The sequence below is a fragment of the Callospermophilus lateralis genome, unplaced genomic scaffold (assembly GCF_048772815.1).
Source record: "Callospermophilus lateralis isolate mCalLat2 unplaced genomic scaffold, mCalLat2.hap1 Scaffold_160, whole genome shotgun sequence".
In the NCBI taxonomy this organism is placed as follows: Eukaryota; Metazoa; Chordata; class Mammalia; order Rodentia; family Sciuridae; genus Callospermophilus; species Callospermophilus lateralis.
The window spans coordinates 268959-413137 of record NW_027512699.1 but is presented as its reverse complement, the minus strand read 5'-3'; the positions used below and the strand labels follow the sequence as shown (position 1 = coordinate 413137).

General features: G+C 36.1%; 1 non-coding gene and 1 pseudogene across 1 annotated transcript; one reads left to right on the top strand and one right to left on the bottom strand.

The window, feature by feature from the left end:
- Nucleotides 1-32955: 32955 nt before the first annotated feature.
- On the bottom strand, nucleotides 32956-72832 carry LOC143640273 (transport and Golgi organization protein 1 homolog; annotated as a pseudogene).
- Nucleotides 54816-54922, top strand: LOC143640275 (U6 spliceosomal RNA). The gene has a single exon (XR_013154909.1). It is a non-coding gene; the product is annotated as a U6 spliceosomal RNA (small nuclear RNA).
- Nucleotides 72833-144179: the final 71347 nt, after the last annotated feature.

Here is a 144179-nt window from a genome sequence, read left to right as displayed (position 1 = left end):
GATCATTTCTTATTTTATTTTATTTTTTATTTTTGCAGGGAAGTGCAGGTGATTAAACTCAGGGGTACTAGACCACTGAGTCACATCCCCAGCCCTATTTTGTATTTTATTTAGAGACAGGGTCTCCCTGAGTTGCTGAGTGCCTCGATTTTGCTGAGGCTGAACTTGCAATCCACCTGCCTCAGCCTCCTGAGCCACTAGAATTACAAGCCTATGCCACCACACCCAGCCATCATTTCTTATTTCATTTTTAATTAACTTTCTATTGCTATTTGATGATTTTCACATTTCTCCTTTTTTTCCATTATCATAAATTCTCATATACCTCTCTTTACTTAAGTTCCTTCTTGCCTATTACTCTTAACCACTAAAATAAAATTCTTACCTTCCATTTCATTCCTGAGATTGGTTAGTTTTATTTCTTTTATTCAGCTACATCCTTCAGAAATTTTCTATTTGTACTTATGCTTTTTTTTTTTCATTTCAGGTAGTATTTTAAAAGTTTATTTAGTAAATTTTGTTTTATTAGATTTTTCCAAGTACCTTATATAGACCTATTTTTCTATTTTGCACTAATTATTAGTGCCTCATTCAAATTATTTTTATTTTCTTATAATGCAGTTTTATATGATACCTTTTATTTCTTTTTCTTCCCTCATTTTAAAATGAAGTATAATTTTCTCTTCTTTGAGAGGCTGTACATTTGAATATCTCCAGAAGTCTCTCTTTTGGTGATGTTGTTATACTCTAGAGAAATATGTCCTTTAGACACGGTTATGTCCTTAATCTTATATCCATATTCTCTGAATCTCATATCCATATCCATTTATCTGAATATTGTATCTGAGCACTCTTATTGCTGTTTTGATCAATTTAGACTTTATTTCCAATACTATCCCTCAAAGTGAATTGAATTTAGTCATTCCTTGGTGCTACAGGATATAGGCTATTCAGGATCTTCTGGTTTCCTGTGGTCATACAGGGGACCACATACTCTTTTGTAGATATAATCTACTGAATGAAGTCTATAGAAATTTAATCAGCCTATCTAGTCATCCTTGCTGAGAAATCCACTCTGAGTGCAAACCTAAGCTTTTGAAAATCAGCACATAATAGTAATTTTGCTTTCTGCGGCTTTTCCCATTACCAGGTGAAATGACAGCTATTAACTCTAAAAATTTAATAACATGGCATGAATTTATTTTCATAAGTTTACTTAGCCTGTGATTTTTCTTTCTCCTAAGTCCTTGTCAGGTTTTGCCGCAGTCTGGCTGGGCACAATTCAGGAGCCACTTGTCAAAAGAAACTAACTTTATTTTTAGAACCACACAAGATAAACAAAAAAGCTCCTCAGGAAAAAAACCCTCAGAGCCCAACTGCCACCACCGGCTTCCCACCAGCCACACACCCCAACAACAACCTCCTCCCACAATCCTCCTGCTCTTGAGGCCGATTGGCTGGGTCGCATGGGCAGAGCCAAAAAAGTTCCCCAATGAGCAGCTCCGTGGTCTGAAAGGGCAGGGAAACAGCCCAATGAGCATCACCGCAGAGGAGCCAATCAGCTAGATGTTGCTAGATGTTGCTGGAGCTGCTGTGAGCCAATCATCAGCTGGTAGTCTGAAAGGGCAGGGAAACAGCTCAATGAGCATCTCCACAGAGGAGCCAATCAGCTAGGTGTTGCTGGGGCCGCTGTGAACCAATCATCAGCTGGCAGTCTGAAAGTTTGCTGGAGCCCCTTCGGCTGTGGCTCTCAACAGGTTTTACTTTCAAGGTTAGATGAGCCTCATAAATTCAAAGAGCATTTCCTCATTTCATTTTTTTTCCTTGAAAATGTAAGGTTCAAATTCGTTTAGAATTCATTTAGAATTCATGTGTTCTTTTAAAGATGTCTGATTTTGTTTTTCAATTGGCATACTATCTATAATATGATAAGGATCATTGCTTTTTAACAAGTTTTTATGTATTTAAATGTTTCTAGAAATCGACTTATATATTTTATCTCATGTTTTCAAATTTACTGGCAGAAAAGTTATTCATAATGAAACATTGTTGAGGTTTTATTCTGTAGTATTTATGGTTATATTTGTAATATTTTTATTTGTGCCTCTTTATCCTTCTTCTGTTTCTTTCTTTATCTCTCCCTCTCTCTCTTTCTTTTGCTTTAATAGATATTGCCAACATTGTTGGTTTTTTTTCCTCCAATGAACTAGCATTTGTGTTTGCTTGGGAAAACAAATTTAACAAGTAAAAACTTGGGTATAGTTGGAAAAACTGCCATGTACCGAACGGATAGACTACTGAAAGAGGTCCCATAGTGCAAGCAAGCATTAAGTGCCTGGGATGAAGATTGCGGTTCAGCTACTGAAAACAAAGATGGTATCCTGGGGAAAATGGAATGAAGTCTCAAAACAACTTCCTTATCCATCACAGGGCCAATCTTGAGTCAGTGAACTAAGCAATAAGGATGAACTATGGTACTCCTATGTCAGAGAAACAAAATATTAAAATATCATTTGTGATCCCTGCTGCCTGAATTTTGGATATGAAAGGTCCAGTTATGCCACAGGACTCTTGAAATCTATAGATGCAGCAAGGCACAGTGTCACAGGGAAGAGGAACCATCTCTCCTTTGCACTTTTCAGTGGTAGACCCTCCGATGGTTTCCACAGAAACTAAATGAATTTTTGCACATTGATGATTGGCTGAGCCATGAGATGAAACAAGCTCACCACAAAATCAGTGCAGAGTGTTAAGAACCCAAGCTAAGGCACTAGGCATTGAAGCATTAAGTGATCAAGGACAGGAACCAGCAAGAGACCACAGAACAGCAATAGAAGAGCAGGATTCATGGGCATCGGGCCTGTGCAGAGTCTTATCCTTAAAATGACGTTGTCTTAGTTTGTGTAGGCTGCCAACAAATGTTTACTGCTCCCAGTTCTGAAATCTGGGAATTCCAAGATTAAGATAGCATCAGATTCAGTGTCTGGTGAGGGCCCATTCCTCATAGGGGCAACTCTCTCAGTTGAATTCTCACAGGCTGGAAGGGCAAACCAGTTCTGCTGTCTTGAAATAATTTTTGAACAAGGGTCACTATAGCTCATGTAGTTCTTCTGGATTCCATTCCATACAAGTTACATGAGGCACAAATAAGAGACCTAACAACTAACGAACTTTGATTAAGAAAACACAAAATGGGGGCTAGGGATGTGGCTCAAGGGGTAGCATGCTCGCCTGGCATGTGTGGGGCGCTGGGTCCAATCCTCAGCGCCACATAAAAAAATAAAATAAAATAAAGATGTTGTGTCCACCAAGAACTTAAAAAAAAAAAACTTCACTCTCTTAAAAAAAAAAGAAAAGAAAACACACAATGGTATTTTTCATGTAAATATACATAGGAAAACAAAGAAATGTTCAAACTATACAACCATTTTTCTTCCTTCACATAATATGAACCCATTTCTTTGAAGTCCCATTTCTATTTATTTCTTAATATTTGTTTCTTCTCCAGGATGCCTACTGAAATTTAAGCATCGAGTGTACAAAAGTTCATTTGTGTTCACTTTATAATCTTTATCATGCCTAATCTTACAACTTCTCACCCTGGCTCAGTTTCTGGCACTTAGCATCCCACGTTCATTTTCCCTTGGGTTCTTTTGAACTATATCTGTGTTCCTGTCCTTCTCCCCAGATGTTTCTTTGATGACTTTTTCTTCCTCTCTCTGTTCTAAATAGATAAATAGATTTGATGTAAATTATTGAGATTGACCATCAGTCCTTAGCCATCTCTTCTCACTTTCTGCTGCTTCTGTGGTCTTCTCTGTCACTCTACCTTCCACATAGAGCTGTTCTGTGTCTCTGCAGATTCATGTCTGACTGCTGAAAACAATATATAAAATTTACTTACTATGAAATTGTGATGTATTTATAGACTATCTTATGTAACCCTTATAGACAAATATACAGTCCTAGATTTTTTGGACTTTGGAAAATTGTATATGCTCTATCATAAATAGCATTTGCAGGAAATCTGTGGAAGTAAACACAAATTAATAATGCAGGTTTTTTCTAGTAAAATATGTGAAATAAATGTTATATTTAACAAAATATATATCAAATTATCCCACAGAATGTTTTGCCTTCAAACTGATATAGATGTTGCACTTTGTGACTACAGATCAGGGATTTTTGATATTAATTTCAATATTTAAATGAGTGGTTATATCAATACAATCATTTTTTTAAACTTAAAAATAATAACCTTCATCATTATGTTAAAGAAGACTGGTAATGTTGATGTTCATCATTATGTTAAAGAAGACTGGTAATGTTAAAGGGTAAATTTATACAATGCATATACAGTAGTTAAATGTCAAGACTTACAGAAACCTAAACCTTCAAAATGAAAAAAAATCTCTAGATATAAGATTTGTAAGATTTAAAACATGCTAATTACTTGTTAGAAGTCAACTGGGAATCATTTTATCAAGCACAACAAGGTAAAGTTCATTTGCTTATAATAAAAGAATGCTTTTCATTTTATGTAATTATGTCTGGAATTTTAACGGGTGTAAAAATCCATATATTGACTTTTACATATTTCTGTCACCACCATTATTTTTAATCACATTATATTATGGATTCTACAATATATGGTAAAAGGTCCAGAGCTTGAAAAATAGCAATTGATTTCCACTTAATTGGAATTTGAGTGTGATAGAAAACAGTAAAATTATTCTTGAAAGGTAAAGTTTTAAATATTTTCCTAATGGAGATATCAAGCTAAGTATTTGGCCTTGTGTCACAAGTTTAAGAACACTCATGATCATAAAATACCAATTTCTTATGTTATTAAATATAATGTTAAAAGATTGTTACAGTATAAAAATATATACTTCTAAAAATAATAGACAATTGATAGAAGTAGTATGAAAAACTTCTCTTAACTTCCTATAGTTAAAATATTGAGCTTTCAAAAAATGGTAAGTAAAAATCTACTGGATGTAAAGAAAACAGATATTCATACAATTAATCCTCAATTTATTCTCTGAAATGCTACAAGAAAGTGTTAGCTTTAAGCAACTATCAGCAGTTTCATATTAAAAACTATGAAATAGATAATAATTTATTCTGTTCTGCATTAGCATGGATATAATATATCATGGGACAGAAATAAGACAAGCACTAGTTTATGGTTAATATAAGAAAATATTTTAGAAATTAGCATTGTTAATATTTGCCCTAGGGCTTCAATGGTTTTTCATAAAGAATAATTTAAATTAATAGCTAAGACATGCAGTTATATTTAGGGTATACTAAGTTAATTACTTGTTCTTAAGCTTCTAAATTTAAATTTAATAAAATTTTCATTTGTATTAGAACTAATATTTAGCATTAACAATTTTGTCTGAAAACATCTTGAATAAATTATATAATATAACCATTGTTTTTATCATGCACATATGCATACATAGTTACAAATATAACATATGTATATATATGCAGGTAGATATGGTTCCTGACCCAACTTATGACATTTCAATTTGTGCTAAGTTTGTGAAAGTGTTAAATACATTCTAACTTATAATATTTTTGGCATATGTTGAATTTTTTTTGTGATGTATCACATTTATACTTCAAGGAACAACTGTATATAATATATAATACATGCATTTATGTTTCTGTGTGTATATGTAAAAATGATATGTGTGTGTATGTGTACCTACAAGCCAGAAGACTTTTACAGATGTTTGTAGTCAAAATATTAATAACCATATTTATTAGTTGTTACCTCCATCTGTTCTATAAGTTGTAATAACACTGATGGGGTTTGTATCCCCTGCTTTCCATTTACAGGTAACTCAGCCCCTCGTTACCTGATTCACTCTATTTTAATCAAGAAATTCAATTTGTGACCACTTTCTTGCTGAGCTTTTCCAGAATTTCTGCAATGCATTTTGGAGTGTTTATCAGTGTTGTGAAGGTAATGATTGATGTTACTAGGGGTTGGAGGTGTCAAAGTCAGGTGTCAACTTTTTAAGAAACTTTTATATTATCCTCAGTCTCTGTAAATAGAAGTTCTATTTCTGTCACTCCCTGTTTTTTTTTTTCATATTGTTATAACTCATTTTTTTTATTTCCTAAGTACATTTTTTTAATATTCATGAGTTCAAAGAATATAGATGCATTAAAAAGTGTTCCCAAAGATCTGTATCTGTAACTTGGATCAGATTTTTAAAATCACATTTGTAGTAGTTACTTTGTAGGCTAGTATATTATTCAAGAATTTCCAGAGAAATAACTGAGAGTATGGTGGATAAGTAGATAAATGAATGAATGAATTTAGATAAATAGATAAATGAATAGTAATATCAATACATTATTTCATATTTGAATAAATATCTATAATGACAGAATTAGGTAATATGATCATAGCATTTGAGAAATTCTATGATCTGCGTCTTCAATCCGGTCGCCTGGAAAACCAGAGTGTATTTCTAGATCTAATCTGAAAATTCAAGTATCATAGGGGCCAATGGTACAGTGATCTCCCTCTACCATTCTCCCTTATTTTTTAAGGCAACTTTTCCTACAGGAAATATTACATCTTTTATTTCACAAGCTACAGTCATCTACAGAGTTTTTGGCAATGTTGCTTGAGCCAATAGAACTTGCCTTTCAAACAAAAGATGAAGTTGAACTTCATGGGCAGTAACTAGGAACATATGTGAAGAAGGAATCCAGGCAAACTGGCTATAGGTAATTCCTCAATGTGCCCTGAAAGTGTCTCCTGAAAACTTTCCCTGGAGGTTTTAGTCATTTACATAGACACGGTATTTAAGAAATTGCATTGATTAAACTTCTACATATCAGTTTGACATTGATCTGATTGACTTTCCTACCTCACCACAACCTTAACACTTAATGAAGTGACAGTATTTCCTTATTGTCCCTGTGGATCAGTTCTCCAGAGATCTCCATCTAATTCTCAGGAGCATGTCCTCTGAAGATTATTTGATCAGTCCCCTTCCTCTTGAGTTTCAGGTCTTGTTTAGTCCTTAGCCAGAGATCTGAGAGAGAGGAGAGTGGCAGTGCTGAGATATTTATTTTCAAGTGTTGAAATTATCAAAAAGAAAGCATTCCTTCACTGAAAAAAAAGACATTTGTTGTTCTCCTCTATCAGCTCTTTTTTTGCCTCTCTCTCTCTCTCTGATAATCTTGCAGATCTTGCTTGATTTTATTTAAGAAATTTGAATGTTATGTTATTTGTAGGTATTGTTATTATTGTCATTTTAAAAATTATGAAATCATTTTGTGCCACAGTCTCAGTCAGTGACGGGTATGATCCAATTGCAGTGGTATCAACCTAAGACAGGAGGCTGACACCTAAAGGTCAGTTGCCTAAAGGTCAGTTTTCCGATGACGGGTAAGAACCATATGTTGAATTGGACAACCTACCAGGCACGGTCCTTAAGCCACATTAACCTCACTCCCCCACTGGCACCAAGGCCAAATTTGGGGGCCAACAGAGGTGAGGCAAAGAACCTCACCCCCCCACTGGTGCATAGACCTATCCACAAGTATGGCTGTATGCTGGACTGGTAGTCAGTGACGGGTATGATCCAGTTGTAGTGGTATCAACCTAAGACAGGAGGCTGACGCCTAAAGGTCAGTTTTCCAATGACGGGAAAGAACCATATGTTGAACTGGACAACCTACCAGGCACGGTCCTTAAGCCACATTACTTGTTGTTTGATTAAACAGAAGGGGGGAGATGCTGGGAGCCATCAGCCAAGTAGGTATGACAATTTCCTTGCCAGCGTACCCCCATGTTTCTTTAGTGGAAGGACTCATGGAAATAGGACATTTTGCAGGACATTGCATTTTAGGTGACCTTGCTCAAGGACCAGGGCAGATCCGTGTTTAGGGTGTTCCCCCTTTAGAATAGGGTGGTTTAGCATAATAGGAGATTAGGGTGTTCCCCCTTTAGAATAGGGCAATTTAGCATAATAGGAGATTAGGGTGTTCCCCCTTTAGAATAGGGCGTATCCTGCTGCTGAGTTCCTCTTGAGTTCTTAGGGTCAGACAGTATATTTGGGAGACAGAAGCCCAGGAGTGGTGGATTTGGGCAGAGAACGTGGATTCCCCCAGAACGTGTTTGTAGACGGCTGGTGTGAGTTCGGGAATAAAGAATTGCTATTTGAATCTACAAGCTGTGTGGAGGCTCGTGATTTGTGCCCAGCCAGAGACTGCAGCAATTTTGAGGGGATTAAATGAGTTGCACAAATCATTTGTCATTTTAACAGCCTTCAAACAATAGCAATTAAAATAAAACTTTGTATAAGCAATTTATAAATACTTGTGCATCTGCATTTGGAGTGCATGCTTCTAAAGAGCAGGATTATTTTATTTCCTCCCTCCATTCCCAGCTCCCTTCCATCCTTCCTTCCTCCATTCCTTCTTTCCTTTCTTCTTCCCTTCCTTTATTCCTTCCTTCCTTTTCTGAATCTTCAATTTTTCAGAGCATTGACAAAAATTCAATGGAAATTTATTGAAAACTCAAATGATGATAATATTGCCTAGCTTGAAGCATTGTCTATAAGTAAAGTTTAAATATGAAAATGTTAGCGAACGATGAGACACCATACATTTTAAAAGTATTTTATCCAACTTTAATGCTTTTATTTAGATACAATGATATTTCCATAAAGTATATGCCTACATTATAATATGATTTAATATATTTTGACTTAGACTTACCTCTTTGATAGAGTGTTCTTCGTCCTTCTTTGGTCAGCACAAATTTTCAATATTATATCCAAAGAAAGGCTTTACTTTCAAATATCTGTACCTTTTTCTGTACACACAAATTTATAATTTTAGATTTAGTAAGCATCATCCTATATGGATAATTTTTTCATTAATGTTTTGATAGTAGATATTTATTATGTTTTCAAAACCAGAAAGTACTTGTAGACTTAAAACAAGAACACAATAAATCATGAAACAATTCAACAATTTTACATGACTCTGACAATATTCTTTTTATTTAGTTTCCTTATCAGCTTCTATTTTTCTTCAATAATATCTCCAATTAGCATTTCTATTAAATTTTAATTTTACTAACTAGTAATACCAATGTCTATTTAAATTTTGGCTTTTATACAATTATTTTTTCCATTCAGTTTTTACAAAATTATTATACAGCTCACCATCAGATTTATCAAATTCTATGTTCATGAATATACAGCCTATCTGATGTTCTTTGACATAAAAAATTATGAAAGAGGGAGAGAATGGGAGAGAGAGAAAGAGGGAGAGAGAGATCTCCCACACACAGAAAAAAACTAAAAAGAATAAAACTTTTCTGCTCAGGAAATTATCATAGTTATCTATATTTTCAAAGAACTTATGTAGGAAGATCAATTTATAATATCATATGTAGTATTGTTTTCATACTATACACTGTTTTCTTCATAATTATTCCATTACATTGTACATAGGTTTGAGACAGTAAGATATCCATCATGATGTATGTTTTTTAAATTGTTGACACTAATCAAATGAAGTTAATATGAGCTATTTGATTATTAGTATCAGCAAACTTGTTGTAAAATAATTTGAGAATATAAATGTCTACCACATTGGGGTTGGGTTTGTGGTTCAGTGATAGAGTACTCACCCAGGACGTGCGAGGCACTGGGTTTGATGCTCAGCATTACATATAAATAAATAAAATAAAGTTATTTTTTAAAAATGTCAACCAAATGTACAGTTTCTAGCCTTGTGCATGAGACACAATATAATGTGTTATACCATTATTTTATACTTGTATTGAGTGATTAATTTAAAAGTTCCAAAAGAAATTCATTGTTATTATTTTCACTTCATAGAAAATGAACATGCTGAGATATTCCTATAATGATGATTTATTTTAATCATATTTTCAACTTTCATATCTCCTGTCCCGTGGAGTACTGATTTCTGAAAATAATTTATTTTTTTAATTTTATTTTATAATTGACTAAAATGTTTCTCTTATGTAAGGTGTTTGAATATACTTTTTGAAATTTTAAATGCCTAAAATACAGGGAATATATGACTTAGCTTTACAAAGAATGAGGAAATCTTTTAATATAGCATTGAAAGAAAGATTTGGGCAATGCAGTCTGACAATAGTCAATTTCCCAGAACTTCAACTTTAATTTCTATAATAAGGAAACAATGTCCTAATATACACTGTCTGTGTTGATGATTATAATCAATAATAAAGGCATTGTGTATGTATGTGTGTGTGTGTGTGTGTGTGTGTGTGGTTTGTTACATGTATGACAACAAATAATTAGAAATGTTAATTATCTGTGATTTTCATTCACTTCTCTACTTCTACATGTGCCTTTCAGTTTACTTTCTAAATTGATTTAAGACCATTTTAAAACAGGATCTACTAATCTGTTCCTCCATTACATCTACATTTTGGATGTCTCTCTGTTTTAATAAGATTGAGCTTATTCAATACGTATTTTTTTAAATGCCCTTATTTCCAAGAAACTAATTTTGGATCCTACCATTATATGGTATTCTATTCCAATCCTGTCACTAAATCAAATTCCTTTCAACTTTCAGATAATAACTAAGTTGGATCATCCTTTTATCTCATTCCTGCATGCTTGGCATTTCAGCATTTGAAATATAATTCAGATAATGATGAACTTACTCTAGAAATGAATAAAATGGTCATATGTAGGTCTTTTATTTCTAAACTTTTAGATATATATCAAAATGATACTTGATATTTCCTCCTTGATACTATTCTATAAAATCATGTTGTTCCTGCAAAACTTTTCTAATATTCATAATTTTAATAAAGTTAAAATTTACATAATTTTAATATCTAAGCATATCACATTTATGTAGGTACTGCTGTAATCACTTCTATAATATGAGGAATATTTTTCTTTGTAATCATCTTATTTTGAAACTTTTTAACTATGTCACATAGCATAAACAAATTCTGTCAATATACAAATAAGAGCATGTTAAAATACACATAAGAGCATGTTAAAATACTGACTATATAATAAAGATTTTACCAAGAGTACTGATTTTTAAGAAGTTATTTTTATATAACATATATAACATATTTGCAAGAAATTATTAAAATATTTTATTGGTATTCACATTTAACAGATACTATGTAACCAAAAGTTAATCAAATCAGAAACACACAGTTTGTTTTTAGTTAGTGTTACTTACATGTAGTGTATATATTGATGTATTGTTAAATATATTATGTATATGAATTCCCATTTCCATGTTTTGAATTTTATTTCTTATTTCTAATTATGGGTATTTTTAAATACAATAAAAAGGATAATGTTTTCCAACTATATATGCAAAACATTAAGATCCAACATAAATTTGATTAATACCTAATAGGAGAAACGAAACAGCAGTCCCATTGCTGAAGTGCAACATAACAAAACTTTTTATCATGTCAGTTTCCATTTCAATATTGCTTTAATTTTATATCCAATTCTATATGTATATTTTAATACATATTTATTTCTCCTTTTCTTTAAATATATGTACATATATACACACATAGATATATATATGTATATATGTATATATATATATATATATATATGTGTGTGTGTGTGTGTGTGTGTGTGTGTGTGTGTGTGTGTGTGTCTTTATAGCTAATCTTACTAAGGTTGTAATCCAGGTATCACTAGCTCTGTCATCATATTTCTCTGAAGCAGTTTGAACTAGAAAGAAAATTTATTTTGCTTGTATCTGTTACCTGTTTCTCATAGGTTGGCATGTTGTCTGAATTAGTGAATAAACAGACCAACACTTGGAATTTTATCTTAACAGCTCAAACTTCTCAAACTTCTCAAACTTCTTAATGTGCTTCTTTCATATTTGCTATTCATTAAACTTTTTATTCTTTTTTTTTACAAAGACTTTATATGCTCCTTATAAACAAAGAAAAATTACCTACTTGGGAGCAAAAATGACATGAATCTTTATGCAAAACATTATATTGAAAAACACAAACATAATATTCAAGAACTATTCCTAACTCCATTGGCTGTGAACTATTAGAGCCTATTTAACTAAAGTTTTAGTTAAAATGTGTAATGATTAAGAATATTTCTTTTAATTTAATCCCCTTCCAAGGTTAATATGACAAACATTTTTAAATGAAAATGTTGAAAGCAATTGCTCACAGAAACATTATTCATAATCATAATGCAAGGTAATTACTCCATATTATACATCACAGCCAGTTCTTATATTGTTATCCTTCTTCCAGGTCTAAGATTATAGAGTTAGTATTTTGCTAATCCTTCTGTAGTTTCATCAAAATAAAACAATGTACAGACTTAAGAAGCATTAAATCCATGTCTCTGGTCTTGATGAATACAAGATCTATAACATTTCTCAAGTTTTTTTTTTCAAATAACTTTTTATTTGACAATCTTTTCATTAGATTTGTTTTATTTTTTACTTGATTTTCCAAAAACAGAGGTAAGAAGAGATGAACAGAGATCAAAGCCAAAATACCCTTTCTAAGCACTTTTATCCCTTCTGACCTCATCTTTTCATTGATTTATTTACTTATGTATTTTATGGGTGAGATTGAACTCAGAGGCACTCAACCACTGAGCCACATCACCAGCCCTATTTTGTATTTTATTTAGAGACAGAGTCTCACTGAGCTGCTTAGCACTTCACATTTTCTGAGACTGGGTTTGAACTTGTGATACTCCTGTCTCAGCTTTCCCAGCTGCTGGGATTACAGGCATGGGCCACAGCAGCGGGCTCCATATCTTTAGTTAAATCAGGTTGCATGTGCAGGATGGTCCTACATTTTAGAGAGGGGTGTTAAGGACTTGAAATTTGATCTAAAGCATTAAAAATGAATCTGGATTGTAAAAATGGGTATCTCTGAAAGCCATTTGTTGTCTTCTTATTTCTTTCAAACTGTCAAAAATATTTCTCAGAGAAATTATAAGACCGAGATACTTTGTTGTTTTTCTGGAACACATAGGATAATATCAACTGTATAGTTAAAGAGTCAATAAATAAATAAAAATAATAATTAATTATTTTTTAGAAAGTCAACAAACTGAAACAGGCATGTGCTGACAGAAAAAGCTTCAATGATGATGGGGCACAATTGTAATCCCAGCTACATGGGAGGATGAGACCGGAGTTGCACAAATTTGAGACTAGCCTCAGGAACCTGTTAGAAAGTAATTTTTTTAAGGAAGCTTTTATTGTTGTTGTTGTTTATTTTTATGTGGTGCTGGAGATCAAAACATGCCTCACACATGTCAGGAAGTGCTCTATCACTGAGACACAAACCTGGTCCCTCAAAGTAATTTTTGTAATAGGGGATAGGGGTAACTCAGTGGTAGTGTCCCTAGGAGAAGAACCACTGATACGTAAGTTTTATTCATCAAAATGAAGAGTGGTAAGGTGAGAAAGTGGTAAGAAATCCAGATGGAACTTCAGAAAATGACACATAGAAACAACTAAAGTAGGGTAATGGAGTATGAGACAAAATGAAGGAGAAAACAGTAAGAAAGAAAAAACTTCCCATTATTCATATTAGTATTTCATGTGGTGTTATTCTTCTGAATTCTTCTTCTTCTTCTGAATTATTTAATTTTTACTATCCATGGATTAACTAAATCTGATGCTCTTCCTTATAGGCACCAACTAAAGCAGACATCTATCTTTCACTAGTCTGGCATAATTTCTAATAACCATTGATGTTACACCAAAAATACTGCCACTTTTTTTCAAGTATTATCTGTATATGCATATATCACTGAATGTGGACATTTCAGAAACTGTAAATCTTAGAAATTATTGCTTTACTTTTTTGGATAAAGAATAAGCACAAAATTTTATTATTTTTACCCATTTGTTCATATATTGAACTAAAATGTTGAGTTTATCATCACACAATGAGTATACAAATTCATTTAAATTGTAAGTAATAGTAATTTTTTCTTTCTTTTTTTTTGAGAAAGAGTGAGTGGAAGACAGTGGCCATATTACAAGACTGGGGGAAGTCTCTCTGAAGTGATGGCATTTGAACTGAGGAGACCCATGGTATTTAAAGAAGAAAATGATGCAAGCAACATTGCAAAATAATACAAATGTAAAAAAAAGGTGGGGAAAGAATTTGGCATGTTCCAGAAGTCAAACCAAAAGAGAGAAAGGGGCTGAATGAATACAAATTGTCTGGTCACAATCAGATGTTAAAATGCATCCTATGTGAAATAGGAAGCCTTTGGAGGTTCACAGTGAAATAGTAACTGTATCTGATTATCATATTTCAAAGGTTTTAAGGTAGACTCTGTTTTACAAGTTAAAGTATTAAAGCCAAACATTATGGTGCATACCTGTCATCTCAGTGACTCAGGAGTCTGAGGCAGGAGTACAGCACATTCAAGACCAGTCTCAGATACTGAGTCAGCTTCTGTCTCAAAACAAAATCTAAAAAGAACTTAGGGTGTAGTGCATTGTAAGAGTGTCCCTGGGTTTGATTACTAATACTATCTTAAAAAAATATTTTAAGAGACCAACTAATGGTGATAGTAATGGAAATGGGGAGAAAACTTAGAGATATAATAGCAATAAAAATCATGGATAAATATTGGCAATGGTAAGAAATCTGTACAAAAGCATCCATGTTAGGTGAATTGTCTATGAATAATCCAAACTGCATATCCCATTTATTTTTTGTTGCATAATACATTGATGAATAAATGTCATAAAGATTGCATCTACTATAGAGGTTCTGGAACACATAAATATTTTTTCTACCTCTTAAAAATCTTTAAATACAAATACCAGTACAAATTTCACGATTCAGGAGCCTACAGAAAAGAAATACTAATGACATATTTTCTGTATGCTTAACCAAGCAAATATTTTGTTATAGTAAATAAACTTTTCTCAAGATCTGATCAATATTCTAAGATTAAATATATTATCTTCCTGTTTACAGAAATTCAAAATAATTGTGTTTTATTCACATAGAATAATATAACTGACTAATAATGGGGAACTTAACTACAACCCTTCAAAAAATAGTACATGCTTCTTGTCCCTCACCAAGAGTCTGATTCAGACACAGCTTTTACAAAGCACTTTACCTCAAAGGCACAGATTAGGCCTCTTCATTTCCATTTGAAACTGTTTTCTTGAGGATTCCCAAAGGAATGCCCCAAGGCAAACACCTCCCTGACATTCAGGGGAACAGAACAATAGGGAAGAAAGAAGCCTGGAGAAAAACTTGGCTTTAATTGAACACTGTGGCACTGACAGCTCCTAATCATGCAACTTGGGTTGCCATCTATCCAAGCAGGGGTTCTCCAGAGAGATCCTTACCAGTCATGCTAATTTTTGAGTTTTCTGAGATGCTTGGCATTCCCTTCAGCAATCCAGTCCATGGGCAGGTCACACAGCTTGAAGGTGGTACACATCTTGGACACAAAACCACGAACCCCTTCAGAGAGTGGTCAAAATTCAGGAAGAATACAGGAACTTAGGATCTTGGTAGGTGTTGCCCATCTGCAAGGCAAGCAGCAGTCAATTCATTAATTGGCCATGAGAAGTCCTGCAAAGATTTCCACTAGAAAGGACACATTCATGGCTGCATTCTTCTCTCTACTCTCTGTAAACACAAACCCAGTGGGATCCACTGACATAGAAAGACTCACTAGTCTACAGAACATTTTAAACCAACAACAACAACAACAATAACAGAAAAACTTTTTTCCTTCATGTTCTCAGAACATGAGACAAAATGACAAATTGCAACACACACCCACTAAGACACACAAACTGCCCCTGTATTTGGTCTGCATCTATCCACTCTGTCCTCTGAGTGGTGGGTGAAAATATGTTCCCCAGCTGTGGCCTGCCCTTTCTTAGCTCTGGTCTCCTTGGCCATCTCTGTGTAGTTGTCAGGAGCCAGCAATGAGCCAACACTTCTTTCTCAGGAAAGGTCCCTGTTCAGACCATTTAAGGCATTTGGCTCTCCACACATCACTAGGTGCCAAGAAAGGATGATTCTGGCCTTGGTACAGACAAACAAGTGAGCCCACTGAGACTGGAACTGCCTCTGGGTGCCTTGCCTTCTGGATCCCAAGTTCAGAGAGTTCCATCACCAAGGAAGTGAGGTGAGGTCACTTCTTCAGGGAAGTGAATGAGGTCACTGCCTTGGCAACCACTTTGTCCTAACAATTGTTTCCAAGGGTCCCATGAGATGGAGGCTGCCCCACCTTCCTGTGACATTTTCACAAGACATAAAGCTCTATATACCCTAGGAGCCTGGGATCAGCAATCCACACAGGCCTGATTGTGTCCATCTTCCCTGCATTGAGAAGAGAGAGGCTGATTCAGCCACATCCCTTCATCCTGACTGGGTTGTTGGCCATGGAAGAGACCTCACAGGTCCTACCTAGCTGCCTACATTTGCTCCAGGAAGCATTTCGGCATCTACCTTTGAGCTTCTCAGCAGCTGTAGGATTCCCTACATACCCATGTGGCAAGATCAACTCAGGACCTGCTGTTATGTGAAAATAGATTGAGGGAACAGAGTATGGTTAAGGGTCATATCATGTTCGATTTGGGTTAGGAGTCATTCTGCTGGATGAATACGGGTATTGGGCAACTGGGATATTTGTAAGAATGTAAGGTGAAATGTAAGTATGAAAATAGAAAAGTAGGTAAGATCTGAAGCACAAAAGGGTGTTGGGCCCTTGATTTGGATACATAGTTTTTAATTATGTTCTGCAGAGATGAATCCTGTAAATCCATATACAATGGCATAAGATCTTGTACCTGGGACTACTGAATGTAAAAGAGAACTTCCAGTGAAATAGAGAGAGTAGGCAGGATTCCAGACTAGGGTAAGGAAGAAGAGTGAGTTTTGGATTTGGACTAAAGGCCCTTTTTGCAATCCAATGAATTTCCATTGGAGTGTAAATGGGAATGTCAGCACACAAGAAGAGTCAGTCACAACAAGGCACTTGGGGAAATAGATATCCATAGGGATGTTAGGAGATCGGGCAACGTATAAAATTTGTGATGAGATCAGGGATATTTTCAACAGGGAGATGGGTGAATACACTATTCTAGGAAGAAACAAGTGTATACTCACTGTAGGATTGAAATTTGAAAACAATAGGCAATGCAGATGTAGATGATTTTAGTAATTCATGCCATCATTAAAATTAGGCTTTAGTAGAAATATAAGATAAGTGTGAGTTTTGCATTTTGTGTCCAGAAGATGATGTGATGAAAAGAATACATGGAGCAGGTGACATGCATATTTCTTCCACCATTTCTGGGAGCATGTTTTGAAACCCTATCATTCAGAGTTCGGGATAAAAATAGGTGTACCCTGGGTCTACGTATATAGAGATGATGCATGAATAGACCATACGGTGAATAAAAAGTATAATAGTTTACTATTTTAAATAATGGATTGAAGTGATATTTTCAAAAATACATGAAATCTGGTATTCACATACAAACATTCAATCCAAGTAGTCATACAGCTACTGGTAATATTAGGGTTACTAATTACAACAAACTGTGTTTGAGTTTTGCTTCAAAAATTATATTAGGACAGTACGTGGCACATCAAAAATGCTCACAAGTGTTAGCTATTTCTTATTTACATAGCAATTGCATGTGGAAGAACATTTCTTCTGATCTTTGCTCTAGATCTGTGAGCAGATGATCTAGCTGGAATAGCACAGTTTACACTGGATTGTGTGTAGTGATTTCTTTCTTATCCTTGTTAGTCTTCAGATTTTATGAATTTACTTGACTTGTTCTCATATTACACTATGAAATTGGATATGTTAATTCTTCACTTAGAAATCTTCCTTTTAATGCATTGGCTCAATTTACAACTATCATGGTTTTATCTTTGATGCAAAAACATGCAACCTTTTTCATCTAACCTGGGAGCTATAGATGGTATGGTATTATTTTAGTATTTGATCTTCTTTTATGTTTATTATTTCTTCACTCATTGATATAGATTCTCTAGCCATTTGTTTACTAGAGCATGATAACCACTAGAACTGGAAATTCAGTCATTCATTCAATAAAATATTTCTTCAACAAAGATCTGTTTATTCCTTGTGCATACTACAAAAGGAACAGTTCCCACATCTTTCAGTATGCTTATTGTGTAGTCAGCAAGACAGAGCCAAAAGCACATGATTATGATTAGAGATGTGCACCAATGTCATAGGTTGGCAAAATGAAGGGCTGAGGGAGTTCAATAAATCTAGCCAGATTTAGGACTCACTGAGTATGTAGAATGTTGACCATGCAGAGAGAGAGAGCACATCATAGACCATTCTGAAACACCTTAAATAGGCACCTTTCTATGTAATCTATGATCTTAATTATAGTCAGCTTCCTTCATCATGGAGCACAATATTTGACATTCTACCTTGAATTAAACAAGAAATTCAGACTTGCAATCACTGCCTCCATATTAAATTATTCAAAGCATAATGATTACATTAAACCTTACTGTGTAGTCTCAGGCAAAAAGATTGTTGGTAAGGAATGTAGCATCAGCCCTACCATTTCAACTGAAAGATCTAGATGATGACAGGTTATAAAATTGACTCACCCCAAAGTAACAACAAGTTTAATATCAACTTGGAAACAAATAATCTTAACATCAAAAAGACTTTGAAAGCTGTAAAGCAATCGTCTTTTGACTGTCAAAAAAAGGGTAGTAAAGAGGTAAGACATAAAAGAGGTAACATTCTTGGGGGTTTTGGGGGGTGGGGTAGGGTGGGTTCTTTTTTTGTCCTTTTTGGAACTAGGGGTCGAATCCAGGATTTTGCAAATGCAAGGCAGACACTTTGCCACTGAGCTACATCCCAACCCAACATTCTTAATATATAAAGAAAAATTTTAATTGTAATAACCAAAGCGGAATACATGAGAGGAACAGACAACATGAGCGAGTGTGCACGTGTGTGCACACACACACACACATACACACACACACACACACACATTTAAAAATACCCGTTAAACATATAAAAAGATACTCAACTTTATTTTTAATAAAAAACATAAATTAAAGCTACTGTTGGTGAGTCTTAGGGGAAATAGGTACTTATTAATCACTGGTGGAAATAGAAAAATGGTACAGTTCCTTTGGAGGGAAATTGAGCATTCTCTAAGAATATATAAGTACATATTTTTTCCTTAGCAATCCCATTCCTGAGAATTTACTCTGAAGATGCACCCGCAAAATACAGGAAAAAGAGGGGGAAACACTTGCATATATACCAGATTCTCTGTTGAGGTGTTTTTTATAATGATAAAAAGTTAGAAATAATGTAGCTGCCATATGAAGATTGACTGAATAAACTATGATACATAGGATGCTGTAGAAAATAATTCAGAAAATCTCCATGAACTAATGAGTGATTTTTCAAAATATATTATTAGCAGAATTTATCAAGGTAGTTCACATTAGCAGATTAAGGGGAAAGATTTCATAATGTTGTCAACAATGCAGGAAAAGTTCCCAGTTAAGTTTGAAATACAGCCTTGATTTTAAACAATTCTTGGCAAAGAACAGAAAAACATCCTTAACTTGATAAAACATGGCTACATGACATTTACAGCCCAAAATCATTTAATGATGAATTTGAACAAAACAAGAGTGTCTATTACTTCTTTTCATCAGAATTGTTTTGGAAGCCCTAGCTACTGCACTAGGATAAGAAAAATGAAATATAAAAGGGGGGGATGTTCTTTATTTGCATATTTATGAATATATAGAGAATATGTAAAAAAAACCTATTCATAACTCATTAATAAGATAATGCGGTTTCTGGATATAAAATCTGTACAGACAAATCAATTCTATCTCAAACAAGTAATAGTTGCTTAGAAAATGAACTATTATAATATTTATAGTAGTATTAAATAATATCAAGGACCTTATTATAAATTCAACAAAATAAATATAAGAATTTTATGTAGAAAATAAACCTTTGTTGAAAGAAAGAAAAGAATATCAAAAGGAAAAGGAAACTGAAGTAATCTTGAAATTAGGGAAAAAGATGGAAGAGTGACTTAATAATTGTTATGGTTGGTGAGATGTTTAATTGTACGTTCTCTTTTACTTTTTTCATTTCTCTTGATTGAATTGTTTATGAGAATGCATTTTATAAAAACAGTGAAGTCATTATTCTTTTTTTCATTTGTTCATAATAGTTATTCCTGACATTAGATTCATTTGGACTAATTATAAATGCATGGAATATAATTTGCTCCAATTCAGTTCCTTCACCCTCCCCATCCTCCCTCCCACTGTTCCCTTTGATCCACTTTACTGATCTATTTATTTACATTTTTAAGAATTAGTATCTTATAGATATTCAAAATGATGAGTTTCATTATAGTATATTCACATATGTGCATTGGAAATTTAGTTTGGGTTCATTCCACAGTTTTTCCCTACCCATTCCCCATTCCCTTCTTTTTCTTTTATTGATTTTATTTTTTTTAAATACACGACAATGGAGTGTATTACAATTCTTATTACACATATAGAGCACAATTTTTTATATCTTTGTATAAAGCATATTCACGCCAATTCACGTTATACATGTACTTGGTTTTTTTTTTTGCATTACAATTCTTATTACACATATATACCACAATTTTTCATATCTCTGTTTGTATATATAGTAGGTTGACAGCCAATTTGTGTCTTCAGACATGTACTTTGAATAATGATGTCCATCACATTCATTCCACATTCATTAGGAGGCTATTCCCCTGCCTCCTCCCTTTCCCTCACTCCCCCCTTCCCTATCTAGAATCCATCTATTCATCCCATGTTCCTCCTCCCTACCCTATTATGAGTGAGCCTCCTTATATCAGAGAAAACATTTGGCATTTGTTTTTTGGGGATTGGCTAACTTCACTTAGCATTATCTTCTCCAATGCCATCCATTTACCTGCAAATGCCATGATTTTATTCTCTTTTAAAAAAGTTCATTGTGTATATATGCCACTTTTTTAAAAATCCATTCATCCACTGAAGGGCATGTAGGTTGGCTCCACAGTTTAGCTATTGTGAATTGTGCTGCTATAAACATTGATGTGGCTGTGTCCCTGTAGTATGTTGTTTTTAAGTCCTTTGAGTATAGTCCAAGGAGAGCAATAGCTCAGTCAAATGGTGGTTCCATTCCCAGATTTCCAAAGAATCTCCATACTTCTTTCCAGATTTGCTACACCAATTTGCAGTCCCACCAGCAACGTATGAGTATGCCTTTTTCCCCACATCCTTGCCAACAATTATTGTTGTTTGTCTTCATAATAGCTGCCATTCTGATTAGAGTTGTATCTTAGTTTTGATTTGCATTTTTCTGATTGCTAGAGATGTTGAAAATTTTTTCATATATTTGTTGATTGATTGTATATCCTCTTCTGAGAAGTGTTTGTTCAAGTCCTTGGCCCATTTTTTGATTGGGTTACTTGTTTTTTCAGTGCTTAGCTTTTTGGGTTCTTTATATACCCTAGAGATTAGTGCTCTATCTGATGTGTGAAGGGTAAAGATTTTCTCCCAGGATGTAGGCTCTCTGTTCACCTCACGGATTGTTTCTTTTGCTGAGAAAAAACTTTTTCGTTTGAATCCATCCCATTTATTGATTCCTGGTTTTAATTCTTGTGCCATAGGAGTCTTATTAAGGAAGTTGGGGCCTAACCCATATGATGAAGATTAGGGCCTACCTTTTTCTTCTGTTAGACACAGAGTCTCTGGCTTAATTCCTAGGTCCTTGATCCATTTTAAGTTAAGTTTTGTGCATGGTGAGAGTTATGAGTTTAATTTCATTTTGTTGCATATGGATTTCCAGTTTTCCCAGCACCATTTGTTGAAAATGCTATCTTTTTTCCAGTGCATGTTTTTGGCACCTTTGTCAAAAATAAGATGATTGTAATTTTGTGGGTTAGTCTCTGTGTCCTCAATTCTGTAACATTGGTCTACCAGTCTGTTTTAGTGCCAATACCATGCTGTTTTTGTTACTATTGCTCTGTAGTATAGTTTAAGGTCTCATATAGCGATACTCCCTGCTTCACTCTTCTTGCTAAGGATTTCTTTAGCTATTCTTGGTCTCTTATTTTTCCAGATGAATTTCATGATTGCTTTTTCTATTTTTATGAGGAATGACATTGAGATTTTGATTGGAATTGCATTAAATCTATATAGTGCTTTTGGTAGTATGGTCATTTTGATAATATTAATTCTGCCTATCCCAAGAGCAAGGTAGATCTTTCCAGAAATAGTAAATGAATTCGGCAAAGGAGCAGGATATAAATCAACACCCATAAATCAAAGGCATTTCTGTATATCAGTGACAAAGCCTCTGAGAAGGAAATGAGGAAAACTGCCCCATTTACAGTAACCTCAAAAAAAAAATAAGATACTAAGTCAAAGATCTATACAATGAAAACTACAAAACCCTAAACAGAGAAATCAAAGAAGATCTTAGAAGATGGAAAGATCTACACATTCCCTTCTTAAAAGGAGAAAGGGAGGAGGAGGGAGGGAGGGGGGAAAAATATGATAGCCCAAAGGGTGGGGTTTTGGCTTGCTGAGAACTTCTAACTGAAGGAGATTGGAATCCCGAAAGCAACCTCAGAAGCAAAGCCTCTGCCCTCCTACTGCTCTCCTGTCCTTCACCCTTCTCTCCCAAAGCCTTCTCTCATAAAACCTAGAAAGCTCTCTCTCTCTCTCTCTCTCTCTCTCTCTCTCTCTCTCTCTCTCTCTCTCTCCTCTACCCTCCCTGCTATTCCCTTCCTGTCCCCTTACCCTCCCTTCCCCCCTCCCTTAAAAACCCTCATTCCAGACAGGACCTGCCTTAGGTCCAGAAGGAAAGAAGGCTATACAGAGAGGCCAAGAAGAATCTGACCAGACAGGGCTTGCTAGGACCCTGGCAGCCTTTTACCATTAGCTCACACCCCCTTTCCAGTCATTTCTACATGGCCATCCATTCTTCATGGAACATAAACATAAAAACAGGAGTTTTCCCTGGATCTGTAGGTCTTTATTTCTGAAGGCTTTTAGGTCAAATAAACTTCTATTAAATAAATGTTATGATTTTTAAAATGTAAAGACATATACTAGCTCATAAATTAGAAGAAGTAATTTATAAAGATAGACTCTTTCTGAAACTCATCTTAATTTTTATTGCAGTTCCTGGACCTTTTATACAGCTATAGAATTAAGATACTGTATTAGTGATAAGAGGATAAACAGTTCGGTAAGACAGAAAACTCAGAAAGTGATTGCCACATGATTTATGATTGAGGTGGGACTGCAGATCAGTGGTGGAAAATGTCAGTCTTTTTAATAAGTAGTGCTGAGACAATTGAGTATTTATGTGAAATTGAATGAAATTAAAGCTCCTACTATACACCATAGACAATAATTCTGTGTGACATATAGAATTAAGTGTGAATGGCAAAACAATAAAATGCTTTCAAGATAATACCTTTATGATTTTGGAGTGGGGTAAGTTTTCTTAAATATAACATAAAAAGCACTGATTGTAAAGGAAGATATTAAGAAATTTGATATTACTAGCAGTAAGTATTTATCATAATCAGAAGACACCATGGCAGACAAAAGTCATTCTTAACATTCAAAACTAATACTTGGTGTTAGAAGTTAGCAACCGTTGCTATCTTTTGGAAGAGTGAATTGGATAGGGTGTGGGGAAGGACACTCCCAGGAGGCTGATCATATCTTTCCTAGATCTGATGCTAGTTATACAGGTGTATTCACTTTGTGAAAGTTCAGCAAACTGTGCTGACAATTTGTACATTTTAAAATGTATATGCTCTACTTCAACAAAAAGTCTTTATAAAAGAAAACTACTAAGAAGCTATTTGTAAAACATTTGTCTAGCAAAAAAATAGAGACCTCCTACAGCTGAATAAGATAGACATCTCAATAAAAAATCGAGCAAAATATTTGAACACACTTCAGAAAAGAGGAAATCATTTATTTGATTTATTCAAAAAGGTGCTCAACCTTATTAATCTTCAGAGGAATGCAAATTAAAATGATTGATCTCTTTATACCAAAATTGGCTAACATGAAGAATCTGAGAAAACAGTACCTAATGAGGAAGTGGAGCAATGGGAACACTACTGCACTTGGGCTAGGAATAAAAATTGGCACAACCACCTTGGGAAATGGATTGTTGTTACATAGTAGGTATGGAGGTAACATGCCAGGTGACTTAGTGATTCCTCTGTTTCAGAAATGGGTGCTTACGGGCACCAGAAGATGTTCAGAAGAGTATTTATAATAGCCTTGTTAACTATATCCAAACAGTTGAAGTAATTCAAATATCTATCAACACAAGAATTTGTACATAAACTGTAGCATATTTATACAGCCATGTACTACATAATAGAATGAACTTTTCTGCAGAAAAATTCATATATAATATACATACATGTGAATATGTATGTATATAAATATAAATGTATACATATTCACATTTTTCATAAAATTTCAGAGGTGTTTCTTAGCTCTCTGAAGTTCATCCCAGATGTCCAGGTACAAGCCCCTCTTGGAAAAGTACCCTCATTTGTCAATCAAAGAAGATGCATAAAAGGTATTATGCATATATTTAATGCTATCAGCCTGAGCTCATTTAGTTTTGTTAATGCAACAGTGGAATGCAGCCTCCAGGCCTTCCCATTCTTGCATTTGTCTGTATTGTCTTCATATTTGTTTAAATTAGAAAGTAATACATTTTTAACAGCATTGTTGAGGTATAATTTGTATATCATAACATTTCCCTTCTGTAAGAATAAAATTCATTGATTTTTGACACCTCTATAGAGTTTTGCATCTGTCATCACTATACAAGTTCAGAACATTCCCATCACCTCCCAAAATTTCCTCAAGGCACATTTGCCATCAATCAAATGTGTATTTTCAAATATAGTGTGTTGATTGCTTCATTTATTTCAAATAACTCATCATTAAAAGTAGCATAACACATTGATGAATAGAAACTTGAAAAACATTAACCAAAATCTTTTGTTAAATGTATTTTGAGGTTCTGTATACATACTTGATTAAAATCAGCTTATTTGCATCTGTCCTCTATTGGTAGTTTCGAAAAAGGGAACATACTGAACAGTTGATTTCTTTCTTCATATGTTCTTGGTGGGTGAATGTTGTCATGTTGTTCTGGGTGGGTTTTTAGTTTTAAAAATTTTAGTTGGTTTTGGGGAAAATGTTCAGTTATACAAATGGCCCTTTTATATGGCAGTCTGTATAGTACTAATTTCTGAGAATAAATCATACAAAATAGAATGAAGAATAGAAGTTAGACTATATAGTTAAATTAAAACATAAATATCAAATTGTAAATTATTCTTTATTAGGAGTAACTAAAGGAAAGAATGTATTGATCAACTCTGATATTAAATGTCTCAGACTTTAGAACAGAATAACAAGTATTTTAAAAGCTTTTCTTGTCTTTGTTCTACCACTTCATATTAAGATGCTGAGTATAATATAGAAGTACATATGGAATATAAATATTATGTGAGCATATTATACTATTATGTATAATTGGGCTTCCTCAAGTGATGTTTTTAACAAACTTTTATTATACATACTATACACTATTATTATAGAAATTATTATTTCTGCTTAAAGGTGATTGTATGGTTGGGAAATGCAGATATATTATGTGTAAAATTAAATATTTTTCTAAAAAAGTATAAATCAGATGTTCATGAATTTTGGAAATAAAAATACATAATGCCTAGCTAGTTCTTAAGAGATAGGCTATATCTTCTGTTTGTCAAAGTATTTACTCTGAATTATTGGTGGAGCTAACTTTTATTGAGGTTTCTCTGTTGCCAGGTACTTTATTACCAAGGTTGCCATCAGAACCGGGAATGACATTACTCACTATCAGGATTGAGAAAATTGGTCTGAAAGACGCTGGACAGTGCATTGATCCCTATATTACAGTTAGTGTAAAGGGTAAATAACTGGCAAATTGCATTATGCTTTTTCTCATATGGGACAAAGTTTTTGACAGGGGATGGTGTTTTATATGTGACAACTTACTTTAATGCATTCTATAATGAGGCAAAATCCTAGAAGAGATCATAACAGAACATAGTTCTGAAAGACTTACAAAATATATTTCCTACTTGCTTTTGAGTTTGTATAGATTTTTGCTCTTCAGATTCCAACTAATGTGCGGACTAAACATACACATTGTCCTTAACAGCAGCTACAGCCTTCAGGATGTAGATTAACAATAGCACTTCTCACCTTCCATGGGTGTGTAGTTTTCTACACAAAGCCCCATGTCCTGTTTTCCCATCTCTCCTCCTTCAGCCCCTCTTCTTCCTGTGCTACTGAGGTATCTACATAGGTGAGTCCTACAGAGGCAGATGAAAATCAGGGGACAGGGAAGTAGGGTGCATCCATAACATCCATGCCCTGAAAGCTATCCCGTGGGATGATGATATGATTAAGGAATAAATTATACCATTTTACAGAAATAACTATAATTAGTACAAATGGCTTTTTTTAATCTGTAGTTTTGCACCAAAGGAACAGATCGGTGCTGAAATTAAATGGAGGAACTTTTATCAATTGCAGAAATAAAGTCAGATCCATGGGTTAATTAGTGCTAATTAAAAGAAAAATATGACCACAAAGAAAAAGATTTATTTAAAGAACATAATCCACAGCACTAATACTGGTACACTTTTAAATTCCGATGTTACCACTTATCAAATATATAGTATACTGGAAAATATTTACATTGTTTGATAGACCATTTGTAAAACTGCATACTCATTCAGAAAGTATACTTAAAACACAAAAATATTTAATGATGCTGTAAATGTTAAGTTACCTTTGCATATGTTAAACTGAAATATTTTTATGTAAATATTTTTTAACTATTAAATGTACTAAATTGTTTTTGAGCTTTTTGAGACACATAAATGAATAACATATAAACACTGAGGAGTTATTAAATGAGTCCATGTTGAATTTCATTAAACTGAGATTTTAAAACCCAGAAAATTAAAACTATATATAACGTACCATCTGGTTGTTGTAAATTCAGGGTATATTGTAAACAGTATAACCAGAATTTAGATAATATATATGAAAAATTATTCATTAACAAAAGGGTTTTTGTTGGCTGTTCTCATCCATTTTTGGTTCTTAACAGGGAAATTATGATAAGGTTAGGTTTAAAGGCTTTTCTAAATAAGCCATATACTTGATCAAAGTTAGAAATTGGTGGCAGAGCTCCATTGTGGCAAATTATATACTCCAGATTTTTTTTTTGCATAGAAAAATATAGTGGGCTATTCCCTAAGGAAAACATGTTTGTTCTTTTTACCACTTCACTATGAAGATCAAGTTTTGTCCACTTGGCCATGTAAAGGCTTCCTAGTCCCCTTCATGAGGACTCCTATCCAGTCTATATTCATTTCTCTCCACATACCCCATGAACTTCAACAACTCTCACATACTTGCTCACACCAAATAGGAATTTCTTAGCCTGAGAATCTCCTCTCAGCTCTTTCCATGCCTCTTTAGGAACTGTAACCTTTGCAGTTTCTAGATTTTCCGTCTGTATATGTGAATGCTCATAAGCAGAAACTTATTTGTTTCTCCAGATCTGAATGGCATAGATTTAACTCCTGTGCAAGATACTCCTGTGGCTTCAAGAAGATAAGATAAATATGTTCATTTTAATGTGGACATTGAGCTCCAGAAGCATATTGAAAAATTAACCAAAGGTTTGTAATTATCAGTTACTGACTTCTTAAGGACTTCTTAAGGAAAGTACTTATCTGGGTTTGTGTTGATAGTGTACTTAAAACAAGATCTTATTTCACATAGTTATGAATATTGACTTAAAGTCAAATCAACAATTTTTTTTAAAATATGAGAATTAGCAGTTGCATTATCTAGTTGTGTAATAATGTGGTTAAATATTATTTGACAGGGAAGTATTTCTCATAATACAGAGTTAAGGAAAGCAGGTTGTCTAATAATTACCTTAAGTCCTTTTAGGAACCTAATGATTACTTTCTAACAGTTAAGGAATTATTTTTTTTCTTTCAATAAGATGCATTGGGTAAAAAGATACTATAACTGGCAGTTAGTTTGTAAGAATATGGAAAGGACAATCTGGGCATGGTGGTTTCAGGAGGGAGAGAAATAAAATATCAAAGGAACTCTTTTAAATTTCTATTGTAATATAGGTGCTTATTGAAACCATTTCTATAGGTACTGCTGATACATAAGTAACTTCTGTTTTTCTTGTGGTATTTAATATTTTATATTCTTTGGTAGTTTATGATTCTACCTGTGTACATAACTTACATTCTTGCTATACAATTTTGTTGTACTTTGTAGAATTAAATGATATGGAGAAATGTCACTCAGACATGGTAGAAGAGCTTGGAGTGACAGCCACAGTGAGTTATCAACAGTTGTGTCATCAGACTGTTTGACACATGTTACTTTGTAAAATCATAGGCTTCTGGTGACACATAAGAAATGTGTAGTCTCTGGCTTATGTGGTTTGTTTTAATTCCTTAGGTGCAGCTATCTTCTTTGAATTCGAACACTACAAGCCTAAAAAAAAGGTTTACCAGCACCAAGTGTTTTGCTTTCATGGAGATCGATGAGATTAAACCTGGGCCAATTGTAATAGAACTGTAAGTGACATACATATAGGATTCATACTGTACTAATGGTTACTAGTTCATGTTTCTTCTTAGTCCCTCTTATCTAGAATGTAACATTGGAGTAAATCAATCATCAAAGTATTTTAAACAATCATCTTTCTATTGTGGTTACAGATACAAGAAACCCACTGACTTTAAAAGAAAGAAATTGCAGTTATTGACCAAGAAACCACTTTATCTTCATCTACATCAAACTTTGCACAAGGAATGATTCTGACATGAGTAATGTGGAATTTCTGTGAACTATACCACTCAGTAGAAACCATCATAGCTCTGGGTAGCATATTCATCCTTCAGGAGGCAGGAAGTGAGCCGTACCTATAGGCCAGTGAGTCCATTGCAAAGCTGTACCACAGAACTAAAGTCCAGCACCTCATTGTTATGACTCCTTTGGATACAAGGTTTATTGTAGATTTTGAAACATGTTTTTACTTTTCTATTAATTCTGCAATTAATAGTCTTTTTCCTAATTTACCACTGTTCCTACCCTGCTTCCTGGAACAATACTGCTGTAGTAGGTATGCTCATCTTCAAACTTTAAAATACAGCAATAAGAATGTGCTAGAGTTTACACATTTGCTCACTTTTGCTCCAATATGGTCTTTTGATTTGAATTAACTTCAAACTTTTGAATTGAATTGGGTAGGATAGTTCCAGATTGCTTTGAAAGGAAATTGGATCAGTTATGGCCTGTCTTATAGGCTGTTCCTTAGAGCTGGACTAAATTCACCCTTATCTGAGAGTTCTACTTAGAAATAGTGTGCCTTGACCAGATCAATATCTTATATGGGAGTGCCCCCCAGATTGTAGCTGTGATTTTTTTCCAGATGACCAGATTGTTTTTCTGAAAGTAAGCATATTTTTAGTCATGTTGATTAGTTGTTCTACATCACATTGCTATTGTTTCTAGGGTTAACATTAAAACCATCTCTCTCAGAATAATTACAAATTTTTGGGTGGGTTTAAATCATGTCATCTAAATATAATTGAGTCAGATGCTAATGAGATACTGCAGGAACAACTGCTGTTTTTCTGACAACTGATAGTGAAACCTTAAAACCTGCATACCTTGTCTTTATAAAGTGATGGGTATGCAAAATCTGGAAAGATATTCTATTTTTTTAATATAGGTAGATACAACTGTCATTTATTTCCTATTTAGATATATTGACATTCATATGAAAATATGCAGATCATTAGCCTATTGTAATTTCACCATTTACATTACTTTTAACTTAATGATGAGACATAAATAAATCTTTCATAGTACACAAGGTGGATATTTGATACACAGAACATAAAGTTTTGTGAGGAGCTTTTTTGTGGGTTACATGTAGAACCCATGTATTTTAATATTCACTATTTTAAATGAACAATGCATGAAGGGAATGCAATACTTGGCCTATTTTTAAACTAGTGTAAACCCTAATCATACCATCTGTTTGCTTTTTAAAACGAATAACAGTTATTTTAGCCCTTGCACTTCAAGACATCTAGTCTTTAATTTTTCAGTTGTCTGTTAGGTCAATTTTGTTTACTAGATGAATGTTAATAAAACTATATGAGGCTGAAAGAATTCTCAACCAAATTTAGTCTTTTCTTTCATCTGGATTGGGTTAATTTCACAAGTGCAAAAATAGTTCAGTTTACAGTAGTTCTAGGAAATGAAGAATTTGCCTTAATAAAATGTTCACTCAACTGAAACTCTGAGTAGTCAAAATTTCCAGACTGTAAACTTCTCAAGAGAAGGGCCTCATCTTCTCCATGTCACGTAAACTTTCCAAGGTGCTTGGCAGCACTCTGTACCCTGTGGAGTACTCAGTACCTTTTTGTTTGATGTTACTGATGTTGAAGTTGCTCCCTTAAAATCTACTATTAAAATGTAGCAAAACTGATACATTGTTCTTTCTGTTTTTTCATAGACTATAAAACATGTATATCAAAGTGATAATTTAAAAAAAAAACCTTTTTTTTGGTTGTAGATGGACACAGTACCTTTATATTTATATGTGGTGCTGAGGATCAAACCCAGTGCCTCAAGGCAACCCCAGCCCCTCAAAGTGATAATTTATATGAAGAAACATTTAGCATCCTTCACGTAAGAATGCTTTTTTTAACCTCTATTTATTTATGTGATGCTGAGGATTAAACCCAGGGCCTTGCCTGTGCTAGGCAAGTACTCTACCACTGAGCCACAACCCCAGCTGCCACCAAAGAATGGGGTTATATGAAAAAAAAGAGGATGCTTTGTATGAATGTCTTTCATCAGCATTAAACAAACTTAAATTGAACATTGTCATTAGCTTAGCTTTAATTCAGACCTGAATGACCAAACCTCCCCCGGCAAAAAAGGGGGTTTTATCTTGAAGCAATTAACACAAAACAATCTGTATCTCACAAATTAGTTGTTTAAATTTACTTTCTAGTGTGGGAGGGGATGAGTCACTGGACAATAATTACAACTATAGCAGTAATACTTTCAGGTTGAAACACTACTGCTTCACAAATGAAATGATTTTAGTAACTAAACTCAAACACAATTTGCTGGAGAGGACTTCTAAAACTTTTGAGATACAAAAGTATAATTGAATCAAGGGACAGTATTCTCTCACAACCGGTATATGGGCAGCTACCTTGGGCTTTGCTACAGAAGTGGTACAATCAGATGGATGTAAGGAGAGGCAACTATGGGTGGGTTCAGAACTGCTCAGATAAACTACGTAGAATGCATTATAGCTTACTAATAGAATAAATACAAAAAAGGCTTTAGAGGGAAAACTACTGTTGCTTTGAATAAAAAAATAAATCTGGCTTTCCTTGAAAATCTATCTTCCTAGCTGACATCACCTTTATTTAAATGCTATTTTAAAATTAGAAGTTATAGTAACTTCAGCATTGCCTTGTGTCCTGTAGAGGTTGAAAGATACATTCAAAATTGGTGTTTGTGACTTAAATTTTATTTTACATGGTTAAAAATGGTATAAGCTATTATATGGTTTTCCTCTTACACACAGCTGCTGCTTCTGATATTAAATGGAGGCTATGTAGGTTGAATTCTTCCTAACAGACTCATTCTTTTTGATTCTGAGTCATCTTCAGAAGTTTAGAGATTTTGTTTCACAGAGATTTTGTTTCACACTGAAGCTTTTGCCCCTATTTTGAGAATACTTAGGGGACATAAAAAGAACAATGATATGTTCTAGGTTTCAACAATCCTATTACTTTCTAGTAAAGAATAGAAGAATATGGTCTAGCAGTAAACATAAGTACCAGGCTTTTATAATTTTATTTAAATCTTAAACCTCTTAAAATGTACTGTTAAAATTGCTGTAATTAAAATTACAGCTCTAGAGAGCTAGTTGTTAGGAACATTGTTTTAAAGACAGTAGTTACAGATTCAGGACTTGCTTTAATTGATTTTTAAATAAAATATATTTGAGTATCTGTTAAAAAAAAGAATTTAATTCAGCCCATAGTTGCTGATTAAAGACATTATAAGCCTTAGAGTTTCATTCATTCTTTCTCAGAGGATTATACTTTTCTAATTTTTTTATCATATTCCTTGAAAATCAGTGGCAAGGTATGGGAAAGAGAAGAGTGTGTGTGTACATTTTTTTTTAAAGAAATTTCCTTATTATTTTTTTTAAATTAATTTTTATTGTTGGTTAATTTCCTTACTTTTTATAGACACAACATACCACCCTATATTTTACTGTTATAATGCAATAATTGCAAAAGCAGTAGAACTTCAGGTCAAACAACTCTTGCTACTAATGTAAACTCATTTTCAGAAAACCATTCTCACATGAACAGTGGTTAGAAAAAAGTACATGAATGTGCTACAAAAATAGAGCCAAAAGACTTCTCACAAGTAAAAGAAATTCCTCTGTATAAGTCCACAGTTGACCAAGGTCCAGCCTCCTTAACAGTGAGCAACAGGAAATATGCTGCCAAGTCACCATCTTCAGTTCTGAGAGTGAGTTTACATGCTTCCCCAATGGCACAAAGTCTCATGACGATCCAATGAATCAACAGACACTTGGGAAATATTAATAAACAATTTTTTATGAACTATTACAACAAAGAACTTCAGCAAGAAGGAAAATAAAGTTTATGATCTTTGAGTAAACATTTTTAGTCTAACAGTCTCTGTGACCAGATATTTAAAGAGAAAAATCAAGGTTATAAAACACCATTTCTCTGTTATCAACTGGAATACACTAAAAATAGGATAATGGAAATACATGTTCTTAAAGCATTTCCACAGGAAATGTCCATAATTATGACATTCTAAATCATTTAGCAATTGTATATGCTACATTAACTAAAACAAAGGTATTCCTTATTGCACGTTTTAAAGTTGGAAGGATACTCTAGTTTAAGTGGGGGATATTTAGGGGGAAAATATTTTGGCTCCAAATGTATACTGCGCCAAGGCAGCTTCATTCTAAAAACATAAGGCATTTAAAATAAACTTTTATATTTTCAAGCCAATAATCCTTCAACACAATGAATAGTTCATAGTCCACTTTCTGACTAAGTGTCAGAGGTTAATTTTATGGGCCCTGTTTTAAGGCCTGTGAACAGCCCTCACTACTCTGAGAATCGGGTGTAGGTGGAGGTTCATCTTTAAAGCCTGAAGACATTAAGTCTTTTGCAGCAGGTGGTGGCCCATAGTCTTGGGGACCATGAGTTGGAGGTGGTAATGGGGCACCAGGAATGAAGTACTCTCTTGGGCCAAATGAGCCTAAAGGTCTAAATGGTGCAGGTCCTGGAAAAAAATCACGAGGGTCAAAAGGCAAATCCCATTGTCCAGGTGGAACACCTGGTGCATATTCTCTGAAGCCTATTGGTGGACGCATACAAGGACCTGGAAAATAAAAAGGAAGTGATGTAAATACCTAGAAATTTCTGAACTTGGGTGATTTCAAATATGTTAATATAGTCTTTAATTTCTCCCAAGCCTAGAACATCAACTGGTGAACATCCTGACTTGCCAGATGAGGCAAACTGAAATGGAACAAGTTTAGGTTATAGCCTGGCCAACCAGCCATGAAGCAACATATTAAGGATTTAAACATGGCTCTACCTAGCTCCAGGCTTATCTTTTTTCTTTCCCTACTATATAATTGCAGAATTATTTCTATCTCAAAAGAGCTCCATTTATATTTGGAAGTACTATATTACCATGACAAGATGATAGATTATGAAATAAGAACTTTACTACATCAAAGAAATTTTGATAAAAGGAAATCCCACTATTTATTATTGTATCCATTAAAAATTCATGAAGTATTTCAGCATGGACTTTACACATGCCATCGGAATCAAGGTGCATGCCCCCCTGGTAAAAGGCCTTCCACAGCCACCTAATTAAATCAGCAACATTTATTAGGTCACTGTTAAATCCTCCTCTTTAACACTTCCCTCTGACTTTTCTCAAGGTAAGGAGGGTTTGACTTTTCCTTTTCTATATTCTATAACCTACTGCTTATGCTTCCATTATGGGTGATTACAAACTTTATGTTATAGGATTTTCATATCTGTGACAAAATTTTAAGTTATGGCATGTGTCTCATCCACCTTTTCATCTATTGCAGTTCATATCAACATATTTTCAACAAACATCTGCAGAAGTAATATTTGTGGCTTTTCTCTATATAGCCCCTTATCCTTGTCTATGAGATAGCTATTGCCTATCTCAGTATAAGATTATGTAGTGTCCCATATATCCCAGAAAACTGGAGGAAAAGTTAAAATGTACTCAGTTGTATCCTTTCATTGTTAAGACCTGAGATAGCAACCAACTGTTTTAGCAAGCAATAGAAATGAAAGATGAATGTGATTTATAAGTCAATCACTACTGTTCAGATCATCATACCAAATGGTGGAGGAATTGGCCGAGGCCCAAAAGGCCCACAGAGCTGAAATGGCGGTCCATACCAAAAGGGAGGTGGTGGAGGCCGTCCCATTGGGGGTTCCATAGGGGGGCCCATGAAGGGTACCCCTGAGAAAGGAGGGGGCCCTTTCATAGCCATATTAACCTGCAATTTAAGATTTGAAAGCAGTTAAAAGTTTTAAAATTCCTATGTATTAAGACAAAGTACCAACACCGATAAAAGCTAAAACCCAAAACAGGCACCTGTCCAGAGAATACCATCAGTGCAACAAAACTTTACCCACCCCTCCTGTGTATTCCCACTGACAGCTTACAGAAGTTAGAAGGATTCCACAAGAGGGAGCAGTTTGTTAGTGATTATATCTGCACAGGAAAGGGAAAGGCAAGAGGACTGGCAGAGGTTATTAACAGAGGTGATTTCTGACCAGTATGTCATGCTGTATTCACTACAACCTATTTCAAAGGGAGTCCCCCCCTCCCCATCACTTCCCTTTCATCACAGTAGCTCATTACTTCCATATTAAGAATGAACAGAATAAAATGAAAAATACATTCTGTACCCATGTAATAATAGCTACTATTCAGAGTATCTTCAGTAAGTCTTTCATAATTATTCAACCTCTGAGATCTTTAAGTAGACTGTCTTGTTTTAAATAAGAGGGAACAAAAGCAAATGGATTATGATAATTTGTTGAAGGCCACACTGCATATTAAAGGGTCTCAATCCCAGGTTTGCCTCCAAGCCATGCTTTTCCCACCTTTACTCCTCTATAACAACAGGTGTTTGCTCTCTTTTAAATCTTCTACTACAAAGGGGTTTGGGGGTCTTATCTAAGCTGCCCTTAGATTTCTCCAGAAATGTATATTCCTGGAATATGTATACACTGGAACTTGAGAAGAACTTTCCAACACAATGCTATATACACAAATTAGGAAGACAAGGCTTTAATATTTACTTTCATTTTACTGTACACCATTTGAGATATTGATTTATCATTTCCTATGAGTAGTGAGTTTGAAACTAAACAATTAAAAATTTATTTTATTATAGAGCTGCAGAAGACCTACCAGATATAATAGCAACACAGTTACAAGAGAATGCACTTATATGAACAAATGAGACCATTGCTTGGGACTGGCTCAAGAGGTCATTTCAGATTATCATTGTTGCACTGAAAGAGTATTTCACTTTCAGAAAATCTGATACCAATCTAATTCAAATCACTCAAAATAGGGTTTGCACAAATGGAGGAATTCTTAAATAGCATTCTTCCAAACAAAAATAAAAATGATGAATTATATAATTTATAATGAATTTACTTTGCCTTAGAACATTCAACACAAAACACCATATAAAATTAGAGTGATAACTTTTCACATTCTGTAGTTCATTATAGTTGTACACACTTAAGCCACATTTCCAAGGAGAAAAGTAAGCTCAATATTGCATGCAGTTTAAAGCAAACAAGATCAGTGTCATGCTCTGAATATCCTTCCCAGAAATGCACAGAATAAAACCCAATTCAGTTCTCAACCTCTAAGTACTTACTCCAACTGGATGCTCAGTTAAAGAAGTAATGGTAGAAACTGAGGGGGTCTCAGGTTCTTGGGGAACAGTTTGCTTTTTAAAAAACAAATGGGATAGTACAAATAGAACACAAAGAAGGATAAAGCAAAGAGCAAGTACTGTAGGAAAGCAACATGTTCCTGCACGACCACGTGATTCACAGTAACTACAGAACTTACCTTGCCCTCATCCGTCACCTTAGCTGGAGAAGAACTTTTGGAGCTGCTGTTCATGTGAGCTGGACCACATCCTGGGTCTGTTAGAGATCAAAGAATGGATTCAGACTTATTCTAACATGAAGAGAATAAAAATCCTGCATCCACAATTACAGATTCTTTGAAATTACTTGGTCTCTTTACCAGAGGCAACGGGTTTCCCAGATGCCTCAGAAGACCATTGAGTACGAGGTAAAGGTCCATCCATTGACCCTTGGGAAAAAAGATCAGAGCCCTTGTATGTATTTTTCAGAAGAAATAAACCACTGGTGGACAGGTCAGGGTTCAACAATAACTAGAAAGCAACATTAAAAATGGGTTGCTCAGGGGTTGGAGTTGTAGCTCAGTTGCAGAGTGTTTGCCTAGCATGTGTGAGGCACTGGGTTTGATTCTCAGCACCACACCATCTACAATTAAAAATATTTAAAAAAAATGGGTTGCCCAATACATAAATCACAATTTATGAAGAGACTTAAGTAAAATAAAGAACTGCCTTGGGTTGATAGAACAGCAAATTAATACGTACTGGTCCTAAACTTTAAGCTACAGACTTGAAGTATGTGTAAGTTGGCTTTTCTTTAGTCTGTATAACCTGACTTCCAATCTTACCAAGACTACAGTCCTATTTAGAATTGGAAATAAGACTCAGTATTTCATATTGGAAATATGTATGCTACATAAAGTTTAAGGCTACTTTTATAATATTTGGAAAAGGAACACCATAGAGATTTAATTTAAAGATAAAGGTTTACACTTCACACTGTAAAATTTAAAAGAAAAAAACAATACAGGGACCTCGAGGAAAAAAAAAATGTTTTCTATTCTAGAACAGATTTTACAGAAAACATTCATTAAGATAAAGTAAGAAATTATCTTCTATATATTGTACAGGCCCAAATTCTATGTTTTCATTAGAATATTCAAAAGGGAAAAAAACCCAAAACTTTGAAGTAGTTTACTATAAAGCAACATGTAAATGCTCACCAAATCCATTTCTAGGCATATCTCTTTGATTAATAGTAGCAGAAGGAGGTCTCCCAGCTGGCTCTGTTGTCAGTGAAGGGGAACAGTCTCCACCACTCACGGGGGATGGACCAAAAGAGCCATTATGGTTCAGTGGACCTAAAGACAACAATGCCGTGTTACTACTTTAAGGTAGCCTTCTCCCTGACACCAACCCCCACACCTCCCGCTTTAGCAAATCATTCAGATTATTTCATAACCATTACACACAGAAATAAAAAGTAATTTACATACATTCTGCACCAAGAAATAAAATAGCTCCTTTTACAAAGTGCCCCCTACCTCTCCGAGGAGGATTTTGTAAATTTGGTCTCCCTGGCATTGGTTTTACAATCACAGGTTCATCTTGCCGCATTGCCATCTTTTGGGTCATTTCCAGTAGTCTTGAATATTGAGAAAGAATGGGCTGAATTATGAAACAGCAATCATAGATAATATCTAGCATAACCTTAAAACACTCTAAAACATACAGTAAGATACCAAAAATCACATACTTCTGTCTCAAATTAGCAGCTTCCCTTTTCTCTTCAGCTATAGCTCTTTCTGCAGAACGAGCTTTGAGCTATTAAAGAGAAAATATTCAAATTCAGTTGCGGTAGGCAATGCAAAAAATAAAGAAAAGGGGAAAAAAATCTTACCCAATTATCATGAGCTTTCTTCTCATGCATAGCAATCTGAAAAAGACAACACATTAAAAAAATGTTTTTAGGAATTCATTATTATAGCCTATAATTGTCTGTATTAGATATCAAAGAATTCTGCAACTACAGGACAGTATTAATTACTACCTGGTTTTTAAATGAGCGCTCGGTTTTCTGTAATTCTTCTTCCATCTCTTCAATTCTCTGCCTAAGAATTACAACAATTGAATAAAATTTGAAATATTCTGACCATTTTCCCTTTATTCCATCAGCTATACTTTTAAAGACTTTTATCATACATAAGAAAAACATTTCTATAGTTATATGAATCCAGTGTGATCAAAACTAATACTACAGGCCAGGTGCAATGCCACATGCCAGTAGTCCCAATGATTGGGAAGCTGAGGCAGGAGGATCACAAGTTCGAGGTCAGTCTCAGCAATTAAGTGGGAACCTATGCAACTGAGACCCTGTGTCTCAAAGTAAAAAAAAGGTCTAAGGATGTAGCTTAGTAGTAAAGCACCAAAAATAAATAAATAAAATAAAAACCTAATACTAATAACTTCTTTATCATTTAATTGCTAGAGATTCTGAATTGATAAATTATAATTTCCTTAACTGTTCATCAGTGTGTTCTCAAGTAATTCTGCTAGAAATATCTTCCTCCTTAAAACTTTTTCTTTTTTTCAAATTATATCCATAGAAGATTTCCAAGGTCTATCAAATGCCACACTTTTGTGGGTCTTGATATAAGACACAGCAAACTGATTTCTTAAAGAATTACTACAACATACAAAACCCCCAGAACTGTTTGCATTGACCAAGTTCCCTATGGTCTTGCCCACTGGGTACAAGTAAATTTTTGTTAACATTTTTCATTTGTTAAGTTGAAATTTATTTTTTCTCCTGTGTGAATTGAATGTGTTCATATCCTCTCGTTATTTATACTTCCATGCTATTTTCTTCTATCTACATAATGTTAAAAAAAAGATTAAAAAGAAAGCTAACACTAATTCATTAGACACTGACACCCTCCTTTAGAAACTGAACTCACTTGTAATTTTTAACTTCCTGTACAGCGGAAACCACCTTTTCATCTGCAGCTGACAGCTGCTGCTCTTTTTCTATTCTCTCACATTCTTCTTGACTCTGTTTCCTAAAATAAAACCAGTTATCAAATCAAAAGTTTCTCTTTGTGAATATCACTTCCCACATTCTATAAAATGCTTAGGCACATAAAATAGAAATTCAAACCTGCAATTTCATAAATCAAATTCTGGCAAATCACTTACATTTTCTAACTTCTCCTCTTAATTCTCTACTTACCAGTAAATAAAATAAATGTGAAAACAACATGTGCCCCAAGGGCAAGTCTCCTGTGTGTAAGATAATAAAAACTCACTTTACTTCAATGTGGAAGATCAGGACTGATCAACCTAACATAATTAAACATATTAGGATAAAGCAGGGGATAATTCTTTTCTCGTTTCTGCCATGGGTAGGACACTAAGTATATCTTTGTCATGGAGGAACTCTTTTCTCAATCCAAGACTGGTACCATAATAAACATATAGTCAGTCAAAGAAAAAATCTTCTAGAATATATCTTTTAGCTATGCAATTAACCACAGAACATTTTTCACACTTTAGATATCTATTTCAAAAGAATTGTAAATTAAGCAAAAAGACAAATCTGAGTTTTGATAATGTCTATCAACCAGAAAAAGAAGCTAAACTGACCCACTATCAGAGTATTATCTACTGACAAGTTTTAACTCTGATCATGAAACTCAAGATGTTCATCTACTGACACAAAGGTAGCCACATTTAAGGATTTAAAAAATACTATTTTCTGCTATCCTTGTACTACTTTAGCCATAGTTCCAATTCAAAAGATAATTAACTTGAAACTTAATTTTCCATAAATCAGAACTACAGTAAAAAAGGATTACTGATACCACATAGAAAAAGGGGATTATATATTCTTATATAGCTTCTCATTTAATTCTTCAGCAAGTATTTTATGAGTGGCTATAATATACTAGTTACCTTGTAAGATGCTAAAGAATAAAAGAGCTCACTGTTTCAGGTATAAATGATGCCTAAAGGAATATAATAATTTCCCCACTGGCTTAAGAAAGAATATGGAGAAAACTGAATCTTGAAGGACAGAGAGAATTTTGTTTCCAATTATCAAAGAGTTAGTCTGAGAGCACTACGAACAATCAAAACATCTTTATAAGAATATAAAATTGTGTTTGAAGGGATCCAAGCTAAAAAGTCAGTGAAGATATACATATGTGGCCAAGATCCATTAGAAAAAGGAAACTCAGAATTACAAGTAAGGCTGGCACTTTAAGGTACTTTTCTCCTATTAAAGATAACACAAAGATATGAGTCTGAACCAAGCCTTCATTAAATTCCTGGGCTTAGAGGAAAAAAGAGGCTACCAATAAAGGGACCCTTAATAAAAGCCCTAGTCTTTGAGTTTAGATTAGAAAGTACTGCACACTTAAGTGATGAACAGGCAAAAAATCCAAAAGGAACAATACTGAAACATTGAAAAGACAAGTCATTTTTGAATTATCTTAATTGCTGACTGAGGTTAAAGTGACAAACTTACTCAAGTAACCTCAACACTTTTCTAAAAGAAGATAACTTCGTCTTAGTCCTCAAATTTCATCTATAATTATCACAACAATGTTGGCCAATCAAAACTGACCAGGCACTCCATAAGACAAAATTCTGTGAGAAAAAATGCCACAGAAAAGGAAACCAGCTAATGGGGTTATCCGCACATGTTTTAAAATCACTGCGCTTTATATAGTCAAAAAAGTAAAGCCAAGAATATGAATTTCAGGGCTGGGAATATAGTTTAGTTGGTAGAGTGCTGCCTTGCATGCACAAGGCTCTGGGTTCAAACCCCAGCACCACAAAAGAGGAAAAAAAAGATTATGAATTTTGTCAAAGGATTAGAAACTATAAAACCAATAAATAGTGGGGTGTGGTGACCTACCTACAGTCGAAGATACTCAGGAGGCAGAGGCAGAATTATGAGATTAAAGATAGCTTGGAAAGCAGTAAGACCCTAGTCCCTTATGAGAAAGAGCAAGGAGTCTGGGGAGGTAGCTCAATAGTAGAGCACATGGCTCAAGGTCCTGGGTTTGAGCTGTAGTACTGAAATAGGACTGGGGTTGTGGCTCAGTGGTGAAGCACAGGCCCCACATGTGTGGGGCACTGGGATCAGTCCTCAACACCACATAAAATAAATAAAATATTGTGTCGGGCTGGGGATGTGGCTCAAGCAGTATCGTGCTCGCCTGGCATGTGTGCGGCCCGGGTTCAATCCTCAGCACCCCATGCAAACAAAGATGTTGTGTCTGCCAAAAACTAAAAAATAAATATTAAAATTCTCTTTCTCTCTCTCTTAAAAAAATCCTATAAAAAATAATATATTGTGTCCATCTACAACTAAAATAATATTTTAAACCCTGAATTTTTTAAAATCCTAAACTCAATGAATGATTTTAGCAGCAGATTTGGGAAGTAAAATAAATCCTATCACTTTTAAGACAGGTCAGAAGAAAATATCCAGAAGAAGTAAATCCAGAATGTAGGAGGCAGGGGAAATCAAATTCTAATATGCATTATTATAATCAGAAGAGAGAATGAGGTAAAATCAACATTTAGAAAAAGACTCGAAAATTCATCCCAAGCAACATAACTGCAAGAGGAAAAGTGGGTGGGGTGGGGAAAACTACACCTAGGCACTTCCCAATACAACTGTTAAAAAAAAAGAGAAAGGACTACAGAAACTAGAAGAGGGATAAGACCAAACAACAATGATAATGGACTCCTTAAAGAAAAAATTTAAAACAGATGGTAATTAATTGGATATTTTTAAATTGCTAAAACTAAGTAACAGTCAAAATTCAGTAGCCAAAAGAAAGATCCTTTAAAAATGGAAACTGGTTTTAACTCTAATCATGAAGTTCATGTCAACCTAATACAGATTATAAAGGTAGCAATATTTAGTGAATAAAATACTATTCTCTGTTTATCCTTGTACTACCTTTGATACACTAATCAAATCTATCATTAAAGGACAATGTTCAAATAGAATGAAAATAATTTCAAATAAGAAACCAACAGTGTAGAATGCAGAACTACAGAAACTTTAAATATGTGTATAAATTGAATGTCTTGTGGAGTTCACAGTATATGAAGTACTAACATACAATGCCACAACAGTTATCTGATTCAGGAGCTACTTAAAGCCCATAAAAAAATAATAAACCTATTAATCTATGTCAGGTTTTTATTAAATCCAGAATATATACCATGGCCTTTAAATTATGAGAAGATGAATAAAATTATAATTATATAATTATAATTCCATTATAATTTATGATTACATCAAGCTTATACAGGGGATGAGGAAAATAATTAAAAATATTTAAACTATTAAAAAGATACAAGGAAGAAAAAAAGAACAGGTCATCAAATAGAAAGCAAATTCTTCATAAACCACACGCACATATTGACATGGACAGACTTATATTTTAGAAAGTCCACTCAAGCGGCTATAGAGAAAACTACTAAGAATTTGAAATAAGTTATATACAAATATAAAAAATGGAGAATGAAGACAGATGATCTAGGTTAGAAACAGAAAAGATGACACAGGCATGAACTAACATAGTACCTGGGGATGAGTAAAAAGAGTAAAAACCACCGATGATGACTGAATGAATTTTGGAGGAGTTGAGAAAAATAGTGCTACAATTTAACTGCATTACAAAAAAATTAATTGCCATTTAGGTCATTCAGATTACTAGTAGGGACAGAGAAAACAAGTGTTCTTTTTTAAAAAAAGTGATAAAATGAGAAATGTTTCTTTGAAACAGGCCAGGAATTTAGAACTGGCCTGAACAAAAATTTGAGATTCTAAAAAGGTCGCTTGGAGATCACAGAATTTTAGAAAAGTTAATGGAAAGGTTTCAATATTTAATGCATTAATTAGGCAACAGAAGTCAAAATACCTAAAAATAGTTAGGTCTGTAAGAAGGTCTGTCTTTGCTTTACAAGATATATATATATATACCGAAGAGTAAAATCAGGTGCAAACAAACAAAATCTGACACAACCTATTTTTAGAGAATCCAAGTATTTTTGTGGATTAAAAACTTCAAATGAACTTTCAAAAAATAACTAGCTCCACACTAAGAAGATTAATATATAAATATATTCTACAAACAAGTACTTCTGTAATCATAACTCCTAAGGTCCTTGCCACAGTTCAATTTTGTGTGAACATCTGAGATATTCAAGTCCAAAACTTGTACCATCAATAAGTAAATATTATCCCTTTTTGAAGTTTTTATTCTACTAAAACATGTCATTCCAAATCACTCAGTATTTTTAAAGGTCCAGAGTTAGAGATACAAGTTCAAAACATTAGAATTACATAACTGATCACAATGAAAGGTAATTAAAATAAATAGGGAGATCATAGAAAGGGTCTAGAACTTTGAGAGGTATTTTCCACATCAGTGACTGTTAATACCATTTTACCACTTCCTGCCTTCATATGAATTTGACAATTGATTATGATGTCCTCACAGCCTTAGTTTATGGTTCCAACTACCTCAGGACTCTTAAGACTGACAATGGAAAGAAAAATGCAACTTATAGGAAACAAAACACAAAGGAAAAAAGACAAATCTCTACTTATTACAACTAGAAGAAATTGTAAATAATCTTAAGAAAACATAAAATTATCTATTAGTTCACACAGTGATAACAATAACAAACAATGAAAATCTTACTTTTGTAGTGCCATCTCATTTTTCTGGTAGAGTTCATTTAAAATCTCCACTTTCTGCCTTAGAGTTTTGCATTCCTCTTCCAGTCCAACTTTAGAAGACTGTAGTGAATTGCAGTCACCTTCTAATTTCTTTATTTGGTCTGTAAAGGATAAAACAGCTTATCTCTATATGTGTACAAGGACTTAAGAACTTGTTTGAGGGAGTAATGCCAAGAAAAGTAAGAAGCATGAAAGCAAGAAGCCATTCTTTATCTTTCCAATAAAATTTTAAGTCTTTCCAACATGGCAATTTCTTCTCAAAAAGAACCCACCTTCTAGATTACATTTTGTGGGCATCGAGGCTCTTAGCATAAGTTGTAAAAGTTTTAGATCCTCTTCAACTACTGATATTGTAGTTTGTGTCTAAAAATTGCAGAAAAGAGAGGTATTCTTAAAAGTGAGGCACAGGAAGAATTCACAGGCACTATGGGACTCTTACAAAGAACTATACCCGAGAGACATCCATCATCTGCTTAATTTGATCTTTGATCTTCTCGTTCCGATCACCTAAAAAACAAAAGACTTTTGCTTTTTCTTTCCTTACTTTTAACTCTATATTCTCCTAACTTCCTCAAACTAAATAATGATTGTGTTCAAACACCAGAAGAAAAAAATCAATTAAATAACTAAACTGATTAGACTAATGACTTTTAAGAGAATTGCAAGCTTAGATTTAAAAAAAAAAGGAGAGAGAGAGGTGAATTCCAGGCTGGGGTTGTGGCTCAGTGGTAGAGTGCTCACCTAGCATGTGTGAGGCACTGAGTTTGATCCTCAGCATAAAAATAAATAAAAGTACTGTGTCTGTCTTAAAAACAAAACAAAAAAAGGTGAATTTCTAGTTTGCACAACTAAAATGTTATCTATGCTATTCTTGTAAGATAAAAGCTATTCTCTCTCAGATCTATCTTCACTTGGGCAAGTAAGTGTCTTATTTAGAAAGATTCAATCCTCTATTTTCTCCCTGAATCTACTACCAGGTGTGGTTTGAAATACTTGCTATGTAAGCAATATCCAACTTGGGAGAAAACATCTGGAAATATTTTCCTCATCAGTAAACACTGTTACACTCCCTCTCTCTAGCTTTCTGATAGTCTCTAGCCTCTGTTCTCACAGCCTTAGTTTATGGTTCCAACTACCTCTGGACTCTTAAGACTGACTGTGGACCTTAAAACCACAGAGCCACAGAGATGATGAGTATCAAAATCAACTATCATCTGCATAAGTTAAGAAATAAATTTCTCTTACTGTACAATGTTCAATACTCTAAGTATTGTACAGGATGTGACTATTGTAGCTGCAGTGTACTTACTAGTTTTCAATGGGATAGAAAAGGTCAGTGTTCTTCACATGCCTATTGCTACATTATACCCCAGCAACCCACCTCTGCCAATGCAACAGACATATCTATAGATCCAGTGATATGTGTCTACAACCCTGAAGCTTAAGAAGAAAATCAGCTAGCTGAAAAGTGGCATCTGTATAAATACTTAATTAAAGACAGGAAAGCAAAAAAAGGATTCAACCTCCCTGAGACTGATCTTACCTGCTACCTCTCCGTTGGTTAATTCATCTGACTCATCTTCTCTATTTTGATCCTCAGATTCAGATTCACATTGTAACCGATTCAACTGTGTGATATAATCAGTCAAAGCCTAGAAAAGAAGCAAAAGGTTGGAAGACTCTCGATTTTAATTAAGAAGATTTCAGGAGAAATCATGAGATGAAACATGTATTTGGAGTATAAACTTACATTAATAGTATCATCTTTGTGATTAAGAAATACAAGTAAATCTTTCTGGGACTTCTCAAATGATTTGATGTGTTCACTGAGCTCAGCGTGTGATGTACACCAGTCTTTGACTTCCTGCTGCAACTGAAAAGTCAAAACACATGAATTCCTGTGGGTTAGGGAGGGGTTTCTGCACTGGATACATCAGGACTACAAGACTTAGACAAAGAAATAGAGAACCATACTTCTCGGTGGCCTGCCTCAATGGAGGGGGTTGAGACCTTGGTTAAGGAAGAGGGCAGAGTGGCCCCAACTCTCACAGCTGCAGTAAGAACATCAGAGTTCTCAGGAAGTTGACCCTGTTTATTGCATTCCCCAGAAAATTGCTGCCAATTCAAATAATTTACCTCCAGCAGGAATGGCTGGGCACATATGACTGTCTCCTAAATTTAGACTCCTTATCATGTAATCTTCCCTTGGCCAGTGAATCAGTAACTACTCAAAAGAGGATCATAAAATACTTAATTTTCTGGTTTAAAAAGTTTCTTTGAGGCTATGCAAGTTAATAACTGATTGACATTTGATAAGAAAAGCAATAATCCAAAAATCCAAAACAGATGGAGAACATATATATGCACTCAATTTAGGGAGCATGTTTAAACTTTGCATATCTAGAAAAGGTCCTACATGAATATTCCTTACCTCAGAAACAGATCCAAGAAAGACACAAGATAATGATATTCACTTCTCTAGTTTACATTATGTATGACATCAAATTTTCTTTACCTGCTCTTTCGTTGTCTTAAGTATGGTATTTTCTTTCTGAAGCTGACAGCATTCCAACTTCACCTTCTCTTCACGAAGCTTAGCTTCATTAAAGACAATTTGAAGCTAATGCAAAACACTAGAGTTAGTGAATTAATTCCAAAGAAAAAACAAAGTTATACTTTCCCAAACCAGACATCATATAGTTCTCATTTTTTGCACATTTTAGCACACTTCAAATTTTTGGTCCGCAACAAAACTAAGATGTAGTATTAATATCCCATTATGCCAACTATCCCATTAGCAAGAGTTGGCAGCTTTACCTCTGAAAATTCAGAAGTATTCACTGAAATGACATCTTCAAGCTTCTCTATAGATTTCTTATTTTCAATTATCTGCCAGGTGAAAACAGAACACAAAATATGCATTAGGATTTCAGTAGAAATAGTGATGTGTGTGTGTGTGTGTGTGTGTGTGCGTGTGTGCGTGTGTGTGTATGTGTGTGTGTGTGTACACACGTATATATATACTAAAAAAGATAAACACAACAAAATATTTGTCAAGCCATCCCATTACATTTCAGTAATGCAGGGGATCCAGCTTTGAACTAAGCAAAAAATCAAGAACTGAAAGAGATGAGGGAAAATGAAGTCATAAATATTTCATGGCATCCACAACCTTACTGTTTATGAGATAACCAGAAAAAAAGGTCAAAGTATAGAAAATCATAATGCAATAATAAAATGTTTTAGCGCATAGAAAATTAATTAATTACTGTTTCAAATAAATCAGTTCAAATTAGTAATTTTTTTTCTAGTGATAGAGAAAAAAATTTCCCAAGATCATTTTTAAAATTTTCTTATCTGAAGTAAAAAATGATAAAATTTAAGGGAGAATAGACTAATCTCACATACAGAAGAATTCCCAAAAATTTATAAAGATATTCGCTCCTTAAGGAAGTGGACATAACTCCCCAATCTTTGTTTGCAATGCCTGGGATTGAATCCTGGGCCTCATGCATGCTAGGCAAGTGCTCTACCATGAGCTGCATCCTGAGCTCGTAACTCTTCATACTTTAACTGTGGGCTGTGCATGGTAACTTCCAAAGAATATAATATGAAAAGGATTGGAAAGAATTTTTACAGTGAAGAAATCTGATAAATACTACTTCAGCTAGGTGATCAAGCTTACTTGGGGGTAGGATATTTCAGAACACACTCTCTACTATCTTTTGCAACTTTTATGTAATTACAGAAACTTATAGAAATTGAAAATGAAATATGTAAATAAAATTTTTTTAAGTACAGAAAATTGATTAACTCATTACTCTTTCAAGTAAAAAGTAAACAAATACTGTTCAATTGGACAATAGTTTTTTAGTTGATCTGCATGTTTCCAAGGGCAGAGCAAAGCAATATGAAAATTATCCAAGGTTGAGAATAAAAATATTTCCTAGGCCCATAAAAATAATTTGTTGTATCAGTACTTAAAAGTTCCACAAAATGGGCACAGATGTGGGTTCAACTTCCTTGACTCCTAATCTTACTTTAGTTAACAGCTGGACTAAGTTCAACTTAACCAATTTTACAAAATATTTCAAAAGCCAAATTAAAGCAACACTTAGCAGCAAAACTCTTACCAAGTCGTGATTCTTAGCATTCTGTTCTCTTTCAGATTCTAACATGACATGAAGACTTTTAGCTCTCTCATCCAGAAATTCTTTAGCTTTTTCAAGAAGCTTTATTTTATCCTGGGAAAAAAAGGTGTCAAGATTACTCACTCATTACATTTACTTTTGAGTTTAGAATGTAATTCCCCCCAAAGAAGGGATTTTTACCTTATATTTAGTTGCTTCATCAGAAAGAATCATATTTTGTTTCATGGTTTCTTGGATCTGTTTCTCTGATTCCTTTATCTATGTAAATAAAGCATTCAGAATTAAGATACACAAATTATAGTGCTACTATACAAGTTACTTCCAGACAAGTGACCCTTTCCAGAAGAAAGCAGTACTTAATACATATGACTGCTTAGAATTTGGATGATTTGTAGGAAATAATGAAGTAAAAACTTTAAAATATGATTTTTAAATTAAAACAGGTAGAAATGATTCAAGCTAGAACCAAGGGAGAAAGAAACAAAAAAAATAATTATACCTTCTCTTCATACTTTGAAAATTTCTGTATCAGTTCTTCATCTTCTTTCATGAAATTGATTATCTTTTGGGCAATTTGCTGTTCAGTGACTAAAAGGGGGAAATACACAAGATTATTACAATCACTAAATGAAATCCAATTACTCAATCTACTAAAAGAAAAGACATGTTATATGGTACTATGAGGAAATACTTCTTAGCATAACTATTATGCTTTTAAAAAGCAATCTATGCTTATTAGCAATTAGAGTATAAAATTATTAAAATTTAAGAAAAATATAAGAACAATGATATTTTGCTGGGCGCGGTGGTGCACACCTGTAATCCCAGTGGCTCAGGAGGCTGAGCTAGAAGGATCCCAAGTTCAAAGCCAGCCTCAGCAAGAGCGAGACACTAAGCAACTAAGTGAGACTTGGTCTCTAAATATAGGAGGTTTGGGATGTGGCTCAGTAGAGTGCCCCAGAGTTCAATCCCAGGTACCCTTCCCATCCAAAATGATATTTCAATTTAAGCTTATTTCAAAGATGGGAAATACAGTAAAGTGTTGTAGCTTGATATTCCTCCCTTCTCAAAACACTTTCTTTTCAGAAAATGGAATCATTTAATTCTTTGCAAAGAAAAACAGAAATGAAAGCATACTGATTCACATTACCATTCTTTAAATTATCTATTCAATTACTTAATGCATGATTAAATCATTAGCATAGAAATACTCTTCAAATGTAATACATCTGCATTACATCAATATTCAAAGTTAATCTGCCCCAAATTAAAACTTATCATCTCCCTATCCACAATTTGTTCCTCCTCTTTATCTCCTATCTCAGAGTTGGAACCATCATCATCTACTCAGTTATCCATGCTAGCAACCTAGGAATAGTAAAATTTTCAGGAGGTAAAAAAAGCAATAGACATTAAAAGTCACTGTATCTACTTCTAACATACATAAAACACACATCAAACACCAATACAATACAAGTTTAAGAAACCTAAAAATTTACCTTGTTATACTCTATCTTTTACCTAGAAGAGAGAAAAAAGATTAAATTTGATGTCAAACATCTGCTCAATAGAAACAGCATTCCTAAAACAACAGTCAGAATCATAACCAAGTGAGAATTTCATAACATTCTGGTTCAGAATAATAAATTTATAGGATTAAAAATAAGTAAAGGTTAACAAGCATTTTAAATTTAATTGGTAGTTATATTTCATAAATAGGCTCTGACATAAAAACACTAAGATATGTACCTTATTTCACAGTAAAGATGTGTGTGTGTATGTGTGTGTGTGTGTGTGTGTGTGTGTGTGTGTGTACTCAAAATCATTTACTTGATAATTCTAAATAACCAGGATAAAGTCTAGAAACAATGACTACTCAAAAGGAATTTGAGGAAACAATATTAAAGGCATAATCTTTGTACTAAAATATGCCACTTTCACTCACCAGAAAACATCTTAGAACTCCAATTTAAATTTGGCTATTGGCTGAATTTAGAAACTAAGAGGCTACATCATCTTGTTTCTACAAACCACTAAATATATAGCAAGAAATCTGAAAGGGAAGACTGCTAGAAGAAAATGCACAAGCAACAAGAGAAATGACAATTAACATATTCTGGAAAGGACAAAAACAATCATTTCCTAAAGACAGCAATAAACTGCCTGATAATAAAACCTAAGCAGAAATTTTTTAAAAAACATCACTAAATTTCTTTGTTAACTTAGCATATACTTGTCCTTTCAAATGTTATAAATGGTGATGGAATACTCAGATGTGTCCATGGATCATCCATGGGATCTTCGTAATAGGAAATTGCATTCAGAAAACTCCAACACAGAAAGAAATGGCATTTCTTTAATGTCATAGCCTTGCTAACCTTTTACTCAAAATGATAACAGAAGAAAATGGGAAGTAGCATAAAAGTGGTCATCTAAGGAAGAGACTAAAGCTCCAAAGTCAAATGCTGAAACTGAGGAGCAACAGCTAGGAACCAGATCCCACATAACCTAGTGAAAAGAGAAACAGGTATTGTTTCTTTCTTGAAATGAAAGAAATAAGAGAGAAATATAAAGGGTTTTCATGTTTTTCCCTTCTCTTCATCCTTCTATTTCCTTTTTCCTTTTAGCTGAGAAAAAGTTCAATGAGATTGAACTGTGAAAATTCCTCACAGGAATCCAGGCAAACAATTCTTCTATTTAAGAAGGGAATGCTTTTTAAGAGATCTTACACTCAATTGTACAAGGAGAGGAAACTTATCTTAACAATGATATGTCTGATATAATTAAGAAATCAAAAAAAGAACACTCAGATTTGAAAAGATTTGTATCCAATGCTTTTGGCCTCTTTAACTGTTAGGTTTTTCATATGCAAAGTCCATTTACCTAAAATAATTTTCTTCCAATTATGTTAAATAACTATGAAACAGAATGACCTACAGTACAAACATATGTATGTATAAGCTTATATATATATACGCTTATACATATATGTACACACATACACAGAGATAGACTAATTCTGCTCAGAAAAAAAAGACTTAATGAACAAAACATTTAATGGATTTTTGGACAACACATAATCTATACTTCCAAATAAAAAGGTATTTTCTGAACATATGATCAAATCATAAAATCTGGGAAAAATATATATAAAAGACTGGAAAAATTATCTTATCTCCTTTTTTTCATATTACTGTATTTCTTTGTAGCATTTCCCCCTGTTTATATGTGTTTATATTAACATACAGTTCATCAACATTTAAATCTTAGTTTCTGCTTTTTTTTTCCACTTCACATTTAATTGTGAGCATTTTCTGTACCTCAAAGCTTTGAAATAGATAAATCTGCCTACTATTCCATTAAGCGAACATACAATATTCCCTAAATGAATTATGTTGTGCTAAGTCTTCAATCTAATACACTGTTCCACTGAAAAACATTACCAAAATCTTCAAAGCATAGTTATTTCTTTAATATAGATTACTAGACATATATGCTACATAAAAGGATATTTATCTAACCTATCCCATCTTTTACCCACTTTTAAGACTTATGATACGTATGAAACTACTGGTCAGGATGGCTGTAAGAATTACCAGTTCTACCAACTGCACCCACACTAAATTATTTTATAAGGTTAGTTTGACTTAAACCACTAATCTGTGTTTTACCAACTGAAAAGGAAAAAAAGTGGGGGGGCAGTGGCTATATAAAATAATCCTTGTGCTTATGTGCTAAGGTATAAGTAAGTTAATTTACTCACAACAAGAACAGTTCTCCAAAAGAAAATGACAAAGGATACCAATCCAAAGAAAACAGTGAAAACTACAGGCTCCCATGGTAGTCCATAAAAATCAGGCCCAGGTTGATACTCATCAGGCAATGTAGTAAACAGCTGAAACAGACAAATTAGAAGAAATGGGAAACCTTAAATTTATAACAAAACAGTCACAAAGAATCATGGCAATTCTAAACCAATCTCCTCGTCAGAAATCCACCTCCTCAATATTTTCCAATAGTTTCTTCAAGAGAAAGGATACTGACAGTCTCATATTTTTTGTTCACTTGCAGTGTTTTCAAGTATAATGAATCTAAATACTTTTTTTAAAAATTTATTTATGTATCTTTAGTTTCAGGTGGACACATTATTTTGTTTTTATATGGTGCTAAGGATCGAACCCCTAACCCTAACCATCTAACCCTAACCCTAACCCTAACCCTAACCCTGTGCCTCATGCATGCTAGGCAAGCGCTCTACCACTGAAACACAACCCCAGCCTGAATCTAAATACTTTAAATTGAGCATACTTTAAATTTTCCAGTTTGTAACAGGCCCTATTATCATCACATTGCCTAACACCTGGCTAGAATCCCTCTGGATCATTATTTTCTTTTAGATAACCTGGTTTTTATAATTTAAAAAATTTATTTAAGACAAAAACTTAAATATATGAAAGAACTAATTAATTTTATGGCAACAAATAAAAACAATGAAACAATAAAAAGATTTCAAGCCCCTTTGGGTATCATTTGATAAGCTAGAAGAATACCTTACTATTCTGAAAAGTGTTTAAATAAAGAAAAGGAATCAAATATTTATCTCCTGCCTTAACTATACAAACCAAATAACTGTGTAAAGAATAATCAATCATAGCCAGGCGCCGTGGCACACACTTGTAATCCCAGTAGCTAGGGAGGCTGAGGAGGGAGGATAGCAAGTTCAAAGTCAGCCTCAGCAAAAGGGAATTGCTAAGCAACTCAGTGAAACACTGTATATAAATAAAATACAAAATAGGGCTGGGGATATGGCTCACTAGCCAAATGCCCCTGAGTTTAATTCCCAATACCCCCCCCAAAAAAAAGAATAATCAAATTTTTATTTGTGTAGGCATCCCATCCTTTAAATGAAGAAAGAAAAATCCAGCAACTCAGACCATTGCTATTTTGCAACCTATAATATATTAGCAAATCTCACCAACGTCACTGTTGACTAGTAGTCAACATCAAAGGAGAGGATATGCATATGTCAATGCAATATTTCCTATTAAGTTTTCATAAGAAAAAGAATTGAACCTAAACCTGACTATGAATTTCCAAGAAATATAAAGCAACAGAGAGAAGCTGAGGTTGTTAGCTCTGCACTTGCCTAGAATGCATGGAGCCCGAGGTTCAATCCCAGCACCACCAAAAAAAAAAAGGCAATAGAGAAAACAGGTTAAATTGTTGTACCAGGGGGATGTCATTTATTCACCAAAACTACAATATATCCTAGAAGTCCCACAAACATATTTTTTTCAATTATTGCAAAAAGTTACAACAAAAGGAGAAATCAATTAACTTATATGAGACTTGTTCTCCCACTGAAAGCAACCAGAAAGTTGGAATATATATTTGGTACCAGGGATTGAACTCAGGAGCACTTGATCACTGAGCCACATCCCCAGTCTCAGCCCCATTTTGTATTTTATTTAGAGACAGGGTCTCACTGAGTTACTTAGAACCTCACTTTTGCTAAGGCTGGCTTTGAACTCATGATTCTCTCTCAGCTTCCTGAGCCACTAGGATATTAAGGCATGTGCCACCATGCACAGTCAAAATATATTTTTAAAGAGCTATTTTTCAGATAGAAAGCCACAAGGGACATGCAACTGTCACCCCTAAGAGAAGGAGAACAAATAGGTGAGCATTCTACCTTGAGGCACCCTCTAGACCTCAGTTTGGGAAGGGGAACCCAAATGGGGCCTAACAGTCTCACTGAGGAGAAAGAGACCAGAGTTCCAGGAGATTAAGCAGCCAAAAACATGTAGAGAAAACTACCAGAAAGATGGGAGCCACAAAGAAAGAGAGTTCCAGAAATCTGCATGGAGGTGGTCTTGAGTTTGGGGCTACATTCTAAGCAGTACCTGCGAGGGCCAAGAACAACTATAAGCTAACCAATCCCACAGTTGGCACTGAGCTGGGAGAAGTCTGGATTCCAGCTAGCCAGAGAGAGTTGACATACAAAAACAGTATGGTCAACAAGCTCATGAAGAAGTATTTGATCCAGGCATGATGGCACATGTCTGTAATCCCAGCAGCTCAGAAGGTTGAGGTAGGAGGATCCCAAGTTTGAGGCTGGCAACTTATCAAGAGCCTAAGCAAGTTAGTGAGACCCTATCTCAAAAAAAAAGTTCACTCAATATCATTAATTATCAGGAAATAAACTCACAAAGACATACTCACTAGAATGGCCCAAGTGCTAGTGAAGATGAAGTCAAGTGAAAGTCTCCTAAATTGCTGGTGGAAGTATAAAATGATTGTGGTCATTTATTAGCATGGCTTGACAGTATCACATAAGATAAAAACATACATTAGACGTAGGAGGCAATTGCACTCCTAGATATGAGTCCACTTATAGGGGCATACATATGAAATAGTACTGTAGGAAAAATGAATCTATAGTTTAAAAAAAAAGTTATCAGTGGTTGTCTGGAACAGGTGGTGAAGGAACTCACTGGGAAGGATCCCAAGGAAACCCCTTTTCTAGTGAAAAAACTGTTCTATATCTTGATTATGGTAGTTTTTACATAGGTATCTACATTTGTTAAAACTCAGAGTGTGATTGCTTTGGCAGCACATATACTAAAATTGGGACAATACAGAAAAAATTAGCATGGTCCCTGAGCAAGGATGACACCCACATTTGTGAAGCATTCCATAGTTTTGTGGAAACAACTCTTCAACAGATGAATGGATAAAGAAACTGTGGTACATATACAAAATGAAATGTTACTTATAGCATTAAAAGAGAAAAAAATTATGGCATCTGCGGGTGAATGGGAATATCAGGCTAAGGGAAGTAAGCCAATCCCCAAAACCAAAAACTGTATGTTCTCTCTGAAAGTGGATGCTGACCCATAATGGGGGTGAGGTGGGTGGCAAGGGGCATGGAAAGAATGGAGGAACTTTGACTGGGCAAAGGGGAGGTAGGACAGGCGAGAGGGCATAGGGATAGGAAAGATGGTGGAATGAGATGAACTTCATTACCCGAGGTACATGTAGGACTACTACACGTGTTGTGTACAACTAGGAAAAGTTTTGTTCCATTTATGTACAATGAATCGAAATGCATTCTGTTATCATGTATAACCAATTAGAACAAATTAAAAAAAAACTCACTGATATTGGCTATCAAGGAATTACTGTTAAGTTGGGTGATGGCCCGTGGGTTCATTATACTATTCTCTATGCTTTTCTTTAAAGCTTTTCTAATTACATTTATTTTTTAATTAGTACATAGAAATAAACATTATAATTATTGAAGTAGGTAACATGACATTTTGATGCATGTATACACTATGTAAAGTTTAAATCAGGTTAAATATATTTACCTCCTCAAACATCATTTATGGTAAAACTTTCACAATCTTTTCTTCTAGTATTCTGAAATGTACAGTATGTTATGGTTACCTATAGTCCCCTACTATTCTTTCTGCTCTTATTTGAAAGTTTCCATGATAAAAATACTAAAAATAATTTTTAAATTAAGATATAACTTCAAATATTTAAAGGATTTCTATGTAGAAAAGAATTCAATTTTATAGAGGAAATCATGTGGAGGAAAATTTGGAGTCAATACAAGGATGAACTAGACAACAGAAGAACATATAGCCTTGTAAGAGAGTGACTCATGCTAGGAAATACTGGTGTAGAGGCCTCATAACTATTCGTCAGGGCCACAGTAAAGAAAATTACACCAATGAGTGAGAAACTAGACTAACAGCCTTCTAAGGTTTCTTCTAACACTAAGATTCTACTAAGATTCCATTGATCAATGAATCTGATTGGTGCACATCTCCCAAACACATCAGAGCCTATTACTCTGCAGTCCTATCAGATATCATACTACTTGTTTAAGATTTTACATTGACTTGTTCATAATTTTTGCATATATTTGTTAAGTCCTTTTCTTAAGACTTTCAAAAATCACAATCATGCCTTACACCTGTTAGACTCTTTTAGTCCTCGCACAATGTCCTGTACATACTGGGACATCAAAATGCCTTTTTGAAGGCTCCTTTCAAATCAGTCTCATAACATTGTGCCTCTTCTTTGCCACTCACGTCAATGTCTTACCTATCACTGCAAAATCACTGAGCATACCTGCACCACATTCGTGTACCCCGACCTAGACCTAGACGAGGGCTCTGTGCATACCTAAAAATATGAATAAAGAAATTCTTCCCATATCGTGAGGCTGTAAACTTTCCAAGTGATGTTGATTCATTCTGATAATCAAATTATGACTGTGGAAGACTGGGCTTTAATCACTGGAAATATCATTATTCTAACTGCCTGGCTTGTACATACTCCTTACCCAGGTAGCTGCCACCACCATGAACAAACATGGAGCCAACTGAAAAATGATTCATTTCTCCCCATCACATCTTTTCCACCCTGGTGGTCTTTCCTCCCCAGGTATTCATTGTCTTTATACCACCTCTGACTGCCTACATGAGAATTAGGGGGTGCGTGGGGGTAAAACCCTACAAAATGCCAAACACCTCACCAGACACTTTACCTTGTCAAATCATTTAATTCTTATGATTGGAGTAAGCATTATCTACATTTTTCAGATGGGGAATCTGATATTCAAAAGTTTAGTTATTTGCCCAAACTTCTAAATGATAACCTTGGGATTTGAAACCAGATCTACCTGGCTACAAAATCTATACATTTTACAAGGAAAACAACAACATCACTTTTCTTACACAAGTCTTGAAATAACACAACCTACAGGGAACAACTTCAGTTGAGAAGGATTACTGTCACAATGGCCCTAGGACCATCTTCACCTCCAAGCTCTAAAAGCTTTCTCATTCCTATAATTAAACTCTAAAAGTCCAACATCAACAAATACCATGAGGGGGAGGTAAGTCCTAAAATGCTTAGATAAGCTTCTAGGCAGATTAAATGTCTTGTTTGGATCATGATTTTCTTTAGAAAGGTCAGCCTTAAGTGACTCTTTCTAAGAAACAGATCTAACCTAATTCCTTTCATTCTTAAAACTTTCTAAGGATCCCCACTATTAATGGTCTAATGCTACTTTGGCTCATGACTTCCTTTAAGATTTGCTGGCCTCTCCAACAGACCATTCCCCTCCAACTTCACACTTTATACAACACCAACTATTCACCTTCTCCTGGCCTCCCCAAATATCCTTTTCTTCATGTTTCCATTTCTCTGAACACATTTCTTCTGACTGCCAGCTTCCCCCACCATCCTCCACCCCAGCCTGTCTAATCAACAACAAACCACATGTCACACTCCTGTTTGTCCTTTGCCTGTGCTTCAAACACATCTCAACTACTTTCTGACCTTATTGATCACCCTTCCAACCATAATAAATGCATTTATGGACAATAATGTTCTACCATCAAATAAATACCTCTCTTTCTGCCATTATCTTACTGTGTTTCAAAAATGAAAGGTTCTGAGGGGAAGAACCAAGTTTTTACAGGTGTACAAATGTCCAGCCTTGGTAGACAGCAAATCTTCCTCATATGCTAAACTAAGTAGCCATTAAGTCACACCCCTATGGCTTTTGTTTTAGGAGCTATCTACTCAAAGGGTCAGGAATCATTTTCATAAAGACATTTTAAGTTCTTCACTTCATGACCAGAAGTCACTTAAAAACTAATAAATAATCAACATTCTAATTGAAGAAACTATGTCAAACTTACCATCTTAGTGAAATAAAGCAAGTATGAATATAACAAGGAAAGCATGTTGTCCAAAAGGGTGGCATCTGGTGGCTCTTCCACCTTTATCTCCTTTAGTTTTTCTTCTGTATCAGCATCATCAACAGGAGTACCTTCTGTTATAAGTAGCTCTAAAATTGATAGGGGAAATGGCTATTTTATTTTATGCTATAGAATAAGAATTGTCTCTCTTCAGTTTCAATATTCATCGAGTGTTTCACTAAATATATGAGTCACAGTGCCTGGAATATGTGGCTCTCCTAAAGACAATTAACACAGAGAAAAAAACTTCAAAATCCTAATTAGAGCTGTCAGACCCTTCAATTATAAAATGAACAATCTCCAGTCTACTCTCCACTACTTCCATGGCCATACAACTGCTACCAGAACAATATTTACTAAAGGAAAATTTTTAAAACCAGAGATATATAGACAGGGTCACATTCAACAAACATGGATTTAGTGCTGGTGAAACTTTGTGTTAAAAATTTTAGGAAAGCTGAAAGAGAGGGAGTCTTGGTTTGCAGATTTACAGGTGGAATGAGCCAAGGCTTAACACAGCATCTGGCACCTGGCAGAGATACTCAACAACTATTTATTGAGTGGACAGATGACAGCTATTTAAAAAGAACACAGTAATACCAAGAGAGACTAAAGAGAATTGGGTACAGACCTGCATTGAGGCTCTGTGAATGAGGTAGAATTCCAGTTAGACCTGAGAGCTTGTAGGGGTGGAATTTCAGTATGAGTTACATGAGCCTGGAGTATGTTTGATTAAACAGCTAGGAGTCCAACATGCAGTTATTAAGAAGTTGGACCAGTTGGGCTGGGGATGTGGCTCAAGCGGTAATCCGCTCGTCTGGCCGTGCGGCCAGGGTTCGATCCTCAGCACCACATACAAAAAAAAAAAAAAAAAGATGTTGTGTCCGCCGATTCCATTCACCACTATTTTTTTAAGCTTTTGCCTACTTTTTAAAATTTTTCTTTAGTTTTTGATGGACCTTTATTTTATTTATTTGTATGCAGTGCTGAGAATCAAACCCAGTGCCTCACATGTTAGACAAGCACTCTACTACTGAGCTACAACCCCAGGCCCTCCATTCACTATTGGTCTATGAATTTGACTGCTGGTGAAGTCTGCCCATTGGCTCAGCATCTCAGCACCTGAGACACATTAAATGACATTTGGGAAGATTTTACCTATAAAGGTGATTGACATCATTTTGTGGTGGAACCTAAAAGGCCAGGGAAATAATTCATGCTTAATTTTGTAAGCCAAGTTTTCGCTAATCTTGAAAGCTTTGGAGCATGAAAATAACAAATCTTAATGATGCGTTATTCATTTTCAGAACCTTATGGAGTTAAACACAGTACATAAGTCAGTAGTGTTCATATATGGATGCAATGTCTTCTGGAAAATGGGAGAACTGATATGTTATTCCTTCTCAAATTAACTGAATCCCCCCCTGCTATGAGTTCTCCTACACTCTGTGTGCAGATGTGGGGGGTCAGGATCAGTGCTGCTAAGCCCTGCACTGGTGCAGGATAATGCTATAGCTATGCTTACAGACCAGAACCTTTAAAAACACAAAATACAGTAATTATGGCTTCATAGCACCATACTGGATGGATAAAATAAAACAATTAGTCATCATCTAATTTACTGATAAAATGAGAGTGAGCAACACAAAAGTAGAATGCTGTTGATGCCATTATTGGGGATTTTTAAAAAAAATTGTTTCTCATCTCCCACTGGATACTGTGCACTATGATGAAGTATTCATAAGTGTCATTCTAAAATGGATTGCAGTTCTGTACTGCTTCCTGTAAGTATATAGTATAAAGATCTGGACGATTGACTGCATTTGAAAAAGTTTAATTACCATGTCCAGGAAGCAAGTCAAAGCAGGACTTGAGGTATATTACATTCCATTTAGAAGAAAAGGGAAAAAACACAGAATTTAAGAGACTATGAACAGTGATTCTCAAGCTAACTTGTACCAGGCCAGACTTTAATGGAAGGCCTGCTAAACACAGAATGTGGGTCCCACCCCCAGAGTTTCTGGTGCTGTTGGTCTGGTTGAAAATTAGTTTTAGAGCATAAGGCCTTTGAAGAATAATATTTTAGTTGTAAATGGTTTACACAAGCTAGTCATAGCTAAACATTTGCTTTTAGGTGACTTACAGTCTCTGGCCTATTTTTGATTTCTAATCATCTTTATTCTTTATTTTCTCTCACTTAAGAGATTTTTTTTTTGAACTCACATGTACCTATATCACTCTCTGTTCTATTTTGTACCTTTGGCAACAAATATCCTTGAAAGCCTTCATTATGATAATGCCTCTACTTTGTAGAGAAAAATTGGCAAGCTTTACCTGGGTCTACTTTCTCAGTATTTGGGATCTGAGACACTTCTAAGACACCCATGTCCTCAGTCACAGGTTGACTCAAGAGGCTGGGCTCTTCAGGATGGTTCATATTTAAATGATGACTCAGGAGGCGAGGCTCTTCATGAAGATTTCTATTAAGATGATTTGTGTTCTCTTTAGGAAAATCATCTTCATGGGGTGGCTGCATCTCTACAGGGGAGAAGAATGCATTGAGCCAGCTGTATGACACTATCTACCCCCACTTAAGCCCAATGATCAGCACTCCCCCTCAGCACACAGCTCCAGAAACCTCAACACTGCCCTCCATGTCCTGGCATGCGCCCATGAGAACAACTGGGCAAGGATATGGGAGGGTTAATTGTTTTCATCCCATTTAAAGGATGACTAAACTGTACAGTCAAATTTATAAAGAAGCCTTTAATCCAAAGTATTTTATAAACAAATACATTTATGATAGAGGCTTCAATAACTTACCTTCCCTTGGCAAACCAACATACACCCACATGAATAAATGTGCAGAAGAGAATTCTGGTCCAGAACAAAAATGTGAAATGTCTATTCTGCTCAGAAATAACAGGAACTCTTTCATCTACAAGTGTGCTGGTCTCACCGAGCCAGTATAGAGAAGGGAATTCCGTAAGTCTAGCTTGCTAATGTGCCTTTCAAATATGTTCAAAGTAACCTAGGAGCCAAATGGTGAACCTATCTCCTTCCTGAGCTCAGGACATAGACCAATAGGATCCAGAGCAAAGATTATCTCTTTACAGCTTCATATTCTACCCTGAACATTCACTTGTACGTTGCATTCTTATCCAAAATATATCTGCTTTGATTAAATGTACAACTGTTTTCTTCCCCAAATTATCAGGTAAAAATAGCATTCTTGGGAAGTAAATTTTTCCAATGGCTTTATGTCCTTCTGAAATTCTTATCATATACTCTCAGTTGAAATATTTCATTTTGAAAAACAATAGATAGAGATGATCAAATATGAAACCAGGAAACAGAAAGCTTTCATCAGGATATTGGCTCATTGTCAGTTTGACGAATATTTAATTGAAAGGCTTCTATGTGTCAAGCACTACATTATAAGGCTTGTCATCCTGGTTCCATCCTTGATTAATATGCATGCAAGGACCTTAGAACCCAGTGGAGTAAAACCAGAATAAGTGACCTCTCCCCCAAGAGACTGGAAATAGCATGGTATCCACAAAAAATAAATGCTGGGGAGGGGAATTCAGGCAAGCTATCCATTAAAAGTTATTCTAGGGCTAGGGTTGAGTGACAGAGCACTTGCCTAGTGCAGGTTAGGCACTGGGTTCGATCCTCAGCACCACATAAAAAGAGATTAAATTCTAAAAAAAAAAAGTTATGCTAGTCACTCCACACCCACATGATCTAGTACAGATATTTTATGATTAAGAAATTATGTTTAATAAAGCCCTTTTATAATTTTAACATAAAATCTGTACTGTTAACAGGTCTACTTTTGTGCATTAGTTTCTCATTTATATCTTTCTCTTTAGCTTTTTATAAAATTTCTCTTTGAACATGCTAACCAATCCCAACTGTCCTAAAGGAAAAAAAGAATAAGCAATGTCCTTTCATGCTCTAGCCCCAAAGAATGAATAAAGGAACATATGGGGCTCCTGAGTCAGTCTTCTTTCTCCTTTAGGCACATGGAAACTGAACAGAACTTTACAATAACACACAAAAACACCTGGATGGAACAACTCCTTTTCTCCAGCTCAAGCCGCAGGCAGTTATTTACCTTCAGCTTTAGCCCAGATTTCCTCTAGAGGAGGCGCTGTTATCAATGAAGCAGTCTCCTCCACTGTGGAGTGCTTGTACCTCACAAAATAGATCAAGTATTGGATATCATCCAGCACGGCAGCCTCTTCAAATATGTTACTTTCCTTTATTCCTATGTCTCTAATATCATTCACACGATTATTAAGCATTTGCTCTGCCACGCTCAAAATGTGTGACTCAGAGGCACGGAAGACCTTATCTAGAACTTTTTCCATGTTATAGGGCAGGCTCTCCTGCTGTGCCGACTTCAGCTTTAATGACATTTCCTGCAACATGGCTTCCAGTTCTTGGCCATCAAAGTACTTCAGGAAGCGTTGCAAGGACTTTTGTTCTGTAAAGAAGCTGCGGATTATGGGCAAGTCTTCCTCCTGATCGATAAGCTCTGGCTTTAGGGCTATATGTGGACTCTGTGGAAGTATATCATCTTCAAGGTCTGCAGAAGCAGGACCCTGGCTTTCTGTGTCTGTGATATGCCCTATGTCCTCAAGGTCCTCTTTTGAGATTTCTTTTCCAGTAGCCTTTTCTGTAGACCCTGAAGTGTTCAGATGTTCCTTAGGGTTGTCTTTTTCAAGATCGTCAGAATCTTTATCCTGAAATACTTCACTTATCCCTGAAGTCTGAGTGTTTTCCTCATCACTTCCATCAAAGAGTCCCTGGGCTTCCTCATCTGCCAGAGGACTTTCCTCCTTTCCCATTTCCATATCACCTCGTTCCTTGTCCATCATGTCTACCCTTTTGGCTGTGGTTTCACTTTTCTTAAAAATCTCCCAAATTATACTCGTTTCTTGTTTGTTTTCTTTGGTTTCTAGATCAGGATTGATAGTCTCTAAAATTGCTTTCTCAAGAACGTGCTGGTTAACATTCTGAATCCCAGAATGTTTTTCTTTTGACTGTTTTGCACTTACAGCATTTTCATCCTCCAGTAGCTCTTCAGGGGGATAATAATCCTCCTCTACTGCTGCTGGCCTTTTGGTATGGAGACCCGGTACTTCTAACTCATCAGTTTGCTCTGTTTTTTTAATTTCCTGTGTCCCCTGTGTTGCCTTATGCTGAATCAATTCTTCAGCCGAGGACTGCTCTTTACCCTCGTCCTTGGAAAGCCCTATCTTCTCATTTACATGACTAACTGTAACAATCACATCTCTTTCTTGTTGCCAAGAAAGATTTTTTCCGGGACTGGGGACCTCTTCTTCCGGTTCTCTTAACAAACCAATTCCATCTGGAGAGGAGAATCCAGATTGATTTTCAGTTTTCAGAACTAGTCCCTCTTTAATTTCCTGAGGTTGATGCTCCACTGAGTCTATGTGCAGGGTTGGTGTACTTACTGAACCTGGCTCCTCCATTCCATCTTTGGATGCATCATTTTGATTATCTCCCAGGAATGTTGCAATACCCAAGGATTCTGGTGGTTTACTCTGTTCTTGGGTCATCAGACTCCCTACAGCTTTATGTAGAGATTTATTCTCTAAGCTATCTTCCAAAATCTTCTCTCCAGGTGAAGAGAGTTCTTCATTCACTTCTTTTGAGATATGGATAACTGCTTCTTTTAGGTCATTCTCGTTGTTTTCAAAGGCTGATTTTAATGTGTCCTTGCCCTTTTCAACAGCTGGCAATGAGCTGAGCTTATTGCTTTGGGGAGAAGTATATGCAATCATCCCTTCTATCTTCTCATCCTCTAATTCTGAAACATCTTGCATCAGGTGCTTCTTAGGCTCCTGAACATCTGTCTCTTTTCATTTAATATGAAGTTCAATGTCCACTTTGGGCTCTTCATCATTATCTGTCTTAGAGGTTTCCACAAAAAGGCCATATTCTGCACTTTCAGGATAAATATAATCTGTTGCTGCTTGTGGTTTCTTCTGTTTTCTATCTGGAACTAAAGCATCCTCATCTTCTTTTTCTTCTTCTGAATAAGAATTCCCCAAATCCATCATATCTGTTTTCTCATCACCAACTGTGCCAATATATAAAGTATCCTCCAAGGTTGTCAGTATATTTATATCATCCTTGATGCCTGGGGGCAGAGTTACCTCAACCTTATCTTCTTCATTTGAATTTTGCTCTTCAATTATTGAATATTTCTCCACTCCAAACTCCACTGAGAATTTCATGCCTTCTTCACTTATAAAGGTTAGTAATGGGAGCTCCCCAAAGCTTTCCTCATTCTCCTCTTCTTCCTTATCAAATGCATAATAATCAGCATCCAATTCCTCATGATCAAAATCTTCATCTAATGAAGTCACCAGTCTGGTCGTCTCATAATCAGACACAAGTGCATCAGCAGTATAGCCAAATTTGGTTTTCAAGTCTAATGTCATTTCTTTTTTCAAAAGTGTATAAGCATTAGTCTTCTGTTCGTTTGAGACCTGAGAACTGTTGCTGGTTTTGTTGTTTTCACTTTCTTGCACTTTCAATTCATCTTGTAGTATTTCTTCAAAGGGTTCAAATGAAGTTTGTTCACCTTGAGCATTATCTGTTTGACTATCTGCATGAGGATGGTTCTTCTGAGCCAGAAATTGTTCCTCAAGATCCATAGTGTTTTCTGAGAATGCACTTTCAATTTGCTCTGAGTTTGCTACTACTGGTTTAGGTTCAGGTTCAACATCCTGGGAGACTTCAGGAAATTGTTCCACTTTTTCTATAGCTTTCTCAGAATCTTCATCTGCAGAATCATACAATTCCAAAAATCCTAGAAGTTCTTCTACACTATAATTATCAAAATCATGTCTTCCACCATCAAAACAAACAAAATCTGTCTCCTGTAAGGAAAAGGAAAACATTAGTGTGTCAATAACAAAGTGTCACAAAAGCAAACTCATCCATGCTCCCAAATTCAGGATTGGTTCTAAAGAATCTTTGGGGTCAACCAGATTACCCTCCTCCAACCCCCATTGGCTAACTCCTTCTATGGCTGAGGTAAATCTGTCTTTTTCTAGACTACAGTGTTAGAAAGTCTATTCTTTCTTTCTTTCTTTTTTTAACATGGGTCATATTCTTTAAAAAAGCATAATGAGTAAAAATGGTGACAATTTGGTCTCCAACAGCCTGACTCTTGGGTCTCTCTCAATTTGCTCTGAGCATAAGTAGGGAAAGGAGAGGTATCACTTGTAGGATCCTCCAGCTCTAAAATCTACACCTATGTTTCAGGAATTTAATTCTTAATCATTTGCTCAGGAGAAGCTGGAAGATCCTGCAGCATTGAGAAAGATGAATCAGTTTTAAAGTATCTTACTGAGATACAAGTACATTTGATGGAATAAAGAATGATATTAAGGAGGCTCCTCACATTATTATTACCACAAGAACAAACTGAAAACAAGATTCAACAAGTTATACACCTTCCTCTTCATCAGGGTTTCACAGTCACTAAGACCTCTCTCAGGACTATCTATATATTTATCTAGTCTTCCTTCTTGCCACTAGTAAGCAAATCGACATATAAATGGAGCCATAGTATGAATGGAATTTTTTAAAAAAATTTCCAACTCCTAATTAAATCTTCATAATATTCTGTGGGGGTTCTGGGGGTGGGGGAGGCAGTTCAATGTAGTAGGGATGAGTGATTTCCTCTCCCCATCACATGCATTTCTAAGCCATGAGGGATGCATGTAATGGGAAACATAATGAAACGGCAGAGTTCAAAACAAATGAGTTCTCTGTAATCAGTGAACTGCTGTCACAGCTTAAATCCCAAGAACTAACTCTCTTTACCAACAATGAAGTCCAACAATCAACAGAGGTGATTTTATGGCCCCTGAGATTATGAAGAAATTTTAGGAACAGCAACAACAAACAGGATGACTTTATCCATTCACCCCATCTAATCTAAGAACTATCCTAGCCTAGCAGCTTGCATATTCTACAGCCACTACAAAGAGCTGCCCAAAGATGTTTCAATGTTGGTGGGCATCAATTACTACATAATTTAAAACTCTAGAAAATAATCAGCTGAAGTGAGAATTCTAGAACACGAAATCCTTTCAGTCACAAAATCAATTTAAGTCAGAGCACAATACAGGAATGCTGTATAAAGGAAGCAGTTGGGGCCTTAAAAGATCTGAGACTGAACATCACCTGAAACGCTCAGGTCCCCTTTTCCAAATCTATAACATGACTACGATCCCATATATGACTAAGAATAAGAAAACCTTTGTAAGTACGTATTTCTAGCCTAGTATAAAAGTTAGAGTTTATTAATTTAACCCAAATATACTTAAAATGTCTAATAACTATCCAATGAGTAGTTTTCAAGTTGGAATACCTCCTTTTGCCTGTAAAATGAAATTATTTACCTCTTAAATCTAATAGCCAAGTACAAATATATTACATTATTTATTTTTCACATATAAAACAGAAGAGAAAAGCCCTATAGTTGAGTAAATAGCCTTCTATAAGAATATCTGTTTCAATATATTAGAAAACTCTCAGATTATAATATAATCACCCTTGAATGCCTTTCAAACTTTTTTTTATAGGTAGTCTGATTTCAAATGAAAATCTGATACACAAATGTTATAAACACATTATAAAACTTTCAGAAGCAGTTAACTGAATATAATGGGTGGATTTATAAGCCAGTTTACAATTGAGAACAAAAAAGAAATCCATAACTTACAACTGTTGAAATTTGTAGCTCTTCTTTAGTATATTCACGAACTACCTTGATGAAATCTTTCGGAAAATATCGAAAAATATGGCCAACCTATAGTGCAAAGGAGACAAATATAAAATAAATTCTGTACAAGGAATATAAATAAGAGATTCTCAGAAGTGGCAGGAAATATACATATAATAGATAGGTATATGTATATAAATATACATATAATAGAAAGAAAGTTGCTATAACAATTACACTGAGATTATTATTCCAAATAAAAATTAAGTACAGAACTGTTAAAACAACATTTCCAACCACTGAAGTTTTCTTTTTTACATTTAGCTTAATTCTCAACACAGATCATATAAAGTTAAGACTTCTGAAGTAAATAAAAGATCTGCATAGGAGATTATTGTATATTTTATGGTTAAAACTATATAAATCAAAGCTGGTTATAAATGCAATTCCAAATAACCTCTAGCAAGAATTTACCTGTACATTTTGTAGCATTGCTCATAAACCAATATTTATGTCTTTCTTAACCAATACACAACAGTCATGAAAATTAATAAGTAAAAACAATACAAAATCTCCAAAATGTATTACCACTATAGCAAATGTATTGATAGAATATGCTTTCCTAGCTTTTTCCAAATCTACTTTTACAAGTACTTGGGGAGAAAATAATATTCAATATAATGCATACTAAACCACATATCAAGCTTCAATTTCACCCAAAATAAATCCTCTGCAGAAAAGAACCCCATTTATTTTCAGCACCAACAGCTAAATTATATGAAGTTACATAAAGTGTACAAAAGGTATATAAAGTTCCCCTTGAGAAAGACACTCTTATTACTAACTACTGACTAAAAGGAACAGAAGATTCTTGCCAATAATTAAAGGAAACTGATAGGCAAATCAAACGCCCAAAAAAGAAAATTAAAAAAGGCATCTTATCACTAACTCTAAAATATCCCCATTCATGAATGTTCTTGTTATATCTAGAAACCATCTGAGAGCCAGTATTAGTGGTAGAATACTGCCATGAAGATTAGATAAGACAAGACGGAGCAATTAAAAGCTTCATCACTGGCAGATAAAGTCTGAGACTCTAGAAAATCAACAACATTGCAGAATGAAAACTAAAAACTCAAAAGGAGAATCATTTTGAAAACTAAAGAGTTTTTAATTTCCTAAGTATAACATTCATGACATGAGAGGCGAGTCTGAGGGGAAATACACTTTTCCCTTCTGATGAAAATTCTATTAAGGTTAAATTTGGAAAAGGAAAAAAAACCCAGAAATGTATGGAGAAAGGAAACACATTTATCTCTTCTTAATCTGTGTCAATTGAGACCATAGATTATATAAAGCTCCATAATTACACACTGGGTGGTATCCCATTTCTTGTGATATGAAAAAAAATGATGCAGAATCATGGAGGCTCATGACTGGAAATAATTTTTATACCTAATTTTGCTTCCATACATCATCCCTGCCGAGGTGCTGCTGATTTGATTTGTGGGTGGGGAGCAAAGAACTGCCACAAGAGAACAAATTCTGCATAAGCTACTATCAGAACAAATGTACTTAAGTGCCACTGCCCTGAAAGGAAATATTCAAAAGGAAGATGGATTAGACAGGGGTCCTTTCCTAACGGAGTTTTTCACTTTATAGGGAGCTAAGATAAAACACAACCTGACTGAAGGCAAAGAAGACAAATGAATGCCACAGGAGCAATGCAAAGAAAGTGCCACCCAAACATTCATCAGTCGGCAAAGATCCTTTCTGGTCAGGTGCTGAAAGCAGGGCTCCTCAGGAAGACAGGATGAGTGCTGCCACCCAGAATGGCAAGAGTCCTAGGGATGAACATAGTTAACAGGCTACAATGTGACAGGAGAAAATGTAAATCAAGCCCATTTATCCAAAAGTTCAAAGAAGGGGAGAAAGACGACTACTGTATGAAAAATGCCACTTAGGTACATGGAAAAACAGTTCCAAGTTTAAAGATTACGAATCCTATTTGGTATACTTGAAAGAAACAATAGATGGTTCTTTATATGGAGTACTGCAACTGGGACTCTGTCTAAATATAAAGTTTGTACCTAAAGGCACCAAGTTTCAAGATCATTCCCCTAAGAATCAGAAATGGCAACAAAATGAAACTAGTTTTCCCATAGGGATTACTCTTATTTTCTGCTGTGTGGTATTTTATTTAGGGTGAGAACTTTCAGGGATGCAACCCAGAATGTCTCTAAACTGGAACATTCCTACAGTCATCAAAGACCCTTGCTACTATTTTAAGTAAGCAATCCACATATCACATTTAAATGAAAAGGACAATACTCATAAGTCTCTCAATGAGGTCACTCCTAGTGAATCTCCCCATTTAAAATATGAAAGCATGATATAAACAATGCCATGTCTTTCATCAGAAGATCCATACAACTGGCTAGAAGTAGAACCCCTGGGGGAACCTTCAGGCATAGATTATAGGAAAAGCAGGAAATGGATGACCCAGAAGTTGCAAAAAAGAAAAAAAAGGCACATAATGAACATAATATTCTGCTTCTTTAGAGTAAAAACAGCACAAATGATTAGGTAAAATACACAAAAAATCAACTTTAAATATGCATGCCTGAGTTACTATCTCAGACTTAATTTACAGGATTAACTCTAATGTCCTTGAATCCTTCCTTTTTGAAGCAACAAAGCTAAGAATTGTCAGGTTTTCACCATGACAACCTTTATGATGTGTAGAGCCTTCTGGAACTTGATGTGAGGGGTAGCAACCACAACCAGTTCAGTTCTGTTTCAGAAAGTCTACTGACTTTCTATGCTGTGCCAGGCCTAAGGCATGTTAGGAGCACAGGGCCTGGCAGAGAGGTTAGGTTAACTCTACAAAGACCCCAAGAAATCAGTCATTTAAATCTACACTGCTGAAAAACCCATCAAAAGTAAAAATATAACACCTGTCAAACTTTTACTTACACTTCTGGCCCAAAGTTCTGGTGATACCTCTGCCAGTTTATAGTAGACATATACAGGGTCACCTTTTTTAAAATTCACAAAACGACAATCTGGGCCTCTGAAATCTTCAAGAGCTTCACCTCGGTACATTAACACTGTATATGAACATTGAAAAAAGAAAAACAAACATTAGAATTTGATTTTTCACAATCCACATTGATCCATCAGGAAATATGAATCCCACTATGAACAAAAATCAAGTTTTTCCAGTACTCTCTGGAATCACTTTTAATTCACCTGCTCAAAGTATCTAAAATTCTTCGAGATTTTATTGCTATAAAATACAATATTCCCTGCAATTAGACAAGGGAAAAGGAAGCTTCTCTATTTTTCTCTGTGCTGAGAAATAAAAAGCAATGTGGCTACCACCAATCATGGCTGGTTTCAGTGAAACTCTTGGTTCTTGCAGGCCTCAATTTTTTTCTGATTCACAATCATAAAAAGCTTCATTTTGCAAATATGTAAATCCAAGTGTAGACACGGACAGGCTTAAGTATGGCTTCATGCAGAGGTAATAGGGAGGGAAGAGGGAAGAATATCCAGGAACCCCCAAGGGGTTAATTAACTTGAACTAACCGCTAAAAGACATTACCTTTAAGTGGCTGCAAGTGCTACCATGCAGCCATAAACACTGTCAATTTCATTTGCAGCAGAGTTGCTGTCTCTGTGTTCAGGATCTGGGTAAATTACCAGGAAATGTATTTTCTCTGAGCAAATATTGTTGACTATATCCAACATTAAGATTGTTTCAAAACATCCTCATTCGTATTTTTTTTTTAATAAACAAAATCAAAAGTGGGTATCCTATCTGACAAGGAACAAGTTTAACCATGAGAAAAGGTCAGGCAATACCTTCATGCTTAAAATGCAGGACTAGAATCACAATTGATCTAGAAACTGGTAGAAGCAACATTTTTCTTTTGGTTGACCAAATACACAGTTTCTGATTTAAGATGAAATGGACAATAGATGTATGTACAAAGCACAAAGAAGAAATGAAAATAACACTTTTTCTAAAGGCCAATTAACAGTAAAATACACAAGAATGTGTGTTTTATAAAAATATATGTCTGAGGAACAAACACAGATTTGGAGAGGGTAACTTGTTATTTTGAAGCTAAAATAGGACTATTTTCAAAACTGTCAGCATCCTAATTCATATATAATTAAGAGGCCAACTTGAAGGTGAGAGACACTTTAAGGTGGGGAATTCTCATCACAAGTGGAAATGGCAATGTTTCTCTTGTTCCCCCTTAGGTCATAGAGGATTTACAAATCAGTAATATATTAGGTGACAACATAATGCATACTATGGAGCACCTATTTAGTTATTTTTTTTTTGGAGCACTTATTTGGAAGGCACACAAGGACACCTGACATACACACCTCACTACTTCCTACAACACAACACAGACCCACCTGTTGTGTTTGGTCACATCTGTTTGGACACAGGCCATTTCTCAAGTTATGTTACCCCACTGAACCTTACCAACACCATGTCTTAGTACCGAGGAAGCATCAGTGATGAGATTGTCCAGGTAGCCCACGTAGGATAGCGCTTGATAGCCAAGAATAGCAAACATTCTACCATGCTGGAAGCCTGATTTTGTTCACCCAAAACTGAAAGGAAATATCATGGCAGCTGCTTTGCTTTTCTGAGTGTTTATTTACTCCAGCCTTAGGGTTACCTCTAGGAACTGCTTAACATATATTGGAGACATCTTTTTTCTTTATTGGAGTGGAACAAACAATTCAAATTATAAAATTTGTTTTTGGTAACACCAATTTAGGCATAAAGAGCTCAATGGTAAACTTCTTGGCCTTTTTAGCATGAATATTTTAAAATATGTACTGCTTACAATTTATGGACAACACGGTCATCAAGTTACAAGGTTACTAGAAACCAAGCGGGAGGCCATAAGAAGTATTCTGGGCCAGTAAATATATAGAGGAAAGAGGTTCCAACAACACTAGCGACTGAGTCTAAAACTGAATTGGCTTATAAAAATCTTGGAGTATTTATTATTGTTATTGCAACAAACCTCTTCATCTGAATCTGAATGGCTACATCCTCCCCACCGCCCACCTCCAATCCAGGACTGGGAAGCAATTCTGTCCGCTTCCTGCGCACAGAAAAGGCTGCAGTTCCCAGGTGGCCAGTGCAGATCCTTGGCCTCTTTCAAAAGCAAAAGATTACTGGCCCACCTGGCACCCTACCTCAAATATGAAGGGAGGTTTCTATGCACAGAAATGACAGGATTGAAGCAGAGTCGGGGCCGAGACCTCGGAACACAATGCGTGCCTGGACTCAGTGCTCTTCCCAAGCCTAAACTCTAGTCCCTGTTAAAAGGCAAAACCAGCCCAATCCCCAGTGCAGCAAAAGGACAAAGGGGCCAGTGAGCCTTTCCCAAGGAGCCCCACCATCAACCTGCCGCTGGGATTAGGGCCACCGAGCCCTGGAGAGCATCTGCCCTGATACTGCACCGGGCCAGGTCCCTGTGGCAGGGGCAGAAAAGCGCTCTGCTACAGCGTGGGGAGCCCCAGGCGCGTGGCGCGCAACCCCGTCACCCACTGAGATCCTAGGCGAATCCTGGAAGGCAATAAACTGAGAGCTGTCCCTGGGGAATCCTGTTTCCCAACCCCGCCTCAGTCAGTAGAGAAAAATAAAACGCTGGCAACAAGTGGGAGTCGAAGCCCCCGCAACCCGAGCGGGCTGGCCAGGGTGCCGGCAGAGCCGGAGGGGACACACTCAGGGTCCCGAGGCTCTTGTCACTCCTGCGCCCCACCCATCGTCCTGCGACCCCCTAGCCCAGCCTGCGGGGTTGGGGACTGAGGGGGATCAGAGCCCCATGCAGCCCCGAAGAGCCACCGCGGAGACCCCGGGCGGCCCGCCCGCCTGCGCACTCACTGCTGCATTCGTCATCTGCACAGAATTTGTGCTTCCAGAAGCGCTGGCCGGTGCTCGGGTCCAGTTGGCCCAGCACTCGCCAGGTCGGACAGAGCACGAACAGCCAGAAGAGCAGCCCCGGTGCTGCAGCCATGTTGTGGTCACATCGGGGAGCCGGTGACGCTGTGGAGTAGGCTGCTGCGGGCGTCGGGGCTCAGGGGGCGGGTGGGTAGCGAGGCGCGGAGGGGCGGTGCCCGGGAAGGCTTCAGCCTTTCCCGGTTGACACGTCAGCAGGGATATATGGGGGTCGATGCACTGGCTCTACTGGGGAACGCACGGAGCCAGAGCTCCCCGTCCTTCTCTAGTGGAGACCTTCTCCTCAACTGAAGACCTTCTCCTCTAGTCACTGCCATGGCAACTAGGACTCTCTTTCTCGTCCAATCACCTGCCTTTGCTTCTGTGCCCTCAGAAGCCACCCTCTGCGTGATTCCATTTGTCACCCACCCATCCCCCGCCACTCCACCAACTGGTCCTTTCTGGCTTTCCTCAATGTCTCATTTCTGGTCCATCCTGAACTAGCCTACTCCACTTCACCATCACTCCCATCCCCCATTCCAGGTCTGGTACCTCCTTTTCTGAACTACCAAATCCCACCCATGACTTGTGAGAGCTAGTCTATGGTTTCCAAGCTCCCTCCCCTTCAAACTCCTAGAGGTTCCTTGAAGCCCCACCCCAAGATCCCTCTGATTAGGAAAGGGGAAAGTGGGAAAGTGAATGGAACTGTGAGTGAGGGTGTAAACTGGAGACTATGGCCTGCTTTTTTTAAGGCGGGGACAAGTGAGGGCAGAGAGATGGACAGTAGTCTTCGGGCTAAGATCTTGAGATTCTTATCTTTATCCATAAGGGAAGAAATCATTTAATTCAACAGCATATTTTTAACTTTCATTTTGTGCTACCATTCTTGCCAGATGCTGGACAAAGCCCTAGCATGGTGTTAGAGTGGATGAAAATCAAAAGACAAGATATCTGGTCCTGGTCCGAAAAAGTCCACAACTTAGTGGGAACCAACTGTCAAAACCGAGTGTCAGAGAAGAAAGCTATTAGCTAACATTTCTTGAACACTTTCTTTATCTCCAGTTGTTATTCTGAAGGTTTTATACATATCAATTCATTTAATCTTCATAACAATAGTACCTTACAGTAGTAGTAGGTCCTATTCCAATCCTTATTTTAGAGTAAATTGAGGCAGTCACACATCCAGTGAGTAATGGAGCTAAGTTTCAAACCCAAGGAGTAGACTCCATTTCATCACAACCCATCAACTAACAAGCAAATGTTGTACTTTCTGACAAAAGGAGCAAAATCTGATTTAAATCATAATATAGCTGAATTACTGATATGTACAGTTAAGAGGGGGAAAGGCACAAGCTAGCCAGCCCAAGGAAGAGTGTCTGCAATGCTCCCATCCTTGGTGGAGTCATTCTCATTTGTCTGTGACCAAGGGCTTGTTACTATAGTCTCTGCTAAATTTATTCATCAACCTGCAACAATGAACCCATCAGTTGTTTCCCCAAATTAACTGAATCTTTAAAACTTAGAGAAAAGAATGTAGTCCACCATGTTCATAATGTTAAATAAAGAAAACAATGGAAAAAAGGTGTGCACAAACATTTGTCTACAGGGGCCATGAGAAGTCCCCGTTGGTCCAGTGTACTTCTGTGCTTTCTGGAGAACCAGTGGATCATAGAGAGGAACTGAGTCATTCTTCATTTCTTTTCTACCATGTATTTATTATGTTATAAAATGTATCTAGTAGGCATCTCTAACAACATGTTGAAAACTGAACTCATTTTTCTCTCAAAATCTGCTCCTTTCAGTCTTCCCTATCTCAGAAATAAGAATGACAATTTAATTCCCATTATCCAGGTGCTCAAAGCCCAAAACTTACAAACCATCTTTGATCTCTTTTCTCTCACATTCCAACTCCAGTCCATTAGACAATATTATGTCTTTATTTTTATAATTTTATTGAGATATAGTTGACCTACAGTAAATTGCAAATGTTTAAGGTGTACAATTTGATAAGTTTTGACATGAATACACCCATGAGACTATCACCAAAATCAAAAGAGTCTTTCATCCTTCTTTGTAATCCCTCCCCTCTCCTTTTATGGCTGTCTCCAAACATCTCCTGTCATTATAGATTGTTTTGCATTTTCTAGAATTTGATATAAATTATACAGCATTTTATTTATTTATTTTTCTGACTTCCTTCTTTCCAAATAAGCATTTGAAACAGGCCCAGAATCTGAACACTCCTCTGCATCTGCTAAGCCAATATACAGGCTAAACCCACATCATTAGTTACCTGAATGATTTCCATAGCCTTCTTCTGTTCTTGCTTCTGCCCTCATTTTCCCCCAATATCTATTGTCCTGATGGCAACTAGAGTGATATTTTTAAATATAAATTTGATTGTCTCTCTCTCTCTTCAAAATCTTCCTGTAGCTTTCCATTTCCAAATAAAAGGCAATGAATTTAGCCAGGCCTGGTGGTACTCATCTGTAATCCCAGAAGCTCAGGAGGCTGTCAGGAGGATCCTGAGTTCAAAGCCAGCCTCAGAAATGTAGTGATTCCCTAAGCAACTCAGTGAGACCCTATCTCTAAATAAAATATTTTAAAAAAGACTGTGGGTGTTGCTCAGTGTTTAAGTGCCTCTGGGGGTTCAATCTCTGGTATCAGGAAAAAAAAAAGGAAAAAAAATCCATGACTTTATTATGGACTGCCCTGCCTTATTATGGACTGCTCTTAATCAATGTGACTCCCCTCATCCTTTTCTCCCCATTTCCTAACATTCTTCTCTTGCTCTGTTAGTTCCATTTAAATACACCAAGCCCACACCTGCTTCAGAGCATTTACACTTGCAACTTTGCCTCAACCTTAACTCCCCAAATCATCTGACTAGCTAACTACCCCCTCACTTTATCATGTCTTTGTAACAGTGGCATTTCATGTGATAAAGGCCTTCCCTGGCCACCCTACACAAAATAGAGCCTCTTGCCATGACTATCAAGCCCATCACCCTTCTTTCTCTTCAGACTTGCCTTACCACTTAGACTTCTCTTACTACTTGCCTTACATTTGTTTATCTACTTGACTGCTCCAACCCAACCTCAAACACAATTTCCAACACGAGCAGGAAATTAGTTGTTTTGTTCACTACTGTTACATCAGTGACTAGGGAAATGCCTAGAATGTATGAGAGAGTTAACAAATGATTTGTTGATAAACTCATGGTTCCAATGATATTATAAATATACTACACTATTAACCTAAACACATATATTAACTATTAAGCCCCCATATATAAATAGTACTGAGAGGACATAAGCTATGGGAACAAGGCATTTAAGGTCCACCTCTCAGCAGCATGCATCCTCAACTCCAGGAATGTACCCCTGAATGTTTGTGTTGAATAAAAACATAGTTGTTGTGGAGAGTAGTTGTTTGGTTACATGATACTGGAATATTTAAGCAGATATTTAAAAACTAGTTTTAATTTTTTCTTATTTTTCTTATTATAGAATATGGTATGTTGTAGAATTTTTCTTATTATAAAATAGAGATTAATGATAATTCATTGGTGGAAAAATCGGAATAGCAAAATGATCTAATTGCATATTATCTTCTTGATATTTACTTTGACTCATAATCAGATATAATTTTATATGCATAGTTAGTGCTTCCAGTTACTGAATAACTAGCTGCTTAGTTTGTAGAGTTTTCAATATTTTGATTTATCAGTGTCATTTTTTAAACTTATTGCTTTAAAGACATATTAACTAGTCTGGTGGATAATGAGAAGAAAATTTCTCAACTGGCCACAATAAGGTAGTGGGAGTTCTTTCTACTAGGATACATACAATTAGTGGATGAATCAGCATTCACTTTTACTCATAGCATTTAAATATGTGGCATTGATGTTTAATATAAGGTTATGTTAAAAACCTTCAGAAAAGTAACAGGATAGAATGTGGTGGTGAATCTTGGCATGGAGATAAATAATCTCAAGTGCATTATTCTTTAATACCTCAAAGAGAATTCTTACGGGGAAAGGGTTGAGTAATTGTTAAAGGTAAATGTATCCAGTTTGGGTGGAGGGGACATAAAATTGTAAGTATAAAGGGTTCCTAATGTCAGAGTACAATCTAAATGAGACAAGAAAAACATATCTGAAACAATTAATTGGCAGCATAATAACATATACCATTGGAAACTTGTGAAGGCACTTGCCTAGGAGCATTCAGAAGGCCTAACACTGCCGTTACCAGGAAGAACCTCATCTATTGTAAATGATGTGCCAGAGAATAGTGTTAAACATTATGGAGGACTAAATCTCTCCAAGAGGGGCAACAGATTTATCCTCGCATATGAAACATTGGAAAAAAGTGGACAAAATACAAACAACAACAGTTCTCAGATATTAGATAATAAGCAGCATAAGAGTGACCTCTAAGATAAAGTTAAGCATGAGAGATGAGTGCTAGGATTATCCCAATTTACTCCCTGGAAAGAATTTTTCAGGCCACATTCAGAGAAGGGAAACTCAAATAGAAAATCTCCTGAGTTGAAGAGATGGATTTTAAAGTCTGAAGAGACCGATGCAGCTAGAAGTCACAGATCAGAGTAAAGGAGAGAGTAGAGAACTGCAGAGGGAGAGAGAGTGTGTACATGTACTAGCTCTCTAGACATCTATGGAGAGTTCCCCTGAAGTCTGTGGCTAAGCAACAATGGGCACACATGTAAGGCCAGAGAAAGAATCTTCAGAAAGGAACAGGATAGAAGGTGGTGGTGATTGTTGGCATGGAGATCAATTTTTGTAATCACCAGCTGGAATGAAAAATCTATAATAAAAGGGCATCAAGTAACACAGTCAGTAAAAGGCAAAAATTAGCCCAAAATTGAAGGTAATTCCTGTCTAGCAGAATCTGAAAAAGATAAAAATGTTTCCAAGATAGTTCAGAAAAAAGCTGTACACAGCTCAAGAATATTTAAAAGAATACAAAATATGTTTCCAAGATAGTTCAGCAAAAAGCTGTACACAGCTCAAGAATATTTAAAAGAATACAAAATATCCAATACTCAACAAGGTAAATTCACAATGTTTGGAATCCAATAAAAATGTATGAGGCATGCAAAGAGGTAGGAAAATATAACCCATGTTGAAAAGAAAATTAATAGAAATGATCATTAATTACATTGTGATAGAGTTATTATACAAGGACATTAATACAGTTGTATACCATATGTTCAAGATGCTATGGAAAAGCATAAGCATGTAAAGGAGAAAAAAGAAGATATAAAAGTGATCTAATTCAAACTCAGATAAAACAATGGCTAAGGTGAAAATTACACTGAATGAGATTAACAGCAAATTCTACATTGAAGAAGTCAATATCAGCAAACTGAATATGCAGTGATAAAGACTCTCCAAAATGAAACACGGAGAAAGAGACTGAACTGAACAGAGCATCAGTATGCACAGCTTCAACCAGTCCAATATATGTGTTATGGTAGTTCCTAAAAGAGGTGAGAAAAACACATTTGAAGAAATAATAAATAAAAATGTTCCATATCTGATGAACACTCAGATTCACAAAGCTCAATGAACAAGAAAAATCATAAAGATGACACAAATATACACTAAATGCTTAAAACCAGTGCTAAGAAAAAAATTGAAAAGCATCTACAGAAAACAGATACCATTATGTACAAAGGAGTGAGAGTAAAATCTCAAAATTCATTCATGAACCATGCAAACCAGAAAACAGTACATCAATATTTTCAAGTGCTGAAAGAAAAAACACTGACATTTTAGAATTGCATTCCAAATGAAAATATATTTCAAAATGATGTAGTCTTTAATGCAAAAGAATTAAGTTGAACCCTACCCCACATAAAAATTACCTCAAAATGGACCACAGACATAAATGTAAGAACTCAAAATGGACAACACATATATATGTAAGAACCAAAACCAAAAGTAAGAAAGCATAAGTAAATCTTGGAGTAGACAATGACTTCGTAGTTAAGACACCAAAGGCCCAAGCAACAAAAGAAAAAATAATAAAGTAATTAACTTCATCAAATTTAAAACTTTTAAAGGCTACCATCGAAGAAAGTGAAAATACAATCATAGAAGAAAATATTTACAATTCATATAGTTAGAATATAACTACCTAGAATATATAAGCAATTCTTATTGTTCAATATGAAAAGACAAATGGCAAGAAATTAGAATAGACATTTCTCCCAAGAAAATAAGCAAAAGCCAATAAGCAAATGAAAGGATACCCAGCACCATTAGGGAAATGTACAACCTCAGTGAGATACTACTTCACATCTATTAAGATGGTTATAATCAAAAAGGTAATAATAAGTTGGCAAGGATGTGGATCAATGGGAGCCCTCACACACTACTGGTAGGGATAGACTACAGACCTAAATGTAGCAGCTAAACCTCTACAACTTCTGGAAGAAAATATAAAAAGCTGCTTGGCAGAGACTCTCTCAGCCTCATGCTCTCTTTTTTTTTTCTCTCTCTCCTCTCAGAAATAGATCAGACTTAAAAACTTTGTCTCATGCTGGGCGTGGTGGTACATACCTGTAATACCAGTGGCTCAAGAGGCTGAGGCAGGGGGATTGCAAATTCAAAGCCAGCCTCAGCAAAAGTGAGGCACTAAGCAACTCAGTGAGACTCTGTCTCTAAATAAAATACAAAATAGGACTGGGGATGTGGCTCAGTGGTGGTATGCCCCTGAGTTCAATCCCCAGTACTAAAAACAACAACAACAACAAACTTTGTCTATTCTATATTCATTGTTATGGAAATGCAAAGGTAAGCTGACAGACTAGGACAAAGTATTGGCAAAACATATATCTCTCAAGAGAATGATATCTAGGATACACAAATGATTCTTGCAACTTACTAATAAGAAAAATGACCCAATTTGAAAGGATGGGCAGAAGATTTTTTCTTCACCAAAGTAGATACAAATATGGTGAATGTGCACATGAAAGGATATCCAACATAATTTGAAATGTAAATCAAAACTGCAGTGTTATTACACATACAGTAGGATGGACAAAATTTAAGACTGATCATAACAAATGTTGACAAAGATGAAGACTATGGTATCTCTCTTAGAACTGCAGACTATAACATGTAGTACAAACAATGGCACAAACTGTTAGAAAACTGTTTGGCAGTTGCTTTAAAAATTAAATCACATCTGTCGAGATATTTACTCCAGAGAAATAAAAGCATACATCCACACTGAGACTTGTGCACAACTATTCATGGTGGTTTTATTTGTAATAGTCAAAAAATCCCCAATGTTGGACTGTGGGAACATGTCATGCCTCAGAACCCTTATACTCATATTAACCACATAGTAGACATTTGATTACTAACTATTCCATGGATGTAGAGATTGATTTTTTTACTGTTAATAGAACTTCTCTTTTATTAAATATAACAGCCAAAAGAAAATCACATATAGCACAATGAATTATCACAATGTAAACATATCCACTAAACCCTAACCCAGGTCAAGAAATTGGACATCAAATGCACCTTCATGAGCCCTCTCTCATTGCTCCCCTAATTATTCCCTCCGCTCCCCCAGAGTTAGGCACTATTTTAACTTCTAATAACAAGGATTAGTTTTGCCTGTTTTGTTACTTTATTCAGTGTAATCATACACATGTGTTCTTTGGTGTGTGGCTTTTTTAGCTCCATATGTATTTTTATAAGATTTATCCAAGTTGTTGAATGTGAATGTACTTCTTATTTTCATTGCTTAATAATTTTCCACTGTATAAATATAACCTGGTTTCCTTAAAAAAAAAATCCCCAATGTATATCAATAGGAAAATAGATAATAAATTTTGGAAACATACTTAGCAAGAATAAAGAACTATTGATAATAGCAAAAACAGGGAGATTCTGAATGAAATAAACTAGAAAAAAAGTAATATGCATTGAAAAATTTGTTTTTTTTGTACTCCCTAGTACAAATATCCAAGGGTGCTCTACTGCTGAGCTACATCCCCAGCCCTTTTTTAATTTTATTTATTCATTTATTATTATTATTATTATTATTATTATTATTATTATTATTATTACTATTATTATTTTTTGCTATCAGAGATGGAACTCTTGGGAATTCAACCACTGAGCCACATCCCCAGCCCTCTTTTGTATTTTATTTAGAGATAGGTCCCACTGAGTTACTCAGGGCCTCGTTAAGTTGCTAAGGTTGGCTTTGAACTCCCAATTCTCCTGTTTCACCATTCTGAGCCACTGGGATTACAGGTGTGTGCCACCATGCCCAGTTTACTTTTTATTTTGAAACAGAGTCTGGCTCAGTTCCCCAAGTTTACCTCAAACTTGCGATCCTCCAGCCTCAGCCTCCTAAATATCTGGGATTACAGACTCTGCCACCACCTCCCAGCAGATTCAATTATATTTAAAGGTAGAAAGTTATAAACCAGGTGAATCCTAGAAAGGTCTTAGTAAAAAATTAATAAAAGTAAGAGCACTATGCTTGGTCACAATATGGTAAGTCAGAAAATGACAACAAATATCCATTTTCTTTCAGGTTGACCAGAACAATATCATTTCTCAATGGATTTCAAAGGGTCTCCTTCCTTCTTTCCTTGCCCTCCCTCCCTTCCTTTCTGAGTTTTGGCGTGTGTGTGTGTGTGTACATCATCTTCTGTGCCAGTGTAAGAGGTTTAGGCAATGGATCAACCTTTACACCTGTGCCTAAGGACCCCAATCTTGGATCTATCTCCAAGGGTGGAAGTGACTCTAGATCCTCATTATAATCTCAAGAGTGGGAACTCCTAAAAAATAAACAGGTCTTTCTTGGTAACACCAGTTTCCTCTTTGGTAAGAGTTAGTGTAGTGGGAGGGTGGCAAGGGCCCTACCCTGCCACAAAATAAATGCTAAAATGTATTTTGGTACAAATTGTAAACACTAAAGAGTTAAAAGTAAGAGATGAGTCTTGGGATTTGAGTTAGACCTGGATAAGTACATAGGATTCAGATTCTAAAAAGAGAATAAAAGGCAAGTGAAGTAAACAGCATAAGAAAGACTCAGCAGAAAGAAATATGTTTAAAGGACAGTAAAGACACCTCATTTTGCTAAGAGGAAAGGATTCTATAAAGGATGACATATTTGTGTGCTTAGGTCAGATTATGAAATTCCTTGAAAATCAAGCATAAGGATTTAGACTTAATAGAATAAAAATGCAGAAAATATTAGACTTTAAGTAAAGGGATCATATAACTTAAGTGGAGTTTAAACAAGTATCTTGTCCTTAAATCCAGAGAAGATGGAGTTTTAGGCTGGGCATGACCAGTAGGGCTGAGGCATTCCCCACAATTAAAAAGTCATGTCGAAGTGTACTGTACTAATGGGAGTGAGTCATATACAAGGCAAGGACTTCTGCCAGCATCTACTGTTTGTCTAGCCCTGACAAATATTATTCTACTTTCAACTGTACAAAGAAAGAAACTCAAACATCTGAAATTGCCACTAATATATGGCATGTATATGAGTTCCTGTTTCTGGTTCTGCCTAATTTACCTTGGCATTCTTTTCATTGAGGTCAAATATTTGGTGTGTTGAAATAAATGCAGAACAGATAATGGGGACATGTGGCCTATACATCTCAATTTCCACAGTGCACTGTTTGGCTTTTTTTTAATATTTATTTTTTAGTTTTCAGCAGACACAACATCTTTGTTTGTATGTGGTGCCGAGGATCGAACCCGGGCCGCACGCATGCCAGGCGAGCACGCTACCACTTGAGCCACATCCCCAGCCCTGAACTTTTTGGCTTGATCCATTTAGTTTTCAGAAATATAAATTACTTCCTTACCAGAACAATAGCAGAGGTAAGGAATATAGCCAAAAGGATTGTAGTAAGAGTCAGAAGTCTAATTGTGTGACTATAGGCAAATCATTAACTTTTCTGAGTCTCAGATATTTCATCTATACAAATATGGGTCAAAGTTAAAATTGTATAGTTCATTTTTTAAGAAGAAAATGAGATAATATATGAAAGATTGCCCATTTATGTGGTTTAAATAATTAAACAGCAAAATCCTGGCTGTTACAGCCAATATAGACAATTGACAAAGCAACAAAAGTCTTGGCAATAAATGCTTTCATCACTAAGGAGCCATTTTTAGATAGTGCCTACTCTGGAAACTGTTCTCTTCTCACTGAAATAAGTAAGGCTGATCACAAGCACCTCTTGGAGGAGACAGGGAGAGTGGAGGAGAAAATATGTTCTTTGGGATAACATATAGTCTACCAGAGCATACATTGAAGCAAAGCAAGCCCTCCTGAATCTTCAGCATTTTAACTGATGCATGCAGTATAAAATTAGAAACAGGATCATAAACACTATTATGAAGACTATACTCAGTGGGGGACACTGATCAAACATATATGGGAAAGTAAGTTCTCTGCGATTAGTATGAAAGCTCAGTCTTACCCAAATCCACATGAAATTTGAAATGGTTTGGAATACATAAGAGGATCAGTGAATGACATCAAACCCAAATGATGAAATAGAGAATCTGAACATGATCTTTCTCTTATTTCTCACTGATCCCTTAGAACCACCAATAGAAATATAATATTAACTCTACATGTAAATTAAATTTTCTAGAAGTCATATTTTAAAAAGTAAGACAGATGAGCTTCATTTAATAATACATTTTACATAATTCAATATATTCAAAATGTCATCCTTTTAACTTGTAATCAAAATAAAAATAAAACAGTTATTTTACACTCTTCATAATAAGTCTTTGATATCTGACTTATGGCACATCTCAGTTCAAACTGGGCACATTTAAAGACAGTCGCAGCATAAGAAAGTAGGGATTGTAAATTAACACTAGGTCATATCATACATTTGCACTTATTTTAAAGAAAAGCCAAGTTTATACGTATGTTTTAGGTTTTAAAATAATTTTGGCCAACCTCTCTTGATACTTACACAGAAGTGAGAAAAGATGATTGAAGGTATCTCAACATCCCTCTTTTTTTTTTTTTTCACTCAGAGGTTAAGATTTCTGTTGCAATAGCTAGGGATTGCATTGTCATTTCAGATGAATCTCAAGTCTGTAATCAAAAAGTGTAAATCATCATTAGGTTCTTACACTTGTCATTCTTTTATTATTTTTCATTTTTATCTTAAATATATTTACTTCTTGACAAACATAAAGAAATAAAGAATTATATTTAAATGGATAATAAAACAATTTGACTGCATATAATCCCTTTTCATTTTAGGTAGACCTACTGGTACAAACAAGTCACCTGGGTGGTCTATTTTTCTTTGGTAACAGGGATTGAACTCAAGGGCTCTAGACCACTGAGCCACATCTCCAGCCCTATTTTGTATTTTATTTAGAGATAGGGTCTCACTGAATTGTTTAGGGCCTTACTTTTGCTGAGGCTAGCTTTGAACTCAGGATCCTCCTGCCTCAGCCTCCAGAGCCACTGGGATTACAGGCATGCAGTACTCACCCGGCACCTGCTCTGTTCTCCTACTTAACTGCAACTGTGTTTTCCTTGCAGTTAAGGAAGAGACCTTGGTAGATTACTTCTTTGCACCAGGGTTTCTTGACAGAACTCTATTGGTACTTTGGTTTGGACTCTTCCTTCTAGCTGAAGGTTATATACTATCTATGGGCCTGGCCAAAAAATGTTACTAGTTTCCTCAGTCATGGTGAAACAACAACAAAATGCCCCCAGGCATTTCTAAACTTCTCTTGATAAGATAGTATCACTCTCCCAGTTTGAGAGTCACTGCTTGAAACTTAAGTTAAACTCTGATCATTTAACAAAGCACCTTTAGTTGTAAGTATCCTTTATTTTGTAGTTTGCAAGTATTCTGTGTTTTGTAATTTCTCTTATCAGCTAAAAAGAAAGGATTATAAAAATCAACATTTAAGGCCGGGCTTCATGATGCACACTGTAATCCCAGTGGCTCTGGAGGCTGAGGCAGGAGGATCTTGAGTTCAAAGTCACCCTCAGCAATTTAGCAAGGCCTTTAGTAATTATGGATTCCCTATCTCAAAATAAAAAAAAAAATGTAAAAAAGGGCTGGTGATGTGGATCAGTGGTTAAGCACCTAGATTCAATCCCCTGTGCCCATCCTCCACAAATCAACATTTTAAAAACCAGAAGCACTAAAACATCAAAGAAACCCAAAGGCCCTTGTAAACATGACTGACTTTGCTTCAAAGGTTTTTTGCTTTTTGTTTTCCACTTCAAGTTAACACTACCTTTAAAAAAAATCACATTTTTGAATTTATTTTTTCCTAACATCTAAGAGGGATCTTACATTTTTCTACTTCCCTTTCCAAGACTATTCCCTCTTTTGCACTGTGTAATCTTAAATTTAAATCTGAATTAGTTGCATTGATTTTCCTTTGTGTTAATAGTCAAATTATGATACAATTTGAATTATTGAAATGCATATGGAGGGGTTTATTTTCTTATTTTTAATGAAAACTCATGTTTTTAAAATTAGCACCTAGGGGACTATAGGTGGAGACTTAATATGTAGAGTCATCAGCATGATAACTGTAATTAAATAAACACAAATCAGTTCATGATAGCTGATTTCATTTACCATTATAATCAACTTTATCCTCTATAAAACAGCACAATTAGTCCTAAATTGACATTCACTAATTGTATATTAGAGTTTCAAGGAAAACACTGAAGAGTTAGTGACTATCATAATGATTGAGATGTGTTTTGACATCAGTAATTATTATTATTTTTAAGATGGGGGTCTTGCTATGTTGCCTAACCTGATCTTTAACTCCTGGACTCAAGCAATCCTCCTGGCTTGGCCTTCTGAGTAGTTAGGACTACAAGTCACCAAACCAGCCCAGTAATATTGTTTAGTAGATCTCTTTTTGGACACTAAAATCACTACTAATATGATTGTATATGTTTGAAATTGGTTTTATGAGCAACATACAGATTTGATGCAATTCCCATCAAAATACCCACAAATTGGTGTGAACATACTTTGTATACAACCAGAGATATGAAAAACTGTGCTCTATATATGTAATATGAATTGTAATGCATTCTGTTGTTGTCATATATATATTTAAAATAATAATAATAATAATAATAATAATAATAATAATAAATGTCATTTTTCCAGAACTAGAAAAAACAGTCCTGAAATCCATTTGGAAGAATAAAATATTCAGAATAGCCAAAATGATTCTAAGTCAATAAAGCAAGCTGGAGGCATCATCACAACACCTGACTTCAAATTATACTACAAAGCTATTGAAATAACCATTGCATGGCTCTGACATAAAACCAGATACATAGACCAATGGGAGAGAAGAGAAGACACAGAAAAAGATCCAACACAGTCCATAGTCATCTGATCCTTGACAAAGGTGCCAAAACATATTGGGAGAAAAGACAGGCTTTTAAACAAATGGTGCCAGGAAAATTGGTTATCCATATGTAGACAAATAAGACTAGACCCTGTACAAACTTGAAAGAGATCAAAAGCCCAGGAATTAGACCAGAAACTATGCAAATCCTTGGAAGAAAATATAGGTTTGAGACTCCAGCATATAGGTACAGGCAATGACTTTCTTATTAGAACTCCTAAAGCTCAGAAAATAATGTCAAAAGTTAATAAACAGAATGGCATCAAATTAAAAAGCTTCTGCACAGCAAAGGAAACAATTAGTAACATGAAGAAAGAACCTACAGAATGGGAGAAAATATTTGCTAACTACTCTTTTTTTTTAAAGAGAGAGAGAATTTTTTAGTATTTATTTTTTAGTTTTTGGCAGACACAACATCTTTGTTTGTATGTGGTGCTGAGGATTGAACCTGGACTGCATGCATGCCAGGCAAGCGCACTACCACTTGAGTCACATCCCCAGCCCTGCTAACTACTCTTTTGACACAGGATTAATATCCAGACTATATAAAAAACTTTAAAAAACTTAACATCAAAACCTCAAATAACCTAGCTTAATTGGGCAAATGAATTAAACAGATACTTCTCAAAAGAAGAAATAAAAATGGGCAACAAATCTATAAAAATGTTCAACATCATTAGCAATTAGGGAAATGCAAATCAAAACTACAGTGAGCTTTCATCTCACTCTAGTCAGAATAGCAGCCATCAAGAATGCAAAAGATATGGGGCTGGGGTTGTGGCTCAGCAGCAGATCGCTTGTCTAGCACGTGCGAGGCTCTGGGTTCGATCCTCGGCACCACATTAAAAATAAATAAATAAAAATAAAGGTATTGTGTCCAACTACTTAAAAAATAAGAATATGAACAATAATAAATGCTAGAGAGAATGTGGAGAAGAAGGGACACTTTTTTCTCTGTTGATAGGATTTTAAATGAATATAATCACTATTGAAATCAGCATGGAGGTTCCTCAAAAGACTAGGCAGGAAACCACCATATAACCCAGCTATACAACTAATCAATGTTTATGCTAAAGAATTAAAGTCATAATACTAGAGTAGTACATGCATACCCATGTTTATAGCAGCACAGTTCACTATGGAACCAAACTAGGTGTTTATCAAGGATGAATAAATAAAGAAAATGTGGCATATACACACAATGGAGCTTTATTCAGCCATGAAGGTGAATTATGTCATTTGCTGGAAAACGGATGAAACTTGAGAACATTCTGTTACACAAAATAAGCTAAACTCATAAGGTCAAGGGAGCATATGTTTTCTCTCGTATGTAAAAGCAAGAGAGGAAAAAGGAAAAGAAAAGTGAAAATCAAAAGGAGATCAGTAGAGTGTAGGAAAGGGACCAGGAGAGGGAGGAGTGAAGGGAAAATACTGGGGAATGATATTGGCCAAACTGTAGTGTTATATTGTGCATGTGGAAATATGTAACGACAAATACTGCCATGATTTACGACTATAATGTATCACAAAAAAAAAAATGGAAAAAATAAAAGAAAGCAAACAAAAAGAACAAAATTGATTTCATGTATGTATGTATGTATATACACAGCTTAGCCAAACATTTGTTGTGAGCATAAACATTAATTAATATTCTGGAACAGTGATGAGCAAATCATAGCTGTCAGCCTGACACTGTTTTTTTAAATTGTTCTCTTTTTTCCTTTTTTCTCTTTCTTTTTTTTTATTCTTCTCTCTCACCCTCCCTCCCTCCCTCCCTCCCTCTCTCTCTCTCTTTCTTTCATATTTCCCAGGCTGGCCTGAACTCCTAGGCTCAAGTAATCTTCCTGCCTCAGCTTTCTGAGTAGTTGCGACTGTTGGAGCACACCACGGTGTCCAACAATAACACTTGCTTTTGTAAACAAAGTTTTATTAGAACACATTAGCTTATATTATTTACCCACAGTCTAGGCTGTTTTTGTGCTACACTGGCACTTGAGTAGCAATGAAGACTTGCCTACAAAGTCTAATATATTTATTATCAGTCTCTTTTCAGGAAAAGTTTGTTGATCCCTGATTAGATTATAAATTAAAGTCAGCAGAATAAATACATAAACATTTCTTTTCTTATGAAGAAAATTGGCTGTATGAAATGAGATAAATGATCTGTTAATTGCCAAGATAAATGCCTCTTCCTTATAGAAAGTGTGTATTCAGGACTAGAAATCTTGACACTGTGTCATGTCAAATGTAGGAAAAAACCTGGCAGTTCATTTTGATGAGAGTTAAGAAATTTCTTTTCCAGGACATTTTGAGGTGTATCTAAACTTTGTAGATAATACAGGGAAGAACATTTTAATCTGCAAATAGATTATGTTCATTATTAGTTTGTAATCATTTCACAACTATCATATAATATTAAAGCATCATAGGAGACTACCTATTGGATTGTAATAGAAACTTTTATGACTCTAGACATTAACTTGTATTTTTCTAGTTAATGTAGACCCATACTTTTAAGCTAGTGCTGTTGGTAAAATATATGATTACTTAAGTCTGACTGCCTTACTAATTTTGACCAGTTTATTTTTCAGATATCCATTTTGGGGTTTACTCTTTCAATTAATTTTGGGTTCCATGGGCAATGAAATTGTTGTGGAGTATGTAAGATGTTGCAGTTTCTATGTAAGTTCACCTAAGTGCCTCTACCACTATTGATGGGCAAGGATATAAGTAATTTAGTACTTTTACTTGAAACTGTTATAGATCTACTGTACTGGATTTGTTTTCCTGACAAAAAAGAGTATAAAACTAAAAAAACTAAACATTTTCAGGTATTAATTTCAGACATGACTGTAGGCCTGGTGCACAAAACACACTTATACAGGGAGAAGAAGCTCAAGTAAGATGGTGGTCATACTGAGTTAAGGAGAAAATTATCAAAGTGCAAGATTATCATAGTGGTTGGAATTTTGTGGACAAGAATGTCTGAGTTATGTATGGTGGGTGCAATGTGATTATGTGTGTGTGTTAGAGAGAGAACACTAAAAGCCTGGAGGAAATGCATTTTTGATAGGAATGTACCAGATGAGACTCTTTAAGGCTTAGCAGAGTTTGACTGCTATAAAGACTGAAGATGATGCTAAATGGCAATGTTGGAAGAAATTAGGTTTCCAGCAGAGTCAGGTTGCAGCAGCTTCACTAATATATCAGGTAATTAATTAAGAGTTCAGAAATAAGCCTTAGCAAAAAGAACCACACACAAAAGAGTAAAGGGAAAATGGTAGACCTACATTTGAAACCAAAATTGATTCATGCTAAAAATGTATGTGGCAGCCAGAAAGGAAAAAGGAAAAGAAAGGTGTGTGTGTGTGAAAGGAATCTCACAACAATCAAAGGGAGATCAGTAGAATAGAGGAGAGAGATCAGGGGAGAGAGGAAAGCAGGTAAAAGAGAAATACTCGAGAATGATATTGGCTAAGTTTTATCACTATATTGTACATATGTATTAAAACATAACAACAAATCCCACCATTATGTACAAGTATAATGCACCATGAAATAAGGAAAAAAAGAAAAATACCAAACCTAGCCAGGCGCGGTGGAATATGCCTATAATCCCAGTGACTCAGGTGGTTGAAGCAAGAGGATCATGAGCTCAAAGCCAGCCTTAGTAAATCAAGGTGCTAAAGCAGCTCAGTAAGACCCTGTCTCTCAAAATACAAAATAGGTCTGGGGATATGGCTCAGTAATTGAGTACCCTGAGTTCAATCTCTGGTACCAAATAATAATAATAATAATAATAATAATAATAACAACAACAACAACAACAACAATAATACCAAATCAAATATGATCAAAACAATTCACCAGTAATTAGCCTGCATGACACATAAAACAGAATATCCTTTATAGGAAGACAACATAATCCAGACTTCCTATGATGTATCATCTATAAATGACCAGAATATAATTAAATTTTTTTTTTGCTATCAGGGATTGAACCAGGGGTGCTTAACCATTGAGCCAGAACCTCAGCCCTTTTTTGCATTTTATTTAGATACAGGGTCTCATTGAGTTGCTAAGTGCATCCCTTAGTTGCAGAGGCTAGCTTTGAACTCTTGATCCTCCTGCCTTAGCCTCCTGAGTTGCTGGGATTATAGGCATGTAGAATATCATTAAATTTTGCCAGAATGCAAAGCAGATAGAAAAATGAGAACCACAAAAGAAAATATCACATATAAAAAAAGTTCCGTGAGCTGACCCAGATGTTAGGATTAGCAGAAAAAAAAATTAAATAGTTTTTATAACTAATTTCAAGGAGTTAAAGAAAAGCTTAATCATAATGAATAAGTAGATATGGGTGTCAACATATAAATGAAAAATTTCTTTTAAAAGAAATAAAAAGTATAGTATTTGAAATAAAAAATTCATGAAACAAATCTATCATCAGATTGTATAGTGCAAAAACAGCAAAAAGTTAACTTGGAGATAGACCAATAAAAATTATCTGGTCTAAAAATCAGAAAGAAAAAAATAGAGACTTGGTTACTATCAGTACAAAGTGACCTAACATACATATAATTAGATTTCTAGAAGAATAGAGGCATAAATTGTACAGAAAAAAATATTTAAGACAATGATGGCTAAAATTATCCCAAATTAACAAAAAAGATGTTAACAGATTTAGGAAACTCAGTGAATACTAAGGTTAGTTACAAAGCAAATCACATCTAGATGCATCAGAGTCAACTGTAAATAATCAATTAGGAGGAAAAAGGTCTTGAAGGCAATTAGAAAAAAGTGGTGTGCTATGCATTGGTAAAAATGACTAAAATGATAGCTGACTTCTTATCAGAAATGAGAGGTTAAAGTTAACGGAAAGGTTTAAGGTGCTAGAAGACAAACACCGCTAATCCAGGATAAATACTCTTCAAAATTGAAAGCAGAATAGACATTTTCAAATAAATAAAAAGTAAGAAAATTCAATACCAATAGATCTCTACTATGAACAATGCTAAAAGAACCTCTTCAGGATAAAAGGAGATGATCCACCAGGTAGAAACAGATGCACTGTGTGTTTTAGTTCACTGTGTAATAAACTTAATGGTTTAAAATAAAAATTCTTTGTTATTTCTCCTGATTCTATGATTTGGTTTTACATAACCTGATGGGTCCTTTGCTCTAGGTATTTATTACTGCTTATGTGGTTTCCTTTAGCAGGGATTGTTTAACCAAAGGTAGAACTGATAAAATAGCTTCCTTTACATGTCTGCTAGCTCAACTGGTTGGGTCAGCCTTATCTCCTCAAATGCTTTTAGTCATTCAGTCATTCTAAAATTTTTTATTTGTTGATTAGATAACTAGAGGATAAAAGTAGAAGGTATACACCTTCCCAAGGTGTTAGGTTAGGATTGGCATGGCATCACTTTCACTGAAAATATATTTTGTTCATTAAAACAAGGCAAAAGACCAGCCCGGACTCAGAGGGTGGGAAAATAGATATTACTTCATAATGAGAAGCAACATGATACAGGAATGTGAAGAATTTGGGCTAGATATTTTTAAAGACAATGCACCATAAACAGAAATGAAAAGTACTAGAAATAGTAAAATGTAGGTAAATATAAAAGGCAATATGTATACATATTTATTCTTTTAATTTCTTGGAAACATGACTAAGGTAAAAAACATAATGTATACAGCTGTAATATGTATGAAAACAAAGCACAAAAGACTTGGGGAGATGTGAGAAAGTATCACAATTTAAACTATTAAAACTGTGATAAATTAAAGAATGCATTTCATAATTCCTGGAGACATTGCTAAAACAATAATGTATAGCAATACAGCTAAAAGTTAATAATAAATTAAATAAAATTTAATTTTTATTTAATGGAATTTTATTTAATTACACTAAATAAAAATATGAATAGAACGAAAACAAGAAATAGATAATAGATAAAAATACATCATGAATAGTAAGCCAAGAAGAATGTAGAGGCTATACTAACATCAGATGAATTTAAATTCAAGATAAAGAGTTTTATAAGAGATAAGAAAGACATCTCATAATACCATAATGTGTTTTTTTTTAAGAACACAGAACCATAACATCATACAACCAAACATTTATATGCTCCAAATATAAAAAAGCTCACAAAACTGAAGAGACAAATCCATACTTTGAATTTTTAACACCCTTTTAATAACTGATAGTAACACTATAAAAAATCATTAATGATACACAAGAGTCTGAACAAAACTATCAACCACCTTAACCTTATTGACATTGACAGACAATGCCCAACAACTCCAGAATATATATTCTTTTCTAGTCCTCATGGAAATTTGCAAGATTATTCTTGGAAAAATAATCAGTTTCAAAAAAAATTTAAATATTGAATTTCACAGTTTGTTTCCTGATCACAGTAGAAAAACTGGGGTATTCTTTAATAAAAATGGTCATTAAATGAAAGCCCTGCAAATCATCAATAAACAGTGTTTTAGTTATCTATTGCTATATTTTAAAAATTTCCAAAATTCAGTGGCTTTAAAAAATAACCATTTGCTGGGAGTGGTGGCACACACCTATAATTCCAGTGGCTCTGGAGGCTGAGGTAGGAGGATCATGATTTAAAAGCCAGCCTCAGTAATGGCGAAGCACTAAGCAACTCAGTGACACCCTGTCTCTAAATAAAATACAAAATAGGGCTAGGGATATGGCTCAGTAGTCGAGAGCCTCTGAATTCAATCCCCACTACCAAACAAACAACCATTTTATTTCTCATAATTTTTTAAGTCAAGACTTTAACCAAGGTTCAGCTCTAGTGTCACCTAGGCTCACTCATACAGCAAACACCTGATTTAGACTACAAGGTCTGAGATGGCTTTGTATGTCCGGAACTAAGGTGCTGACTGTTGGCTTCATGTAGTCTCCCTTTCCATGTGGTCTTTCATATGTCAGGGGCTTTCTTCATATGGACTCTCCCTCCAGCAAGATAGCCTGGGCTTCTTTACAGTGTGGCACAGGGTACCAAAGAGAAGAAAAAATGAGTTTGTGCCTTTAAAGGATACAGTCAGTCCTTCCTCAAGTCTCAATCTTGGGTAGGATCTTGGTCCATGCATTTTGGGGGAATTTATAGTTGGATGACATTTTAATCAACATCACTATGTGAAATGTCTTTGTTTTTATGATTTCATTTTTGCTATATTGTTTCTTTCCCATACAATTAACTACAATATAGGATAATCTATTAATGATAATGTCTCTTCAATTGGTTGTGTGAAGCTTGCTCTATAATAATTTATACAGAAAGGACTCATGGGAATAATATTATCTAAATGACAATTTCCTGATTTAAAAACATATAATTTGTAGCCAGTACAATAGTGAATGCCTATAATCCTAGTTACTCAGGAGGTTGAGGTAAGAGAATGGTAAGTTTGAGGAGAACCTGGGCAACTTGGTGAGACTCTGTCTCAAAAAAAAAAAAACAAAAACAAACAAACATTAAATGACTGCAGATGTAGCTCAGTGGTAGAGCAGTGCTGGGGGGAAAAAAGGTCATTCATCACCATACTAAGATACTCCTTAGAGAAAAGTAATTGCAAGAACATTGTTCTCCTCCCTTGGGATATGTTTTTTTTTTTCTAGATTGGAATCTAGAAAGCCTTTGTGTGCTTTGTGCTCTCATTATGGTTATGGGGCTTTTTAAATCTTGTTCATGCCATTGGATGTAATATCATATATATATATATATATATATATATTTTTTTTTTTTTTTTTGGGTGGTGCTGGGGATTGAATCCAGAGCCTTGTGCATGTGAGGCAAGTACTCTTCCAACTGAGCTATATCCCCAGCCCCAGTGGATTTTTTTTTTTTTGCAGGGGAATCTCTTCTCAACACATTTTGTGCCAGATTGTACTTGAGAAAGGGAAGTGATATGTACAGCATGGAACGATATTAGTTTCTGATTTTCTCATTTTTTTACCTTTTTTAAAAATTTATTTTTTTAATTCTAATTTGTTATATATGACAGGAGAATGCATTACAATTCATATTACACATATGGAACACAATTTTTCATATCTCTGGTTGTACACAAAGTATAGTCACATCAGTTGTGTCTTTTTTTAAGAGAGAAAGAGAGAGAGAGAGAGAGAGAGAGAGAGAATTTTTAAATATTTATTTTTTAGTTTTGCGGACACAGCATCTATTTTTTTTTTTTTTTTGTATGTGGTGCTGAGCATGGAACCCCTGAGCATGCCAGGTGAGCGCGCTACTGCTTCCTCCACATCCCCAGCCCCTAGTTGTGTCTTTATATGTGTACTTAGGGTAATGATGGTAATCTCATTCCACTGTCTTTTCTATCTGCTATTTAGATGTGTTTGAGAACTTTAGAAAAATCAGAAAAGCTCTTCCCTATTTTCATGAGAGCATGAATTTTTAGCCATATAAAATCTGTCCTCATGGGTTTTGTTTATATTTTTATACCTCATGAAAAGGGAAGAAATGTTCGCCAGGTCAAGACTCTAAACTAGAAGCTAATAACCATGTTATTTTGTGTGCTCTCTTCCTCCACATCATCATTTAGGTTTGAGTGAGGCCAAGAACTAATGACACAAAGAACAGAAGGAACTTTTCTTGTGATTACTGTATATTGTTTAAAGACAGCAAAGAATCAACTATTTGTAGCATTTTGAAAAATCCACATATAAACTTTTACTAGACTTTAAAATTTCTTCTTTGATACTCTGGTTCTACTCAAATGATCCACTCTCAGAGGGGAAATTCAGAGAATCCTGGGAGAGTCATTATTTGTGAAGTCCTAGTAATGAACAAAAATTCTTTCTTGTGACGACTTTCAAGCTGCCTCCCTTTTGCTTTCACTCATTAGTGCTGGTTTTGTTACCTGATGCTATTAAAAAAAAATCTGATCCTTATCTCACACATCCCTTTCACAAATATTGTAGAAGTTCATTATGATCCCACAAATCCTTGTCCACGGCCATCTTTCCCAGAATTCCTCAACTGTCTCTCATTTCACAGGGTTTAATCAACCTCCTTCCATCCTATTTCATATAAAGTAATCAACATTCCTTATAAAAGCTGACAGCACTTGGGTCCCCAGAACAATCCTTGTTGAGAAGAAAAAAAGAAATTCATGACCAAATATTAGAGAAGGCAGCCGAGTCACTTAAAAGCTAAAATTGTAATAAAAGAGAAAAGAATGATCAAGGAACCAATTAAAAGACTATGCATGTATTTTTCTTGTAAGAACCATCAGCCATGCTTCCGTTTGCACAGGGCGTCGGAAAGCGAAGCAAAATCCAAAAGACCTTCGGTTAAAGTGACATCTTATTCCCCTAGTCCAGCCGCCGTCCCCTCTCCACAATCTCTATTTGCAATGGAAATCTTACACCTTCTGGATGGGACAGAATGATGTAAATCTCTAGCCAAACAAATGGGAAGGCAGCAGCCTATAAATTCCTGGTTCACTTCCGTTAGCCGGTACCCGCTCAAGGGGCGGGCAACTCCATTTTCACCATCAAAGGAGGAGTTGGGGCGGGGCTAGGTTTTGCGCATGCTCCGAAGGCAGGTTTTTGGGCATGCTCAGAGCAAGCCAGGCTAACAATTTCCGGTGAGAGCTTTCTTCTGGAGTGGGAGGCGGTTTACTGTGGAGCCGCTCTGGTAGCTGGGTAAGTGCTGCGGATATGATTGTGAGCTTCTGTGTTTAGAAGAAGACAGAAAGGGTGTGCTTGGATTTACCCGTGTTTTCCTTCCAAGTTTTTTTTCCCTAATGCTCTAAAACCTTGGGTTCTGGGAAATGAGAGCAAGGTGGAGAAGCTTTGGTTACTGTGGCAACCATGTGTTACCGATTCTGGTTTTTGAGGATTTGAAAAGAGAGAAATTGTGTTATAACTCCTCAAAGTACATGCTGGGTCACATTCAGAGTCACATCAGGTGTTTAACCACGGAAATTGACTTTAAAAGACTTAATTCTGGTAGTAATGTGGAAAAGCAGTATTTTAGGCAGGGTAACTAGTTAGAAAGCTAATGCAGTGATTAACACAATTTCAGGGTGTTGTAGAATTCCAGAGAAGAGGAAGTATTGTAGAAATTCTAGGAGGTAGGATCAAAAGCTTTAATGCTTTGCTTGGGTCGATGTGGGAAATGAGAGAGAGAGAGACACTGAGCCTCTTGAGGATTAATTCCTAAACTCGCTTTGGCATTTGTATTTCTAGTTTCGTTTGCCACTTCAGATATCATTGCCTCCTACCTATCCCTTGTCCTAGTTCTAGTCATGCCTAGTAGTTTTGTGTTCTCTGAATTTCCTTGTCCTCATTTTGTGTGTGGGTATGTGTGTATGTGACAAGTTTCATAATTTCACTCCCTTAGTTTTATTCAACATAATATGGAACAATAGTGCCCCCCTCTGGGTTGTTGTGGGGATTAGTATGTAGTGTGAGTGTGTGTGATGCTGTGTGGGAGGGATAACCTAGGGCCTCATGCACACTAGTCATGCACTTTACCACTGAGTTACATCCCTAGCCCCAAATTAAATAATAGACCAGGTATGTAGTAAAGATCCAATAAATATTAGCTACTATTTGTACTGTATTTGTTATTTGCATTTTGTTGTTTCTTTCTCTAGGCTTGAATTTTTTAAAACTAAGGGGAAATATCTTTATGTGCTTGGAACATAGTAATAGTTGAGTAATGGATTATTTATTTTGGCTGTTTCTGACATAATTAAATGCTTTTTGGGTGTGTGTGGGGGGTACCCTGTTGAACCCAGGGGCATTTAACCACTGAGCCACTTCCCCAGCCTTATTTTGTATTTTATTTAGAGACAGGGTCTTACTGAGTTGCTTAGGGCCCTGCTAAGTTGCTGAGGCTAGCTCTGAACTGTGATCCACCTGGCTTTAGCCTACTGAGCTGAACTGAGCTGCTGGGATTACAGGCCTTGACAAATTCATTCTTTACTTTAAAAGAACTGCCAGATACAGGTTGGAGTTGTTGTTAAATGGGTAGAGTGCATGTGTGAGGCACTGGGTTCAATCCTTAGCATCACATAAAAATAAATAAATAAATAAATAAAGGTATTGTGTCCATCTACAACTAAAAATATATATAATTTAAAAAACCTACAATGCAATGGATCTTGCTGCTCAAGTGATATTTATTATTGGCTGTTTTTCTGTACAATTCAGAAACTTATGGATTAAGATATACCAAAAGTAACTGATATTCTCAGTTTGGAATAGTTATGAGTGATTTCAGTGAAGAATTGACAAAGACCATTTCAGAGGATGACCAGGTGGAAACATCTGTGCTCACTGGTACAGGAATGTATTTTCCTTGGCTTCAGAAGCATTTAGAAACTGTAGGTAAGTAAAATAACAGAACCATTTTAACTTTAGTGCAAGGAAGTAGATTCAGTATGTATACAAAATGAACCATGCTGGTTTAGTTTTTAAGAATATATAAGTTGTTTTCTTGTTTTGACTGTAAGCAGAAAGGGAATCATAAGAAATATTCTTTTTTCTTTTAGAATCCTTTTCTTTTGAATTAATATATAGTCTATATTATGTTGCAGCCACATTTTTTTTCAGCAGTGCTTTCTGAGCACTAATATGTAATATAAAGTCTAAATATTGGGGACTTACACATGAAGAAGATATAGTCTCTTCTTTTGAGAAGCACATAGCTTTCAAAAAATAATATTTTCCCTCATTCTTATCTAATGCAAATCAAGCAAAATTTTCTACAGGATAAATTCCTTAAAGATATATACAAGAATCAGTTATTTGTAATTGCCATGTTGGGTGGTATAACCCCAGGAATACGTTTGAAACAACACTTTCTTTACTGCGTCAAAATGTCTTTCTTATCCCAGCCTTCTTTCTCCTTTGGCAGTGATTCCTTGGCTCCTAGGATTAATTCCAAACTCACTTTGGCATTTGTCTTTCTTGTTTAGTTTGCCACCCGAGATATCACTGCAATGAATCTTGCTGGTCAAGTGATATTTATCAGATGAAAAGGTGGCTGTTTTTCTGTACAATCCAGAAATTTTTGGATTAAGATATACCAAAAGTAACCAATATTCTCAGTTTGGAATAGGTATGAGTTATTTCAATGAAGAATCCTAGAGTTTAGCTCCCATTTAAAAAATTTTCACTCTGTCTTTTTATTTGATGATCTCAGTTAATCCTCAGTAAATTTATGTGCTAGGCATTTGAATATGAAGAAACTGAGTTTCACAAATTTATACTCCTAAGTATTGCTATCAGGAATCATGTCTATCTGATTTTAGAGCATTCACTTCTAACCACTGAGATAACCTGAGCATAATATTCCTTTAGATGAACAAAGAATATCTGAAGGAAAGTGTATTTTGTTAGTTTTCTGGGCTAGTTGCCAGGGATTGTTGCTGATTAAACAGCTTAAGTATAGGTGTTGTTAAATGCAGCCTCTGATTTGGATATCTGGATGGGGCATTGTATTCTGCATTTCTAATTAACTTCTAGGTGATTCGAATGTTGCTGGTTTCAGAACCACATCCAGTAGCCAGCCTCAGGATCGCAAGATGATATATATGTACCTTATTAGTGATTTATATGTACCTAGATCAGTATAGTCTTTGCACTGTCATAGTTCTTTCTTTTTTTTAACTGTGTCCTACTTTGCACAATTTAAAAATTTTCTTCTAAAAAGTTTATCAGTTGCAAGAGACAAATTTCCAGCACATGATGGTGTTATAATTACATTAAATTATATTACTTTAAAAAGTAGATCTGGTAGAATCTAAATAGCAGAGATGTAATGTCCTTCCATTGCCAACCTTAAAACATTCAATGAAAAAACTTTTTATAAATGGAAATTTTGTATTGTTCCTGTTTTTGTAGTACATTTTGCAGTAAAAGTATGTCTGTATTTGCACTTATTTTTAATGTCCTATAAGTTTTTAAGTTTTAAAATTTCTTGTGGGTTGAGATATGTGTTAGTTTTAAGTATTCAAGTAAATTTTAATTTTTTAATCTTACCCCAGTTACTTCATATATCATTAGGAATGTTAACTTTAGAATGAGAAAACATCTGGCATTAATTTTATATTTTTAATGAATGTAAACTCTGAGAAACTTTAGTCACATAAGGAAGTAGAATGGAGTTTAATTAAGCAAGTATCAGGTCTTCGACTCATGAGTTACTCACAAAAAATTACATGGTCTATTTAAAATTATTAGAACATTCTACAATTTTGATAAAAGAATTGGGAATCACTTGACTTGCAAAAGTAAATATTAGAATCATTCAGTTTTCATCATGTGTTGAAAATACCTTCAGGTAATATGTAATGATTTTGATTGTGAGACCTTGATTATGGGCATAGCACTCTAGGAGATTAATTTCAGGAAACAATATACAAAGAGGTAGAATCTGTAAATTGATTGCTTTAAGAGGATCTTTGTTTTAAGAGGACCTATTGGTCTATTGTATTTGCAGGGGTAAGGGTACCCAGCTAGGAGACTGCTGGCCTAGAGGGGTCTGGTAGTTGTATAAGAAGGAAAGCATAGTAACCAGTCACTTATATAATGAGGTTATTAACTAAGTCCAGATATCCTTAAAGGAATTGCTAATACTTAAGGGATATAAATGCTAATGTCTATAGCTGTTTTAATTTCATTTGCATTTAATATCATTGTGTTACTGGGAAATTGATACTTAAAATATAAAAGCCCAGCTATGTGAGGTGGCACATGCCTGTATTCTCAGATACTTAGGAGGCTGAGGCAGGAGGATGGCAAGTTTGAGATTCAGTCTAGGCAACTAAATTAGCAAGACCTGTCTAACAAAAAAAAGAAAGAAAGACTATAACTGCTCAGCAGTGGTAGAATATTCCTGGTTCAATTCCTAGTACTATAAAAATAAACAAGTTTATTTGGAATTTTCAGAATGTTGGTGGATAATAAAGACTGTACTTGCATAGGGTGATTGGTGATTTTTACCCATTCTAATTACCAGGGCTTGTGCTTTTGGGGATCTTATTGAGAGATTCTCCCCATTTTCTCCATGGGTTGTGCACTTGTTTTCTACTCTCTTGTTCAACAAATTGCTTAATGCCAAGATGAAAGGATGATTGAATGAGATTTGAAGGATCTGGTGACTGTAGTAGCCCAAGAATGTAATTTAGATTTTTAGAAATTTGCTAAAAAACAGTATGTGTGGAAGAGTTTGTTTCAAGTGAAGTTGACTTTGATACTTGGGGATGGACTGGGTCAAGTAATACCTACTGTTCTATTTATCAGAAATTAAGTTTTTGTAATAGTTGAATTGGAGTCTCTGGGTGACCCTTATCCTTCATCTTTACAGTGACTAGAGGGAAAAAGAAGAAAGATTTTGCTCAGACAACAAGTGCTTGTTTAAATTTTAACCAAGAAGCCCTTTTGAAGCACGAGTGGCGGCAAGCTGCAGAGTATATGTACAGCTATTTGCAGACCTTGGAAGATTCAGACACCTACAAAAAGCAGGCTGCACCAGAGGTAAACAAAGTGTGAGTCTGCTGAAAGAAACAGCAGATTCATGAAAGATTTTGCCTCTAGCTCCATTCACAATAGCTTTAGGGGTATTTCAAACTGAATTTACTAAAAGTTGCTAAAAGTAATGTTGGATGTAGAATTTATATCAAGACTAAAAATAGTCTTGAGTTGTGCATTCTCAAATTTCCCAGTAGTCATTCATTCCAATAATAATTCCTTCTTACCTTGTATTATTTTACCCTCTGTATAGGGTAAAATTAACACCTTTGTAGATGAGATTAAGAAAAGAAAAGATCAAATGGGAATGGGTGAGCACATCACACAGGAACCTTGATTACAGTGTTTTTTTAGCAGAGGAGTGAATGAGGACTTAAGGTTTTAAAAGGTTCACTCTACATCATTAAACATTAGGAAAACAAAAATCATTTTAAAACCATGATAAGATATCACTTTAAAACCACCAGGATTATTTTATATATTTACTATTTTTTTAAATGTGGTGCTGAGGATCAAACCCAGTACCTCACACATGCTGAGCAAGCACTCTACCATGGAGCTATAACCACTGCCCACAAATGGCCTTTTTACAATGACTGTGAGATGATAGAGAATCTTCATAAACTTTCTAAAAGCCATTATTCTTCATCTCATATATTGTGACCTAGTTTCAGATTTTTTTGTTCACTTCTTTTTATATCCCACCAAATCATAAAAGATCTTTCAGCTTTTAAGCTCAACAAGAATAATACAGAACAGACACTTACAATTATATTGTTATTTACTTTGTAGATATTTGGCTATCTTTCAGGCTTCAAATCTTGATCACCATTTGGTGATCAGTCATTTGGTGAAGGCCCAGACAGTTTATCCAGTAATGAAAAAAAAAAAGGAACATCAACAGCTTATTAATAAACAAAATGCCAGGTGCAGTGATGCACACCAGCAATCCCAGCAGCTTGGGAGGCTGAGGCAGGACAGAGTTCAAAGCCAGCCTCAGCAAAAGCGAGGTGTTAGCAATTCAGTGAGACCCTGTCTCTAAATACAAAAAAGAACTGGGGATGTGGCTCAGTGGTTGAGTGTCCCAGAGTTCAATCCCTGGTACCTGCCACCACCTCCTCCCCACAAAACCCCGAATTATTTAGACCAAGAAAGAAATATGCCATACTCTTTTTCTATTTATTTAGTTAGATTTACAATTTTTTCCATTAAATTTCCTCCTGATCAATAAAGATAATCAGGCATGCAATCTCTGCATAGGCTTAAGACAAAAATAAAACCAATACAATTTTATGAAAAGTCTACTTACCTCTACATAACTCTTCACAAAAGGGTCCCAAACTCCAGGAGTTTTAATCAATCCACAAATATTTACAGATGTCTTCCAGCTATCACTGAGCATACTTTGGGTTGCTGAACTGTATGCATAATCATTTTCATCTGCCCGAAGATAAAAATTTTTTTAAAGTCATTTGGTGAAGGCCCAGAGTTCAATCCCCAGCATCACAAAAAAACAAAAAAAGAGAGAAAAGTTGTTTAGTATTGAGAACTTCTGTTAAGACAATAGTAAACTGAGCTATTGTTAAAAGAATAATACATCATGCTCAAGTGGGATCTATTCTAGGAATGCAAGGTTGGCTTAACAACTGAAAATCTATTGATGTAAATAAAGATCTACTGATCTAAACCAAATCAGTAGACCAAAGAACAAAAACCACATGATCATCTTGTGACCATCGACAATCTAGGAACTTTCCACAATCTGATTAAACAGTATCTATGAAAAACCCACAGTAAACATGAAATTTAATAGTGAAAGATTGGATGCTTTTTTCCCTAAAATCAAGAACAAGATAAGAATGTCCCCTCTCACTATTTCTATTCATTATACTGGAGGTTTTAGCTAGGGCTTACAGCAAATTATAGAAAAGACATCTAGATTGAAAAGGAAAACTATATTTTCTGTCTAGAAAATTCTAAAATTCCATTAAAAATTTATTAGAATTAATAAATGAATTAATCAATGTTGCCAGGTACAAGATAAATACAATAAATGAATTTACAATGAAGAAGCAAACAATAAAATTAGGAAAACAATGCCATTTGTAAAAGCATCAAAAACTAAAAATAAAAGGTGTAAGTTTTAAAAAAGAGATGAAAAGTTCCATCTGAAAAGTAATATTGTTGAAACAAATTTCAAAAGACCCAAATAAATATAAAGACACCTCAGATACATAGGTTGGAAGACTACTATTGTTAAACTAGTCTACAGAGTCCTATAATTTCTATCAAAAGCGCAGTTAATCTTTTTGTATAAATGGACAAGCTAACTATAATTTATATGAAAATCCCAGGGACTGAGAATAGAATAAAAAATTTTTAAAAAGAACAAAGTTGGAAGATTCATACCATGACTTTACAAATTCATTACAAAGCTACAGTAAGCAAGACAGTATGATGTAGGTGTAAGGACGAAAATACATAGATCAATGACAGAAAACTGAGTGTACAGGAACAACACCTTCATGGTTTATGGTATCTGATTTTCAAGAAGGGTACCGAGACAATTCAGTAAGAAAATACTTGTTTTCAACAACTATGTTGGCACAACTGGACATTCACATGCATAATAATTTAGTTAGATTGTTTCCTAAGTCATATCACACACAAGAATTAACTCAAAATAGATTAAAGACCTAAATGCTAGAGTTAAAATTATAAAACTCTTGTAAGTGAAAATCTCTGTGTCCTTGAAGTGGGCAATGGTTTCTTGGATATGCCAACAAAACCACAAGCAACAAAAGCAAAAACACATAATTGGACTTCATAAAAAAAAATGTATTTCAAAGGACATCAGCAAGAAAGTAAAAAGGCAACCTACAGAATCAGAGAAAATATCTCCTATTAAGAGATTTCAATTAAGTCTATCTATTAAGAGACTTCTGTCTAGAATATATGAAGAACTCATGACCCAATAACTAAAAATTAATGGTTTAATCAAAGTATATGCAAAAGATATAAATATAAATTTCTCCAAAGGCATACAAATGGCTCACAGGCACATGAAAAGAGCTCAACATAATTAGTCCCTATAGAAATTCAAATCAAAACCACAGATACCATGGACTTTAGTATCCTTCCATTGATAATAGTGGTAATTTAAAATAGTGCAGCTATTTTGGAAAACAATCTAGTGCTCCTTCCAAAGGTTAAACATAGTTATATAATCCAGAAATCTCACTCTTAGGAACATATTCAAGAAAAATAAAACTGAACATAAATATTCACAGCAATATTATTCAAAAAGTAGAAACCACCCAAATGTCGATCAATTGATAAACATGGAATGGTTAAATGTGGTATCTCTATACAATGGCATGTTATTCAACAACAAAAAGGAATGAAATACAGTTACTTGCAACCTTAAAATCATTATGCTAAATGAGCACATATTGTATAGATGGTTGCACTTGCATGAGATTCCCAGAATACATAAATCTCTAAAGACAGAAAGTAGATTAGTGGTTGCCTAGAAGCTTATGAAGAAATGGAGAGTTCAGGGTTTTTTTCTGGGGTGATGAAAATGTTCCAAATTTAATGGTGGTGATGATTACTGGGCAACTCTATGAATATATTAAAAACTATATGCTTTAAGTGGATATATTTATGTGGCATATAAACTATATTCTCAATTTTCAATAAAGCTATTATTTTCTTAAAAAAAATATGAGACCACTATACCCAATAAACTAGCAGATATAAAAAAAATTCTGAAATTAACAGATGTTAAGGAACATACTGACAAAAGAAAACCCTAATCAGATTACCAGTGGAATATAAATTGGTACTACTTTGGAAAGAGTTTAGCATATTATATATTGCCATGGTTTTTGTTGCCCAAAGACACACTATGATTACTGGCTTGGTCCTCAGTGTGGCACTATGGGAGATGAAAACAGTGGGGGATGGAGCTTTGGGGGAGGTCCTCAGGTCCTCAGGCTAATTCTCATGTAACCTCCTGTGTTCTGACAAGAGGATTGTTAGAACAGAAACAGCCTGGCTCCACCCTCCTTTTCCTTGGCACTCATATTCAAGATGTGACCACTTGCTCCTACCTACTGTAGAGCCACCCAATCTTGGACACTGAATCTCCAAAACTATGAACTAAATAAACCTTTTCTCTTTGTAAAGTTAGCTTCCTAAGGTATTTCATACAGTGACAAAGATGCATATACTCTATGACAATTCTACTCCTAGCAATGCATGCTTATGAGGGGTTAATTTCAAAGCAGCATTAAACTATAATACACTAAAGGCCATCAATAACAGAAGGAATAATTAGTGTGATAACATATATGTTTTATAGCAGTAAAAATAAACTAGAGTTACATTCAACAATACAATTGTCTTAAAAACCAATGTTGAATAAAATATGCAAGGCCCAAAAAATAAACATAATAAAAAATTTATATATAGGCAAGAAATTCATACATAAGCAAAACTAATTTTGTTTACCATTTAAAAAAAAGCAAGAGGATGAAAACCCTAAAAAACCTTACAATGATTTTCATGATACAGAATGGGATGAAGTATGATCAGGAAAGCACACATAGAAAACTTTTACATTAAGGTGACAGCAATGCTGTGATCCTTAATCTGGATAGCAGTTAGAGGAATGCAACTTTAAACTTATGCATTACAGCACTCATTTATTTCATGTTTTTCTTGTCTACATTATATTTCATAACCTTAAGGTTTAAACAGTAACAACTAGTAGAAGCACAACATAATACCACAATAAAAACAGGTGTTGATATTATTTTCTAAGTGAACAAAAATGGACTCCATATTGCTCCATACAGTATCTCATCTTCATCTCTTGTAGCCAGAGAACAAAATGTCAGCTGCATAAAAGTACTGAATCTAGTCATGAGTGTGACAGTCAAAATGTCATATTCCAATTGCTTTAGTCAAATATTTGCTCAAGTTTTTTCTAACCATGTGTAACAAAAAAAAGTAAATAGTGATTGTAAAACTCACCTAATCAATTAATATCAACAAGCCTTTTTAAAAGGAAAATTTATACCAGAAATGATAGCAAGGTTAAAATAGAGGAAAAAAGAAAATTATATCAGAAATGATAGCAAACTTAAAAGAAATAGAAGACAAACATGTGACATCAAAAGATGGCTTAATCTAAATAAGATACAGCATAAAATATACCTGAAAAAACTCAGAACAATTAAAAAGCAAGAGATGAAAAGCCAAATGACATAGGCTGAACAGGCAGCTGATATAGAAGGTTTAAAGCATTATGAATCAGGTGCCAGGGAAGGTTTCGAAGAGTCTTAACGAACAGAGGGTATAATAGATGAAGAAACTGCAAAAATGTCACAAGATTAACACTAGGGCCTTCCAGAAGAATATTGGGAGACAAGAAGAGGTAACACAAGAAGAAGGATGGGAACTGAGATTGGTGAAATCTACATGCCTAGGGACAAAGGAAATATTACTTACTACATAAGGATAATAAGGAAATAGTGTTTATCACCTAAAAGGTGATAAATACCAGGGCTAAAATTGGGATGAAGGATGTGAAAATAGAAAAGACTTAATTCTAGAGAAGCTAGGGAGGAAAATTACACAAGGGAAAGAAAAGTGCAGAGAATCATGTAGCTTCAAAGAATGTATATCTGGGAGTAGGAGAGGATGATATCACCAAAGAAGGTTAAGAGAAGGGGAACTCAGCTTGAGAACTGAGTGCTCAATTTTTGGTATGGCCAGTAAATTAAAAAAATTGCATTACAACCTTTGTACAGAAATTACTTTTTATCTTGCCCTATTCTTTAAACGTTATTCTGGGGAACAATAATATGGAACAAACTAAACTCTATTCTAAACACACAAGAAGAGTTTATTACATGCAATAATGGCTGCTAAAGAAAATTTATAACCTTTCTCATAAATTCAAAGACTCTCTCCTAGATCAAACTCCAACCAGCTCCTCTAAGCCTAGTCCCTCTTTGGACTATGCCCCAATCCTGGTCTATCTATAAAGACTTTAAGAAACACTAAGATAATTTCTTTTCTTTTCTTTTTTTAAATATTTTTTAGTTAGACATGGATACAATATCTTTATTTCATTTTATTTATTTTTATGTGGACTGAGGATTGAACCCACTGTCTCACATGTGCGAGGCAAGTGCTCTGCCACTGAGCCACAAACCCAGCCCCAAGAAACACTAAGATAATTTCTAATGTGAGGCTATATCCCTAGGATGACCTTAGTGCTCCTTAAAGGGTATACTCAAGGCTGCCCAAAGAATTTAGCTTGTTCTAGCCAACACTCCTACTAAAGATAGGGCTCCTGACACTTAACCTCTGTGGGAGAGTAGGTGCCTCACTTGCATAAACCCAGTTAGTAAATCCAGATGGGTTTCACATGGACTATTTCCCCCTTCTTTAGAATTTTTTACTTTTCTTACTCAAGGCACTGTCATCCCCCCCTTTTCTATTTAAGATACTGAATCGCCTCTATACCAACTGCAATGGAGCTTAGCTCTTAACTTACTGAATAAAATGTGTTTTCACCAATGAGGTCCAGCTGTTTACCTCTGACCAAAATTTTAAAAATCATTAAATTTAGCAATGAATCATCTAATTTATGACCAAGAAGTTTTATGATATATCAGAAATATCATAAAGGATGATCAAGAATTTATCTGAATGAAGTCAGTAGATGGATTACTAGATTACTCCTTAAGATCCCTTCTGCTTTTCAGTCTCTTCACTATAAGAAAATAATTTATTCATATTCACTCACCAAGCTTTGACAATTCAGCTTTCTTTTTGGACCACGTATAATACTGCAAAAGCCCTTTGTAGGCCTGAACAACGTTGATTAATATTTCCTGAGAAGACGATTTTTCACCATATCTCCATGTCTCTGCCTGACTTCGATTTCTGTTTGCATCCTCAAGCATTCCATGATGCATAAGGTATAATGCATGTTGTAAGGAGATCTGCACCAGTAATAAGAAAAAGCCCACTGTCACTGAAGTCATTAAGATAACCATTACTCAAAAAACACAGTAAATATATGATGGACTAAGTCCTTGATTGGACACGAAACATATGACACTGTCCCTGTCATCAACAATTTCAACCTAACAAAGAAGAAAGACACATGAAATGACACTATGTAAATGAAAGCTAAATTATGTAAACTTACAAAGAGAAGACAGTACAATAGTGAAAAAAACAAAAAAACAAAAAACGGGGGTTTTGAAGACAGTGTCCTGGCTCATATGCCAGTTAAATGCTAAATAAATCTGAATAACTTATTCATCCTTTTGTCTCACCTGTTTTATGAGACAATTCTTAATCCTTCAGAAGGGTGTTGTTAGGATTAAATGAGATTTAATTTTAATTAAAAAATTAAATGAGATTTAACATTTGCATACTACTAATTCCTAGTTTGGGCTACAGTAGACAACCAATAATATAACTATTTTAAATATATTAAAATGAGACTTAACTTTTGCATACTACTAATTCCTAGTTTGGGCTACAGTAGACAACCAATAATATAACTATTTTAAATATATTAAATCAGCTCAAAAGAAAACATCTTAACAGGGAGTGTTGGAGAATGATGTCAATTCCAATGTAAAGGAAAGTGCATGCTTCCACTTATCTAAAACATCTAAAATGGGCATATTCATAAAAACAGAAAAGATATTAGAGACTATCAGTAGCATGGGGAGGAGGAGAAAATGGAGAACTATTGCTTAATAAATACACAGATTCTGTTTGGAGTAATGGAAATGTTTTAGAAATAGTGGTGATAGTTTACAACATGGTGAATATAGTTAATACCACAGAACTGTATACTTAAAATGGTTAAGATAGCATGTTCCATTATAAACAATCACAATTTAAAATTCCAGAAAACAGGAAAAGTAAAAACAAAACAAAATTTAAAACTAGGTGCAAAGTAAATATTTTAGGCTTTGCATGGCACATGACTTCTTCATAATTACTCATTTTCATTAAAAAACAGCTATTGACAATATGGAAATGAATGTGTGTGGCTGTATTCCAGTAAAACCTTTTGGCCTTGAAAAATAATTAAAAACAAATTATAAAATTTTATTGAAAAGTGCTCTGTTAAAAAAAGAGAGAGAGATAATCTTGGAACTGTCTCAGCCCTTTTGGTAATACTTTTAATAAAACATATTAACTTGGAGAGAAGGTTCCATGCAAATAGGAATTAAAATGTTTTTACACATTCAAATTCCCCACCTGTTCCGCTTTTTCCAAAAATACTAACTCAGCACAAATAACTTGGGCAAAGAGTAGAAGCACAACTTCAACATCTGATGGACTGGTTTTGGCAACCAGATAAACAAAGAGGAGGTATTTCCCATCATACAACATGGAAGATGATCAGAAACTAAGGAATGGCTGGCACAACACTGCTTTCTTTCTTATTTATCCCAGTATCTTACCCTTTCTTCACTATTGTTTACTTTACACTGATACAAACAATTCAGAAAACAATATGAACACTGTAAATATAAGTTCACAAAGTCTATATTCTTACCTTCACATAATTCAGGACACCAATATTTTTCATCCGGTCAGCAAAGGTACTGAAAGTCTCCACATTGCTTTTGGGATGATAAAAGAGAATTTCACTTCCAAGCCTCCAAATAACCTGTCAAAGCAGAAATTATTACCCAATGTAAAGTCCAACCCTGCCTTTATTCTATTTTTCCTGTAAGTTTTGTTTTTCTGATTACATATAAAAACAACCTAAAATTCCTTTCCTTAGATACCATAATTGTCTATGTTATCGTACTTTACCCAGTAAAGATCTCACATGACAAAATCTTTTTAATACTAGTTCTTAAATTCTAGGTAAGTATAACAGTGCCATTATTAGATTAGCAATCCAAAAGAGGAAGAGGCAGCTAAGATATTATTAATTATGAAACTTAATTAGTATAGGAAGAGTAAGTCAGAAACTAGGTTTTGGTAATATTGGCTTCTTAACTGGTCTCAACCTTATCTTTATTCTCAGCAAAGTGAGTGCAACAGACTAGTTTCTTAAGATCTTATCAATATTGAGTATATTTATTCCAATATTTACAACACAAATTTAAGAACTATCATCAAATATAAACAAATTTTAATAAAAAATATTTTATCTTCAGATCACTAATCCTGGTGAAAGAACTTGGGAGTTCTTTTTTCATGGAAGCAAATGTCTATTTCTCTTACCCCCATTTAAAGTACTTCAGCCATACCAACTTTAAAGTGAACTTCAAAGTCAATTATTTCTAGAAGTAACACATTGGTTGTTTGGTACAATAACTTCATATTCCCAATTAAAAAAAAAAAAAAACAGGACTGGGGCTACAGCTCAGTGGTAGAGCGCTTGCCTTCCATGCATGAGGCACAGGGTTCAATCCTCAGCACCACATAAAAAAATAAACAAATAAAGGCATTCTGTCCATCTGCAACTAAAAAAAAAAAAAACAGATCAAGACTTCATTGTAGAATATCAAAAGTAGCATGGAGGAGCTTAAAGAAACTTGCAGAGGGCTGGGGAATAGCACAGTGATAAAAGCACTGCCTAGCAAGGCAGGTAATAGGTTTCATTCCCAGCACCACCAAAACAAAACAAAAACTTAAAGATTATCCATTACCTATAGTTATCTACAGTTGTTCTTAAACCCAGTCATAAGAAAGAATTACCTGGGGCACCTATTAAAAATAAATATTCTAAGCCACCATGCCCATAATCCCAGCAGCTTGGGAGGCTGAGGTAGGAGATCATGAGTTCAAAGCCAGCCTCAGCCATTCAGCAAGGCCCTAAGCAACTTAGTGAGACCTTGTCTCAAAATAAAACATAAAAATGGCTAAGCCAGCGGTTAAAACCCCAGGGGTAGGGTACCAAAAATAAATATACATACGGTACATATGTATGTATGTATGTGTATATATGTGTGTGTGTGTGTTTGTGTGTGTGGGGAGGGAGGGAGAGAGAGAGAGAGAGTGCAAGCGAGCGCACGCGTGATAGATAGATAGATAGATATTCATTTATTATTTGGGTTTTTCTTGAGGAAGTATTGGGGATTTAACCCAGGGTGCTTAATCTAAGTCCCCAGTCCTTTTTATTTAGAGACAGGTTTCACTAAGTTGCCAAGGTTGGTCTTGAACTTGCAATCCTCCTGTCTCAGCCTTGAGCTGCTTGGAATTTCAGCTGTACTCCACAGTGACTGATGGAATCTGTATTTTCAACACATGCCCTAGGTAGTTCAAAAGGATTCAAACAAGTATCTGGAAGCCACTCATTTAATTTCTTCATTTTATAAAACAAAATCTGAACAAAAGAGAGGTATATAATGCCTCTCTGTAATGTAAATCATTACTAATGATTTACAGATATATGTAACTTTAGTCCCTAAATTAAAATTTGTCAATAATTATATTTTCTTTTTACACACATACACACACACACACACACACACACACACACACACACACACACACACCAAGTAGCATGTATGTACTATTTGGTATTTTGGGTTTGGGCTCCATTAGATTGATGCACTGGTTACTATATTAGTAAAAGCACCTAAAATAGTCAAGTAAAGTTATTTGTGGAGAAACTGCTTTTTACTCAACAAATTTAGCAGTATATGCCAGGCAGTGTTTCAGGCACTATTTTACCCCTTCCCTCAGAAATGTACATTTAATATGGAGAGTCACACAAGAAACAAGAAACATAATTATATTGACAAGTGTTACTGGAAAAGAGTGAGAAGGATATGGAGATCAAGAGTGCCAGTACAAAGTAGGAATAAGAAAGCAAGAAATGCAGTTGTAATTTTAAATAATCAAGATAGACCTCATAGAGGTCACAGAAAAGCGGTCATACAGAAAGGCAGACATAATGATAACTGAAGAAAGATCTTTCCAAGTAGAATAAATAAGGTAAAGATTGAGGCAGAATATGCCTGGCTTATTCTAATAAGAGCAAGGCTAGTAAGACTGGAAAAGAAAATACAGGTGAGCAAGTAATAGGAAATGAGATTAAGAAAAGAAAAGGTCAAATGGGAATGGGTGAGCACATCACACAGGAACCCTGATTACAGTGTTTTCAGCAGAGGAGTGAATGAGGACTTAAGGTTTTAAAAGTTCACTCTACATCATTAGACATTAGGAAAACAAAAATCATTTTAAAACCATGATAAGATATCACTAAAAAAACCACCAGGATGACTAAAATCAAAGAGACAACAGGGCACAGGTGTAGAGAAGCTGGAACTCTCAAATATTACTGATGGAAATATAAAATGGTAGAGTCACTTTTGAAAATAGTCTGATAGTTTCTTGAGAAGTTAAATACAATTATCACATGAACTAAAATTCTACTCTAGGAATATACCCAAGAAAAATCAAAACAATCATCCACATACAAACACTTGTGCATGAATATTTATAGAAGCATTATTCACAATAACCAAAAAGTAAAATCAACCCAAATGTCTAACAAACTGATGAATGGATATATAAAATGTGGTATGTCCATATAAAAGAATATTTGCCAATAAAAAGAAAAAAACATAAATACTTTTACTACAACATAAATGAACCTTGAAAATATTTTACAAAGTAAAAGAAATCATTCACAAATGACCATTACATTATAAGATTCCATTTATATGAAATTTCCATTATATAAAATAGTAGATTAGTAGCTTCCATGGGCTACGAGTCAGTGGAGAAGCAATGAGGAAAGACTGCAAATAGGTACAGGTTTTCTTTTTGTAGAAGATGAAACTATCCTAAATTTTAAGACTCTGTGAAAATATTTAAAATATTAAATTGTACAAGTCAGTGAATTGTATGGTGTCCTAATGTCTCCATAAAGCTATTTAAAAAACAGACAAAAAGAACATTCTGGTGGGAGAAAAAAAACTTTCAAGTTTTGTTGAACGAGAGTACAAAACAGGTGCACAACCTGTGGAGTAAGTGGGAATTAAAATGATTTCTAATAAAAAAAAGAATTAACACCTTTGTAAATGAAAGTTGGTTTTAAACTTGGAGTACTCCTGCCTCCACTTCCTGAGTCTGGAATTACAGGTGTATGCCACTGCACCTGGCCCACGTGATCATCTTAAGTCACAAAAAGGTCTTAACAAAATTAACAACCTTTCATCATTAATACAAAAACCCCCAACACTGGAAGGATCCAGTAGCACACACCTGTAATCCAGCAACTCAAGAGGCTAAGGCAGGAGGATGACAAGTTCAAGGCCAGTCTCCTAATCAAGTTAGTGAGACTGTGTCTCAAAATAAAATTAAATGGGTTGGGAAGTAGCTCAGTGATTAAGCATCCCTGGTACCCTCCCCCACCAAAACAAACAAACAAATCACCAGCAGACTAGGAATAGAAGGGAACTTCCTTAAAATGACAAAGGGCTTTTACAAAATAAAACAAACAAACAACAACAACAAAAAAAAAACACAGCTAACTTCATAATCACTGGTGAAACACTGAAAGCTTCCCCAAAGACCAGGAACAACATAAAGATGCCAACTTCCACCACAGCTATTCACCACTGTACTGAACATCCTACCCATAATCAGGCAAGGAAAGAAGGAAAAGGCATCCACCCACACTGGAAAAGAAGAAATAATATCAGATGACATGACTCTACATAAAAAGTATTCCAGGGACTGGGGTTATAACTCAGTGGTAGAGAACTTGCCTAGTGTATGTGAGGTACTGAGTTTAATTCTCAGCACCGCATATGAATAAATAAAATGAAGGTTCACTGACAACTAAAACAAATTTTTTAAAGAATATTCCATAGAATCCACAAAATAAAGATCTATAAATAAAGCTACTTATTAAAAATAAATATTAGAAGTAACAAATGGATTCATCACAGTTGTAAGGCAAAAGACCAACAAGCAAAAATCAGTTATATTTTTTATATGCCAGCCATAAACAATCCAAAAAGAAAACAATTCCATTTACACACACACAAAAAAAACCCACACAAATAAATATGTAGGAATAAACTTATTCAAAGAGGTGAATGATTTCACCAAAACAATAAAATATTGCTGAAAGAAATTAAAGAAGATAAGCAGGGGTGTAACTCAGCAGGTCATGGGTTTGATCTTGAGCACCACCAAAATATAAATAATAGAAATTAAACAAGACACAAATAAATGGAAAGACATCCCATGTTCATGGATTAAAAGACTTAATAATGCAATTTATGAATTCAATACAATCCTTATCAAAATCCCAATGACCTATTTTGCAGCTAACCCTCCAATTCATACAAAATTTAAGTGGCACCAAACAGGCAAAATACAGAAAATAAAACAACAAAGTGGAAGATTAATTCTTTTCAAATTTATGCTTCAAATCTTAACTATAGATGGGTATGGTAGTAATCCCAGCTACTTAGGAGGCTAAAACAGGAGGACTTCAAGCTCAAGGCCAGCCTGGGCAATTTAACCAGACCCTGCCTGATTCAAGATAAAAAATAAAAAGAGCTGGGATGTAGCTCAGCAGTACAGCATCCCTAGTTCAATTCCTAGTAAAAGTATTTTTAAAAGAAAGACTGCTACAAAGCTACAGTAATCAAAGCAGTGTGTTACTGACATAGGATAGATTTGAGTCTAAAAATAATTGCAAACATCTATAGCCAATTTATTTTCAATAAGAATGCCAATACCTTTCAATCGGAAAAGAACAGGCTCTTCAATAGATGGTACTCAGAAAACTGAATGACCACCTACAATAGAATTAAATGGGACTCCTACCTCAGTTCAAACACAAATATTAACTCAAAACCTTAGTCCAAATGTAAGTGTAAACTCAAAATGGATCAAAGACCCAAGTAAAACATAAAACTAAAAACATATTGGTAAATCTTTATGACCTAGTATTTGGCAATAGATTATTATATTTAACACCAACAGCACAAAAAAACAAAATAGGGGCTGGGGCTGTAGCTCAGTTTAGAGCGCTTGCCTGGCACATGTGAGGCACTGGGTTCAATCCTAAGCATAAAAATATATAAATAAAGATATTGTGTTCACCTACAACTAAAAAAAAATTTTAAAAAGAAACAAAATGAGTAAACTTGACTTCATTAAAAACTTCTGTGCAAAGGAAATTATCAAGAAAATGTGTGAAAACTCCTACAAAATGGAACAAAATATTGCCAGTCATATCTAACAAAGGTTTACTATCAAGATCAAGCATGATGGCACACACCTATAATCCCAGAGACTAAGGAGGTGAAGGCAGGAGGATCAAAACTTCCAGGTCAGCGTAGGCAAGAACCTGTCTCAAAATAGAAAAGGACTGGGATATAGCTCAGTGATAAAGCACCCATGGGTTCAAACCCCAGTACAAAAAAAAAGATGAAAGGCTTTACTATTCAAAAAAAAAAAAAGAACTCTTAAAACTCAACAACAAAAAAATAAACAACACAATTAAAGCATTATATATATATATATATATATATATATATATATATATATATATATTTGCACACACACACACATACATACATACACGAATGCATAACAAAAACATGAAAAGACATTCAGTATCACTGGTCATCAAGGAAATACAAACCAAAACCACAATGAGATACCACTGCACACCCACTAGGATAGTTTTAATCAGAAAACCCAAAATAAGTGGTAGCAAAGATGTAAAGAAATTAGAAAACTGCTGGCCAAAATAAGTTAAAAGAGAATTACATATGATCAGCAATTTCACTCCTATGTATATACTCAAGAAAAAGGAAAACATGTCTATACAGAAACTGGTACACAAATATCTATGGCAGCATTATTCACAATAGCAAAAAAAAGATGAAAACAATCCAAATGCATATGAACAGAAAATGGATAAACTGGGGAATACATACACATGGATTATCAGCAGCAAAAATGCTACAACATGGATATACCTCAAAAACATTATGCTAAGTGAAGGAAGCAGATACCAAGATACTACAAAGGTCACACGTTGTATGATATTCTGAAAACAGACAAACCTATTGAGACAGACAGCAGATTAAAGGAAAAGCAAGGTAAGGGATCAGAGAATGATGGCATTGACTTTTTAATCAGTGGTGTTTAGGGGAGACCCCTCCAAAGAGGTGAAATCTGAATAGAGACCTGAATAAATTGGAGAATATTATTCCTGCTAAATAATGAAAGAAAACAAAAGACTTAAGTCAGGTGCAGTGATACACACCTGTAATCCCAACAACTCAGGAGAATGAGACAGGAGGATCACAAGTTCAAGGCTAGCTTAGGTAATTTAGCAAGGCCTTTTCTCAAAATAAAAATTAGAAGGGCTGGTGGGAACACATCTTGGTGGTAGAACACCCCTGGATTTGATCCCCACTATCAAAAAGAAAAAAGAAAAAGAAAAGAAAGAATTTTTTCTTTTCTTTTTCTTTTTTACTTATTTTTCAGTTTTAGGTGGACACAACATCTTTATTTTATTTTTCTGTGGTGCCAAGAATCAAACCCAGTGCCTCACACACGCTGGGCGACCACACTACCACTTGAGTCACATCCCCAGCCCCAAATTTAATTTTTTCAAATGCAAAGTTGCTTTATTTTAAAAAAATGTGATTCTACAATATGTATACTCAGAAAAATGAGAAATTATATCCCATCTATGTATGATACATTAAAGTATATAAGTCCATTCTACTGTCATGTATAACTAATTAAAAAAAGGGGGGGATATCTAGCTAGGTGTAGAAGCACACACTTGTCCTCCCAGCAACTCAGGAGTTCAAAGCAGAAGGATCACAAGTTTGAGACCAGCCTCAGCAATTTAGTAAGACACTGTATCTAAAAATTAGAAATCAAGGTTTGGGACTGTGGCTCAGTGGCAGAGTGCTTGCCTCACATGTGTGAGGCACTGGGCTCAATCCTCAGCACCATGTAAAAATAAATAAATAAATAAATAAATAAATAAATAAATAAATAAATAAATAAATAAATAAATAAAATTATTGTGTCCATCTACAACTAAAAAAAAAATTTTAAATTAGAAATCAAGCAAGTTAGGGTTATAGCTCAGAAATACAGCACCCCTGGGTTCAGTTCCCAGCAACACATACGCACACATGCACACGCACGCACACACGCACACACACACACACACAATCACACAGGAGAATGCATTTAGCTACAGAGGGGATGTCTAGTTTAGCTTACTTTGCATACATACTGTGAGTTTGGCTTTCAGATCTTACCCTGTGTTAAGACTCTGTCCACCCACAAGATATCCTTCCAGAACTAGGCTGATCTCCCATCAGTGTCCAGCAGTCACCTTGCTAACAAGCCATGTTTTCCCTGTGTGAAACCATGCTCAGGAAGGGGAGAGGAATGCTGGCTTATGGCAGAGCCCCCCTCTTTAAACCCAGAGCTTTTCATAGGTGCTGCAGGCCTCCACCCCCGTCCATCTTCAGAACTCCACCTTCATCCTTTCACAGCTGAGAACCTAAGATTTAAGGAAAATAAGTAACTTAAAATCACAGTCAGCTAAGAGAAGAACCAGAATTCAAACCAGGTCTCATCCCTTCTGTACATGAATTCATCTCATTTTAACTAGGCACATCTTGGGCAGAGTATGAAATATAAAGATTAAAAGTGACTCTACCCTCAAGAAGCTTGTCACCCCAACACCAGAGACCTGTCTGAGGAGCACCAGAATATCCTGTAACATGGAAATCATAGGGAGGACCTGTGACTTTACCACTGCTCCCATTCTATCAGGGGCAACCCATCAAGAACAGAGTCCACCTGTGCCACCACAGGGGCTGACTGCATCCCAGGATTCACAGCCCTTCCCGGAGCATATACAGATGAAACAAGCCCCCCACACACACCTATTAAATAGCCACTGGCCATTCCTGGCTTCACACTCAAAAGCTTTACAGTGGTTCTAGCAGAGGAGCTACATAAAGTCTCCAGAGCAGCCAACGACATCATTTCCTGGTAACTGTGGCAAGGGCTTGCACTCCCTAAGCAGTCTGTAGCTGTACTTACAGTCAAGATGAAATGGGTGCTGGGCTAACCATTATGTTCTCCACAGAGTGGCCAGGCCTCAGGGACATGTTCACCACTAATGAACTAATGCTTGTAAAGACACAAGGACTAAATACTATCATTATTACTAGACTCCACTCTAAATGTAAATCAGGAGAGAGAAAGGGGAAAGAAAACACATTAGCAAATCAGTTTAGGGATCGCTCTTCAGAAAGAAGCAAGCAAAGCTGAGCCACAGGGTAAAATTTTCCTGACTTTTCTCAGTGGTTGGTGTCATAGGTCAGGCAAGCACTCACCACTTAGCTACCCAACCCCCAACTGGACTTGTTCAAGCACACTAAACACAAGGGTGCTACTATAAGAAAATAACCCAATATGATATGTCAAATTCATTGTATTGTCTCGAGCAAATAATAAAAAATAAAAATTAAAAAAAAAATAATAACCCAAAGAGAAGGAATGTGCTACTGACTAGAAAAATAAGCCAATATAGGCAAAACAAAAAAGACATGGGAAGAAAGAGAAACACTACATGAAACATGTCTGCTGGAGCAATAATCTATTTACTAAAACCATGAGAACAAAACTGAAGTTTAGCCTCAGAAAGCAAAACCAAAAGTCTTGAATCAGAACAAAAAAACTGAAACTGGTTGTAATGCAGCCTCAACTATCCAGAGCTATGGTGAAATGTGATCCACATGCAACAGGCCTGCCCCCCACTCTACCTGGTGCATGGGGGGGGGAGGCAATTCCCATCCCAAAAGGCAGGCCAGCACAAAGACAGCACCCCAAGGGGACCAGCTCCCTGCTCCATTGCTCATACCCCTGAACAACAGCCACCCGTGGTCCCTAAGACCCGGACTCTGCCAGCCACACTCCCCTCCACAGGCTTGCTCAGGCTCATGCTTAATGAGTACCTATGGTCCAGACTGTGTGGCACCCTGAAACCCCACCATACCCATCCTCCTGTCATGTCACCCCCTGCACCACGCTATAATCAAATCACTTTTCTCGCTCAGTCATAACATGAAAGCACCTGGAGGAAAGATAGCATCTTCCTTGACTTTTTTAGCTTTAGCAACCAATAATATAACCCCTAGTATATAGGAAGTTCTCAAAAAAAGTTTTGATTAAATACAGGTTGAATATCCTTTCTCCGAAATACCATCAGTCTTTTAAATTTCTGATACTTTTGGATTTTGGAATATTTGCATATGCATAATGAGATACCTGGGGATGGGACCTAAGTTTAATCATGAAATTCATTTATGTTTGATACACATCCTTTACACATAACTTGAAGATAATTCTACACAATATGCCTGTCTTGCCTATGACCAGTGACATCAAGTCAGGAGTAGAATTTTCCATTTGTAGAGTCATACTGGTACTCAAAAAGTTTTGAATTTGGCTGGGTACAATGGCACACACCTATAACCCCAGGAACTCAGGATTGCCAAGTTTGACGCCAGCCTGAGCTACTCAGCAAGACTCTGTCTCAAAATAAAAAAAGAAAGAAGGGGAGTTGGGCTTGGGATAAAGCTCAGTGGTAGAGCTCCCCTGGACTCAATCTCCAGTATGAAAAAAAAGTTTGGGATTTTGGAGCATTTCAGGTTGTGAATTTCTGGATTAAGAACACTCAATCTATAATTCTCAATTACAGTTCTCTGTAATTAGAAGTCAGCATCCTTAGGACAAATCTTGGGGACATGAAGAATGCCAGGGAAAACACACACTGCCTGGGCCACAACTCCTGCCTTGCCCCTACCTGGGAGGGCCACTTATCCAACACTTTTGAGCCCCAGCTGCCTCCCAGGAAACCTGTGCCCCTTCCAGCAAGCTCTGGCACACTGTCTGCACTACGACGGTGACATCCTTCCCCTGCTACATCTCATTCGCCCATTGCTCTGAAAACTAACATCTGTGGGATGCCTCGCTGGCCACCTTGTTCATAACAAATGATGTTCTTCTTAGAGATGGGGACACCAATTCAGAGGCCAAGAGGCCCACCCAAGCTGCCTTCCAGTTCAGCACAGAGGGTAGGACTTCAGCTCCTCCAAGCTGGCACCTCCACCATGCCCATGCATGGATGCCCAGGAGGAGCACCAGGCAGCTTCTGGAAAATCAACTGTACTAACCGACTGGCAGACAGAGGTGCTTATGTTAAGAGAGTCGGAAACATTACCAAGTACAAGATAAAATTTACATTAAATTTTAAGATAAAACAGGCTTGTCCCCACTCCCACTAAGGGAGAAGTCACATAGAAAGGCCTTCTGAAATCTATAAACTTAATTTACCCTTTAATAAGGTTGAAAACAGCAGGCTACAGTAATACAAAAATGAGGGAACTTAATTTCTTAATTTCCAGTATAGTTATGACTTCTGGGCATTAGTGGCAAGGGAGGGCTTAAATGTGCCTGTTCTTTCAGCTTTTAAGTCATGAAAAGCACCCAGGAAAGCTAAGGGTTGCAGTGGCAAATGAGCTTCCCATCATGCCTCCCCATGTAACAGAACATCAGGACAGGTTTGCCTGCCCCCACCAGGAAAACAGTCAAAGGAGGCCCTCAAGGTCTTCCCAACTGCAGACACAGACCCCAAGGCACAGGGAACACCCAACTTGCAGCATATAGATGCAAACACATAAAAAGCCTTACTTACTAAGTGCCTAGCAGTCAGAAAGAGGGGAGGCCTAACAAGAACCACGGCACCTCACATGTATGCAGGCCTAAGGAACACTGACTTTATAGGCACTCGCATTTCACCTCAGACTCCACTGCTGTCCTCAAAATTCTATTACCTGCCGGGTGCAGTGGTACATGCCTGTAATCCCAGTTATTTGGGAATTGAGGCAGGAAGATGGCAAGTTCCAGGCTAGCTTGGGCAACTTAGCAAGATGCTGTCCCTAAATGAGAAAGAAAAAGAGCCAGACATGGTGGTGTACATCTGTCATCCCAGCAACTCAGGAGGCTGAATTCAAAATCAAAGCCCTCAGCAACTTAGCAAGACCCTGTCTCAAAAGACAAAAATAAATTTTGGCTCAGTAGTATAACACCCCTGGGTTCAATCCCCAGTATATATAAAAAAAAATTCTGTTATCCTATTTGGTTACTTGGTTTATCTTTTCTCTCCAATTAAAGAAATGAAGTTTCCATGGGCTGGGGTTGTGGCTCAATGGTAGAGCGCTTGCCTAGCAAGTGTGAGGCCCTGGGTTCGATCCTCAGCACCACATAAAGATAAATAAATGAATAAATAAAATACAACTTAAAAAAAAATCAAGTTTCTAATAAATATGCTTTTGAGCTTTGCCACAGAATTGTTTCAACTGAATAGCCAATTAGGATATCAAAACAGCAAATCCTAAAATCTTTCTATACAGAATGGCTTTATAAGAAATTACCAAGTAGCTGGGTACAGTGGTACATTTGCCAGCTTCAACAACTTGGCAAGGTCCTAAGGAACTCAGCAAGACCCAGTCTCTAAATAAAATATCAAAAAGGGATGGGGATGAGGCTCAGTAGTTAAGTGCCCCTGGGCTTAATCCTGGTACAAAAAAAAAAAAAAAAACAGCTACCAAATAGCCTCTATTTAATTGTTTTAATAAAATCAATATGGAATAAATCCTAGAAAAAAGTAAACCAAGAGAGAAAATTAAAGACCTGACTTCTCGTTTTTTGTGAATTAAGATTTTAGGTTGTATTAGCAAGGAAGACAGGTTTGGAAGAAGGGGCCGTGTGTGTGTGTGTGTGTGTGTGTGTGTGTGTGTGTGTGTGTGTGTGTGTTTGATACAGAACAGTGGTTTTCATTGTGTCAAATTCTGACCTGAACATCATTTGATCAATTTCACTCTCCAGGATTCCCTCTGTCCTCCTCTTCTCCCTCCCAATTTCCTTTCTCTACCCTAATGTTCTCACTAAAAGGGTTTTTTTGTTTTTAAACCTTTACACCCCTTAAACCACCACTACTTTTGGAGATTTTATACCCACAAAAACAGTAGGGACAGCAGTGTAATGGGACCCACTGCCCATTCCCCTCTACAGATCATGCTCTTCACAGCAACAGCCTACCAGACCCATTTGAGCTCCTGTAGTCAAGGGCCTTGCAAGAGCCATAGGGAAGCACAGGAAGCATCTCAAATGGGAACCCAATGACCAACAGCATCCCTAGCACCACATGTACTGGCAAAGAAGAAAAGGACAACAACACTCAGATCACATCTTACCAAAAGAAATTGGGGAGGCAAAATTCTTATTGCTATCCTCAGGGTCCTCCAAGTGAGCCCAGATGGAGCCACTGTGCCAGAGACCTCCCACCATTGGGCTCCGCTCCATGGTACTCGCAGAAGTACCACCCTGTGACCACCCTAACCAGTCAAGAGATTTCCATTTTTTTCTTTTTTTTTCCTCTTTGGCACTGGGGATTGAACCCAGGGGCACTGAGCTACATTTCCCAGTCTTTTTTTTTTGAGCTAAGGTTGGCCTCCAACTTGCAATCCTCCAGCCTCAGCCTCCTGAGTAATCAGAATTACAGGCATGTGCCACCACAGCTGTCTTCTAGTTTCCTCCTGGTGGGTACAACTTCTTCCATGCAGGATGGTGAAATTTCCTTTTTCCTCACTCTTCCTACCAGGCTCCTGTCCCAGGGTCACAATCCAGTATCTGCTGACTTCTAGCAACTCCCATCATCATGCACAGGGGCCAAAATGCCCCAGATCTCCCATGAAGGCAGACGCCATGCCTCTCTCATCCTGGCATAGTAAACATAATATCATGGGAACTTGGGCACATTAACTGAGCATTAATTAAATGAAAAAAGACTCCCAAGACCCAGCTGATCCACTTATCTCAAGGAACACAGAATGCAACAGGAATCCCACCCGACTCCTGAAAGGTCAGAAGCCAGCAATTGCCCACATTCATGACACCACACTACCTGCCACCTTAACCCACAGACCAAGAAAAGGGGAGGGTTGACCCTGAGTGCTAGAAGTCCTGCCTTCTCCTTTCTACACTGGTTTCTCCCCTCCCACACCCTTTCCTGGAACACTGTTGTGCAGACCTTAGTCAATAAAAGCTAGCTTTCCAAAGTAAAAAAGTCACCTTGGGTTGGGGATGTGGCTCAAGCAGTAGCACGCTTGCCTGGCATGCGTGCGGCCTGGGTTTGATCCTCAGCACCACATAAAAAGATGTTGTGTCCGCCGAAAACAAAAAAGAAAAAATAAATATTAAAAATTCTCTCTCTCTCTCCCTCTCTCTTTAAAAAAAAAGTCATCTTGTATTTGTTGTTAATTATAAATAACAGAAATAACACAGGCACTACTTTTTTTTTCCTGTGTGAATCTGAATTTTCTTCTCTTTCCACTAGCTCCTTAGAGACTACACAGATGCCCCCCCCCCGCAAAAAAAAAAAAAAAAAAAAAACATCTTCTACCTCTCTCTACTGCCTTCTTGCCTGCTGGCCTCTGGGCATCTCTCACCCTTTGACTCCCATTCCTCCTACCCAAGCCTAAGCATCATCCTGCACATTCAGGCCTCAGCTACCTCTCCCTTGTCAGCTTCCAAATCCTCTGGCCTCTCCTCCTTTCTTACTATAGCTCTCTTGCCAGTTATCTTCTGTATCTGAAGACAGATACCTGAAAAAAAAATTATTTTTCTTCCTCTATGAACACTTGCAAAGAATGCAAGGGGTCCTGATTCCATAGAATAAATTCAGAGGTCCCTGGTCATGGGACTTCTCTGTTAATAGTTCCTGAACTGACCAATGACAGGAAATTCATCTATTGCATAATATTTGACAGGTTAGATCACTTGCTGTTTGAAGAATCTTGCTATACAAGATGAGAAAATAGAGATGGGTAAATCTAATGCAATTTCCTTTGTGTATGTGAGCTAGCTGCAGCTTACAACACCACAGTGACAGTTTTATCTTTCTTGAAGCAGAGCTTCAACATCTTAAAAAAGGGTTTTAAAGAATGATAAGTCACTCTCATCATTCAGCTCATTAGCATACATATCCTGACAATACCTGAGAACGTCCTTCTTGATTTGCACACTCAAAAATCCAAGGAAGTCTAGCAGGGATGTTTAGAGAAGGCCCAAACGCAGGGGAAAAGCAACAGCAGCTCAGATGTTTAGTTACAGGAAGGACTCTCTCCAAGGCACAATCAGAGAAGGAAAGGGCACAATGGTATCTGCACCAACTGGCCACTGCTGCTGCCTGCTTCCAGGGGAACATCTTTGCAGCCTTTCACTGAGGCCATCTTACTAACTACAAAAAGAACAGAAAGCATCCAAAGAAAAATAACTGGTCTTCTTTCCTGTCATAGGAAAACTCATATATCTTAAAAAAAAAAAAATGCTGGAATTCTCTCTGGCCAGCTCTCCCTGAGTCCCTGGCTTTCTAGCTGTGACAGCTGGAACAAATGGCATCTGGGTGAGACACCTTGCATCTCCTTAGCCACCATAAGGTCTGATTCTCGCTAGTGACGCTGGAATCCGCGGTGGTCTGCAGGGTCGGTCCTGAGCCCGTACTCACAGAGCTCTCCCGCCTCGCGGGTATTTTCCGGTTTTCACACTGATAAGGCTTATTTTCCTCTGGCCAAATTTCACCGAATGCTAAAGTGTCCCCATGGTGAGGTCCCAGCACCGGGGAGAAGCACTTCCTCTCGCTGGAGTCAAGACTCGCACGCCGGGGGCCAGACTGCCTGCCCCGCGGCGCTGTAGCATTTCCCAGGCCCTCTGCAGGCGCCGGCGCCAGGGGTTCTAGCCCAGCGAGGCCCAGCTCACCCCTCAAACACGGCGTCCACAGACACTGGCGGGGTCACGGCAAGGGGCATTTCCACAGCCCTCACCGGAGGGGATTCACAGATAACGCTAAGGAAAAAAGCCCTGGCTCCAGTTCGGTGGCCTGCTGTGCATGTAAATGAGAGGCGGCCTCGCGCGGCTCCACACCGCCTCCACGACTCCACGAGCACACGCATCAACAACAGCGCACACACACGCACACACCCCTGTCTCACTCCGAAAACCGATTCCAGACTCAGAAGGAAAAGCGAAACGAAATCGGTTCCTCGCCCAGCGGACCATTATCCCACGGCTTCTTAAATTTCAGAGCACGTCCACAACACTTCGTCTCCATTCCCTCGTGCTCCGGACTCAGGCAAGGCTCGGTCCACTCGGAACCCGCTCTCCGGGTCCCCACGCGAGGGCGTCCGCACCGCTGGCCCGTGCGCAACGTGGCTCACCGCCCGGGGCGGGCGCCGGCAGGCTCGCCTTCCTCCCTCCCCGCCAGGGACCCGCTCTGACCTTTGGCGTTAATCCAAGGTGGTGTGTGCGCATTCTGCCTGCGCTGGATCCCAGAACCGCCTGCCGCCAGCCTCTGCAGCTCCGATTATGAATCATTCATCTGCAGAGGAATGACTCAGTATTAACTTTTCAGCAGCGGCTTAAAGGAAACCCACCTCCCTCGCTGCGGCCAGAGAGGCCTGGCGCCCGCTGCCCGGCGGTGGTGGAGGCGCGGCCCGGCCGCGGCCTCTGCACAAAGTTTCCCCAAGTTGCGGCGCCGGGACGGCGAGCGGCGACGGCTGCGGGCAGGGCCTGCGCCGCTCGGGACCCGCCGCCCGCCGGGGACAGCCGCTGCCGCCGCCGCCGCCGCCCCTTACCCCGTGGCGGTAAATGTAAACTGCAACATATACCAACTGAAGATTTTAGACTGAAGGAAAATGATATGACATGAAATTTGGATTCACACAAAGAAAAGAAAAATACAAACAGCAAATATGTGAGTAAGGATAAAAGACTATTTCCTTTCATCTTTAAAATGCATGTGATTGTTTAAATTGAAAATCATAAAATCCTTTTGAAACCTTTATGGTATTTTTAGGACAAAGAACGTAAAAGAGTTAATGGAACAATACCTGTTTAGATTCTTAATTTTATAATAATGACATAATATAAACACCGAGTACACTGTGATAAGAGTATATATTATAATCCCTATCAAAATCCCTGAAAATAAAGAAAGTATAGCTAAAAATCCATTAGAAGGATTAAAACTGAATACAAAAACTATTTGATTAATCAAAAAGAACAGAGGTACCAAAATATTACTATGATGCAACTAAATATAACACACCAATGAGTACAAAATGTTAGACTGTAGAGCAACTAGAACTCTCATATATTTGGAAAATTCTTTGGCACTTTTTCAGGAAGTTAAACATACTTCTACAATATGACCTAGAAATTCTACTCACAGTATTTACCCAGAAGAAATGAACACAAACAGAATTACACAGAACTATTTATAGAGCTTTATTCAAAATAATCAAATCCATAAAATAATCTTAATGCCTAGACACACCTAAATGGATAAATAAATGGTTTATCAGCACAATGCAATACTACCATTTAGCTACAAAAAGAAAAAACTACTAACAAACACAACTTAGTGGGTCTTTTCAATAAAAGAAACCAGACACAAAAGACATCCTGTATCATTCTACTTTTATAACATTGTAGAAGTGGCAAAAACCAATCTAAATATGATTTAGATAGCAAAACCATCAAATCAGTGGTTGCTTGGGATGGGTAGGAACTGGCTGGAAAGGGACATGAAAGATTTTTCTTTTTTAATATTTTTCAGTTGTTGATAGACCTATATTTATTTATATGTTATGCTCAGAATCAAACCGAGGGCCTCATACATGCTAGGCAAGGGCTCTACTACTGAGCTGCAAACCCAGCCCAAAAGATTTTTCTAGAGTGCTGCAATTTGGATCTCCTGTGAAGTAGATTTTGAGGTGGATACCAATGAGAAAGAATTCCATTGGAAAATGCTGTTATTGAATACCTCTGATGAGCTAAAGGAAGTACAAAGAGATAGAGAGAAAAGTTGAATTGTGATACAATATCAACAAATGCCTCAGCTTCCTAACAGGGGAGTTTTGGGGCTGAGAGCCTTTGGAATTACCATAAATTGCAGCAAGCAGACCAAGAACTTTGAATCTCTCATCTTAGAAATACACACATATACCCCAAAGATTATACGTTACCCCCAGAATGAAGACAAGACCATGATCGAGATGACTCTCTTCAGCAGAAGATAATTCTTGAAGAACAACACTCGGGGAAGTTATGTACCACACTCCCAGCAGCTTGAGAAATAAGTGCTCAAGGCTGGAGAAGCATTGCACTGAAGCCACCACATGTCATGAGTGAACAGCTTTATATCTTTTTTTTTGTTGTTTGTTTAAGGTGGTGCTGAAAATCAAACCCAGTGCCTAACACATAATAGGCAAGCACTGAGCCACAATCCTAGCCCATCAACTTTATATCTTGATTGGAGTATTGGTTATGGGTGCATACCTGTATGAAGTTTAATGAATTATACACTAAAGATCCATCTATCTCACTGTATGTAAATTTTACTTCATATTCTGTTTCATCCACATTAAGTTCTCAGAGAAGAAGAAATGCACATTTAAGCCAATAGCAACAAGTCATTCTTACTACCAATGTAAACTGATATATTTTGAAAAAAAAACTAAATAGTGGACAATATATGCTTTTTTTTCAAGATAGAAAAGACAACTCGGTCTTCCACTATGGTTAAAAAACTGCAGTGGAGAAACATAAGCACTAGCTTAAGGTTACTAAGTCCATCCAATTATAACTAGAAGATTAACTGAATTTAAAAAGAGATAGATGCAATGTTATTTTTGAAACCATAATGCAAGTAAAAAGTATAAAATTCATGTTGAAACATTGTGATTTACACTCACTATTCAAGAAGGAAAAAAGGTTTTTTTTTCAGCTGAAGCTACTATTTTGTTAATAAAATCTTCAGAAATACCTGTTTTCCTCACAATCCAAGAATTACTTTCTGATATTTTTGAGATATTGCAATACCACTCTACTGTCTAATATCTACAAGTTGGCCTTTAACTACTTCTCAAGATTGAGATCTTCAGTCAACCAATTTCTTGCTCATTTACCTGCATTATAGTCTCTTATATAAGAATCTTTATTAAATTACTTAAATTTCATGAATAGATTTAAGTACATAAAATCATTATCTTGTACTCTCTCTGAAATGAAGATAGTAACCAAGACAAAACAGAAGAAAGTCTACTTACTAAAACTGTTTATAGACCTACTTCTTTGTTAACCCTCAAATACATGAAAAGGGCTAGAATCTCACAATTTTATTCTCTAAACACAATGATAAAATGACCTGTTTGTATTTCTGAGTATCATTTTAAATTTTTCTAAGTATCACACAGAATACTTTTCAAGTTTTTAAAAATCCTTTGGAAAAAGAAATGGTTATGACAAAATGCTGGCAATTTACGTTTAGCTAACATATTATCACAAGTAGAATCCATTCATTTTAAGTTTGTTCCATAGCCTTTGGCTGAGCTAGCCATGATCCTCTCCATAAAATCTTCAACCCAAAGAACTTGTATAGATTAAAGACATGGTTTACAAGCATTTCTGCTTAAGTTCAAGGATCTTGATGTGGCTTACAGATTTCCTCAAATTTATGTCAATCCTAAGACTAGGAAAAAGATAGTGATACATAAAGTTAACAAGCTGTTCAGAGTTCTTTTGGGAGGAAGAAGGGAAACTCGATGATGTTCCTTTATGCCATAGTAACAGAAAAGTATGCATCTTTCACCAGCTCAGCAAGTGAATACACACTTGTATTCTAAGTGTACATCTCCATTTAAAGAGGTACTGCTTCCCACCTCCCACTCCTTGTTAGAATCAATATGGAATGGCTTCAGTCATTGGTTTATCCAATTCTATACGTGCAGGCAGTAACAAATACCTTAGTCATTTGGATCCCTTTCCACCTGCCCTCTATATGTGAACCCCTGGTCTACATTTTCTTCCAGACTTTCTTCAAAATAGCATTCCTCTCTTTCATCAGATAGACTTTCAGATTTCTTGGTGTCCCAGAAAATCCTCTCCATATCTCCTTTGGTGTACTTGTAGTTAGAGAAAGATACTTATCTGTTGATAATTAAGTACTTGGTTTCACATATTAGGGATGTGAGGGCAGGAGAATAAAGGAGAAGAATTTAAAAAAATCTGAAGGAAGAAACAAGGATTGTTTTGGTTGGAGGTCAATATCTTTCCTGCTTTTCTTCTCATCCATTAGGTGGGGTTGTCTGTTCTTAATTGTTATCTCTGCTGTCAGGATGGTTGTGGTTACCAGGGTGTGAGGATTGGTCTTGGGTGCAGGGCACCTGGAAATGGAGTATAGCACTTGTTGCTACCTTGAGAAACTGCACCTCAGGTATCTCCTTTGGGATCTACTCCTGTGATGTGGGCACTGGGTCTTATCTCCTCATCTTACCTGTAGACCTCACAGTTCCTGCCCTCTAAATTAGTCTCTAAAGTATATCTCCCTCGCCCTCTCCTTTTCTACTTCCTAATCAGAAAATTTCTCTCCTGGGGTCTTGTGGGTTGCATTTTGGTGGCTGCGCATCTGTCTCAGAAAGCTGTTTTGAATTGGGCAGTCACTCTGCCGAGTTAGTGGCTACCGGGGATTGGGGAAAATTAGAAAACTCTGCATACCTGGCTATCCTGTGTTCCAAAGTGTCATTTTCCCCCACTAAAGATGGGGATGGAGGTGACCCCAAATGGAGGCAGCTGCTTTCAACAATGGGGTGTTGGGTTCCGTGGGGGAAGCCTGGTGATGGCATTGTGTGATGTTTTCAGAGATGAGCTCTGTGGCATGCAGTGTTGCGGCTGTCAGCTGTCTTCAGAGCCTGTGATGTACCAGGTGCACGCAGGCTAGGAGAGTAAGGGACTATGGCAGGAGCTGCTGAGTCCAAAGATGAAGGCAACTGGGGGAGCTCCACGTTGACAGATGAGGGTCCAGAGGGTAGTGGTGGCCAGAGTTCCTGCATGTGGGTAGTGGCTGAATGTCCTTCCTGGGAGGCCTCATCTGGTAATTCTGCACTGGTGATAGTGGTCCTGCTAAGGCACCTGTGAGTGCTGAGGCCTGGGGCCCAGCACAGCATTGCAGCTGTGATTCCTGTGTGGTATCAGCTATGAAGGAATCAGCAATCCCCCTCACCAAAGCAGTATTCCTACTAGTTGAGACCCAGGTCCAGAGCAACACAGAATGCTACCTCCTTCTGATCTGCCATCTTGGAATCCCCTCTCAGATCAGTCGTTTTTAAAGTGCTTTTTCTCCTTATATACAAAAGGTTCCTTAATCCAGAGGGCAATTTCTTGCAGGCTTGGCGAACAGACCCGGATCATCTAGATATTTCATGTCAATGACTTTCAGTTTGTTCTAGGTTCATGAGTAATATTATGGGATATTTGCTAGGACCATATCCTATCTAGATTTGAATACAGATTAAGTCCCCTCTTCCTGGCCAACACCTACTTTCAGTAAGTGAAGAAAGGGAGAATCATATCAACTTTAAGGTTTTATAATGGATGTTATGTGAAATTCCCAGTGGACAATATTTTCTTGGATGGTAGACTAAATTAGGGTTCCATCTATTTTCACAAGAAATGACACTGTAAATATCCTCCAAAAGATTTCATCCAAGAAGTAAATGCATTATTATTTTTTTAAATCCTACTTGTTTTCCATGAAATTTCAACTCCACTAAGTCATGCTTAGGGTCTTCTGCTTCTGTTTCATTCTAACAATTTTGTATTAGAGATTCTTGTTGACATGTGAGTCATGGATAAAGATTTGGGAATATCCAATTCATATTCCTAAAAGAATAATAAATCTTTCTAGTTTTTTGTTTGCTTTGGTTTTTGTTTCTATTGTGTCTAGGTTTGAAGATGACGGTTTTCAGTAGAGAAAGTTCAGGTATTACTATCAACTTTTAGATGCCTGCCCTACTTTGAAAATGATTTATTATGTTTAAGAAACAACAAATTAGTTTTTTAAGTATCTGAAAACATCATTAAATGGGTCAGTGATCCATTCAGCCAAATGTCAGCGACATTCAGCCACTACCCACATGCACACTTTCTAGTGCTGGTAAAGTGTGTCAGTTGATCACCTAGGTTCATACTAGAATATTACTTTACTCTTTTAGCCACAAGGACCTGTGAAGTCTCAAGCATGCATAGAGATCCATGTTACTGCTGGCAGTGATGTGGGCTAAAATGCAAGTCCATCCAATAAGGACACAGGTTATTCCTGGTAGCTCTAGAGCTCTGTCTGTGATCACTGGCCTGGCAACAGCAGTGTTGCCTGAGGTTTGGGGATTTGTGATAGAGTTTGTCCCTTGTTCATCCAGGCTAATGTTAAGCTAGGTCACTTTCTAGAGTCATAGAAACCTGCCCAGTCTCACCACAGCAGGCCTGGCACAGAGCTCTAAGACAAAGAAACCTGGACTAGCTCTCTTACCTTGCTTCTGATCAGTAACAGTGTTGCTTCTGTTTGCCACAGGTGATTGGTGGAGGAGGATAGAACCAACTCCACCTCACTTTAAAGTTCGAGCATCTTATTGTACTAACCTTGGCCTGGGGACAGGAGTCCTGGATCTCTGTCCAACAGCACCTTTCACCATGGCAGGTAGTACTGGATTTTAAATCAAATTCCCGGACTTATTTTTGTCTCCCTTCCCCAAGCAGGAGATATCTCTCCCCTGCTGGGCTACTTGAAGTAGGAGGAAAAGGAGAGAAGGAAATAAAGGTAATTTCTCCCAAATAAAAGTAGACCTTAGGGACTCTCCCTTTATTTTCTTAGCTCTTGTGATAGCAGTTTGGGGCTTACATAGCTATTCAACTTGGTGTGTCTCTGGGTAAAGAAACTCCAGATGTTTTAGAGATCATTTTTCTCCACACCAAGAATCTGAATTTCTTTTGAAAACTTCCTTTTAATTGTACTCTACTAGATTTAGACCATTAAATGTTTAGATTAATTTTCTTTCATTTCTAAGGTACTTCTCACATGAACAATTTTGTTCACAACAAAAGAACTTCAAAAGTGATTTTAATTCTAAATCCTCAGCTTTGAAATTACAATTCTTTATATAATCCATTTAATTAGAATTATGGTGTAATTCAAGCAAGGTCTCTGGCCCAGAGGAAGCATAAACTTAGATTTATATTAATAAGACATCATTAGAGCTACACCAATAAATAACAATATTTTTTTAAAAAAAAATATTATGTCTCTAAAACTCTAATTAATAGCATAGTCATCACCCATCAAATTCCTGACAAAACAATTCCTGACAGACAGAACTGAGCAAAGCAATTCTCAGGGACAAAATATAAGTTTGTTTATAGTGTGTCCAAGTGGTAGCTTCTCAAATTATTGAAAGGGCAGACTTTTTGTCCCACTGCCTATCATCTTTGTATAGGTTCTCTTAAGTGACAGAACACAAACTAACAAGGAACTATGGGAATAAGACAGGTTATCCCTAAGGGTGAGGAGTTGTCAAACTTGATCAAATGCCCAAAACCAACTAAATGCAATACGATTTCCTTGGAGACAAAATTAATTTATTATTCGGAGTCTTGAAGACAACAATGCATAATTCAGACCCAGTATGAAACTTATTTTACCATCACTGTCAGATTTCCCCTGAGTTTGAGCTTTAATAGGTATTAGTTGAGCCTGCTGTTTTAAAAATTGAATAATTTGAGTGACAACAGCAAGTGGTGTGTGCATGTTTATGAATACTACTACATATTGCAGAACTCCCCAAAACATCACCAGAAAACCTATTAATGAAGCAAAAGTAAGTACAATCCACTATGTTGAATGAAGGGAATCACCACTAGACTCAGTCTTAGATTTTTAATCGAGTGAGTCTTACTACAATGTTGGAAGTGGGGTGTTTATTGGTTTCTTAGGAGAATATGTTCAAATACTTTAAGAGAGGTCTTTCAAGAAGAAGAACTGATTAGGATTAGAAACTGTTCAAGGTATAACAATTTGGAATTTGTGTGATGAGAAGACCTTCTTAAAGTGGACCTTTAAACTGTTGATTGTCCTGGTTAGCTACAGCTACTATAACAAAGGGCAACAGCCTGGGTGGCTTTTCAACCATTCTGAAGGCGGGAAGTCTGAAATCAAGGCTTCACATGGTGGGTTTCTTCTGAGTTCTATGTACTCAGCTTATAGATACCAGCTTCTACCTGTATGTTCACCTGGTTTCTCCTCTGTGTATGTGTGTCATCTCACTGAACTAAGTACAACAATCACATTGATGTAGAGCTCATTTCAATAAATTCATTTATCCTTAATTACTTCTTTAAATACCTTATCTCCAAATGAAGTCATCTTATAGTTTCCTGGGAATTAGAACTTCATATGAAATTTTGGTAGGACCCAATGAAACCCATAAGATTAATAACATTTAACACAGGTGAGTAGATAGCTACTTACTAAAGTGGTTAATAGTCTTATCTCTCCTAAAAAAGTGTTCATGTGACACAGGTACTCTTTTTTTTAATCACTTACTTAATGCTTTTCTCATAAACCTTACACTGCATAAAATTTAACAGAAAAACAGATGAAAATCTGTCACGAAAATAACCCCTCCAGAGGCAACTCAGAAGTTTTTTACAATCTCAAGTGCCATACAAACCTAGTTAATAAGAAAACATATACAGACTATTAAGTGAAATTTCTAGATTTCCCATTATTATAAAACAAAGCACAATTTTAATATTACTATTAAGATGTACTCAAAATGTAATGGCATAACACCTAAAAGATAAAGTGTTATTTGGAGTTTTATTCCCTGCCTAATTAATATAACACCTAGCTGGTACTAAATGTCAGATGTCCCTTTTTGGACTCCCCAAACATCAGTGGGAAGTTCCTTTTCTCTCCACCCCCTCCCACCAAGATAAGCACTTTAAAAGGCATGACTATGGAAACAACCTATCTTGGAGAGAAACTACATGGGGTAGGTATATCTTCCGTATGCTGTGCAGAGGAGCCACAAGGGCACCCTGCCAAGAAGGCTGCAGGGTACCCAGGCATCTTCAACTGACATGTGAATGACATTTAGGGTTAGATAATTCTCTGACTTAGGGGGTTATAGATGCATTGGAAGATATTTTGCAGTATATGCCAAATGCCAGCAGTGCCCTCACTTCTAGTTGTGATAACTCCAATCTCAAGACATGGTCAAATACCCCTTGGAAGGAAATCTTCCCAGATAAAGAGTCACTGGGCTAGAACAATATTCTGTGTTGTGGGGTAACTAAAAGTATAGGTACTCTGTGGTCTATATATTTATTAAAAATAACGGTAAGTACTTGAGTCACACTGTAAACCAATTCTAAAAATGAAGGAATAGCAATTAGATTTACCACCAGAGTAATTTGATGAACATGATAGACTCAGTGTGTAGCATGGCTCTTTTATCATTCATTCATGGAACTGAGATATCCAACACATACTATTTTTTCAGTCTTAATCAGAACAATCAGCTAATCAAGACACGTTGCATTACGGCCTCGAGCAGAGATGAGATGACCATCAAAACCAACAATCCTATCTGCTCTTTTGAGGAAACAACTGAAGGCTGGGGACACAGTGGCACAAAGCAATTCTATGGCAGGACACAAGTCAGAACCAAGGGTCCTGCTCACATTTACACATGCCTGGAGTCACGATGTCAAACACGGCAAACACTGATGGAGGAGCCTGTGACACTTCCTCAAATCAGTTAAATTCCTTCCTGATATTTGATTTTCATTCTATATGTCATCCATATAAGATGTATTAAAAGAAAACACAGTCAGGCCTGGTGGCCCATGCCTGTAATCCCAGAGGCTTAAGAAGCGAAGCAAGAGGATCCTGAGTTCAAAGCCAGCCTCAGTAATTTAGCGAGGTGCTAAGCAACTCAGGGAGATCTTGTCTCTAAATAAAATACAAAAGGAGGCTGGGGATAAGGCTCAGTGGTAAAGTGCCCCCAAGTTCAATCCCCAGTACCAAAAAAAGAAGACACAAACCAACCTAGCAGAACTTTTACAAAGGGGCAAGGAGGCTCGTCAGCCTCTGCCTGCAAGTCAAGAGGCAATGCAGGGCGCCTGGCAAGTACACAAGTGCACTTACCATTGGGTTCCTGCAGGGTCCTACATGGCGCTACTGCCAGTTGGCTGCTCCACTTGGTCTAGACAAGAAAGATACAGGAATGAAATACAAAGAAAGTGAAATGGAAATGACCACAAAGAATAGCATGAAGGATAGAACAAAACTTTATGTACAGAAGGAAAGGAAATAAACACATAGAGATGAAGAACAGTATGTGAAACTCCAGAAGGAAAACAGTAGATATCTATTGCATCAAGGGTCTCACATTTTAAAAAATCTCTAATTGTGTACTTATGTCTAGTTGCTGAGGCCAAGACCATGGTGCACTGTATTCATTCTCAAGCCTGTACCAACGCCTGTGATGCCACCTGATGCCAGCACCACTTAAAGACCAATTCCACTAGAAGACCCCAAGTCCCAAACAAGGTCACACAATGGCATTAATTCTGGAGTGAAAATTAAAACCCAAGATAATAACACTAAAAGTGCTCTTTTTCCTACTGTTATTTCTTAACAGCAATAATGGTTTAATGAGCACACCTTATTATTCTTTATGAAACATTTACGAATCCATTATTTCAACCGGTAACAGAAATTAAAAGTTGCATAAAGATTTCCACTATATTTAACAGTAAAGGAACAACAAATTAGAAAGCAGCATTTTTACATTTCAGTTTTATCTGAAATAAAAAAATAAGTCAACTGCATAGAAACAAGATCTAAACACAATTCACCTCAAGTAACATAAAGAAGCAGGATTTTCTAGTGAAACAGCTACCACAGAGACATATAGGAGGCCATAATGACTACTTTCTTAGACAATGGATGGCATTACTCCTGGTGCCTGGGGTGCAAGTTGCAAAATCAAAATTGCCTAATGCAGCTTGTAAATAATTTCACCTAGGTTTGGTTTATGTTCTACTATTTAAAAAAATTAGACAAACACCAGGATATTCTAGAGAATGTTTCACTTAAAAATTTTCAGGTAGCAAAGAGAATGCAAAATTTTAAGAGTATTGCTCAAGTTACATTAAAAATTCATCACAACAGTAAAGTCGCATGCATTTGGTGATTTAAGTAAATTAAATTTAGAACTCTATGGAACTCTGTATGTGCTGCCTCCGCACTGGGAAACATTCCAATCCTGAAGTACAAAATCAGAATTAGGTATCAGAGAAGAGAAGCCAGGTCCACCTGATCTTCTGGGGAGCTCGCTGTCATACTCAGATACATAGCTGATTTCAAATCAGCAGAGACTGCCTGTGAGGGTTCCACAACTGTGCATTAAAGGTCACCCAAGACCACGGGCTGCCCTGAACAGGATCAACATGGACCCACTACTCCCAAGGGTGGGCTGTGCCTGCTGCCTCCAGTTTCTTCACTCCCCCTTGCACCCCTGCCTTTCCTCTTTGCAACTGAGTTTTGGTCCTTTCCACAGAAAGGAACACCACTTCCATGGTTACCTCTGACCTCATAATTACAAATCCAGTGTTTCTTCACTCCCCCCCCCCCGCAAGTTTTTCCCTCACATGTGACAGTGCTGTAGATCTGCTACTGCAATTCCTCTCCCCAGGCTTTTAACACTGCCCACCAGAACCTCCCACTTCTGCACAATCTTCCTCTTCCTCCTGCCCCTAAAGGAGAGGGCCCCTCATCAGCAAGGGAAGGCTGGAGCCATCCATGATCTTACATTAGAACAAAGAAAGGCTTCAACACATATGCAAAACTAAAGTTTTAATACCATGTGCAACTTATAACCAGAGAGGTAATAAGTTGACAGAAGCTTTGGGGAACACGAAGACATGGGATAATGAGATAAACTGGCTAATTAAAAGATGGGAGAGAAGAAGAACTAGGAGACTGTGGAGCAAGAGGACTCTCAGAGATCCCAGTCAGCTTCCTGAAACACACACACACACACACACACACACACACACACACACACACACCCCTCTCTGAGCTTCAGTGCATTACATGAATGGCTTCAAACTCACACCAAGTCAGTAGCAAAAATGGGACTTCAATTCCCATCCAACCTACCACTCCGGCTCTCCCAGCAGTTCTGTTAGAAATGCTTTCTGGGTTCTAATTTCACTATTAAAAAGGACATAACAAGGGGTCGGGATTGTGGCTCAGTGGTAGAGCACTTGCCTAGTATGAGTGAGGCACTGGGTTCAATTCCCAGCACCACATAAAAATAAAAACAAACAAGATAAAGGTATTGTGTCCATCTACAACTAAAATATATACATATATTTTAAAAAGGACATAACAATGTCACCTGCAATTCAGGCAAGTGTGAGAAATTCTTTAATGTAGATAAGCTCACCACACATCTTTTTACATTTCTGAGAACCTAAAGTGCAGACCTGTGGTGGGCTGCCATCAGTCAGTCATGCACTGCCATCTACTTTAGAGACAAGCTTAAGTTCCAAAAGCAACATGAAAGGCATAAAGTTAAAAGACTCGTTTATAAGATTAAAACAAGGAAAAAGCTACACCGTCTATACACTGTTGTCAGGAAGGGGAATGAATGGATAAGGGCAAAATTTGTCAGAATAAAGAACAGCCAAATGATGTTATGTGTGAGACCTTAAAGGAAAGGCAGGAGTTAAGACGACCACAGCTCTGTGTTATATTGGGTATGGTTTGACATTCTGCAATTTGTGTGATGAAAGAGAAGGAGAAAAGGAGGAAAACACATATGACTAAGTTTAAAGAGTTAACAATCCCTTTCAATATCCAAAATGAATGCTTTATGGTTGGTGCCCTGGAAGTCACCCAAAGTCAGTGCAAGGAGAATAAGGAACCCTGGAGATCAGGAATAATGGCAACCAGGGCTTCCGTAAAGATCAACAGCATCACATGTGGCAACAAGGTCAGAAGTGGTCACTACAAGCAACCAAGGTGACATCAGTGGGAAAATGAGCCACCTGGGGCCAGGCCCTCTGGGTCCTTTGCACTTGATACTGTGACAGTTGCTTTTTTACAAAAGTAGTGTGTTATACATTTTCTATAGTTTTTCTTTTCATGGAAATAATTTTGAAATTTCCCTGATAGTCAAAAAATTCTAATAAGCTGTTTTGGCATAAACTTTACAGTTAAATTCACCAAGAGATGTCTGTAATCTTGGAGGCAAACTATAAAAACAAAACCTCTCTGGTTATAAGTTGCACATGGTATTAAAATGGAATTCTAGGCTTCGCTTGCAACAGAAACAATGGAAAAGTTCTGGATTCTGCAATTCTGCAGATTGCAGTATAAATTCCTGAAATGCTTGCTCCTGCTAGGGGGGTGTCGCTGAGCCATCCCTGTGAGGGCTACAGGCCCCCCCTCTCCTCCAAAGCCAGGCTGATGGGAGAAAGCAACATCATATTATACTTCAGATTTTTCTTAAAAAGGTTTTAATAGTGGCTTTCACTGGATCCTTCCAAATCCTACCCAAATCCTAGGAAAAACTCCTCAAATACATATTGGCAAATTTAAATTTTAAAAACCACTGTTTCCTTACACTTTTTGGAACTTCAAGTCTCAGGGCACGAACAAAATTATTTTAGAGTCTATTTAATTAACTATCTTGGAAACTTAAGCAAGCTGGTAACCTGTTTTATTTTATAGATTAATTTCTAGGTTTCTTCTCATGGTTTTTTAAGTAGCCTTTATTTTGCGGGGGGGGGGGGGAGATCTTAACATATGCAAAGTGAAGAGGAAAGGAAAATTAAGGACTGAATTCAAGTCTCAGTCCCCCTTTGCCAAATCAATAGGAGTGGGAGTTGCTGCAGAGGTGTGCATTACAAGTGCCTTGCAATCCCAAAACAGAGGAGACACCCTCTAGAATTGATTCTCAATGGAAAGTCCTTTTTTCTCTTCTCAAAGCACATATAAATTTAAAAATAGTATTCTGGTGAATCAACTACAAAATTTAGTTCAAAAATATTTTCAATAATAAAAGTTTATAGACATAAAAACTTGATATAAAATAATAAAATTCATGCTTTACATTTGTTTATAAAAATGTCCAAAGGAACAACAGTCATTACTAACACCAGGCTGCAGTGTATCATTCACAGATGTAAACTCCAACTGAACCAAGAAGAGATATATTAAGAAGCTGGCAGGTGGTTCCCAGTGATGTAATGATTGGAAAGGGTATATTTTTCCCTACCTGTATTTCTAAGATGAACATTTGGTTACACCATGCAAAAAAATTAATGGATAAATTATTTTAAAAAAAGAGAGAAAGAAATGCCCATGAAAGCAAAATTAATAAAGATAACTGTAAACATTCCTGCTGGTTGAGATTAACATGTACAATTTTATCAAAGTACAATTTGGACCAGGCCTCAAACTTTCCACTGGGCCTGCTGAGCAACAAGAACTTGCTCAAGTGCTTCTCTGTTCTCTAATCTCCTACCTATGCACACCCAGTAAAACTGTTTTAAAAAAAACAAAAAACAAAAAACCACTATCTCCAAAAACATCAAATCAAATCCACAACACAGTTATGAAGTCTTAAAAGGAATTAAAAATGCTCTTAGCAGATAACTAGTCACAACTGCTTAGGCAGTTCTACCTCTGCAACACAGAACTTCAAACATTAATTGGCCTCATCCTTTCAAACAGATACGCTGTGTGTCTTCTTGTTGTTTCAATGCCCTTGGCTAGTACTATGCCCACCACTATTATTTAAATAAATATCTAAACAAGCAGGTTGAGTATTAACCTGGGCCTCAGGTCTTGGTCATCAACTGTGACAAGCACAGAGTATTGTTGACAAGCTTTCATTCTGCTTCTCTTAAAATGCAAGAGTAAGCATTTGAAGATGCTGCATTTTGGCAGAGGTTTATGAAAACAGGAACATTTATGCACACAAACCACCTCATCAGTTGGACCTACAATGAAGTGAGGCACTTTCCTTCCAGTGTGACTCTGCAGCAGTGCTGTGGACGGGTCTGATCCCTCCATGGCAGCTCTCAACTGCCATCCAGCCCCACCATTCCCTGTGGCTGTGCCCCTATCAGAACTAAGGACAACACTCATCGCTCCAGAAGGAAAGATCTCAGACTGCTAGATTCTTCATGTGCATGCTGGCGAAAACAGAATTCTGAACTCTGATAGACTCAACACTGCTCAGGCTGTCCTTCAGATCTAAGAAGAGGAAAATGAGCTAAAACACATCCTCATAATTTTTTTCAATTATAAATTACATTTAAATTAAATTTCAATTTTTTTTCTTACAGATCTCTACCTAAAAATAAAATTCTTCTAAACTACTCAACAATATATCAATATCTCATCCTTGGTTGTGCTCACTTATGTCAGCTTATGATTCCACTTTAACCCAAGCTCCCTATTCTTTTTTTTTTTTTTTTGGCGGGGGGGGGGGCGGCGGCGCAGAGTACCAAGGTCTGAACTCAGGGGCACTCAATCACTGAGCCACATCCACAGCCCTTTTTTGTATTTTATTTAGAGACAAGGTCTCAATGAGTTGCTTAGCGCCTTGGTGTTGATTTACATAGAATCAAGGCCAGATACCATTAGGGACATGTACATGTCCAATGAGGACAGTAGGAAGACAGCAAAGAATTCCATCACTCACTAATGTCCCCCTCAATAGATTACTGATGCTTTAATGGTATAAGTTTTGAGTATATTTCATTCTTAAAGTCCATTACCCATTGATTTTGTTGTTCTAAACAACTGTTTCTACTTAATTTTAAAAATTAAACATACTGGGGTTGCCATTAGTAGGTTTTAATCTTTAGAGAGTTTGGACCCTTTGAGAATCAGGTATACCGGAGGCCCCTCTCTCCAGATAGTCACCAATGGACATAAGTAAACAATTTGGTAAACAATGTTGGGGACTCAAGAGCCTCTTCTTATCATAGAACCAGGTTGTGAGTTTGCAAGTGTTGTGTTTCAACAGAAGTACACCTTTATGACTGATCCCTGAAAAAGAACCCCAATTTCTTAGAACACTCAAGATGCCACACAAGTAACAACCACATTTGCTTCCCTAAAACTGGTATCGTCAACTTAATTAGTAATTTCTCCTTAAGAAAACTGGTTCTTTTACACATTGGTTTCTTCATGATTTCACATCCAGAAAGACTGCGAAGAATTCTGTCATATATAACTCTGCAACTGCTCCCACGTCGTTATTACTTTCAAGGTTGATAATGTCTAAGAAAATGTATTCGAAATTCATATAAAATGTCTGGATGAGTAAAATCTGGTTATAACACTAGACTCATAAGTGATATGAACCATATAACGGTAAGAAAAAAATAAGAAAATTTTAAGCTCCTTATAACAAACAAATAAGGAGAGGGGCGTGCTTCTGACCAGGTATATGCCACATATCAAATTCCAAGAGTCCTCTGTTCCACCAACCTGTATAAGCAGAGGTGTACTGGTTTGGGCAAAAATTAAAGCAAGGCAGCTTTCATTTTATAGATAGGTAAACCAAAGACCAGAACAATTAGAATCATCTATTCAAAGTCATACTAACTGAAAATTGGGACTGAAATCTGGCCTCCTCCTAATTCCAAGGCTCTGCTCCAGCACACCACAACAAACGCCTTGCTCTGGGACACACTCATCTCCTCGCATTCTGGGTCCAGCTTAGTCTTCTTTCTTCCACACCACACACATACATGCGCGCGCGCACACACACACACACACCATTTCAAGCTCATTTTAAACAAGTTATACACCTGTGAAATACTGATCCATTTGTACTCAATGTGGAAGCAACAGTGAAGCCCATGTAGCACACTGCCACTCAGCAAAAAAAAAAAAAAAAAAATAAAGGTAAGTTTTATTTTCCTTTTTAACATGATTTAGCAAGTAATATGAAAGAAGGGCAATTCCATGTGTTTTTTGACAACTACACATAAGATTTAAAGGACTCCCATCTCTCTAAAATTTAAGAGGATTAGAATCTGCTTAACATTTTCTATACCTACTATAACCATGAATTTATTTTGGAATACAGATAGTAGTAATATTTTCTATCTTAAATTCCTGAATTTACTAATTTTGATGAACTGATAATTATAGATATTAAAGTTAATACTAAAATTTGTATCAAACACTACTATGCTCCACCGAACACAGAAAAGATACTTCCTGTGTTATACAATTAAGCAACTGATAAAATACCCACAGACAAGTGGATTTGAAATCTTAGACCCTCCATCAAAAAATTCCAATCAAGACTACCACTATTAACAGTTGGATACTCCTTTTTATTATTTTTTATTTATTCATTGGATGCCAGTGAGAGGGAAACTCTTAATTTGAGCTCCAGTGTTAATCCTACCAAATTTACAATTCCTTACATAGAAAAAGACAAGAAGACTGTTTAATTGGAAAGATCACAACAGGGACTACTTTCACCACTGCAGCACAGCCAGCAGCATAACCTGACTGGATGAATAGAAGACTCAAACCCAACATCCTCAGGCAAAGGAACAAGGCGGCGAGAAACAGTGAAGCTCACCTTCTTCTCTAGGACTTCCACTTAAAGCCGGTAGTCACTTTACAGAGAAACAGGGTCTGATAATCCCATAGGTTATGAACAAAAATGCAGCCAATGGAATCATATAGGTATATTCTATGCCTCAAATTGACAAGAAAATGAAAATTGAACCTGAGAAGCCAAATCAGGACATTTCCCCAAGTCATGTGGTTGTTTATTTTAAACTATAAGTGCAGCTTCAAACACTACACATAATTCCGTTTTGAGGATCTAAACACAGGTGAACAAACCAATTTGCCTTCATTTTTGTGGCATGTGATGTCACAGGAAAGACTACACCAAGAGGCAGAAAAAGACTGTTAATCACTATAGCTTAAATAGAGGAAAAGAGGAGATTTTAGCCTAAGCAATATTTATTGCTTTTCTTTTTATCCAAAGCAAAACAATCCTTTACAACTATATAGAACTGGTAAGACACAGCTAATTCATTAGGGACGAAACTGGCTTTTGATCATTTAGACAGTAAACTAATAAGAACATATAAAATTGAAAATATCAGATTAGCAAGGATTTTAGATGTCGTAATCTCATTTTAGAAACTATGGTATTTTATAAAACAAACAAATAAAATATCGTTATTTCTTCATTACAATAAATCTTTTGCCTCTAAAACTATTCAAATATTCTTTGTATATAAAAAAACATGCTGTAAGCTTTCAATATGTAACATTTAAAATAACTATACCTACCAGCTAATGATTAAAAAACTTCCATCAAAAAATATTTTGAAATTTCAAGATCATGACCACAGACATAAGAATACAGCTACAATTAATGCTTCAGAACTCTGAGAATTTTCTAGTCTCCTACCTCACAATTCCTCAGAATTTTCTTCTTAATATATGCACCAAGTTTTAACCTCTTAAGCAACATATTTAAAAACATTTAAGCAAAATTACTTCCTCCTAAGTTTTGGAAAAAAGGGTAGAACAGAAAGGCAATGCTTAAAATACTTTAAAAATAAAAACAGAATTTTGCTTTGCCTACCCATGGCTTGGGGCATGGGATGGGTGTTAACTGCTTGCTGAATTTTTAAGAAACAAGCAAATCAAGTACTCTCAGTAAGTTTTAGGCAGAAAAAGTTGTATTACATTTTATTCCCAATTCAAAATTTTTTTTTAAATTTTATGCATGCACATATATTCTAAAGAATCTATGTGGGATAAACACAGAAGAAATAAACCCCAGCCTCTCCTTAGGAAAATCTGAGAGTGGACAGGAAAGATCAGGGCACTTCTTCCTCCCTTCCTGGTTTCCTTTCACACTCTTCCAGTGGAATGAGCTGAACAGTTAGGAAGGCCAACAGCTTCATCAGCAAACAAGACCCTCTCCTAAAGGACAAGACAAATATAAAAAACTATCCCCCACAAATAGAAATTTTGGCAAAACAAACAAAACCCTCAAGCCTCCATCTTTGGGTCACATTCTGAAACAGAAACAGGCATGATTTAAATCAGTGTTTATATTAATGTTTAGAATTTATGTTAATTAAAGCATGCTCATGATCTGTAACATTCAGCATAAGAAAACTTCAACATTTGTATTTTAGCCTTCAGAACAGCCAGTCATTCTCTGCAAAAGAACAGTGCCGAAGAGGAAGAGCTAAACATCATGGCTCCTTTAACTAACTCTTCAGTCAAACTACACAAGAGCCAGCCCTACAGTCCTGGACTCCAACCCCTCTGCCATCAGAACCGAAAAGGGGATGGAACAAAAGCAAAGCCTTGCT